General features: G+C 36.2%; 1 protein-coding gene and 2 long non-coding RNA genes across 4 annotated transcripts; 1 reads left to right on the forward strand and 2 right to left on the reverse strand.

Moving 5' to 3' along the window:
• The first annotated feature begins 1,454 nt into the window (after positions 1 to 1,454).
• Positions 1,455 to 87,054, forward strand: SLCO4C1 (solute carrier organic anion transporter family member 4C1). Of its 2 annotated transcripts, none has more exons than XM_077139068.1 (13): positions 1,455 to 1,549; positions 11,252 to 11,515; positions 48,384 to 48,566; positions 56,374 to 56,470; positions 57,972 to 58,093; positions 59,461 to 59,579; positions 68,529 to 68,673; positions 69,086 to 69,281; positions 76,637 to 76,790; positions 79,865 to 80,055; positions 81,316 to 81,380; positions 82,753 to 82,890; positions 84,709 to 87,054. In XM_077139068.1, exons 1-13 carry the CDS (start codon positions 1,543 to 1,545, stop codon positions 84,867 to 84,869), a joined length of 1,842 nt encoding a protein of 613 aa, XP_076995183.1. In that variant the 5' UTR covers positions 1,455 to 1,542; the 3' UTR covers positions 84,870 to 87,054. The 2 variants fall into 2 exon arrangements, with proteins under 2 accessions (XP_076995183.1, XP_076995182.1); XM_077139067.1 differs by lacking the exon at positions 1,455 to 1,549 and adding an exon at positions 7,935 to 8,433.
• On the reverse strand, positions 37,494 to 86,541 carry LOC143665543 (uncharacterized). The gene is made up of 3 exons (XR_013167047.1): positions 86,435 to 86,541; positions 38,705 to 38,879; positions 37,494 to 38,143 (listed from the first exon to the last, which is right to left on the reverse strand). It is a non-coding gene; the product is annotated as an uncharacterized LOC143665543 (long non-coding RNA).
• A 34,291-nt stretch (positions 87,055 to 121,345) lies between the features above and the next one.
• On the reverse strand, positions 121,346 to 135,173 carry LOC143665317 (uncharacterized). Its single transcript, XR_013166873.1, has 4 exons — positions 135,051 to 135,173; positions 127,650 to 127,747; positions 126,994 to 127,085; positions 121,346 to 124,702 (listed from the first exon to the last, which is right to left on the reverse strand). It is a non-coding gene; the product is annotated as an uncharacterized LOC143665317 (long non-coding RNA).
• Between the last annotated feature and the right edge of the window lie 9,006 nt (positions 135,174 to 144,179).

Consider the following 144,179-nt stretch of genomic DNA (forward strand, 5'->3'; position numbering starts at 1 on the left):
TAAATCCCAGAGTTAACGCTTTAAAATATTCAAATGTGCAGAGCGCAACAAAAGATTACAAGAAAAATAAAGAAATGGGAAATGATCACCAATCCAAAGAAATAAGATAAAAAATCCAGAAAACATCAATAGAAGCAGACCAGACTTTTGATTTAAAATAATGATGCTCAATATGTTTAAGGAGATAATGGAGGATACAGGGAATGAACTAAAGGATATGAGCAAAACAAAGAATGAACTATATGGAATCTCTCCAAAGGAATACTGGAGTCGAAGAATACAATTACTGACATGAGAAATTCCCTAGATGGTTTCAACAGCCATCTAGGAGGCTGAAGGTGGCAGAAGGATCAGCAAAGATGAAGACATTACAACTGAAATGATTCAGGCTGAGGAACAGAAAGATCAAAGAATAAAAAAGAACAAACAAAGCCTAAGTGACCTGTAGGGCCCCATCAAGCATCCAGTACATGCAGAATGAGAGTCTCAGAAGGGAAAGAGTCAAAGGAGGAGAAGGAATATTCAAATAAATAATGGCAGAAAATTTCTCAAATTTAACAAAAGTCATAAGTATGCACATTCATGAAGACCAGTTAACAACAAATAGGATAAGTTCAAAGAGAACCACACCCAGACAAATAGTGGGCAAATTGTCAAAAGTCAAGGACAAGGAGAGAGCTCTGAGAGCCGCAAGAAAAAAAGCAAAGAATTATGTACAAGGAAATAGTAATAAGATTAAGTGCTGATTTCTCATCAGAAAGCATTGAGGGAAAAAGGAAGTGCTATGAAATAAACTGCTGAAAGAAAACAACTGTCAGTCATAAATTTTATCTCCAGAAAGACTTTTTTTTTTCAAAAATGAGGGAGAAATTAAGTATTCCCAGATGAACAAAGCTGAGGGAATTTGTCACCCCTAGACTTGCCCTAGAAGCAATGCTAAAGGAATTTTTTATATCAAAAGGAAAGGATACTAGACAGTAGACCAAAGTAACATAAAGGTATAAAGACCTCTGGTAAAGGGGAGAAATCTGAGGGCCAGGGAAATGAAGTGACTTTCCTGGGATCACATGGAAATTCATCAGCAGCTTGTGATAATGCTCAGACCACCTAACCACCTACTAATGTTCATTCACCAAGTATGTTTCAGTGTTGACAGTATTTAGTCTTAGCTTATTTTTTGGTTAATTCCACATTGACTCCTATTTGTGTGGGTATAAAAATGGCCCAGATAAATATGAAAAATTCCCTAGATGGTTTCAACGGCACATTGGAGGTGGCAGAAGGATCAGACAAAAATTATGGAAAACGGCAAAGCTTTTACTATTCATATTTCTCATGTGTAATTATTTATTGTGTGTGTTGTTGTTTTTGTATGCTGTATGGCGGGGTCATAGTTCATTATTTTTCCATGTGAGTATCCTGTTATTTCAGCACCATTTGTTGGATTTTTCATTTGTTTCTTTGTTTCCTGTTTATTTGTTTCGCTTGTTTGTTTGTCTTTGAAGAAGTGTATGGACAGGGAATCGAAACCGGGAGTCCTGCATGGCAGGTGAGAATTCTACCACTGAACTACTCTTGCGCCACTGCTGTGAGTATGTGTGTGTGAGTGCATGTGCACAGCTCCTCAGTCAAAATTCTAAAAACAAAGTGGTTTTTTTGTACATTTGTGATGGACTCTGCTGTTGACAAAACCTGGTCTGAACTGATATGAGACATTTTATAGACTTTATATATCCCAGCAACTGTGAATCCTCATACATCTCACTTTTGATATAGTAAGATGTTTGATTTCCAAGTACTGCCCCAGACTCTGCTGGGGATATTACGTAATACATACTGATTGTAATTTATTACATTTCCAAACCTTTAAAATTTCTGAATTCTGGTCCCAAGAGTTTTGGATAGGAATTGTGTACCTGTAATTTGTCCATAAGGTAATCTCATTACTTTAGTTTAAGCAGTTTTGGTTTGCAACACGCAACTCAGAATATTCTTTGCGTATATGACTCCCTTTGTTTCAAAATAAATGGATCAAAAAGAATTAAATGAGATATACTAAGTACTGTCTATCTATGGAGGAATAAATATATAAAAATAAGAAATTTAGTTTGCCAATATTATTAGTGTTTAGGAAGCCTGGAAGTAAATTAATTGTTCATTTGTGGCAACTGTTTCATCCCAGGTTTCTGGTGAAATCGTCTCTTTTCTCCACTCCCCCCACCCCCCACTTTTTTTTGCGACATTTATTTTATTGCCTCCTTTCATATTCTATGTGTGTTTTTCTATTATAATCTGCATCAAATTCTTTCAGAAAATATGTGGGAAATGAATTAAAGATTTCCATTTGACCCCCCAAAAAAATCTTTAGCCACTAGGGTGTTGCAATTTAAAATCCCAATAAGGAATGAGTGTACACATATCAGAATGACTAAAATTAAAAAAAAAAAAGTAGTTGCAGCAACAAATGTTGGCAAGACTGTGAAGAATCTTCATTCTCATACATTGCTGGTTGAAATGTAAATGGTATAGCCACTCTGGAAAACAGTTTATCATTTTCTTATCAAATGAAACATTAGCTATTGTATGACCTAGACATGTATCACAGAGGAGTAAAGATTATGTTTACACAAAAACCTAATCATGGATACTTGTAGGGGCTAATTCATAATGGCCAAAAAATGGAAACAACCCCAATGTCCATCAAAGTATGAAAGGTTAAAAAAAAAAAACTATGAAATGTGAATTCCATGGGAGACTACTCAGCAATAAAAATGAAACAAACAAATAAAAAACTGTTCAAACATGCAACTAAGTGAATGAATCACCAGAGAATTATCCTCAGTGAATTACTATAGTATATGATTCCATTTGTATAAATTTATTTTATTTTAGTAACAAATCTACAACTCAAAACTTCCCATTTTAACCACTTTCAAGCTGATAATTTAGTTGTATTAATTACGTTCTCAGACTCTGTGCTGCCATCACCAACATCTATCTATGACCCAAACTTTACATCACCTCAAACATAAACTCTATAACCATTAAGCAATAACTCCCCATTCCCACTCCATGGTGATTTGGAGCTATGTACCCCAGAAAAATATGTTCTTGAACTGAATCCATTCCTGTAGGAGTGAACTCTTATAAACAGGACTTTTTGATGAGGTTACTTCAGTTAAGGTATGACTTAGCCGAATCAGGATGGGTCTTCATCTTATTACTGAAAGTCTTATAGGGAAGGTGACAGAGAGAGAAAGCCACAAAACACATAGAAGCTGAAAGTCAATGGAACCAGGAAGAGAAGGAAAAGGGCAGGAATACCCGCCATGTACATTGCCATGTGACAAAGGGTCCCAGGACCAAGGATTGCTGGCAGCCAGCCCCAAAATGCTAGTCTTCCAGAAAAGAGCATCACATTCATGACACTTTGATTTGAGCTTCTCCTAGCCTCAAAACCATGGAGAATGCAACTAGTTGGATGAACCAATAAATTCCCATTGTTTAAGTCAGCCCAATGCATTAGGAATTAGGAAACTAAAACATACCCCATCACCTGGGCCCTGGTAACCTGTAATCTACTTTCTGTTTCTATGAATTTGCTTATGTTAAGTGTTTCATATATAATACAGCATTTGACCTTTTTTGTCTAGTTTTATTTTTTGCTTTTTTTTAATGTTTTTTTTTGTATGCTATATGGAGGGGGTCACATTTCATTCTTTTTCCATGTGAATATACCTTTATTGCAGCATCCCTCTGTTGAATTTTTGTTTTTTGATTGTTTGCTTGTTTGTTTGTTAGGCATGGGCCAGAAATCGAACCCAGGTCTCCCACATGGCAGGATTTGTGTCTAGTTTTATATTACTCAACATGATGTCTTCAGGGTTCATCCATATTGCTACATGTATCAGAACTTCATTCCTTTTTATGGTTGGATAATACTGCCTTTCATGAATATACCACACTTTATTTATACCTTCATTTGTTAATGGATACTTGGGTTGTTTCCATCTTTTGGTTCTTGTGAATAATGCTACTATGAATATAGGTGTACAAATATCTGTTTGAGTCCTTGCTTGATTGTACAACTTTTTGAGGATCTCCGCAGTGGCTGAGATCCCACCAACAACGTAAAAAGGTTTCAATTTCTCTGCATCTTCACCAACATTTGTTATTTTCTTCCTCTCTTTTTTAATAATAGCCATCCTATTTGATATAAAGTACTATTTCATTGATTTTTATTTGTATTTAAAACATTTTTATTATGAAATATATGAAAAAAAGTGATAAATTTCAAACTTAGCAAGTTTCAAGCTTAACAAGTAGTTATAGAGCAAATCTCAAAGTATGGTATGTGTTATAGTTTTGCAATTTCAGTTATTTCCTTTTAGCTGTTTAATATATTAGAGACTGACAGGAAATATCAAAATAGTGATTCAGTGATCACAATCATTTGTTAAATCCTATCTTTCAATTACAACTCCTCCCTTTCGTTTGATCCCTCTCCTAATCTTCAGGGATATTTGACCAATGACTGTTTAGCTTCTTCATGTTGAAAAGGGGTGTCAACATTATGGGGTAGGGGGATGCAACTAGTTGATGTTCTTGGAGAGACTGGTACCTCTGCGTTTCAGGGCTTATCTGGCATAGGAATAATCTGGAGGTTTTAAGTTTCTAAAAAATAGACTTTATGAGTGAAACTATTACAGATGATCAGATAGAGTCCTGGGTATTCAGAAATACTGTTTGTTATAAGGGCTTGACATACCATGGCAATTAGCAATATCTGGCTGAAGTTTGCATAAGAGTAATCTTCAGAATAGCCTCTTGACTCTATTTGAAATCTCTTAGCCACTGATACCTTACTTTGTTACATTTCTTTCCCCCATTTTAGTCAGGTAGGCATTGTCAAATCCCATGACAATGGGATCCCATGATGCCAGGGCCAGGTTCATCCATGGGAATCATGTTCCATGCTGTCAGAGAGATTTACACCCCTGGAACTCATGTCCCATGTAGAAGGGAAGGTAACGAGTTTACTTACAAAAAAAAAAAAAAAAGAGGTTCTTTGGAAGTGGCTCTTAGGCATAATTATAGATAGGCTTGGCTTCCTGGTTACAGAACTAATTTCATAAGAACAAGCCTCAAGATAAAGGACTTGGCCTATTAACTTGGAGGTCCCTAATGTTAGAGAGAATATCAGAGACTTCCAAGGTGGGGAAGTTTAATAGTTTCATATTTTTTTCTTCAGTCCTTCAAGGCTCTTTGCCAATACTTTTTCTCTTCTTTCCCCTGCCATATTCTCTTCCATGAGTTTAAGGCTACATTTGAATATCAGTAGCATATGGTACCCCATTTCTGTTAGAGGTATTTTGAAAGTAGCTTTTTGTGCAAGCCATCCTCAGGTGTTAAATTAAGATAGCAGTACTTGAAAATTCTCTCCAGAACTTGATGTTGTGATGAATTGCTATTTGGTGAAGCATTTTAATTGTAATGAAAGGGCCCTTATAAATGAATAAATACAGCTGGTGTATCGAAAGCAATACAGTACAGCACAGAGGTGTCAAGTAACAGCTGAGGCTCCCATTTAACCTTGTTAAAGATAGTCCAGACATATTATTTTGAGGTATTTTATAACCAATCATTAGTTTTGAGGAAGAGCATTCTTTAACACTGTTGTTTTACAAAGCATATCAGCTTTGTGTTTGTAATACTGATATCATAGCAAAAAGGAAATATGTCTGGTTTTTATTGTGTTACTTATCAGAATAAACATTTAACTTAGGGAAACATAAACATTGAGAAATCTTGATATAAAGTTTCAAAAAGCCCTTGTCTAAAATATGCTACTTTGGAATGTAGTGGTATATCTTAAGGGGAAAATGGAAGCTTTAAAAACCTAAGCCAGATGATCCTATTAGAGTGCTCAAAACTTCCTCATGCCACTCTACAATAAATACTAAAGTCCTTATAAAGCCTGTTATGGATTCAGTTTTCTAACTTTAATATAGTTAAAGTATATTTAAGGTAACCTAGAACAAAGTTGTTCAAACATTATTACTTTTCAATGAAAAAAACTAGAGTCCACAAAAAAGGAAATATCATAGCACACGGCACACAATATGATAGGTGCAGTTTTATGAAACATTGGTTTTAATTTTTTTAAATAGTGGATTGAGGGATTGAGATATAAAATATATGCTTTACTTTGAAAAAATACGCACACCCTCCCCCTACACCTACAGAGACATGTTCTAGTCCTAATTCACAGTCCCAGGAATGTGATCCTTTTTGGAAATAAGATCCTTGAAGATGTTATTAGTTAAGATGAGACCAAGTTGAATTAGGGTGGGCCTAATTTGACTGGTGTCATAGCAGAGGAAATTTGGATATAGCAAAACAGGAGAAAGAGAGAGATAAAGCCATGTGGTAGTTGGAGATTGAACTATGCCTCAAGCCAAGGAACATCATGGATCGCTGGCCACCCCCAGAAATCAGTGACCATGTATGGCACAAATTCTTTCCTTTAAGAGGAAGCATCGCCCTGCGGACAGCTTGATTTTGGACTTCTGGGCTCCAGAACTGTGAGACAAATTTCTGTTGTTTTAAGCCACCCAGTTTAGGACTCTTTGTTAAGGAGCTCTGGCAAAGTAACCATAACCTACAAGGTCTGCATAGTGTGGCAACCTCAGACTCACTTCAACACCCCCTTCAGGTCTTTGCTCAAATATCACCCTCTCAGTGAGCCCTTCCCTGGCCACTCTACTTCAAACTTTATCACCCCTCCAAACATATACACATACGCATGCGTATACACAACCTGGGTTCCTTTTCTACTTTTCTCCATAGTACCTGTCACCATGTGATGTGCCATGTATTTTTTGATTATTGTCAATCTCCCTCTATTAGAATGTAAGTACATGAGGGTAGGGAATATATTTGTTAGTCCTTTCATTTTTCTACCCCTGGAGCCGAGAACAGTGTGTGGATTCAGGAAATAGTAAACGAATATTTATTTGATGACTGGATGAATGAATATTGATGACTGGATGAATGAATAAAGAACGAATTGCAATTGAACCTAAGATGTTCAGTTCTTCAGAGTACTTTTCTCATTTATTCCACGTGTAGAAACTACCTGCATAATTAACAGCATGGCTGATCTTAGACATGCAATATATGCAATAGAGAGAACGTCCTATTTCTTAACGTATCATTCCTCAGTTTGGGGGGAATGAAACCCAAAAGGTGGTTACGACGTTAATGGTGGTGGTGCTCGGAAGCGGGGAGAATACACTTTGGAGGGAAAGTGACAGGTAATACCTTCCATGATGCTCATGAAAACCTAAGGATTATAGCTGTAGCTGCTTGGTTCTTGGAGTTCAGACCCAGGCTGGTTGGGTAAGCAGCGAAGGAAGGAAACAGCAAGAGACTCCACAAGAAAAAAAAAAAAAAAAGTCATAGCTCATAGCACATAATATGATAGGTACAGTATTATAAAGCATTGGTTTCAATTATTTTACATAATGAGTAAAGCCTAAGAGTATCCTATACCAAGCCTAATTTGGATACATTTAAAATCTGGGGTGTTCAGGACATCATTAGGCTTCTAAACCAGCTCCTGATGCAACAGTGTTTACAGCTTTCCTGTCAGCCACCAGACTCCTCAGCCACTGTTGTTCCGAGTCCCTAGGCACCAGGAAAGAGCAGGGTGGGCTGAGGGCCCCGGGAGCCAGCAGAGGGCGGACTCTGCGGGAGAGAGGCTGGCCTTCGCCCCCGCACCTGGCCGCCCCCCGCCCCCGCCTCGGCCGCGCCTTCTGGTTGGCTCCGGCAGTGACAGGTGAGGCGCGGCCGGGCGTCGAGCGCACCGCCCCAGGGCCCAGAGTCCCCGCTGCGCTGCGGGTGCCGCCGCCGGCTCGCCGAGGAGGGTCTGGGCGGAGGGAGCGAGAGCCCCGGGAGGCAGACGGCGAGGAGGCGGCGAGTCGTCCCTCGCTGGGAGGCGCTGTCACCTGCCCGGAGGAGGAGCCGGACCGAGACCTGGGCTTTTGCGGTCTGGGGCGCTGGAGTCGGGAGAACCCAACCTCACCATGAAGCGAGTCCAAGGCATCGATAACCCGGCTTTCGTCCCCTCCAGCCCCGACACTCTGCGCCGCTTGTCTGCGTCGCCCTCTCAGGTCGAGGTCTCTTCCTCGTTTCCCGACACGCAGAGAGATGATTCGCAGCCACAGGAGCCCCTGGGGCTTCGCAAGTCACAGGAGCCACCTCCGACTCCAGCAACTCTCGTTCACTCCCAAGAACCGTCAGGGCCACAGTCGCTGCCCGAGTTTGAGGAGGGGCCCTGCGGGTGGACGAACTTCCACCCCAAGTGTCTCCAGCGCTGCAACACGCCCCAAGGCTTTCTGCTGCTTTACTGCCTCCTGGCCGTCACTCAAGGTAACGTCCAGCGCCCGCCGAGGAGAGCTGGGGCTGTGCGGAGACCGAGGTGGGGGCGCCGAGAGCTGGCCGGGAGGAGGTGGCAGAGGCGAAGGGATCCGCTGATGGTTGACCCGCCCTGCGAGGCGGCCGGGGACTTGGAACTTGCAAGCACACTCGTCAAACCAAGTTCAGGCTTCCACATTTTAGCTTCTCCTTTACTGCAACGTTTAAAACTTGCTGGGCAAGCTTTTTCTCTTTGTCTTCTACTTCACTTACTATATTGGATTCCTCCGGGAGAGATATAAACTACAAAAGCATGCTCTGGGGATGCTATCCCCCGGGGGAATCTATTGTACGTTCTAAAGCATACATTTTACTGACATTGTTTCTGCCTAGGAAGGATTGATACTCTTACTGATGAGGGTAGAGTGACTCTCCAAGGAGAGACATTTAAAATAGATAACCTAGATTAGAAGTGAGCATTCATGCTTTGTGGCTGTGTTTAGCTTGCATGTGGGTATATGTGGAGCCCAATGAGTAAATTGGGAATAGCTTTAGGTGTTGTTGAAAGGTCATTCTTTTGTTTAGTCATTTAAATCACAAAAGAGTCATGGTGTAATCTGTTTTGTTCAAGAGCATCTTTAAATTCTCTTGGGAGGTGCAGATTAAGTCCAGGGTTATGCCCTCGGGAGTTTACAATTAAACGGGATTTGGATGAGAATTGATTATAGTAGAAGGAGAATGATTCTCCAAGGTCAGAAACTGCTACCACAGTGCGTCTAATGCTGAAGATGAACGAAATGGGAAGTTACACCGGGTCTGACCAGTTGAAGAAGGGTGGGCGTAGGTGAAGCATTTTGAAGTGCAAGCAGAAGATTCATTTGATGTGATCTTGATATGATGATATGTAGAGATTTTCTGGTCACTTGAGTGGTAGTCTCAAAATATTTTATAAAGAGATGTCAATTGAGGACTGACTGAAAGAAATGCAACCCAAAGGTATTTTGGGGGAGAATTTGAAAAATTTCTTGATTTGTGCTTCATCTTAAAACTCATTGTAATATTCCTATATGTATTCCAGAATATATAATTCTGTATTTAATATAAAATATTTTAAATTGTTAACAAATATAATTGGCACTCTAGAAAAATGTGTCAGGTTTACTCTGGAGTCGTATATACCCAGAAGTCTCCAGTTTAAGAAACATAATCTTAGATAAAAGTGACAATTAATTAATTGATGTTTCAGTTTGAATAACTAAAAACATTATTGCCATGCTTCTCACATATGTTCCTTGGGAAAACCATTTCCGTGGTAGATTATAGGTGTTTAACGGGGAAGAAAAATCTTGTAAAATGAGTTTGTTTAACCCAGAATTTCTCAAAGATATGCAGAGATTTTCTTTGCACTTAATTTCCTAATGCGCTTCCTATCTTCATGCATTTACCTTAAATATACACATGCAATATTTTGTGTATTCACAGGATTAGAGTGCAATTTCCCCCAGAGAAATTTATAAATTTACTTTTTCAAAGAGAAGTTTTATCGTTAAGGCAATGATTTCTAATGAGTTATAGTTAGTGTGGCAGGTGTGCTGAGGTGTTCCTTTTTGGATAAAAAAATTTTCCTATTCTCAGGTAATTTTATCTGCTTACAAATGTGTCATTCCCAGATACTTTTGATTCTTTAGTTTGAAATCCTAGGAATTATAATTTGGTTTATAGACTTTTTAAATTGGGATAAAACTAAAAATCATATTAGGACTTTCGAAGCTTGTTATATCAATCTCTTGAAATATAATTTTCATTCAAGTCTTGATAAAGCCAAATTTAAACAGATTATAGAGATCATGGCTTTGGTATATTCATTCCATTACTTAATGAGTGAAAATTCACGATATTCTCATAAGTAAAGGGGTAACTAGTGACACATGGTTTGATCAGATGCTTTTTATTTTCAATTTATAGTAATTTAAAAATTCCTAAAATGTTAAGCTATAGTTGGGTTAGGACATTTTTGTTGAGTCAATCAAATTGGCTTTTCAGCCTTTCCTGGTTTAGCTTCTATTCAATCATATTTTGAAGTTTAAGATTTTTTTTCACTTTGCTTATAATTTAGAATACCAGTGGTTGAAATAAAATGGTTTATATTTACTTCTGCTCTAGGACATTTAAAATGATAACTTTAATTTCTATAATATAATTTCTATAATATGTATAATTTCTATATACAATATGATTTCTAGAATTCTAGCAATCTATAAAATGGCTAGAAAAAAAAGTTTGAGAACTCAATTTCACCTTGACTAGGTCAAAATGACCTCTTGTAATAGATAAATACATTTAGGGATTGAGTAATTTGGGTTGAACATTACTCTGTGAGCTGGGTGTATACCTGTACATTTTGTACTCTTCAAGCTTGGAAACTCTCTAACAACCTGACTGCATGAGATTTTACATCTTTGTTTTTGTCACGTAAGAAAAGTGAATTAAGGCTAGTTAACAGCTTAGTATGTAGCATGCATCAATTTTAACACCTACAAATTCACAATTTAAAAGTGAACCTTGGGGTGCACAGGTGGTTAAGTGGTAGAATGCTCACCTTACATGCGGGAGACCTGGGTTCGATTCCTGAACCATGCACATCCCAAAGAAAGTGAACTGTGATTTTCAAGAAAGTATGTTTGGGTCTCATTTTGAAGATTTTGACAATTTTAAAATTGGTGTATTCAAAAATATCAAAAGAAATGAGCAAGCAAGCTTGTGTTAATAATCATAATTTATACGATGATAAAGTTGTAATAATGTACATACATTTCTTTTTTCCCTCCTTTAGGTATTGCAGTAAATGGCCTAGTAAATATTAGCATTTCCACTATTGAGAAGCGCTATGAAATGAAGAGTACCCTGACAGGACTGATATCATCAAGCTATGATATCTCATTCTGTTTATTGTCTTTGTTTGTATCATTCTTTGGTGAAAGAGGACACAAACCAAGATGGCTTGCATTTTCATCCTTTATGATAGGACTGGGAGCACTTGTATTTTCGTTGCCACAATTTTTTAGTGGAGAATATAAACTGGGGTCCGTTTTTGAAGGTAAGTTTCTGTTATGTTTTTGTGTCTTTGTTTTAATCATAGAAGTAATATAAAACTAGAACATCAACTCTGTACTGCAAGTCACTAGTACATGTAGTAGGGAAAATGTTTAAGTACCTTTCACTACTCACTGCTTTGTTCCTTATATGAATTGTGTTAGATAGGAGATTACAGAGACAGATTGTGCATTGTTCACTTTTTACTGGCCCTCCAAATTTTTAATCTCTCTGGTTCTCATTGCCCAGAATACTCTTTCAAAAAGAGATGATGTGCTTTCTTTTGCAGGTGTTGTGATTTCATGGGGTTTTGAGATGTATAATTTTTCTCTTTGAGATATTATGTGCTGTGCTTACATCATTGCATCCTGCAGGTGTTGATTCCTCATTTGAGATATAAAAAACTGATAAGATTAATAGAAAGAGTAGAACTTTTCCTAGGATTTGAAATCTAGCTCCACTTTCAGCTCTTTGGTTTAAAGACACATGACATTGTGGTTTGCTTGAAGTGTAGCTCTGGTGAAGAAGTGCATTATTCAATGGCTCAGAAAGGAAATGTGATTATATTTCTAGTTTATTTTCAAAGAGTCATTTTAAAAATGAAAAAACAATACAGAAGAATCAGAGGGGTGTGCTGATAAGAGAACTAAGCATCCTTATTGCCCTTACTAGGACTTTTAATAGCAAATGTTAAAAAATGTTTTAAAAAGTTAAGATTGTTCTATTTGTGTGTTAATATTGAAAATTAGTATTAAAGCGTGGATATTTCTTAAGACCGATTTCCCAATTTTAGAATGACAATAAATAGAAAAGATATTTTATATAGCAAGGAATATATTATGCAGCTTGATTTGAGGAGTGTACTTTTTAGGTAAAAAGACTTTATTTTGACAATAAAAATAGAATTGCAAGCAAATGAACAGACAGTATTTTCATAGTGTGATAAACTTTTGAATGAATAAGAAGAATGGATTGGAAAGCGCAATTACATAGAATATAGGACACTGTGTAAGACTGAGTAAGATTAGACTAAAACCAACTTCACATAATTTCATTGTGAATAGTCTTGGGAACAATGCACATATTGCAGTATACACTGGAATATAACACCTCTGAAACTAAATAGCAAAGAAAAATCTAGATTTCGGTCTACTACAAGTAATGTGACACTGATTTCTTTGATAACAAAGATGTTATTGTGTTCCTAACGTTAGGTGGTAAACATCTTGGGGAATCTAGTTCCTCACTCTTTCTTGCTTGTAAAGTAAACAAACCTTGTTAAAAAATCTTTAATGCTCTAAAATATAAACTCCTTGGTCAATTCAAAAGGCTGATCTGTCCTCAGCAACCTTCTTAGCTTCATATCTTACCATACACACCTTGAGTTGCAGGCAATCTGAAAAACTTAACATTTCGCAAATGGAATTGGCTACAAACTAAGGCATATGTGTGGCCAGACAGAGATGAAACTAAGAGGACTGCTGAGGCCAGATCACAAACTTGTAGTAAATTACTGTGTACTCTGCAGGTTTTCACCAAATTCTTGTTAGCTGCCTAACTGACATTTTGTTCATTTAGTTGAAGTAGATGTTGGAATTAGCTGATCTGTCAGATTGTTACTCTAAGACACATAATTAAATAATAGCTTATTCATGGGATATTAAAGCAAAAACTTAACTTGCCCTTTTTTGTCATTCTCTCATTTTTATAATTGATATTTATTGATAATGGACTATTGACAGTGCTGGGGTAAACAGCAATATAAGGTTCCTGCCATCTGGGTTTTATGTATTAGTAGGGAGAAATACAAAATTAATGAATAAATAATCAAGATAATTGGAGGCTGAGGTGAGTATATGAAGGAAAAATAGCATGATGTAATAGCATACAAATGGGTAAATATGTGGCCCAGGGAAGGCAATTGTGATAATAGCTAGCTAATGAGAAGCCAGATTCAAAATATGCTTTCCAGGCAAGAGAGAAGCATGATCAAGAGACTAGGAGCAGGAAATAACTTGGTAGGTTTTAGGAACTGTCAGTTCTGGCCAGCATGACCCAAGAGGGGGAAAACATGGCTTGGGTTGAACTTGGAGATGCAAGCAGAAGCTGGAGCCAGGCATTTAGACTTTAATGCAATGGAAGTCAGAGGGGTTTTAAACAGGAGAGTGCCACGATTTCATTTATATTTTAAAATAATCATCTTGACTTCTGTGATTCTTATAGACAAAAGTAAATGAGAGGAAATCACTCACAAAGTTTGCGGTTAAGTTCAGGGGAGAAAAAAGGTGGCTGGGACTGTTGTGGTGGCAGTGGAGATCTAGAGAAGTGACTGATTCCAGATATATTTCAGGGAAAAAAGATAGGACCTTTTTAGTGGCTTGAATGTGAAGGAAGAATGTATAATGGCTCCTTGATATTTGGCTTGAGAACTGGTTCTATTGAAGACCAGAAAACAGAATTGGGAGTTGAAATTAAAAATTCAGGTTTGCATTTATGCATATTATATAGCCATTGCTGCAATATATATCCTTGAACATAAGTATTTATTTATGTGTGCAAGTTGTTCTTTGGGATTGATTTATAGAAGTACAAATATGGATTGAGAGTTTACTCATTCTGATCTAATTTTTGATATCTTCATACTGACTTTCAGGAAAGTATAAATCTATTACTCTCCCACTGACAATGTATGAAAATACCTGGCATCTATTTTTAATTTTTGTATTCTTTCTTTTGTAAAATTTTTCCTTAATGGTAATGTCAGTGTGTTGTATGTGTGTTGTATGTATGTGTCTGTGTAGGTGTTTACAATATAATAGCTCAGGACTAAAAGTGCATTAGATATCTAAAGATATCCAGCTGTTTAGAAATAGAAGGAATACTGGAAATCATAAATTCCCTCTTTCACAAGTGAAGAACTTCAGTGCAAGAGGTGAAGTAATTCTGTAGTGATTTCATAAATCATTAGCGATAGCCAAAACTAACCCTTATTTCCATGCTTTGTTTAATGTTTCTCAAATTTTTATGCTTATTACTCATAGTTAGTAGGTTATTAACTATATCAAATGTTTTCAATATTTTCAGGTATTTAAAACATTTCTTCCCCAAATTCAAGTAGCTTGTTAAAATAATATAACCTGTCTGCTTAAGAAAATAAATCCATTATTTTTTTATTGAAATCATACATCATTTAATTTGAAACTGACATTGAAGAAATAAAAATTCCTTATATCCTTTTTTTGCTGCTCTTGATTTTGAACTTGAGGGAAACCAAAATCAGTACTCATTTCAGATTAGATAATCTCTTTAAGAGGAGATTAAAGTAATATAATATAGTTAGAGGGTAGAAGAAAACAACATGAAATATGATAAGCATGTATAATTTCCCCAGGTGTGAGGATAACGCAAACGGAGATTAAAAGTTATCAATGTATAAAAAGGTGTTTGAAAACTACTGTTCTGTAAAAAATAAATTTAAATTTGAAGAAAAGTTTTCCTTTTAAGGGAAGCTTTTATAGAGATACAGGCTTAAAAGTGATTAACTACCTTTCAATGGGAATAAAATTAATCAAAAGGTTTTGACCTTTGTTACTGAAAATGAATAAAGAAGAAGTAATAAAATTAAGAGAAATAAAAGCTGGTAAGGGCTAATTTTTGTATGTGTAACCCGAAAATAGAATAAATAGTGTCACAAGTCTTTTTGAAATAAATCCAATTTGATACTCATTTTTAACATATACTAACATATTAATGTAGTATTTTAGCCTAACTTTTAAATATTTTTAAAAATTGATTAAATAGATAGACCTCTACCAAATAACATTCTGTTTTCTTCCAAGCACTTTTAATTCCTTTTGGATGAGTATTATTTTAATGTCATTGTGCAAAATAATTTTAGAACATTTGTGGGTGGGTAGGAGCATGATTAAATGTCTAACAACTGCAGAAAAGTCATTACTAAATCCATGAAATCCCTATTTAAAAAATGTATAGTTTAATAATTCTTCGTAAGGGAGTAATTTTATTATTTATTTCCTTGTTTTTCTCTTATACTACTTGTAATTCTCTTATACTAGAGAATTCTCAGGACCAAGAATAATATAGTTTTACAAATGCTAATATTCAGTACAGAATACTTTAATTTTGCTTGTTCTTTCTTCTTTGATATCACTTCTTCCTTTATAGAAATCATTTTTATTTTCCTTATATTTTAATTATATGTAACTGGAAATGAATAAATAAGTTAGATGATTTCTTCAGTTAGAAAGCAAAATGGCATCATGAGATAAATGATTATAAAGAAGACCTTTTAATTTAATATTCCCAAGGAAGAAGGCTAGAACTAACTTTAGGGATAGTCAATGCTCAAGATACTACTGTCATAATTTTTGATATCAAGAGTCCCTTTGGCCTTCATGAACTTCAAGAGCAAGGACAGAAGATAACGTGAATAACCCTCCTGATAGTAAGTCTGGGGTAAGACTCAGTCATCTATTTTCAACCAGTACCTAGGTTATTTTTACCCATCCAATTTGGGAAATGCATGTACAGTTTGGTTTCTCTTTATTTTATAAAGCTTTCAACTTTGGCCATAGAAAGAAAGGTCCATTTCACTTCAGGTTTATTGCCTTACATCTTCTTTTAAAATAGGAGTTTCACAACTGTCATGCAATACTAGGTGCTTTAATGTAGCCAGTTTTGCTGAAATTCAAATGACCACACTTCAGAAATAGAGGAAACTCACAGAGAAAATAAGTAGGAAAGTACGTATAATTTAATGTTAGCATAAACTGAATTCTGCTCACAAGCAGAATTTCATATATATATATATATATATATAGTTAGCTGATTGGTAAAAATTTAGAAATGCATGGCCTTACGTAGGAGAAAAAAAAAGTTCCAGCAATTTTCAAAGTAAGATCTGCAGAACACATTTCCTTGAGCTAAGAGGAGCATGTTAAAAATGTGTTCCATGGGTGAAGAAGTGTGGAGAAAAAAATGAAAGTTAATCAGGTGTCATTCTTGCATCCCTTTAAAGAAAAATGCATTTGTGAATCTTTATTTAGGGGATGTTGTGTGTAGTGTTCTGAACTTTTTGACCCAGGGACTGCCCTTTACCCTGCTTCCTCTCCTTATTTTATCTTTCTCAATACAGATCAGTGTTATAGTGCACATGCTTTGGGAAAATCTACCCCATACTCCCTTCTGTCTAAGTAGATGCTTTCAAAAACGCTTGTAGAGTTTGAAAACCCCATTATGGCTACCATCTAGAATAGCATGTGACGTATATTTGGTGCTTGAGACATATTTATTGATGTTTTCAAAAAATATGAATGAATTAATGGATATGGAGGCATATAAGAAGTCCAATGACATGTCCTTCCACATGAGACAGTAAGTACCCAGTGGTAGGTAAAGGTAGTTTGGGATGCTATACCCACATTTTCCATTAACTTGGATTAAAGAATAATGAGGTATTTTCTCTATCTTAGCTACTGGTAAAAAGCATGTTAAATTATCAGAGACAAAAATTATTTGCCATAAATCATCGTTATGGGTAAGATTAGGGATCTGAAAAATTTGCTGTGTGAAAAAGGAAGCTAAAATGAGAAGCATGCTCAGTAAGAGTAGCTAAATGCTTTGGTATTCTACATTTTGTTGTTGTCTCAATTACTTATTGAATGTTGATTTTACTACGTATCTTCTAATGCTTCTGAAGTGGTGTTAAAATGTCAGGGTTATTTTTTGATGAACTATTACTCTATCTATTTATCTTCATGTATGAGATAAAAAGGAAATGCTCTGATATGGCATTCAAGTAGGTGAACCGGTTTATCTAACCGGATATAACGTGTAGGAGGTAATGGTTAAGAAATGTTTTTTGTAGCTTCCCCAGAGAGGTTGGTAAAAATGTGGTTTGTGGCAAGAAAGAAATGAGGAAATTCTAGTTTCTTAGTCACTATTCTTAAAATTTAATAAATCAGTCACTGTGTATTTTAGTAAGTGTTTTTCTCTTTTATTTTAGTGTAATTAGCATATGACATCTAATAAAATTATGCAGCAAAATAGCAAGTATATAAAGATCAGAAAGAACTGAGTTAAATTTTTTCTTGAATACTGTGTGATAGACTTATGGGGACTCTGGACAAGTTTCTTTAACTATAAAATGTGGATGATAATACCTCATAGGTGATCATACATATCCATTGATAAGGCAATACCTGATGCATGCTTATTTAATGGTAATGAATTACAATGATTCTCTTGATAGGTAATGCTTATACTAATGTAACAAACTGACTTTCATGGTTTGATCAGTTGTTGGCAATGGTAGCTATAAAATAGTACAAAACCACTAAAAATCTTATAATATGGTATACTTTTCTGTAGATACTACTTGATGTTGACATATTACCAAATTCTGGCCCAGTACTCTCAAAGTAATACATTAGAAAGGAGTTTTAATGAGATATCTTTCCAAAATTAATCTCATTTTTCTTATGAGATGAGAAGGTTAGTTTATTTGGTGTAGGTCAGATTAATTTGATCCACTCAATAAAACACATAAGAATATTGCTTTCAAAATAGCCAAAGTGCTTCTTTTAAATTATCTTTATTTTACGATTTTATATGATATATATATATATATTTAAACATGAAGAAAATAGAAAAACACAAATAAAAATAGAATAAGAAAAGAAATAAAACTTTCTCACATAACACTACCTAGATTGACTATTAACATTGTCCAGACTTTTAAAATGCACATCTACATTTATACCTGTGTTCACAAATAGTCACACATTTTCACCACAGTCATTAATACACAATCATGCACATACACCCATACACTCCTATGTAGTCACACATCTTTACATAACATTCATACACATACATTCAAATGCATGCCTACTTTTGTTAAGCATATGCACTGTATATCATTATATGTTAATAATTGCAGTTACAGAATCTTTATTCCCCAGGAGAAGCTGGCTGGTTGAACTAGAGATGGAAATTCTTTCTTCTGACTGCTGAAATCATTACTTTTCCTTTTAAAGATTCAAGTGATTAGAAGAAACATCTCTCATTGTTGAAGGCAAACTTTCTAGTTGATTGAAGATGTTGGTGTTAGCCATTAGCAATCTACTTACTAATGAAATATTCTCACAGTAACAATCAGGCCAGTGCTTGCTTAATCAAACAACTGGGTACCATAACCTGGCCAACTTGACACATGAACATGGCCCCAAAGCTAACATTCTCCACATATATGATCTGGAATTCTTCCATAAGGAAGATTGGTATATTTACTGCTTAGTTATTTAATCATATATTTTCATCACCGTAGACTCTTAGATGTCTCATTTTTAAAGACAGTGAGAAAATTTTGCTTGAGAAAAAATTCAGATTTGTACAGAGGATTAGAAATGAGAGTTTTCCCTCTTACTCTTCCCCATTTTGACTTATGGAAGAGGAGGCTTTTTAACATATTAGAGTACTATTCTGGCTTCATTCTTCTCAGTATTCATTCGAAGCTGTATATTTGGTATTGAATGCAGAATATGCAATACCTGATTTAACTTGTATCTACTTCATGTATATTGATGTATATTTAGATTACCTTCAATTTTTTTATTGTCTTCAGTATTTTTTTTAAAAAATAATGCTACAATATTTATTCTTGCAAGTTCATTCTATGTGTTTGTATGAGTATTTCTATAATATAGAATTCAAGAAATTAAATTCTTGAGATGGTGGGCTATTAGATTTACAAATTTGATAAAAATTTCTGATTCTCTTCTAAGAAGTTTGCTGCTATTTTAAACTACTCACATCAATGTTTAAGAATATTACTTTAACCTTACTTTCACCAACATTGGGCATTATAGAGATTATGAAATCAATCTTCTTTTGGCCAACTGATGGAAAAAATTACATTTGCCTTTACTTTGATTAGTAGTGCAGTTGAGCCTTTACATTTGCTTTTTGGCTATTTATATTTCTTCTGTTTTTATATATTCTATAACAATGTTCCCTTCATGCCCATTTTTCATTTTTCTATTGTATTTTCATTTTCCTAGATTTTTTATGTATGTTGCAAATATTTTCTCTTTATTTGTGAGAACTTTCATTTGTGCCTTGACTTATATAGTACCTTTTGCTGCATTGAAGTTTAAATTTTATGTAGCCGCATGTACTTTCTAGCTGCAGGAATTTCTCTTATTTATTGTTTGGCATATAAGTATTTTCCAAATTTTAACTAATAACAATAATACTACATATGTATCTTTGTATATTTTTACATCTCTAGTTAGAGCCTTAGAATAAATTCTTTAAAGGAGATTTTTCTAAGGCAAAATGTATATACTTTTTAAAGGGATTTGCTCTTAAGAAATCTGCAATTTGAAGGGAAAAGGCACATAAAGAAATCATCTCTATAATATAATTCTATGAATGCAGTGATATTTGCTGCATCACAGAAACTCCATCCCTTTCTGTCTTTTCCATACTCTAGTTCTTTTCTAATGAAAAATAAGAAAAACAAAACACTCAGTGGATTCAAGGAGTGAAATAATTTTGTCTGTATGTTATCTCTATTTCTACCTCACATTATACCTCAGATGAGTCTAGTTTAGCTTTTTCCCCATCAGTCCATTAAAACTACTGTCCTCACCTTCCTTGAACTTTTGCCAGCAGTTGACATTGTGGCTTATCATTCTTGGGCATTTTTCCCCCTTTTCTCCTTTAACACAAAAGCATTCTGGATGTTTTCCTATGGTTTTAGCCACTTTTCTAGGCCATCCTCTTTGAAGTTTAAACTTTTCTACATGACAGTTACATGCTGAATCCTGGGACTTTTTTCTCTTCTTGCACTATTCTTTCCCTAGATCTATTCAGGTTTCCATTAATTCCCATAAGCAGGCCAATCAGCAATAAAGATACTATATCCTAACTTGGTTTAAATGACCATATTCCTACAATAATTTTGTTTTTCGGACTCATCACTCAAAATTTTCAATCCCTTCTTCACAGCTCTGCTGTCGTCTTTCCCATTCCTGGTTCTTTTTGTTGTATCCTCCCACTGAGCTTTGCATTTGTCTCCTCTTCTTGGCAGACTTTCTCCCTTTCTCTTTGTCTAGTTAATATTTAGTTAATACTTACACTTCAGTTCACATTTCAGGCTTTATATGTTCAGAGAAGCCTTTTCCTATCTCTATAGTCAGGTTGAATAGCCCTGTGGTAGATACCAATAATATTGTGTACCTCTGCCTCATAATATCTATTTTAATTAAAATCTAATTTTTACATAATTAGTTAATTAGTAGCTGTGTATCTGACTAGGCTCTAAGTTCACTGAAGGCTGAAAAGGCAGGCACTGTGCTTTTTTTAATTAAACTTTTTATTTTGAGGTAATTGTGGATTCACACGCAATTGTTAATAAATAATATAATGAAGTCTTACATACCCTTTATCAAATTTCCCTCAGGGGGTAACATCTTGAAAAACTACACTACGGTGTTTTGATATTGATGCATTCAAGATGTAGAACATTGCCATCCCCACAAAAAACCATCATGCTATGTTTTTACTGCTATATCTATTTCCCTTCCACCCTCATCCCCATTCTTAACCCCTGGTAACCACTAATTTGTTCTCTATGTCTGTAATTTTTTTCTTTTAAAAAATGTTACATAAATGGAATCATACTTAACCTTTGGGGATTGGCTTTTTTCATTCAGCACAAATATCTGGAGATTCATCTGTATTGTTGTGTTTATCAATTGTTTGTTTCTTTTTATTGCTGTGTAGTATTCCATGGTATACATACCAGATTGCTTATTCATTCACCTACTGATGGACATTTAGGTTATCCCCCAGCTTTGACTAGTATGAGTAAATCAACTATGAGCATTCATTTCAGGTTTTTATGTAAACATAAGTTTTTATTTCTTTGGGACTGATACCCAAGAGTAAAATTGCTGGGTTATATAGTAGTTGTATGTTTCGTTTTTTAAGAAACTGCCAAAGTGTTCCAGAGTGGCTGCACCATTTTACATTCCCACCAATAATGTATCAGTGATTTATCTGCATCTTTTCCAGCATTTGGCGTTGTCAGTATTTTTTTTTTTTATTTTAGCCATTCTGATAGGTGTGTAATGATATCACTATGGTTTTCATTTGCATTTTCCTAACAGTTGATATTGAGCATCTTTGCATGTGTTATCTGTATATCTACCTTGATGAAATATCTCTCCTCTACTAGATCTCCATTCTTACTACCCTGTCTGGGAAAGTTTGCTTTTCCTTTTTGGTTATTATTCATCTTTGAATGAGTTGAATTATTTCTAGGTCAGCTCTTTGTAAGATGTTTGTATTAGTTTTCTATTGCTTTATAACATATTACCAACAACCTAGTGGCTTGAAATAACACATAACTATCTTCATACATATCCTTGAATCAAACACTGGCATTGCTCAGCTGGGTTTGTGGTTCACAGTCTCAAATTCAATGTGTTGGGTGGCTGCACTCTCATCTGTGGCTCTGCAGAGGAAACCTTTTCTGAACTCATTCAGGTTATTGAAAGAATTCAATTCCTTGGGCTGTAGCTCTGAGGTCCACATTTCCTTGTGGACTATTTGTTGGGGATGGCTCTTAGCTTTCAGTAATTCCTCATATTTCTTGGTACATGAGCACTCCATCTTCAAAGCCAGCAATAAGTCAGAGAAACCTTCTTGTACTTCAAATCTCCGACATTTGCTTCTACCAACCAGAGAAGAAACCCAATTTTACAGGGCTCCTGTGATTAAATTAGACTCAAAGATATAATCTCCCTTTTGATTAACACAATATCAAATGATTAGTAACTTTAAATTAATCTGAAAAATCCCTTTGGTTGTTGGGTTGTTGTTATATCTCATCATATTCAGAGTCCTGAGGATTAGGGTGGGAAATCTTGGGGGACCATTATAGAATTCTACATACTACAATGTCCATATAGGAGAGGGGCTGGAACCCTGTGTTTGGCAAGTGGTGATTCTCCCTGTTGAGACTGATATTTCTCATGATGCATGATTTTGAGTATGAATAAATTTTTTAGCCTTTACTTCTTCCCCAGTTACGAAGGTTGCTGTCAAATTTAGAATCTTTTTCTGGCACCTTGCCTCTGACAGACCATTCCTTGCTCAACTTAATTTACCTTGTTCTTTTGTGATGCTGGATAGACAGTATTCTTCCTACAGGATGCACACATTTATTTCTAAGTATATGAGGTTATTTTTCCTATTATAAGTGGGTATTCTAACTTGTGCAAGTGAAGCCTACTGATTTTCTGTATAGTAATTTTATATTCTAGTACTAAAATGTTTCTGTTTCTAGTAGTTTTTCCATTGATTGTTTTGAATGTACCAGAGAGAAAATTATATCTTCTGTGAATAGAGATGGTTTTACCTCTTGAGTTCCCTCCAATACATTGAGATGGAGTGAGCACTTTTGTCTTATTCATGAGTTTTGGTCTATGTATTTGCTATATATATGTATATATTTTTTTCTTTTGGGTACCTGGTCTGGGACTGGAACCCAGGTCTCCCACATGGAAGGCAAGCATTATACCACTGCACCACCCATCCATCCCCATATAATGAGTTTAGAAGATCACTCAAGGCCTAAGTATAGGAGCCTCACTGGTCCCTTCTGTGTACACATCTTGTTGTGGGCATGCGTCTTGCCCTCAAAAGTCCCTTCTGTACCTGGTTACAAATGTTGTCTCTTCCTTAGGAAACAATTTCCTTGTGATCTTGGGCACTGCAATTGCATGTCTCCCTGCCAACAATTCCTTCGCTCCAGACAGTCATAACTTGACTGCTCTCCCACAGCATTCCTAGAGGAGCTCTACATGCTGCCTTCTAATTGTAGGGCAAGTTCTGTGATGGCAGAGCTGCAATAAGTGTTCTGGTTCATTCTTTCAGGCTGCTACCAGACAGATAGGGTCAGCCATGCATACTCTAATACATACAGGAGGGTTACTGCACTCTCTTCAGAATCTGGACCAGAGACCCTCATGGGACATGGACTAGCTTTGTGCTGTACCAGTGAGGGGATGGATGAAGAGCCAGCCAGGGTACTGTGAGATCCTTCTGTTTTAAGTTACCTTTTATTTGGTTTAAGCTCACTCCATTACTATAATTCTTAAACTGTTTTCTGGAGCTTGAAAATGTATTTCTTTCAGTTCTTGCTGGTTGTTCAAAGCTCCTGTGGATGGATAGAGCCCTGAGGCTCTCATTCTACCATCTGGATTGATGTGGCTTCCTTCTTTAATTCTTAATTATTTTTATTACAGAGTCCTCCTAAATACCTGTCTTTTAAAGTTTTCTTTTTCTAGTTATTTGTGGTAGTTAGATTCAGGTGTTAACTTGCCCAGGGGATGGTGCCTAGTTCTACTGCTGTGGACATGAGCCAATAGCATGTGAACCTCATCTGTCCTGATTACATCTGCATTTGACTAGGAGGCGTGCCTGCTGCAGTGAATGATGTTTGACTTTATTGACTGGTGCTTAAATGAGAGAGCTCAATGTAACACAGGCAAAGCAGCTCAGCATACCTCATCTCAGCACTCACTGCACAGCCCACGACTTGGGAGATACAGGAAGGAATCACCCCGGGGAAAGTTGTTGGAACCCAGAGGCCTGGAGAGAAGGCCAGCACAGATTGCCCTGTGTCTTCCCACTTGAGAAAGAACCTCAGTTGAAAGTTAGCTGCCTTTCCTCTGAAGAACTATATGTTAACTAAATAAATCCCCTTTTATTGAAAGCCAGTCCATCTCTGGTGTGTTGCATTTGGGCAGCTAGCAAACTAGAACAGTATTCTTGCATGATATCCATAGATTTTTAACGTAAGCTCATCTAGCTCCCATGGTGGTGGTGGTGGTGGTGGTAACTCATTAATATTTGCTTTATCATATATACTTTTTAAATATATATATATATATATTGGGAAATATTCACACATACATTCCATACATGGTATACAATCAATGGTTCACAATATCATCACATAGTTGTGTATTCATCAGCATGATAATTTTTTGAGAGCGTTTGCATCACTCCAGAAAAAGAAAGAAAAAAAAAAGAAAAACTCATACATACCGTGTGCCTTACCCCTCCCTTTCATTGACCACTAGTATTTCCATCAACCCAATTTATTTTACCCCTTATCTGCCCTGTTCTAGTTTGAAAGCTGCCAGAATGTAATATACCAGAAACAGAATGGCTTTTAAAAAGGGAAATTTAATAAGTTGTAATTCTAAGGCTGTGAAAATGTCAAAATTAAGGCACCAAGAGGATACCTTCACTCCTGAAAGGCTGATGAAATTTGGAATTTCTCAGTAGGGAGGGCACATGGCAACATCTGCTTGTTTTCTCTCCTGGTTTATTGTTTCATGAAGCTCTCCAGGGGTGTTTTCCTTCTTCATCTCCAAAGATCTCTGGCTGTGTGGGCTCTGTTGGTTCTGGTGGCTCTAAAGCTTTTCCCAAAATGGTTCCCTCTTAAAAGGCTCCAGTAAGCAACCCCACCTTGAATGGAACCCCACACATCTCCCTGGAAACCATGTAATCAAAAGTTACCACTCATAATTTGGTGGGTCACATCTTTATGGAAACAATCAAAAAGGTCCCACTTAGCAATATTGAATGAAGATTAAAGGACATTGGCCTTTCTGGATTCAGAAACGTTTCTAAAACATATGCAACAGATTCAAACTGACACACCCCCATTATCTATTTATTGTTTTTTTTAAAGTATTTTTTTGACAAATTTTCATACACATATAGTCCATACATGATGTACAATTAGTAGTTCACAATATCATCACATAATTTTGTATTCAACATCATGATCATTTTTAGAACATTTGTATCACTCAAGAAAAACAAATAGAAACGAGAAAAGAAGAAATTCATGTTTCCCATATTCCTTCCCCCTCCCTCTTGTTGAACACTATATTTCCATCTATTCCATTTATTTTACCCCTTATTCCCTCTATTGTTTATTTATTTTTATTATATGTTTTTTAACTCACTGTTATACCCTGGATAAAAGAAGCATCAGACACAAGGCTACTGCAGTCTTGATTCTTGAAGATGACTATATAATGATATAGCTTTTACAATGTGACTGATTGTGAAAACCTTGTGTCTGATGTTCCTTTTATCTGGGGTGTGGACAGATGAGTAAAAAATATGGATAAAAAATAAATGATGGGGCAGACAAAGATTGAAATAAATTGGATAGATGGAAATACATCTATATTAAGCTAACCATGAGTTCATACTGATGTCTCCAGTTCTAATCCATTAATAAAAGGGATCATTTTACCCTTAATATACTTATTAAGTATAAGTAATCATATACTTAATTGCTCAATTTCTGATATACTTGTATAGCAGTATCAGAATTATTCAACCATACTTCATGGAATACAGCTTTATTAACTGGAGTACATTGCCAATGTATAGTTCCTTTAGCCTTTAGTTTTGCAGATTCCTTTATTTCCAGAAATATTTAGGTTAGCAAGTTCCTGTCATAAATTTCAGTGAGAATGCTTCATACTATTGTATTATAGTTAGATTGCTTTGTTTTGTCATGTTCTGTTTTCCATCCTAGAATCCACTGCCTCCTAAAAGAGTTTTTTTTTTAAATTTTCTTACATTAAGGGGCACTCTTTATCATGTGAATTTTGATGGGTTTTACATAGTGTCATGTATCCGCAATTACTGTATCATATAGTATAGTTTCACTACTCCAAAGAAATCCTCTATGCTTCACTTATTCAACCCTCCTTCCCTCTGCCTAAACCTTTTTACCACTGCTATAGTTTTGCCTTGTCTAGAGTGTCATATGATCGGAATCATCTTTCACTTAACAATGTGCATTTTAAGTTCTTCAACATCTTTTTGTGTCTTTTTATTGCCGAATGATATTCCATTGTAAGAATGGACCACAGTTTATCCATTTCATGTATTGAAAGAAATTGTGATTGTTTACACTTTTTGGATATTATGAACAAAGCTGTTATAAACATTCACACACAGGTTTTTGTTTTGGGAACATACAATTTTCAAATCAATTCAAGTGTGATTAATGGATTACATTGTAAAAATTGTATACTTTAAAAGAAACTGTCTTCCACACGGTCTGTACCAGTTTGCATTCCCACAATGAGCAATGGATGAGAGTTCCTGTTGCTTCATATCCTGACCAGCATTTGGTGTTGTCAATGCTTTAGACTTTAACTATTCTAAATGATATGTAGTGGTTATCTTATTGTTGTTTTAATTTGCAATTCCCTAATGACAAATGATATTGAATATCTTTCAATATACTTCTTTGCCATAGGTATATCTTCTAGTGAGGTATCTGTTCAGATATTTTGCCCAATTTAAAAGTGGGTCGCTGTTTACTTATTTTTGAGTTTTAAGCATTCTTTGTATATTTTGGCTAGAAGTTTGTTTTTTATCAAATACATATTTTGAAAATATTTTATCCAGTTCTGTGGCTTGTGCTATGGTTCTCTTAGCAGTAGCTTTCACAGAGTAGAAAATTCTAATTTTAATAAACTTCAACTTGTCAATTTTTCGTTCATGGATTTTTCTTTTGGTATTATATCTAAAAATTTATCACCAAACCCAAGGTCAGCTAGATTTTCTCTTAGGCTTGCTTGTAGAACTTCTATTGTTTTACATTTTACATTTAGGTCTAAAATTCATTTTGCTTTTAATCTATTTGCGTCTTTGAGTCTAAAGTGTGTCTTCTCTAGACAAAGTAGAGTTGAATCATTTTTTTGCCCCCAGTCTGATAATCTCTGTCCTTTGGTTGGATTGTTAATCTATTAATATTTAATGTTATTGTTCATATAGCTGGATTTAGCTTTGTCCTCTTTTTGCTTTCCATGTGTCATGTCTCTCTTGTTCCTTTAGTCTTTTTTTCCTACTTTCTCATGCATTGAGTGAATAGTTTCTGTTATAGTATTTTAACCTCATTAATGATTTTTTCATTAATTTTTGAATATTTTTTAGTGGTTGCTCTAGGATATATATATATATATATATGTATCTTATCAGAATAATTTTCAGATTGTTAAGCTAGTATCACCCCACCTCTGGTGGGTGAGGTATTGGCACATCCATGCTCGTCTATCTTGCCAGCACATCAGATCCTGTCAGAGAAGCTGCTGAGGGAGAGAAACTGAAGGGGCTCCCATGCCATAGAATTCATTTTGAATGTCAAGTTTATTTTTTGAGACCTGACATTCCTGCCTTTTTACTTTAATAAAATTGACTGGAGCTAGGATTAGGTTTGGGAGGATGGGTTAGCTCAGCTTGAACAATTTTTGGAGGTAGCAGGGATGTTGTGTTCTCTTTTTGGCTACTTACTGTTGTGTTCAAGCAAAGTTGGGGTAGGATATTGCTTTAAATTGAGCTGGGGCATTATTAATTGGGTTTGGAGGCTTCTCCTGGAACTGGCTGATAGTGATGTTTTAGCTGCAGCAGGAGTAGATTTTCAAATTTCTGTTGTAGTAGGAGTGTGTATCCAGAATTTTGTTGATTCGTCACAGCTGCTGTTGACCTGTGAACAAACTTTAGACATTGTGAGAGGAAGGGGTTTAGGAGGAAAATTAATAGGAAAATAATTAAGGAGGAGTGAGTTATTAATAAGACCCAAGGGGCAAAGGGATGAATTGATGAAATCAGTTGTTGTTTTTGGAGAGTTCAGCTTCAGGTTTCAGCCCTTTGGCATTTGGAATAATTTGAAAAAAGGTTTAAAGTTTCTGAAAAACAAACAATGTATAAAATGTTATAGAGCATTAGATATTCTTTAGGGTTTTTAGGAACATTGTTGGTTGGGATTTGCTGTATTATAGCAGTGCATTATCTGGCTGAAGTTTGTGTAAGAGTAACCTCCAGAATAATCTCTCTACTTGATTTGAAATCTTTTAGCCATTGAAACTCTATTTTTCCCCCTTTTGGTCAGTTCATTCATGTCAGGGCCAGGCTCATCTTTGGAGTTTATGTCTCACAGTGCCAGAGCCAGCTATGTTCTGTGATGCCAAGGTTAGTTATATTTCACGTTGCCAGTGCCAGTTTTTTAATTCCAGGGCATTATGTCCCATACAAGGGGAAGTTTAGAGTTTAGCTTGGAGAGAGGCCAACAGCAGAAATCTTTTGGAGGTGGTGTGAGCAACAGCAGAGATCTTTTGGAGATGGCTCTTAGGCACTAATTTTAAGTAGGTTTAGTTTATTATTATAGAAATAAGTTTCATGAGGGCAAGCCTTAAATAAGGCCTTGGCTACCTGGGGAATTCCTAATAGTTTTATTTTTCCAAGTCCCTCAAGGGACTTTCAGACACTTTTTTCTTTTTTTTTTTGCCTTAAATGCTTTGAAATGTAGAGTATAAAACATTAACCTGTGCATAACATCAAGATTTTAATTTTTTAACCTTATATATTGATTTATCTTGATTTTAACTGTATTAGTTTCATCACATCTTTAATTAGAGTTTGATCTCTTTTAGTTTTTTAATCATTGCTGTGTGGACCCATGCTAACTTTCAGAGCTGGAGAAATAAATTTGAGTTTTAGATGTTATATAGACACTTAAAGTTTCAGGGAATTACTGGGCTATATAAAATGTGAAGTACCTCAGAATTTTATGATGATAGTAAATACTTACAATTTGAGTTTTAATCTTTATAAGTATTTATTTATTTTTTCCATGGGCAGATACTGGGAATCGAACCCGGGTCTCCAGCATGACAGGCGAGAATTCTGTTTCCAAGTATTTTTAAATGAAGCTTTTTCAGAAATAAAAAAAGTTGGTTGTTTTATATTAAGAAATCAGAGAAGAGGTTTTGTGCTATATTTTTATACATTTACCAGAGTTATGTTATTAACAGATTAAGTAGATTATATATATATTTGTTTAACTTTTCTTTTAAAGTTAAGCATGTATATTTTCAGAAAAATATTGGCACAAAGCAGCTGACAATTTGCTGTTTTTATGATCTGTAGCCTTTTTAAAATAATTAAAACCATGATTAATAGCATCATACCATTGCTTAACATTATACAGTTTAGTATCAGGATATAACATTGATAGTGAGAATATTGTAAATTTTTTAGGAATTTATACAATGTTCAAATATATATTTTATTTATTTAAATTTAAGTGATAACAAGATAGAAAAATTTTTAACCATTGTAATATGTCTCAAATACTTCTTATGCAATAGATTAAGTTATTTTAGTACCTTAGCACCTTATTTATACAGGGTGAAAGAACAAATTATATGTAACATTTTTTTCCTAACAGTGAGAAGACTTGTTTTCTGAAATACAGGATAATGCCAGTATAAGCACTAATAAGGGTATTATTCTGATGTAAACTATTTTAGACATAGTATTTGGATGATCAAGAAAAATTAGTTTTCAAAATACTTTGTATTAAGAGCATACTAACAATCTATACTAACAATCCCTGTTAATAGAACACAAAGAAAACAACTCTAGTTTTGTATGAATATTCAGCTTAACACAAAAGCTTTCTTTTTTAGAAATATATGATAAACAGATCTATTAAATTTTTGTTAGTACTGATTATGACAGAATTCATTTCCATAAACTTCTTCTTTATAACTCTTTACAATTATTTTATGACAGATAAAATTCATTTAAAAAATATTTTTGTTATAAACAACAAACTGACATACCAGCATTCTTGACATACAGTCATTCTTGACATACGAACATTCTTGACATGGTTACAGTCACTGCCTCACAGTATCATCACACAGTTGTGTATTCATCACCATGATCTTTTTTTTTGAACATTTGCATCTCTTCAGCAAAAGAAAGGAAAAAGAAAAAACTCATACATGTCATACCCCTTACCAATCCCTTTCATTGACCAATAGTATCTCAATCTACTCAATTTATTTTAACCTTTGTTCCCCCTACTATTTGTTTATTTTTTTATCCATATTTTTACTCATCTATCCATACCACAGATAAAAGGAGAATCAGACACAAGGTTTTCACAATCACACAGTCACATTGTGAAAGCTGTATCATTATACAATCATCTTCAAGATTGGAACACAGCTCTGTAGTTTCAGGCACTTCTCTCTAGCCACTCTAATATACCATAAACTAAAAGGGTGATATCTATATAATGCATACGATTAACCTCTAGGATAACCTCTCAACTCTGAAATCTCTCAACCACTGACACTTTATTTTGTCTCATTTCTCTCTTCCCCCTTTTAGTTGAGAAGGTTTTGTTAATCCCTTAATGCTGAGTCCCAGCTCCTTCTAGGAATTCTGTCCCTTGTTGCCAGGGAGATTTACACCCCTGGGAGTCATGTCCTATGTATAGTGGGGGAGGGCCCTGAGTTTGCTTGCTGTGTTATCTGAGAGAGGAAGAGGCCACATCTGAGCAACAAAAGAGGTTCTCTTGGGATTGACTCTTAGGCCTAATTTAAAGTAGACTTAGCCTATCCTTTGTGGGAATAAATTTCCTATGAAAAGCCCCACGATTGAGGGCTTGGCCTATTGATGTGGTTGTAATCCCTGCTTGTGAGAATATCAGGAATTCTCCAAATGGGAAAGTTGAATTTCCCCCATTTCTCCCCATTCCCCCAAGTAGACTTTGCAAATACTTCTTTATTCAAAGTTCAGATCACTTTGGGATTTATTGGGGCATCACACTAACCTGGACAAACCTCTAAAATCTCATGCCCTATACAAGGTTCCAAGTGCTTATGGTGTTCACTTAGCTGTCCATATAAATTAGGTTATGAAATGCACTAGTCAAAATATAAATTTTGTACCAAATAGACATTTCTTGCTTTAGTCTCACTCAGAAGTTGAAGTTTTAAAATATGAATGACCATCTATTTTCAACACCCTGCAATATTGACATTCCTTTGTTCTTCCTTATGCAAAAGCATGTTTTAATTTGTGCATGACAAAATTCATTTTTATAAACTTTTTCTTTATAACTTTTTACAATCATTCATAATTTAAAGTTAAAAATGACTATAACAAATAAAATTTATTTCCTCCAACTCTATTACTTGTTTTTTTATCCATTTAGGGCTTGTAATCCACAATGACTGCAACAAACAAAATCCATTTCTTGAAACTCTCTATCACCTTCTGCATTCACTTCATCTGTAGTTTTTATTTATTTAAACTGTATGTAATCAGGAATAAATTTGATGATACATTTATAAAACTTTTTGAACTATTCTTTTCAATAATAGTATTTATGAAGGGAAGAAGAGCCAGAGATTTATAAAATAATGGAAAAAGGTAAGAAATTGATGTTTGGGTTTAGAACATGGCCAGGCATTTATATACTTTATACTCAGAGCACATAAATGATTATTTCATAATATATTTAAAATCTTGTAGTTCAACTCAGCAAAAAACTCAAGTTTTTTTAAACAGTATTTTCAACTGCTAAATAATACCAGGAATGTGTTAATTTACAGAATTAAGTTACAGTTTCTAAAAACCAGATCAGAGTTATATTTGTTTAAATGCTACTTTCTCATTTAAAGATTTTACACATGTCATTTCTATGAGGACTTTTTAGGTCACTTTTTATTTCTCTGCCTTTTAAATTATTTCAGCATTTTTATTCCTTTGTTACCACTATTTTATATAAAGCCTTAATAGGTGTATATTCTAACTAGAATATAAACCTTTAGAAGCTAAGATTTATGTCTTTTTTATTAATGACAGACTGGCATTAATAAAATTATTACAACTCCAAATTCTTATCCATATTGAGGTAACAAATGGCTAAGTAAGAAAAGTTAGATTTTTTTTTATTTAGGTAATTGAAGTTATAAAAAATCCACTGAAATTTTTATTAAGCTTAGTTCATTTCTTAAATAGAATATTTGAAATATTAGCATATTTTATAGATTATTATATTTTATATGTTATTATTATTAGGTATGTTGCTCAGTTTATGCAATCTATTAGGCTACCTTAAGAGAAATTTTGAGAATGTACTTATAATATTAGTTTATTTATTAGTAAGTTTATTTAAATTTAAGGAGAATATACTTAAGCAGAATAAAATTGCATTTGTTTAATTGAAAGATTAATAATTTAATTTGTTTTATTGTTTTCATGATATTTAATATTGTAATATTGTTTTTATAATATTCTAAAATTACAAAGGATTTTAAAAGTATATTGACTATTAAATTCTGGAAATTACATTGAGCTCACTGATTTTTGTTCTAAGTTTTAATGTGGAAAAACTTTTTAATTGGATGTAAAGATAGAAAGATATTAGAGCGCATTGATAATTTTCTTATTAATTTGCTCTTACTATCTAGAGGTATGAGACTATACATTGAAAATGCATACAGACATAAGTAGGAAAATTATTATTTGAAAAGAAAATCCCAAATACAGAAATATTTTTGAGAGAGAGAAATAAAGGAATAAGTATGCCATCTTATTCCATCTTCATTTTTTGTAAAAATGGGATGAAATAACACATTCAATTTTTTACTTGCAATATTTTCATTTTAAATTATAATGAGGTTAGATTATGTTATAGAATTAATCCTTTTTATAGACTCATAACTAAAATGGTTTTAATTTTCAGTACAGCCTAAAGGTTCCCTCTTTAAAAGAATTTCTATAATTAGTAACCAGTTATGAAAATCTGACTAATATACATGTAGGGCCATATCAATTAATAATTAGACTGAACCCATTAACTAATAAAAAGGCATTAAATATTTAACATGTTAAATATATTAGTCAGCAATTAAACAGACATGAAACACTTATGTGGTAGAATAATTTAATTAAGCTGGGAGTAGGAACTTTCAGACCATTTGTTAATTGAGAATGCCATGTTGTGGCCGATGTTTTTGTTTTTCTAAAAGGTATTATGGCCAAGCTGAATTGCAAAGAAAAATAAGTTTCTCTGGTTTTATTTTCTTTTTTAGTTGGAGTTTACTGAGATTATGAAGTAAACACCCAAGAGGAGTGGTTTTAGGAATTGATAGGACATTGCCCATGATTGCTGGAGTAGATGCTCCATTAAAGTGGGTTGGGGCACTATGTCTAAGCAGGCCAAAGTAAATACTGCATTAAAGCAGATTGGCGTGCCTTAGGGGCACTGAGGTAGACACCAGGTGGGGTCATCTACTGGGGCAGACCAAAATAGACACTGCGTTAAAGCAAGTTGGGGTGCCTTAGAGGCACTGAGGTAAGTGCCAGATTGGGGTGTCTCCAGGACACCGAGGTGGGGCACTTTAAGTGAGATTAAACACCCAGATCCATGATCCTTTGCAACTACAAAGCAGACATCCCTGATTTGTCATCAGGGACCAGGAGAGTGCATGCAGTTGTTCACTTAAGGCATCCCTTAAGCTGTTTTGACTGCTGCATGGGGAAAAATGCTCCCTGAGCATCATGCTCCCTGAGTGTTATGCTCCCAGAGCATGGGAGAGTTTTGCCTGAATACTCAGTTGTTGTAAGCACTGAGACTGGGGCCACTCTAACATGAGCCTAAATGCCTCACTGAGGCAGGCTGGGGTGTCCCTGGAACACTGAACAAAACTCTTGAGTGGAGAATCTGGGTAGAAAGACATCACTTACCTAGGGCCAAATTAGTTGTAGTCATTTGAATGCTGTGGATGTGAGCTGGCATCACATTAAGATGGTCTGAGCTGGAAATTCAAGCCATCAATAGCAACCATGCCCGTTCAGGGAATGGAGTGACTGGAAGACTGCTCCTGTAGCTCTGAGGGGCTGGAAACTCAAATTTCAATCCTAATTCCAAACAGGGTCAACTGGAAGGTGGTCCCATAGCCCCAAGGGACCAGAAAGCTAAGCCCTAGTCAGACCTCTGTCCCGGGTTTTCGGCGCCATTTATGTTAGGCACGAGGTTGTTAAGGAATCCACTGGAGACAGTGAGTCAAAACTTAACAGGTTTACTGCTAGAGAGAAGGCAACAGAGTGAGAGCAAGGAGTGAGCAGGCAGGCTGGAGCCAGCAAAACCTGCCAGTGAAAGGAAAGGAAAAATGGCTCCCATTCTTTCTGACAGCTTGTGGTTTTAAAGGAAAAAAACACACAGAGGGGTTGGTGGTGACGTGCAGTTGCAGGCATCACCGGGAGATATCAGGCTGGTGCAGATCCTGACTTTATGATCATGGTTATCTTGTCTGGCCTCTGGCTGGTGGAGCGCTGGCACGTCTGTGCTCATCTATCTTGCCAGCACATCAGGTCCTGTAACAGAAGCTGCTGAGGCAGAGAAACTGAAGGGGCTCCCGTGCCACAGACTTGACACTCTTGAGCCACTCCAATAAATTTTTTATATCAGTTATTGTACTTTTAAAATCCAGAATTTCTATTTGGTTCTTTTAAAAAAGATTATATTTCTTTGATGTGAACATCATAGCCTTTCTTTACTTCTTAAATCAAGCTTTCCTTAGTCCTGTGAACATATGTAAAATTATATTTTGAAATCTTTTTCTATTAAATTCAATATCTAGTCACTCTCATAGGCATTTCCTTTTACCTGCTTTTTTTCTGGTTGTATATTTTCCTCTTTGTGCCTTATAATTTTTTATTGGAAACTGGATATTCTAGGTAATAGGTTGTAGAAACTCTGGACACTGGGTTCCCCATTCCAGGGCTTGTTATTATTATTTACTTGTATATTTGTTTCTTGACAGACTGAATGACTTTAATGAAGTCTATTTCTTCTTCACAGTATTAAGTCTCTGATGCTGTTTCTCAGGTAGGCACAGATTTGGGTATGCCCAAGTCACCTTGGATGACAGTAGTGTAGGTGGGGCTCTCTTCCACTTTTTCTCTGGCCATACCTAGCTATCACAAATTGTGTGACAATTACTCTAGTGTTTATAACAATGCTCTGGGACACAAGTTCCTCTACAAACTAATTTAATCAAATTGTGGACCCTTCAAAGGTCAGCATTTGATATTTGTTCTGGCCCCAGGAAGTCTCCTCCCAGCTGTCTTATTCCCCAGTTTTCTCCTACAAACTGATTGGCCTGTAGACTAAGTTGATTCATTAGATCCATGAATCTCCCAATTCTCTACAAAATCTTCACTGTTTTTGAGAGCACTCAGGTTTAAACCATTCATGCCCTATTGCAAATGAAGTCATTCCTTTCAGGAAGAGATTAGGAACTATCTGCTTTGAGTTCTGCTTCTTTCCCCAGGCAATATCTCTGAGACAGGGCTCTGGAGATTGGGTGGGGATAATGACAAGCTTCTCTCTGAATGACATTCCCTCTCTAGAAGTTGAGAACTCAGTTGAGGAAAGAAAATACCCTGAGCTACTCTCAGTTTGCCTGCCTCATGAGCTGGGGAATATTGGGGCCCCAGGATTCTCAGTACAGTATGCCTATAGTAAAGTCTTCATTCTATGAATGGGAATTGGGTGGAAGAAGGGAGCTCCAGCTCTTATCTCTTGGCTGCATTTACCAGGATTTAGCCTCAGCAAAACAGGCAGCTTGGGGCAGGATGAAAAATGTTCAAGTCTTGCTTCTCTGGAAAAAAACTGTCTGGCTGGGAGCTGAGAGAAAAGGGAGTCCTGTGTTTTTTTGCTGCAGCCATCTGGAGTGGAGACTCCACTAAACTGGGAAGGGAAGGGGGAGGGAGCAGTCTTGGTTCAAATTCCACAGACTTTCACCTCCCTTTTCAATTTTGCATACATTTTTTTGAATTTATGTTTCTTCATTTGTTGTTTGTCCTTAGGACAATGGTTCTTTAAGTAGTTTTTGTGAAAAATAGTTTTCACTTGTTTCATGGGATGCGGGTCAGCAGAGCTCCTCACACTGTCATGCCAGATGTTAATCCTATGATCCATTTTCAGTTAATGTGTAAAGTCTGTATGTTCTTAAAAAAAACACACATATGGACACATAATATTTCTAGAACCATTTGCTATAAAGATTATCCTTTCTCCATTGAATTGCCTTTGTACCTTTGTTACAGATCAGTTGACTACATTTGTTTGAATCTATCTGTTGACTCTTCTAGTTCATTGATCCTATACGTCTATTTTTTCAACTTTGCCAGACTGTCTTGATTACTGTGGTTTCACAATGACTTGGATTTGGGTAGTGTTATTCCTCCAACTTTATTTTTCTTCGGTGTTGTGTTGCCTACTCTAGGTCTTTTGCCTTTCCATATAAACTTTAGAATCAGTTTGTTGATATTTATAAAATAGCTGGCTGGGATTTTGAGGTTGTCTTGAATCTATAGGTTTAGTTGTGAAAAATTGAGCTCTTAATAATATTGAAACTTCCAATTCATGAACATGTTATATCTTTCAATTTATTTAGATTGTCTTTGATTTCTTTTGTCAAGATTTTGTAGTTTTCTATATGTAGGTCATGTACATAGTTTGTTAGATTTATACCTAATTATTATAAGCTTTTGGTGCTATTGTTAAAGGTATTTTTGTTTTTTATTTCAAATTCCACTTGTTTTCTGGTATGTAAGAAAGAAGCTGATTTTGTATCTTAACATTGGATCTTGCAGTTTTGCTTTACTCACTTACTCTAATTTTGTTCCCTCCAATCTTTAGTATTTTTATATAGCAATCATCATACTATCTGCAAACAGATATTTTTATTTCCTCCTTCCCAAACTATATAACTCTTATTTCCTTTTCTTTTCTTATTCACTAGCTAGGAGTGATGAGAGAGGACATCCTTGCCTTTTTCCTGATCTTAGGGGAAAAGCATTCAGTTTCTCACCAGTAAGTATAACTGTAGACTTTTTTTATGGATATTCATTATCAGTTTGAGGAAGTTTCTTTCTATTCTTTATCAGTTTAAAGAAGTCTCCCTCTATTCTTAGTATGCTCAGGATTTTTATATGAATAGGTGTTAGATTTTTTTCAGATGCTTTTTCTGCATTAATGGAAATAATACTTTGATTTTTCTACTTTAGCTGTTAAATATTTCAGAGATTCACCTGTGAAGTCATCTTGGTCTGACACTTTCTTTTTTGAAAGATTATTAATTTTTTATTTAATTTATTTAATAGGTATAGGCCTATTAATATTATCTATTTTTCCTTTTGAGTTTGTATTTTTCAAGGAATTGACCCATTTCTGTTTCCATCTAAGTTATCTGTTTTATGGGAATAGCATTGTTCATAGTATTCCTTTATTATCTTCCAACCTTTTTCTTTTTTTAATAAATTAAGAGTTTTATTGTGAGGTTGACAAGCAAGGAGACAAGAGGCACATTCAAATTTGCCTCCCGGATCTCAGAATTAAGGGAAATTTATGGAATGGTAACAAAGGGAGGTAGATCAGGATTTGGGTTGGCATATTCTTATTGGTTGTTTATAGAATTATCCAGGTACAGTAGTCATATATGCCCATAACTGGATCTTCCTTGTTGAGAACCATCACATTTTATTAGCTTCTCATGTCTACACATCCTAATAATCTTGGTTCCAAGAAGAGTGATTTTTGTTCCTTGTATCCCAGGGTTCCTTCAAGGGACAAGAATCTGTGTTTTTGCACATGCTCCAGTTTATAACCCATGGCCAAGTTTGTCTATAAAAACAAAACAAAACCAGGAAAGACTTTAGTTGTGGGAGGGGAAGAAATCTTGATAAATGAGTTCAACTGACTCCTGAATGTTAGCTTATGACAATAATTCAGGGACTCCTGGCTAGCCCCCCACGCCTGGTATCAGTCTTTCCTTTAGTTTTTAACATTCTTCAATATATAAAATTTGGTCTGATGACCGCTCTGGCTGGTTTGTGCTGATGAGGGGCATTGCTCAGGGCTGGAGCAATGTAATTGTTTGGCATGAAGTTGGAGGTATTCAGAAGTCTCAGGAGTTGAAATTGTTTGGGCGAGTAATACGTGATTGGTTATTTGAGTGTAATATTGAGTCATTATTTGGGAACTTAACTTAAAAAAGAGGACTATTCCAAGGAAGCAGAGTAAAAAGATTTATAGGCCTTATAGGATAGGCTGGAGAAGGTTACCTAAGTATCAGGGAACCAGGAGAAAAGGTCAATAAAAGATGTGAGGTGGTTTCAGAGATGGCCTCAAATTGGCAACAAGGTGGTAATCTCTTGGAGTTTAGTTACATCTTAAACCACTCACCTAGGTAGTTGATGTAGAAACAGCATTCTTCTCCAAGAAGGACACAGGTGCTGCCTTTGATAGCAAAGATAGTATCTAAGGCTCTTCAGTTTTGGAGAACCATTTCTGCTGAAGATGTTATCCATTTTTGTTGTGCAAGTAGGCCAGACTGAGTATGACTGAATTTCTTGTAGACCTGTAATGGCATATTTTAAATCGCTATTTCTAAGTCTAAACGGCCATAACTAGAAAGAAATAGATGTAGGATGGCATAGCCAGTGCCTTGCTTTCCTTTAAGTGGGTTGAGGATGGTGTTATTCTTCTAACATTTTGGAAGGGAAAGTTGGTGGGAGGGAAGAGATCCTAAATTTAGAATTAGAGATGAGTTGTATATTGCAGTAATATATAGGGAGACAAAACCACAGTTCCCATGCAAGGAGTAAGGTGCACTATATATTTTGTCTCCTTATAGCCAGAAATATCCTATGTTTTCTGAGGACAAAGAGAGAGGCATAAAAACCTAGGAGTCTGAGTCTCAAGTGTTTATCACATTGTCTCTAAAGGGGCTAGAGTGTTGCTCCTTATTTTGTTAGCAGGTCAAAGGCTTGAGATAATAGGCTGCTTCTGGTGTAAGTCAAGGAGCCAGTATACATCCAGGGAGTTGGAGAAGCAGTTTCTGATGAGGGAGAAGTTGTGGTATAGATATTCACTAGCTACATCTACCCAGTTGGGAAAGAATACTGCTTGTACTACCCAAGTCCAGCAGTAAGAACCAGGGGTGGGGTGGGGTGGTGATGGAGTATCTAGAGTTTATAGTTTCTGGGAGGGGTCCTTCAGGTTTGAAGATGGAGTTGATGGTGGAGCAGGACCATAAAGAGACAAGTTCAAGGAGAAAGGGTGGTGAGTGAGGAAGAGGATTGATCCTGAATCTTTTATGGTTAAATTGAAAGGCTTGTCCGTCACTACCAACACATTGCCTGATAATGTGTTGAGATAGGGGCAAGTTGAATATTCTAGAGGGGTGTTTTAAAGACAGCCCTAGACGAATTGAACCCCCATACTGGTATTTTAGGATAAAGTTGCAATATTTTGTGGGGATATGTTCTAATAGTATTTGTCAGGTAACTCCAGTCTTTGAATGATCAGTGGGGGAAGGAGTGAAAGACTCGTTGCTCTATTGAAGAAATAAGTGGAGATTATGAGCAAAGTGAGTGGTTTTGATTAAGTATTGTAATATTACCGATGGTATCCCCCAGTATTCAACAGTTGAGGGGGCTTCTTCTGAATTTTAGATTTTTGTCTATTCCTCAGTGATTGGTCCTTCCCATGAGGAAGGATTATAGTCTTTCCACATATCATTGAGAAATAGTTAGACTCGCAGAGGGGCAGGTTCAGCAATAAGTATGAGGTCAGGCTCAGAGTTGCTGTTGCAAAGACAGAACCAACATTGAGATTTATTGGTCATTTCAGCTATTGTTTTGAATTGACTCCTGATAAGAATGTGGAGGCACTGACTAAAAATCAAAGGAGGAAGGGTGGTGCGTGAGGAAGAGGATTGATCTTGAATCTTTTATAGAGTTCACAGTGAGGGAATTTGAAGAAGTAGCAGTCCTAACAATTACAAAGAAAGTGGTTTAGTCCAGCAAGTAGTTTACAAAGACTCGTTAATATATAATAATTACAGCAAGGCAGGTAAATACATTCAGGCTAAGACACCAGGGTTCAATCATTATTTATCCAGTGGGTTTTTCTTTTTAAAGAGTGGCTTCAGGTTGATTATGGGCTCACACAAATATTTTGAAGATGTAAAATTTTCAGTAGGATTCTGAGCCTATCCAATGTTTGGGAAGTTTGGTCTTGCTGAGTCCCATTACCATTTCCTGTATGATTCCCATAGATTGGCCTAGGATGGCTGAGTAGGTTAACAGGTACCATTTTCACTGGGGAATGGAGAAGCCATGGTTTTACATCCTATAAATTTTGAACCAAAGCAATAAATTTCCTTCCTAAGAGGTTAACCTCATGATTCCCATTCATTGCTAACTGGCTGCACCTTCCCAGGGATTCAGTGCACTGCCTGGGCTTCTCATCAGATGAAAAGAGGAAACAGCTCCGGTTCCATTTGTTACATTCTTGCCATGCATTATCCTTTCCATGTCCCTAGGATTAGTTGTGGCCCTTGTTTAATTTCTGATAATGATAAATTATGTCTTTTCTCTTTTTTTCTTGGTTAGCCTGGTTAGGTTTGGGAATTTTATTGATTCTATTCAAAGAACCAGCTTCTGGCATTACTGATTTCATTTTCAAGGATTTCTACTCTGATTTTTATTATTTCTGCTCTTACATTAAGCTTAAGTTGTTATTGCTGTAGTTTGCTAAAATGGAAGCTTAGATTACTGATTTTTAGAGCTTCTGTTTTTTAACATATGCATTTAATTTTGTAAAATTTCCTCTAAGCACCGCTTTTACTGCATTCCACAAATTTTGATAATTTTCACTTTCATTTAGTTCAAATATCTTTTTTTCAATTTCTCTTGAGACTTCTTTGTTTTGTGTTTTTTTTTTTTTAATCTCCAAATATTTGGGAGATTTCTATCCACCTTTGATTGATTTCTAATTTAATTCCATTGTAATCTGAGAACATACTTTGTATGAATTCTACTCTTTTAAATTTGTTAAGGTATTTTGTAGCCCTGCTTGTGGTCTATCGTGATTGAGAAAAATGTGTATTCTGCTGTTGTTGGATGAAGTATCCTATAAATGTCAATTAGATCTTGTTGATGGATGATTCTGTTCAGGTCAACTATATTCTTACAGATTTTCTGCCTTCTTGATATGTCCAACTTCTGTAAGAGAATTGTTGAAGTCTTCATCTGTAATAGTGGGTTTGTCACTTCTTGCTATTCTATTAGCTTTGCCGCCCATATTTTGATGCTCTATTATTGGTTCCATACACCTTTAGGATTGTTGTCATTTTGTAATGTCATTATGTCAATTTGATGAGATTGTTATGTCATTTTGGCTATCCCTCTTTATCCTTGAGAATTTTCCTTGTACTGAGACCTACTTGGTCTAAAATTGAATGTAGTTATTCCAGCCTTCTTTCTATTAGTGTTAGTATAGTAAATCTCTCTTCACACCTTTAATTTTAACCTACTGAATCTTTATTTTAAAGTAAGTTCTTTGTGAACAACATATATTGTGTCTTGTTTTTTATCAACTCTGACAATCTTTGTATTTTAATTGATATATTTGATCGTTAACACTGTTGTTACTGTTGTATTAATATTTAATATGGTCATAACTGTTTTGTATTTGTTCTTTGTTTATTTTCTTCTCTTTTTCTGCATTCTCTGGTTTTAATTGGGAATTTATATGATTCCATTTTATTTCTGCTCTTAGCATATGCATCTTTCTAATAAAATAATTCTAGTAGTTGCTCTAGAGTTTGGAACATACTTTGTAAACTAATCTAAGTTCCCCCTTAAATAACACCATACTGCTTCATTTTTAGCATAGGTACATTTTAACAGAATATTTCCAATCCTCCAATCCCTTAGGTCATTGCCATCATTCATTTCACTTATTCATATGCTATAAGCACCCAATACATTGTTATTTATTTTTACCTTCAATTATTCCTTCTTGAAAGTACTTTTCTTCACATGACTCTGAGTTTCTGGCCTCTATTGCTTTCCTTCTTGAAGAAACTCATTTTCTGTTTCTTGCTAGGCAGGTGTTCTGGTGGTGATTATCGCAGTTTTCGGTTGTCTAAGAAGAAGGTTCTCATCTCTCCAAAGCTTTGGTTTTTTTTTTTTTTGCATGGGCAGGCACCGAGAATCGAACCTGGGTCTCCAGCATGACAGGCGAGAACTCTGTCTGCTGAGCCACCATGGCCCGCCCTCTCCTACAGCTTTGAAGGACTCGTCCACAGGATATAAGATTTTAGTTTGGTTTTTATTCTTTCAACAATTTGAATATTTCACCCCACTCTCTCTTTTTGCATGCATGTTTTGTTGTTGTTTGTTTTGTATGCTGTGTGGTGGGGGTTACGTTTCTTTCTTTTCCATGTGAATATCAGTTATTGCAGCACCATTTACTATTTATTTATTTATTTATTTATTTTATTTTTTAGTTCATGGGCCAGGAATCTTGTGTAGGTCTCCTGCATGGTAGGTGAGAATTCTACCACTGCTTGCATGTTTTTTGAAGAAAAATCCAGTGTAGTTGTTCTCCTTGTTCCTCTCTAGGCATGCTGATTTGTTTGTCTGGTTTGTTCCAAGATTCTCTTCATCTTTTGTTTTCTGTAGTTTGATTAAGACATTCCTATGTATTCTTGTTTTGTTTTATTTTGATATTTGTTCTGCCTGGGGTTACCTGTTCTTCCTGTTTATGCCATTTACTATCTTTAATTATTTTTTGAAAATACTTGGCCATTATTACTTCAAACAATTCTGCTCCTTTCTCTCTTCTCATTCTGGTATTGCCATTATGCATATATTACACTTTTTTGAAATTGTCCCCCTATCCCTGATTGTTCGGTCTTGTTTTTCGTATTCTTTTTTTTTCCCTATGCTTTTCAGTTTGGAAGTTGCTATTGACATATCTTCCAGACCACTGATACTTTCCTTGGCCGTGCATAGTCTACAGATAACCCCATTAAAGGCATTCTTCATTTCTTTAAGGTGTTTTTGATGTCTAGCATTTCCTTTTGGTTCTTTGAGATTCTACCTCTGCTTATATTACCCATGTTTTAGCATGTTGCCTACTTTTTCCATTAGAGCTCCTAACATATTTATCTTAGTTATTTTTAATTCCTTGTCTGATAATAGTAAAATCTGTGTCATATTTGAATCTGTCTGATGCCAGATTTTATTTTTTGTCTTTTAGCTTGCCTTGTAATTTTTTATTCAAAGCTGAAGATGATGTATAGGGTAACCGATGTAGTCTTAAGAAAATTTGGTAAATAGACATTTAGTATGAAGTTTTATGTTTATATGGCTAGGGATTAGACAGTATTTAATGTTTGATGTAGTTGTAGTTGTTAGGGTTTTTTTGTCTCCCTTGTTGACTTCAGGTTTCCCCTGAGAAATTCTCTTCATGTGGAGTCTGTGTCTTGTAACAATTTCAGCTCTAGTCTATTATTTATGCAGTAGCCCTGTAGGTGTGGTGGTGAGGTGATGGAGAAGGGAAGTATACTATAATCTTATGACTAAGTCTTTAGTGGACCTGTGTCCCTGGGCTGTTATCTTCATGAATTTTTCTTAGCTTTTGCTTTCACATCCCACTTAGGTGAGGCCAGAAGGCTAGATGGTGCTAGAATGGTAAAAACCCCCTCCCCCAAGGTGGGTTAAGGCTCTGGTAAAGTTTTACTCCCTGAAGAGAAAGCCTTTATAATGGAAATACTTTGGCATATTTCACAATGGTTACTCTTTTTCCTCTCCTCTGCCAGAGCTTGAGAGGATCTTTCTTGGCTCTTCATCAGGAGAACCTGGTGGAATTTCTGAAGGTAAAAATCCATGAAAGTGGGTGTATCCCCAAGATTGTGGACTCCCAGGAGATTTTCACTTTCATGCTAGTCCACATCAATCTCCAGCAATTCATCAAAATTACCAGTTAATGGCTCCAGTGGCTTTTGTTACAAGTAAGCAAATCTCCTTTTTGTCTAGATTTACCTGTCCCTCATGATTTTGGGGTGATGGTTTGCCCCACAACCTAATTTCTTTGTTGAGCCCTATAAACATTGTTGATTTTCAGTTTGTTCAGCTTTTTCTTTCAGCATGAGTGTGGTGATTTTCAAGTTCTTTAAATGTTAGACCTAAAACCAGAAGTTCTCATTTGGTTTGCTTTTATTGTTTTATGTCCTTTTTGTGAAATCTAAATTTTATTATTTAGATTTTTAAAATACATTTTTATCTGAAATCTACTTTTAATAACTAACAAGATCAAGATCCCTGATTTTTTTTGTTTGAAATTGTCTGATGTACATACTTAGCATATCCTTTTTTAAAAAAGTTTTATTGAGATAAGTAAAATGTACAATTTTATTGTACATTCATGTACAGTCCAACCATATTAAACCATCAGTGGCTCACAATATCACACCTAGTTGTGTATTCTTCACCATGATCATTTTTAGAATATTTGTGTCACTCCAGAAAATGAAATAAAAAGAAAATAAAGAACTCATACATTCTATATCCTTACCCATCCCTCTCATTGACCCATGGTATTTCAATTTAATCAGTTTTTACCCTTTATTTCCCCCTATTATTCATTCATTTATTATGCTCTTTTTCTCCTACTCATCTATCCAAACCCTGGTTAAAAGAAGTATCAGACACAAGGTTTTCACAATCATATAGTCAGTATATTCTTTTATAATCAAGCTTTCTGGAGTCTTTTGTTTTAGATGTGTCTCTTATGTAAATTGTGTTTTGGTATGTGAAAAACTAAATGCAGAATAATTAAAATAAATGATTTACATATTCAGTAAGAATATTGTGATATAACAACTCTACAAATCTAAGAAAAGGAAATGGTAGGAAATAATTCAGGGAGAATAACATGTTGGAATTATAGTAGATCTTATATATAAATCCTAGACCTTGTTAGTTGTGAAAAAAATGACAAAATAAAATGAACTTTTGTTATACAACTTCTCACTCAGTAATATAAAATGGGCTACAACAAGGCAGAAATTGATGCCTCAAACCTTGGACAGCTAAAGTAATTATAAGGATGTGTGCTAGAGAAAGACTGTAAAGATTAGTGCCACGAAACATAGCACCCAGAAATAGACCTGCACATGAATTTAGTATATGATGCATGTTTATCAGAAAAGATTGCTTTCTTTAATTAATTAAGCAAAATGCTGGATCCCTGTCTTCTATTAAAATATATTATAGGTGAATTTAAAATAAAGTAATAAAAATGCTGGAATAAAACTATAGTTAATTCATATGTAATCATGGAGTGCAGAAGACTTTTCTAAGACATAAATTCATGACTTTTGAAATAAATTTGAAGAAATCACAGAGAAGAAATGCAAGTGGCCCATAAACATGGGGAAAAATGCTTAATTTCATGGATGGCTTAGAAATTGAAGTGAAAAATTATATATGTATGTGTCTCTATGCATGTGTGTGTATAAATTACTAATGATATTGGAGTGATTTATTTTCATTTGAAAAATGTTGCTGCATTGTTGGTAGAACAGCATATTTGTGTAACTTTTTGATGAGAACATTTGGTAATATCGAAAATAAGTAGTCATACCCTTTGACTTAGCAGGTCCACTTTTGAGAAGCTATCCTACAAATATACTTGTACAAATGAGGAAATATAGGCTTACAAAAATATTATCATAGCATTAGTATTGGAGTAACCAAAAATTATCTAATTATATGTATAATGTAATCATAATTATAAATTATATATAAATATATAAAATATATATCATAGACTAGGTAAATAAAGTATAGGACATTTGTGCTATGGAACAGTGCCAGCAGAGAAATATGAATGCAGTTGTAAGTGCCAACAGCAAAGATGTTCATGACATAATTCATGAGCATTGATGTTGTTGAATATAAGGATAGTATGTTTAGTGTATTAGTCAGGGTTCTCTAGGGAAACAGAACCAACAAGATATATATATTTATATGTGTGTGGGGGAGTAAATATTATGTCTATATGTAAATATTATGGAGTTTATTATAGAAATTGGCTTACATAACTATGCTCATGGTCAAGTCCAAATTCCATAGGGCAAGACGCAAGCTGGGAACTCCCAAGAAGGTTTGCAATGAATTCTCCAGGAAAAGCTGGCTGTAAAAATGCTTTCTGAAATCATCACTTCTCCCTTAAGGCCTTCAATTGATTGCATGAGACTACTTTCATTCTTGAAGGCAATCTCCTCAGTGCATTGTAGATGTAATCAGCCTTAGATGCAATCAAACTACTGAAGATTTAAATCCACAAAATATCCTTACAGTCACAAACAGGCCAGTGCTTGCTTGACCAAACAACTGGACACCATAATCTAGCCAAATTGCCACAAGAACTTAAGCCATCACATTTAGTACAATCATACTTGTATAAAAATGAAGGTGGATATGCAACATGTGTTTGTAAAATTAAAAGAAATTGTAAATAAGGGTGATAAAGTGGAGAGAGGCAGAGGTAAAGGAGAGTTTTAGTTTTATTTTGATATTCTTTTGTGCTGTTTGAGATTTACTTTAACAAACATGTTGAAACATCATGGCTTTCCTCCTCTGAAAAAGAAAAGCAAATGCCAAAACCCCACAGAATCCTTTAAGTCAAAATGTCTGCCAAATTACCACAAAAAGGTACTTATTTATTATAAAAAATAAGTAATTTATTTATTAAAAATAAATTAGAAATAAATAAGGTAAAACAAGATACACATGTGTGTATGTTCAACTTTGTAATGTATCAAATAATAAGAGATTGTTAGTCCAATCTATTATTTTAAGGAAAGTGAATATAGAAGCCAGGAATTAAAATTTGAATGCCTGCTATGGCCAGAGAAGTAACTTAAATAAAGCAGGTTTAGCCCACTTATAAATTTAAGTTACCTGCCAAAACATTTATCAAACTCATACAACAAACCATATTCAATATTGGAGAGTGTATCTTAAATTTGAAATTTAAAAATACATATTTTTATATATAGAAGTGACATCTGGAAATTTGATGACCAGGAACTTTATTTTCTTATTTCAATTAATAATAGAAATGTCACTTAAGCATTTCATGTTGTTGGTTTGAGGCCTATTTTAATTCATCCATTGGGAAACAATAAATTTTGATATGATATCAAAGTAGTGAATGTAGAATTAGTTGTGACAATTGTTAAAATGCAGATTCCAGGTGCACGAGTGGCTCAGTGGTAGAATGCCCCACTTTCATGTAGGAGACCCGGGTTCGATTCCCAGACCATGCACCACCCCTCAATATAAAAAACAAATTCAGATTCCTGAGGATTATACCAGATTCAAAGTGCAAGCCTTGGGGGTCTTATTTTTAACAGTTCATTAATAACAGATGAGTTTAGGAAATATGGATTTACTATAATGCCTAGTCTTTTTCTTGAATATAGCTTGCAAACTATTTTTTTTTCTCATATTCAAAAGAACATCCTATAGGTACAGAACTTGCTTCCAAAAAAAAAATTTAATAAAATTTTTGAGTTGTAAAATAAAGGTTTGTAAAATTTTGTGGTGAATATTGAAAATTATAATTTTGGCCAAACATCTTATAATCTATACTTTTAAAATATGGTTAATGTGTGGATTGATAAATTTATTATAGTGGCCATTTCCATTTATATCTTTAAAAAAAAAGAAGGCTAATTTTCTTTTTCCTAATCTAAAATACTACCCTTTCTTGGCACCACTTGCTTCAATTGTACCGAGATAGTTTATCTGAAAATTTGTTAATTTTGATTCTAAAATAATGTTTCTAAGTTTTGTTCTGTATTTTCTAAATTTTAACAAGGCATTTTCATAAATTTCCTTTAATAATGTATGTATTTTTTGAATGGTTTAAACATAAAGTGAACTGAATGGAAGAAACAATAAGTTTTTGTTTGGAAAATATAATTTGTAAGATGGATATTTACATTTTTTAGGTAAGTTTCTGTAAATTCACAATTTTATCATTATTTTTTCTCAAGATACTTGTTTGACAACAAGGAATAGCACCAGTTGTACCTCTTCAAGTTCTTCACTTTCTAACTACTTGTATATCTTCATCTTGGGACAACTATTGCTAGGAACTGGAGGTACTCCTCTCTATACCCTTGGAACAGCATTTATTGATGACTCTGTGTCCACACACAAATCTTCTCTCTATATAGGTAAGTTTGAACTTTAATATAAATGTCTCAGTATAATTTTGTCTTATCGTTTGGTTAATTTTTTTTTGTTTTTTTAAATACGTGGGCAGATACTGGGAATTGAACTGGGTCTCTGGCATGGCAGGCGAGAACTCTATCACTGAGCCACCATGGCCTGCCCTGTTTGGTTCATTTTTAAGCAAAAACATTAATATATATGTTCTAGTTTACTAGCTGCTAGAATGCAATATACCAGAAATGGAATGGCTTTTAAAAGGGGGAATTTAATGAGTTGCTGGTTTACAGTTCTAAGGCTGAGAAAATGTCCCAATTAAAACAAGTCTAAAGAAATGTCCAATCAAAGGCATCCAGGGAAAGATCCCTTGGTTCAAGAAGGCAGATGAAGTTCAGGGTTTCTCTCTCAAGTGAGAAGGCACGTGGTGAACACAGGGCTTCTCTCTCTCAGTTGGAAGGGCACATGGCGAACATGGCGTCATCTGCTAATCTACTCTCCTGGCTTCCTGTTTCATGAAGCTCCCCGGGAGGTATTTTCCTTCTTCATCTTCAAAGGTTGCTGGCTCGTGGACTCTCTGCATCTCATGGCTACATCGTTCTGCTCTCTCTGAATCTCTTATTCCCTTTTTATAGGACTCCAATAAACCAATCAAAACCCACCCAAATGGGTGGAGAAATGTCATCCCCTAATCCTGTTTAACAACCACTCTATGAAATGGGATTTATATTAAAACATGGCTTTTCTTAGGGGGCATACTCCCTTTCAAACCAGCACAATATACTTACTAAAAAGCTATTGTAATATCATACATATTTCCTCTAGCTAAATGCAATATTCATTGTATTTAATGTATCTGTTTATTTCCTGGCCTATCAAGTACTTTAATTGACTATAGTAATGATTTTTTTTTATTAATTAAAAAAAAAATTACAGGGCGGGCCGCGGTGGCTCAGCGGGCAAAGTGCTTGCCTGCTATGCCGGAGGACCTCGGTTCGATTCCCGGCCCCAGCCCATGTAACAAAAACGGAGAAACAGAATACAATAAAACAAGAAAATGTTTAAAAATGTTTCCCTTTCTTCCTTCCTTCCTTCCTTCTATCCTTCCTTCCTTCTCTCTGTCTTTCCTTTAAAAAAAAAAAAAAAAAAAAAAAAAAAAAAAAAAAAAAATTACAAGAAGCACAAACATTCCCAACACATACACTCAGCAATTCACAATATCATCACATAGTTGCATATTCATCATCATGATCATTTCCCACACATTTGCATCAATTCAGAAAAAGGCATAAAAAGACAACAGAAAAATAAAACAAAAACAGAAAAAAAAATTTTACATACCATACCCCTTACCCCTCGCATCATTGATTACTAGCATTTCAAACTAAATTTATTTTAACATTTGTTCCCCCTATTATTTATTTTTATTCCATATATTCTACTCATCTGTTGACAAGGTAGATAAAAGGAGCATCAGACACAAGGTTTTCACAATCACACAGTCACATTGTGAAAGCTATATCATTATACAATCATCATCAAGAAACATGGCTACTGGAACACAGCTCTACGTTTTCAGGCAGTTCCCTCCAGCCTCTCCATTACATCTTGAATAACAAGATGATATCTACTTGATGCATAAGAATAACCTCCAGGATAACCTCTCGACTCTGTTTGGAATCTCTCAGACATTGACACTTTGTCTCATTTCCCTCTTCCCCCTTTTGGTCGAGAAGGTTTTATCGATCCCTTGATGCTAAGTCTCAGCTCATTCTAGGGTTTTTCTCAATCCCTTGATGCTGAGTCTCTGCTCATTCCAAGGTCTCTGTCCCACGTTGCCAGGAAGGTCCACACCCCTGAGAGTCATGCCCCACATAGAGAGGGGTAGGGTGGTGAGACTGCTCATTGTGTTGGCTGGAGAGAGGGGCCACATCTGAGCAACAAAAGAGGCTCTCTTGGGGGTGACTCTTAGGCCTAAATTTTAAGTAGACTTGACCTATCCTTTGCGGGGTTAAGTTTCATATGAACAAACCCCAAGACTGGGGGCTCTGCCTATAGCTTTGGTTGTCCACACTGTTTGTGAGAATATCAAGAATTCAACTTGGGGAAGTTGAATTTCTCCCCGTTCTCACCACTCCCCAAAGGGGACTTTGCAGATACTTTTCTACTCACTGATCGAATCACTCTGGGATTCACCAGGGCATCACTCTGGACAAACCAACAAAATCTCATGTCCTACCTGAGATTCCAAGTACTTGTGGCGTTCAATCAAACTATCTACATAAGTTATATTAGGAAATGCACTAGTCAAAATATTAATTTTGTAACAGATAAACACTTTTTGCTTTAGTCTCACACAGAAGGTGACATTTTAAAATATTAATTACCGTCTATTTTCAGTACCCTGCAATAATGACATTCCTTTGTTCTTCCTCATGCAAAAACATTTTTAAAATTGTACCTTGTACATTTCACTGTTATTATACACTCTAGGCATTTCTAGATTATACCATCTCAATCTTTAACATCTTTCTTTCTGATTTCAATATGTCCCCAGCCCTCCTTCCTCTATCATTCTCACATGCAGCTTCATGCAGTGTTTTAACATAATTATATTACAGTTAGGTAGTATTGTGCTGTCCATTTCTGAGTTTTTGTATCCAGTCCTGTTGCACAGTCTGTATCCCTTCAGCTCCAATTACCCAGTATCTTACCCTATTTCTATCTCCTGATGGTCTGTGTTACGAACAAACTATTCCAAGTTTATTCACTAATGCCAGTTCATATCAATGAGACCATACAGTATTTGTCCTTTAGTTTTTGGCTAGTCTCACTCAGCATAATGTTCTCAAGGTCCATCCATGTTGTTACATACTTCATAAGTTTATTCTGTCTTAAAGCTTCATAATATTCCCTCATATGTATATGCCACAGTTTGTTTAGCCACTCGTCTGTTGATGGACATTTTGGCTGTTTCCATCTCCTCGCAATTGTAAATAATGCTGCTATAAACATTGGTATGCAAATGTCCATTTGTGTCTTTGCCCTTATGTCCTCAGAGTAGATACCTAGCAATGGTATTGCTGGGTCATATGGCAATTCTATATTCAGCTTTTTGAGGAAGCGCCAAACTGCCTTCCACAGTGGTTGCACCATTTGACATTCCCACCAACAGTGAATAAGTGTGCCTCTTTCTCCACATCCTCTCCAGCACTTGTCATTTTCTGTTTTGTTGATAATGGCCATTCTGGTGGGTGTGAGATGATATCTCATTGTGGTTTTGATTTGCATTTCTCTAATGGCCAGGGACATTGAGCATCTCTTCATGTGCCTTTTGGCCATTTGTATTTCCTCTTCTGAGACGTGTCTGTTCAAGTCTTTTTCCCATTTTGTAATTGGATTGGCTGTCTTTTTGTTGTTGAGTTGAACAATCTCTTTATAAATTCTGGATACTAGACCTTTATCTGATATGTCATTTCCAAATATTGTCTCCCATTGTGTAGGCTGTCTTTTTACTTTCTTGATGAAGTTCTTTGGTGCACAAAAGTGTTAAATTTTGAGGAGTTCCCATTTCTTTCTTTCTTTCTTCAGTGCTCTTGCTTTAGGTGTAAGGTCTATAAAACCACCTCCAATTATAAGATTTATAAGATATTTCCCTACATTTTCCTCTGTTTTATGGTCTTAGACCTGATGTTTAGATCTTTGATCCATTTTGAGTTAACTTTTGTATAGGGTGTGAGATACAGGTCCTCTTTCATTCTTTTGCATATGGATATCCTGTGGTCTAGGCACCATTTATTGAAGAGACTGTTCTGTCCCAGGTAAGTTGGCTTGACTGCCTTATCAAAGATCAAATGTCCATAGATGAGAGGGTCTATATCTGAACACTCTATTCGATTCCATTGGTCAATATATCTATCTTTATGCCAGTACCATGCTGTTTTGACCACTGTGGCTTCATAATATGCCTTAAAGTCAAGCAGCGTGAGACCTCCAGCTTCATTTTTTGTCCTCAAGATACTTTTAGCAATTCGGGGCACCCTGCCCTTCCAGATAAATTTGCTTATTGGTTTTTCTATTTCTGAAAAGTAAGTTGTTGGGATTTTGATTGGTATTGCGTTGAATCTGTAAATCAATTTAGGTGGAATTGACATCTTAACTGTATTTAGTCTTCCAATCCATGAACATGGTATGCCTTCCATCTGTTTAGGTCTTCTGTGATTTCTTTTAACAGTTTCTTGTAGTTTTCTTTGTATAGGTCTTTTGTCTCTTTAGTTAAATTTATTCCTAAGTATTTTATTCTTTTAGTTGCAACTGTAAATGGGATTCGTTTCTTGATTTCCCCCTCAGACTGTTCATTACTAGTGTATAGAAATATAGTAATGATTTTTGTGGACAATCTGCTCCTTGTCCTACTCTGGGCCATGCCATCTTCCTGAGAGGGAAGAGCAATCCAGTGACAAGCTGCTAAATGGCTCTAATCCCAGGTTAAATTATAGACACTAACAACAACAACAACAACAATAACAACAAAAAATATAAAAAATAAATAAAAGATAAAAAGCAAACAAAAAATTAAAAAACAAACAAAAATAAAACAAAAAAATTCTAAAGGCTATGAAGAGCATAAGCTGTGTTGTTCCCTGTGACATGTTACATCCTACATGGACTTGACTAAATTAAACATAAAAAAACTATTAGATATTAACCGGAAACTCTGGAATCTTTCATTGCAAGTTAACCGTTTTTAATGGGTCAATTTTTCCTTTGTGATCTAATTCTCGGTAGCATAAGTTACTCTTAAATTCCTTCCTGGACATTCTGCCAAGGTAGAGCTAACTGGCCCATGCATGGCCCAACCTCTAAATATTGTACAATGCATTTTCACATGTGTTTTCTCTGTATCATTCTATTACCTTAATGGAGAGGATCCATTAACATGGTAACTGGAAGTCAAGCGTGTTCAGTACAGTCCTGACAGAGACTGCTAAATCTACTTGAGCACATCCCTACAATAGAAACCACTACATTTCTGCCTGTTTTCTCTACTTGTTTTGCTTTGGTTTCTCAACAAGGTCTGATGCTCTCTCCACAGGCTCTCCTGACCTGTACAATTTCTCCCACAGTTACTCATTTAACAATACTTTTATTTCAGTTAGCTAACACCATATTTTCCCCTATTCTAGTTCAGTAGGCTTCCACTCTGAAGTCTCCGTCTGGTCAATACTTCTCAGAATATAGTTTTAATATTTATATTTTAGTGACACGTAAAGATAGGGATTAAAAAATTAAACAGAGTAGGGATGTTGGAAGTCCCCCAAACCATCCTCAATTTCGATAATTAACTAGGAGGACTCAGAGGACAGAACATATGATCACATTCATGGCTGTGATTAAATACAACAAAAAGATACAAAGCAAAATCAACAAAGGGAAGAGGTCCATGGGGGGAAGTCCAAAGAAAACCAGAAATAACACTTCCAAGAGTCCTCCCCTAGCAGAGCCATACAGGAGATGAATTCCTCCAGCAAGAAGTTGTGACCTCACAAGTGATTATCTCACCAGAGATAGTGCCCCAGGCTTTTACTGGGAGCTGGTGAAGTGGGCACCCTCTGTCTAGCATGTACCAAGTTGTAGATGCCTATGGAAATCCTGGTGTTTAGCATAAACTACATTGTTTGTACAATGAGTGTAGCCACAGTGACCGACCCTTACCAGTTAGGAATGGAAAAACCCCTCATTACATCCAGGCTCCTAGATGCCAGTGAAGGACTGACCTTACAAGCAGATCTTTCAAAGAACAGCAGTCTCAAACCTGCTATATTAACTCTTTTCTGCAACATTAGGGATTTGTAGAATGGTAATTTTTGAGACTAAAGAAAAAGAACAAAAGTAATGAAACTGGGAAATTAATTTATATTAATTTAAATGATTAGAAAATCATTATTTTCACCTTTCTATTAAGGAATATATAAATATGTCTCTTAAATAAAATATCTTAAATATTATTTTTCTGATTTCATATAAGCAGTAATTCTGATAGTATAATTAGGTTTTTTGAATGAAAGTCTTCCTTTTTATGCTTTTTTTTAATGAGCAATTGTAGGTTTACAGAAAAATCATGCATTTACTACAGTGTTTCCACATACCACCTCTCCCACACAGTTTTCTCCATTATTAACACTTTGCATTAGTGTAGTAGCTTTGTTACAATTAAACAATGTTATTGTAATTACACTATTAACTCTAGTTTATGATTTACATTAGGACTCACTGTGTTGTCCATTCTCTGTTGTTGTTGTTTTATTATTTTTATTGAGTAAACATATATTTGTCCTAAAATTTCCCAATTTATCCTATTCAATTATATAATTCAGTGGTATTAATTATATTCACAATGTTGTGCCACCATCACTACCATCTTATGCTTTCTTTACTTATTTGTTTTCCCATTCCGAAACTCTTATTCCATTCCTTTTTACCTTTAAAATAGCAACTATTATTGGTAGCATACAGTGCTTTGTGTGAAGTGCATTTTGTGTATTAACAAAGCAAAACTAGGCTAAATGAAAACAACATTCAAAATTTGCTACATAACAGAAGGAAGAAGAAAATAAGTGGTTAGCATAGCATCCCTATCCTTATAAAGTTTTCTTTATAATCCATTCTTTATATCTTTGTCCTTGATGCTTTCCTGGGTTGATAAACTTTTGTCTTTTTAATGGACTTTTTAATCCATGCCCATATACTCAGGCATAAAGCAGTCCTGATTTTCTAAATACCTCTCTTCTTACTATTTTATATCTTTTCTTCTTTAAGGTGATACTTTTCAAATAGTTTTTACACTTTTTTTTTTAAGTTTTCCTAAGTGAGAGATTAGTTTGAAAATATACAGTCCTCCATGGTTTTTATATTTGGGTTATCTAGCTCACCTTCTCTTCACTTGAAAGCTACTTAAATATTTTGCTTTTTTGATATATTTCATCTGCAAACATATCCACACACACATGTGAAGCAGATTTCATTGGTAAGCATGGAATAACTGATGACTGGAAAAAGCAGGTCATCTGGACAAAGGTACTCAAAGTGTTGTCCACTGTCCAGTATCATTATGCATAGTCTTTACCCTTGTCCATGAAGGTAAATCAGAAAATGTAACTGAACGTGTAGAAACGTTAATGGGAATTTTACTCTTCCATAAAAATTTTAAGATATTCTTACAAAAGGATCAGTCCTAATCCAATCGGAAATTTAAAAAATAAAAAGGTTCATCACCAAAATAATTTGAGAACCATTAATTTCCAACATTTTTAATCATGCACTTTTATTCAGAAAATTTTTTGAGTATTACTTTTAATAAACACACTGTTCAGCTGATCCAGGTTGAGATCAGCTGCTGTATTGCAAAATAAAGCGTGCTTTTAAAAGTGTATGCAGAGTGGCAAAGGCTTCTGATTCACATTGTTTTCTTCCATGAGAATTGTAAACATTAATTATTATCATTATCCATAATGGTAATGGTAGATATACTATGTCTGCCAACAGTTAACATAACTCTCCATTGATTCATAGTTATTGGATTTATTGTAATTGTTTTTAAAATCTAAAAATCTCTACATTGAATTATATATTTTAAGTACCTTGTCTTGACAGCAATGCCAATTGGTAGTTTTTAGTGAATGTATGTATAATTTTGATGTAACTTAATACAAATGTGACTTACAGACAACAAGATAGTATTTCTCTTGCATTATTATTATTATACATTCAAAGCAGAGTTGTATATGACCTTTTTCAATTTCTTTGTTCTTTTAGGAATTGGCTATTCTATGTCAATCTTAGGCCCTGCAATTGGCTATGTGTTGGGAGGACAACTGCTAACCATGTACATTGATGTCGGTATGGGACAAAGGCAAGTCAATATCCATTTTTCTTAGTTTTATTTTAATTATGCTTCCATCCTAGACTGAACATTTTCACAGTATCTCCTTAGGGTAATATGAGGGGATTTTCAAAGCTGAATACATACAATTTTTATATAATATCTTTTTTTGCCTGTTTTGCTTCATGCATCATTGTCATATCATCTCTCAGCATAATGCATTTATTTATAAATAAGGATGCTTATTAGAGTTACCTGATGAGATTTTTTGAAAACACATGTCTAGAACCTCATTCATTGTTCAAAAACAAGAATTCAATCTAAATTAGTTATGTTTTGAGTAGTTTAGCTTGCACTAGATAACCTGAAAAGTCTATGATTTTCAGATTAAGTTCTATAGTAGTTCTGATTTTGGCTTGGAGGTCATAATCGTGCTACTTCAATAACTGTGACAATGGAGAATAATAGGCAATATTTATTGGTCCCATGCATTGTACCAGGCAATATGCATTCTGTGTGTTATCTTATTTAATCATTTCCATAATCCCATGAGTTAGATTCACATAGCCAGTAGGTGTCCAGGACATGAATTCAAATCAGTGTTTTCTTACTTCAATTAACCACTGAGTTACCTTTATCTCTTCCTGAGTACAGGTAAGTTATTAACCTTTGGTGAAGCCTCATTTTCCCATTGTACTACTAGGAACCAAAACTGCACGGTCCCTGTGAGCAATGATTTTAAAAACATGTTTATAATTAAGAGATTTGTTTACTGAGCTGTTAATCCTAGGTTAATCTTTGAAGACTATTTGAAAAGGTAAGCAGAGGAAATCCTTGAAGCAGAGGGCTGGGTTTTTAAGAAAGAACATTTTTTTAAGAAAGAAATTAGATGAACTGTAGGGGTAGTGTGTTTTCGAAAAGAGACTATTAATGTAAAAATATATGAGAAAAAATTATTGAAAAACTATTGATAAGGGTGGGCCATGGTGGCTTAGCAGGCAGGAATGCTTGCCTGCAATGGCAGAGGACCCGGGTGCCTGCCCATGTAAAAAAAAAAAAATTGATAAATCTCTTGTTAAGTGAGTCTTAAGAATAGCAATTCATAAGAATAAGTTTACATTTAAAAGAATGCCATAATTGAAGCAAGATTTATGAGCTTCTGATATAGATCTATTATTTGATTATGAGAAATATTAATACAGGAGAAGGGACAAAGTTAGCCAAAGTTATATAATGTGTTCAGGTATCCTATGTATGATTTCAGATATCAACATACTTATGTTTACTATTGAGTAATTTATACCTTTGTACCATATTTGCCATTATTGATTTAACTTGTAAACCTTTCTTTTTATAACTGTCATTTATGTCTGTTGTCTGTTGTCTGATTCACCACAATGGTACCAGTTGAAATTTTGGATATTACAATAATATTCATACTATATGCCTTTGAATTATAAAATATATAATTACCATAATAAATTGCTATTAAGATGGAGTGTACTTTTATTTCTTTTTTTCTATTATGCAGCGTTGCTATCACTGAGAGTGATCCACGCTGGCTGGGGGCCTGGTGGATAGGATTTCTTATGTGTTGGCTCTTTGCTTGGACTTTGATAATACCTTTTTCTTGGTTTCCAAAACATTTACCAGGTAAACATTTTTTTTTCCTTTCCAACCAGCTATACTCCAATTCTATACTAGGTGATGCTTTCTTTATGATTAATAATAACTCTGGAAAATTCACCCTATTTGTTGTATAGAGAATCTCAGTTGCGGACAATGGTGGCTCAGTGGCAGAATTCTTATCTGCCATACTGGAGACCCAGGTTTGATTCCTGGAACCTGCCCATGCCAAAAAAAAGAAAAAAAAAAAAAGGAAAAAAGAGAATCTCAGTTGGTTGTCCATATGTGTAAACTTTCGAATATCTGTCTTTATTTTAGAAAATATTGTGTAATGATCGTAATATTATAGATTTTATTTCGAGTTAACAATCAAACAAAGCCATAGTGCATATTCAACTCATTTTTAAATACTTACTAATTTTTTTCTTGTGTTCTATCTGGAATCCCACTCCATATTAAATATAAGATACAGTATCTTTTAAACTAATACTTTGTATTCATATAGTCACAATTTGGGGAGCCAATCTTCCTTAAGTCATACATATTAATTATTTGCAGACAAAAGTGCAAGTACTTAGTTTTTTCTATGATCACCAAAGTCATACTGCGGTATGCTCATTTTTCACCAAATTTCAATACTAGATAGTCTGTTCAAAAAGAAAAACTTAGTAGAAAAGAATATCCATTCCTCTCTCTCTGAATCCTGTTTCTAACAGGCTCTTGTAGTTCAAATATGTATCTCTAAAGTATTTTTCTCTAAGCTGAAGGTATTCAGCTGTTTCCATTATTGTGGCAACAGGATAAATGACTGAATTTTAGAATCAGGCAAAATAAAATTTGGTAGAGTAGGAGTAAGTGAACTCATTGATTCTTTTCTTCTCTGACCATCCCACCTTTTATTCCATATACTGGCTATTTGCTCAGACTTATTGGCGGTACAATTTTTAAAAATCAGAGGGACATGGGAAATATCATTTCATCTGTCAATCCTGTTAAAAGAGATGATAAATGTGAAAACCTCAGAAATGCCTTGTTTATAACCGTGTAAAGGATGAAAAAGAGAACTATTTGAAAGGAAGAGAAAAATGTTGTGAGAATTTAAATGGAAAGAATAAACGTGGTAGTAGCAGAATTGTCTCATTTTAATGTTTGGACGAGTTGGAGCTTCCTTTGCTAGGGGTATTGTATACTAACCTTTAGGACTGCCAGGTTACAGGTATATATATAATTTAGTTGACAAAGAGAAGAGCTGGCCTCTTTAAGGAATTTAAATACTTGTAGAAGTGTGTATCCATTAAAAATTAAACTTTTTTAAAAATTAAAATCGAAGTAATATACTATACGTTTACTAATACATTTAGTAATAATTTACTAATACATTTGCTATTTTTTAGGTACAGCAAAGATTCAAGCTGGAAAAATTTCCCAGGCACATCAGAATAAGAGTGGTTCCATACAAGAAGCAGATGAGAATTTTGGAAAAAGCATTAAAGATTTTCCAGTTGCTCTAAAGGTAAAATAGAACTGCTCAAAAATATATACATTTATTTGAGTATGTCAAACCAATAGTCATCTCTTGTGAAAGAGACAGTGGTTAGTGGTAACATGGTATGGATTTGGGGTTAAAGAAACAAAAATTGTTAATGAGCCATTCTTTTATATTCAGGACAAAAACATTCTTTCTGCTTAGCACTTAAAAATTTTGAACATGATTATAATTTTAACTTTTCAAAATTTGAAATAATTTACATTTCATTATTCATATACCTCCTTCTTGGATGAAATCTTTAAAAATATTTTTACTTCTTCATTCAGCCCACCTTCTTTCCTACTTTCCGCCAGCTTTCCCCATACTCAAATATTTCTGGATTTTGCTGAGATTGGCCATAATTTTTAATTCCAGTTACTCTTATTTTCTCATATAGTAGTTCTATTCTGTTCTATGAATTTTTATGTAATTTATTTTATAAATTCTAACTTACATTGTCATCATCTGTCTAAACTTAACTCTGTATTGCAAGAGTCATTGCTTACCATTGCTTTTTTTAAAAATCCATCTGGTTTCCTACTTGGAGATCTCTATTCTAAATCAAATTTTGATGTATACAACAATTTATTGTGGTTTTTTCCAGATAGGATATCTTCTAAGAATTCTTAAATGTCTGAGTAATATTTTTGACTGAATTAATTACTTTCAAATCAAATGCCTTAATCCCAGTAGTCTATGAATGTTTCACTTTTTTCTAGTTAAATGTGTTGCAGTTGAGAAGTTTCGGTTTATTGTAATTTTTACCTGTTCCTTCAGTCTGGAAGTTTGTAAATTTTTCCTTTGTATTGGATTTTAGGAAATTCACTATGTATTAATAAAGATTTTCTAGGGAAACAAAACTCACAGGAGTTATCTGTAAACATTGTGAGATTTTTATAAACATTGTCTAACAAGTCGGTGATTATAGGCAAGTCCAAATTCTATAGGGCAGGCTGTAGCTGGATACTCTGTTGCAGGTTCTTGATGAATTACCTAGGAGAAACTGACTGGCTGGAGTAAAGATGGAAATTCTCTCTTCTGGCTGCTTATGTCATCACTTCTTTTAAAGCCTTCAACTGATTGGATGAAATTGTCATTGTAGAAGGCAATCTCCTCATTTGATTGTCGTTGTAACAGACCATGGATGCAATCACTTAATGATGATTTAAGTCCATGAAATAGTCTTACATTAACAATAGAGCCAGTGCTTGCTTGACCGAACAGCTAGACACTAACCTGGCCAAACTGATACGTGAATGTCACCGACACAGTCCACCTCTTGTCAACTTGGCAGCCATACACATCTCTTAAAACCATACTTAATCTCCAAATAAAACAGTAACTGTCATATTTTCCCTTAACAATGCTCAACTCCCCTGCATACGACTGGAAACTCACTACCTCTCCCCCAAGATAAGGTGCAAGTCCTTGAATAATATTCACTATTAAACTTGATGTCCTATAACTTAAACACTGTGGTGGCATGAAAATAACATGTCTTATGATAAGGGGATAAGATAAAGAAGAAAACAAAGTTATTTGCTTTAGGTACCTATACAAGCATAACTCATAACAAAACAAGGAAGAAGTATTCATAACCATTATTGTCCTCTTTTCTATAACTGGCCACATGGTCATAGCTCGTATTTACAACTACTTCTACTACCCATTCCATATTCCCTTTACCCTCAACAAACACCTCAGCTGGCTGTAATTTTTGCCTGATGTGATGGTTCACACCATCATTCCTGAATTTTCTGGGCCGTTGTTAGTCCTACTTGGATTGGCTTGTGCAGTTCTCCATTGACTTTAATCACAGGGAATGGTAGTACTAAGGAACACCCTAGGGGATCTCCTGGTTTCTAGGCAAAGTCTTCTTACCTCCATTGTGTAGTTTAGTCCTATTTCCCCTGGATAGTCAGGATCAATCACCTCAGCCAGTACAGTAATTATCTTCTTTGCCTATTGATTCAGAGGCATGAAGAGCCCAAAGAGGCCAAGTGGCAGTCTTAACTTTCAGTTCAATGGAATCACTATTGTTTCTGGTGGAACACAACTCCTTGTGAAACTAAGACCTGTAGACCAGCAGAGCTTAAGGTTTCAAGGACAGGAAACAAAAAGTTTTTTAGTGTATCATTAGGGGGTCATAGTAAGTGGTGCCACTCCTATTACCACTCCTTGATTACTGGGTCTGTGAATCCTAGCTATGGGAGAAACAGCACTATACAGTGAACCGTAAAGGGTATGCTGATTTCAAGCATATGCAGCCTCCTGTAGAACATTACCCACCCCTGCAGGGTACTGTCACAGAGTTGACACTATAATTGAGTAATCAAAAGGCCATTCTACCATTCTGTTGATCTAGCTGCTTCGGGATGGTAGGAAGCATAGTAAGAATGGCGAGTTCCATAAGTATGTGACCGTTCCTTTACTTAATGTGCTGTGAATTGGTTTCCTTGATCAAAGGCAATGTGATGTGGAATATTGTGCAGATGAGGCATTATATAAGTCCATAGATGGTAGTTTTGGCAGAGCATTGGTACAGGGAAGGCAAACCCACATCCAGTATATGTGTCTGTCCCAGTTATAACAAAATGCTGCCCTTTCCATGATTTAGGTGGTTCAATGTAATCAACCCACTACTAGGTAATAGGCTAATCTCCTTTCAGAATGTTGTCATATTGGGAACTGAATGTTGGTCTCTGCTATTGGCAGATTGGGCCCTCAGCAGTGGCTATAGCTGGTTTTTCCTTAATAAGTGGAAGTTGATGTTGCTGAGCCTATGCTTCACCTTCATCCCTACCACCATGGCAACTTAGTTAATGACAAGAGTGACTGGAACAAGAGGCTAACTGTTATTCATAGACAGGTCATCTTGTCCACTTGATTGTTAAAATATTCCCCTGACAAAGTGAACATTTGATTGAGTCACACGTATTACCTTTTTTTCAGACGTTTTTGTCAATAACGCTCCAATCATATTCCTTCCCAGTCTCTGTCCATCCAGCCAAGTCATTGTTGACAACCCATGAGTCAGTATATGGGCTCATCTCTGACCATTTCTCCTTCCAAGCAAAATGAACAACCAGGCGCACTGCTCAAAGTTCTGTCACTCTCATTAGGAATGTTCCAGAAGGGGGCTGAAATGCTGCAACTGTCATATTCAGGTGGAACCTGTATATCATGCAGAACCATTTTCTTCCCAAGTTTCTTCTTAACCATAAGAAGAAGGTAATGTGGCAGGAGTGGGACCTGTGGGCCAATTTCTCATGTAACTTACTTATGTCTTCAGCACCTGCTTAAGCCCTATCTCCTATATATCACTTCCATTTTGTGACGAAGTGCAGCTGTATATGCCCAACTTTATGGCTTGGTGGGTCAGACAATATCTAGCTCATGATAGGCAACTCAAGCCTCATGATAACGTGGTGGCCCGTGGTTGAGTGTTCAGTTTCTACTAAGGACCAGTAGCAGGCCAAAAGCTGTTTCTCATAGGCACAGTAGTTAATCTGCAGTGGATGGCAAAACTCTGGTAAAAAATCCTAAGGTTCTTTGTTGTGATTCTTCTATAGAGGTCTTCCAAAGGCTCCAGACAACAGTTCACTTACCACTGACACTTCTAGCACCACTGGGTTTGATGGATCATATGTCTCAATTGGCAGAGCAGCTTACACAGCAGCCTGGACTCATTGCAGAGTCTCCTCTTCTTCTAGTCCTCACTCAAGATTCACACATTTTTCAGGTCACTTGGTAACTGGGCCAGGGTAGCACAAGCAAATGCAGAACATGTTGTCTCAAAAATCCAGAGGCCAACTAGGCATTGGGCCTCTTTATTGGTTGTGACAGGGACCAGAAGCAACAGCTAATCCTTCACCTTATAAGGAAGTTCTTTTTTTTTTTTAATTGAGAAATCTTCACACATATACCATCTGTACATGGTGTACAATCAATGGTTCACATTATCATTATATCATTGTGTATTCATCACCATGATCATTTTTAGCACATTTGCATCACTCCAGATAAAGAAATAAAAACAAAAAAGTCCCATACTCCTTACACCTCCCTTTCAGTGACCGCTAGTATTTCAATCTACCCAATTTATTTTACTCCTTTTCCCCCTATTATTTATTTATCCATTTTTTTTTTATTCATCTGCCCATACCCTGGATAAAAAACATCAGACACAAGGTTTTCACAATCACACAGCTACATTATAAAAGTCTGTCATACAATTGTATTCAAGAATCAAGGTTACTGAAACACAGCCCAACTGGTTCAGGTATTTCCCTCCAGCCACTTCAAACACCATAAACTAAAAAGGGGTATCTGTGTAATGTATAAGAATAACCTCCAGGATAACCTCCTGACTGTGTCTGAAATCTTTCAGCCACTGAAACTATTTTGTTTCATTTCTCTCTTCTCTCTTTTGGACAAAAAGCTTTCTCAGTCCCATGATACTGGGCCCCAGCTCATTCTGGGAGTTCTGTCCCACATTGCCAGGGAGATTTACATCCCTGAGAGTCATGTCCCATTTAGGAGGGAGGGTAGTGAGTTCACCTGCTTGAGTTGGCTTAGAGAGAGAGGCCACATCTGAGCAACAAAAGAAGTTCTCTGGGGGTGACTCTTAGGCATAATTTTATAAGTATGCTTATCCTTTGCAGGAATAAGTTTCATAGTGGCAAACTCCAGTACCCCCAAGAGGACTTTGCAAGTAGTTTTTTATTTACTGCCCAAATTACTCTGGGATATATCAGGGCATCACACTCACCTGGACAAGCTAACAAGATATCACGCCCTATTCAAGATTCCCTGTACTTATGGTGTTCACCTAAACTGACCATACAATGTAATGTGTTACCCAAAATATAAGTTTTGCACCAAATAGACATCTCTCATAAGGGAGTTCTTGACATGTCCCATAAAACACTGGACATGTAAAAATTTCACTGAGATTTAAGGCACCTGAATTTTTGTGGGATTTATTTCCCAGCCTCTGATACACAAATGTCTCAGCAATAACTCTAGGGTAGTTGCTACTTCTTGCTCACTAGGCTCAATCAATATTATATTATCAATATGATGGGTCACTTTGATGTCTTGTGGGAGGAAGAGATAATCAATGTCTCCATAGACTAGATTATGATATATGGCTGGAGAGTTAATATACCCCTGAGGTAAGATGGTGACAGTATATTACAATGGAAAGCAAACTGTTTCTAATTGTCTTTATGACAGCACTTGAAAAAAAAAAAAAACATTTTGCAGATCAATTGCTGCATACCAGATACCAGAGGATGTGTTCATTTGCTCAAGCAATGAAATCACATCTGGTATAGCATCTGCAATCAAAGTTTACAGTATTATTGGTTTACAATAATCCATTTTCATCCTCCAGGATCCATCTGTTTTCTTCTTAGGCCATATAAGAGAGTTGAATGGAGATGTTGTAAGAATCACCACCCCTGCATCCTTCAATCCCTGTTGGTGGCTACAATTTTTATAATCCCACTAGAAATGTAGTATTGCTATTTTTCCTAGGTAGAAGCAGTTCTAGTAGCTTCCACCTGGCTTTTCCTACCATATTAGCCCTCAGTTCATAGGTCAGGGGCATAATGTGGGGATTATGCCAGTTATTGAGTGTGTTTACTCCAATTATGCATTCTGGAACTGAGAAATGACTCCACAATGGATCTAGAGACCCTTAAGACCCTACAAGATAGAACTGAGATAAAATTCTGTTGTTCACCTGACCTCCATAACCTCTACTCTGCTTGCTGGACAACAATGATATTTTGGGTCTCTTGGAATAAATACCACTTTTGAGCCAGTGTAGTAGTCCCCAAAATGTCTGATCATTTTCTTTTCTTCCATGCACAAGCTTTTACCCTGATAAAAGCGTGTAGGTTACTTTGGGAAAGGCTTGGTGGAAGATTAACCATATATATTTTTTCCAGTGTAACAGGATCCCTCCCCGTGAGGACCAGGTCTTCCCCGCATTCAAGGCACTCTGGGTTTGTGAACTATCTCACATCTAGGAATGGACTAAGGGGCCGTTACTGTGGGTTTTTTGTTTTTTTTTTTAAATTCAAGTCACTTGACCTAGAACAGATCAAACAAGAATTTAGTAGACTCTCCATCTATTTTACATCTATTAGCCAGCGCCATAGGTCTCTGTGAGTCAAAATATTTTGATTGCTGATTTGAGTCTGCTGTCCGTTATTGTAGCCATACCTGCCTTGTCTTTGGCAATTAAGTGCTGACACTTGACTGCTGCCTACCTGGGACCCAAACATTTGCATCAATGTTTAAGGATTCAAATTCATTGATAGCAGCTCTTTCCATAATATCTGATCTACAGAGAAGTGCAACTGCAGAGCCTTTCAGGGATGATGTAGTAGTCTCCAAATTTATTTTCACAGTTCTGCTGAAAGGTATGTCCTCTGGACATTCCTGTGATGGGTGACCAGGTCTTATATGACAAATCCACTTGTTTCTCTAACCCTTTGGATTCCCTCATTTATATTATACCCAGGCAGTCCTGGCATTTTGACTTCAGATAATGCTGACCACCTTTTGGTTCATGCTTCAGCCAACCACCCAAACTGCTATTGCCCTTTCTAATCACTGCAGCTACAACACTGAATCCAAAATCTCTGCTTACTGGGTCCATATCAATAAATGCAGCCTGATCCCATTTTATATTCCTTCTACCATTATCCCGCACCCTCACTATCTATTTCCACACATATTCCCCTAATTTCTATCTGTATAAATTGGAAGAAATCATGCAGTTATTTTAGGGTATAGTACACCTCTTTATGGGTCACACTTTGTAACTCACCTTCTGGGACCTGTTGGAACTTCAGTCTAGTTATTGCTGTAGAAGAAATGGGTGGTGGGGGTGGGTCAGGAGAAGAATTAGAAATGTCTTGCAAGCCAGCTACCTCAGGGCATTCCATTACAGTTTCATCTGGTATGGAGTAATCTCTTCAGAGAAAGTCTTGAAGATTGTTTCCTTAGGGAAATTGGTTACAGGTTTAACAGGTACAGCAGGGTTTATCCCTTCAGGTGGAGATGAATGTTAGATTCCTCAGAGTAGACTGGGGGTTTGGTGGCTGATTCTTTAGGGTAGACCATTACAGCCAAATCATAGAACCCATATGTCCCCATTGCAGTTTTCAGGATTGCATCTTTTCCACGTAATGTTCTCACTTTAAAGCAGACACCCTGCAAGGCTGGAAATAAGATTTTCTTTCAGGGCATATACAGAAACTTTCACATCCTTCATACCTAAATTGGGGATTTGAAGACTTGAGGTCATCATTTTTCTTCTACAACTGTATTCAGGATATTTAGGAAAATAATCAAATCATTATACCTTTTAACTCCACAAAATTCTGTGAAGGTGTCACTCTCTCACTTAGAGCCTATCTCTTATATGTATTTGAGTAGCCATATCCAGTGGTGACATTTTGTGTATCTGTATTGCCAACTCACTGCATGGTCTATCAGTACCATCTTGATTATTGGAAATAGAGTCATTAGTGTCTTTGATTCTAATCAGACTAGAGAACCAATTCTAAAATACCCAGAACCAATTTAGAAATCTCATCCTTAAAAATTCTGTTTCTCATGAACCACTCCTGGTACCAAAGCTGTATTAGTCAGAGAAACAGAATTGTCTAGGGAAACAGAATTGACAGGAGACGTCTGTAAATATTATGAAATTTTTATAAGAACTGTCTCATGTGACTTTGGGGATGGGCAAGTCCACATTCCATAGGGCAGGTCACAAACTGGGAATTCCAATGAAGGTTTTCAATGAATTCCCTAGGAGAAGCTGGTTGAAGAGAAGGAAATCCTCTCTTCTGACTGCAGAAATCATCACTTCTCCTTTTAAAACCTCTAATTGATTGGTAGAATGCAATCTCAGGTAACTGTAGATATAATCAGCCAAAGATTCAATCAATTTAATGACAATTTAAGTCCAGGAAATATTCTCACTGTAACAATCAGGCCAGCATTTGCTTGACCAAACAGCTGGAAACCATAATCTGGCCAAGTTGACATATGAATTAAACCATCACACACTAGATTATGTCTACGTTTATATTTTAAATTAATCCTTCATAGGAATACATGATTCTTTTCAATTTAAATGTTTAAATATTTTCTGCTATTATTATTATTTTATTATTGCATCTCTTCCTTCAGTAACTTTTTCTCCTTTTGGCACTCCTGTTATTTTATGTTAGATCATCTGATTCTGTCTTTTAAATCTCTTATCCTGTCCATTTGTGACTTCTGCATGTATGTGTATTGCTCTAATTTATGAAATATTTATTTCATTAATATTCCAAAACTGCAGTGACTTCCATTTTATAGTAAAATATATTGAAACATTACCTATCTATACTCCTTTGTGATAGACTAATAAGATTCTGAGATGTTCAGCAGTTTAGAAGCCTGTTTAAATTTACTTAACCCTGTACATACTATTGAGTCCTTTACTTATGGAGCTAAGCTCAAATTTGGTCCATAGAGACTATTACTGAATATGGGAGTTCTAAGCACAACATCAAATAGAGATAGATATAGTATGGAGAGCTACAGTAAATGGAGAAAGAGAACTTTGCTAAGTAGGCCTTTTTTTCTTCTTCTGCAGTCCCTTGCATAGGATGAGGGTACAGTCAATCCTACTGAGAAATCATCTGTGAATTTTCAGGCTGCCCCACATACACATCTTCTCAGCACTGCACATACGAATTTATTAATAATACATTGTTATATTTTTATACTAGAGGGAATATTGAGATTATTATATTATGTTTAGTTAAAATTTGCCATTTCATAATGTTACCTTTCTAATGCTACATTTTTTTTTCAGTATAACCATAGATATTCATTCAGTGAACTATATTTTCTCTTTAGAATTTGATGAGGAATACTGTCTTTATGTGTTTAGTTCTATCAACTACTTCAGAAGCTTTAATTACTACTGGATTTGCTACATTTTTACCTAAATTTATAGAAAATCAGTTTGGATTGTCATCGAGCTTTTCAGCTATCCTTGGAGGTAAAGCATATATATTTTTTTAAATTTAATCTAATAATTTTATTTTGCCACAGTAAATGTTTATGAGTATTAGCATATAATTTTGGATAGTCTACTTCTTGGAATTTAAATTTTATATCGATTTTGTTAACGTTTTCTGGTGTTAGATAATAGTATGAACTTGAGAGATAAAAAGCCTATACTGCTAAAGAAATTATGTATTAATCTTAATATTCATAACATTAATTTTATTAACCCTTTACTTTATGGGACTAAGTCATTTATGTATATATTTCTAAATCAGGTGAGTAATTTCAAATATTAAAACCATATTGGTGATTGCTTTGATCTTTTCCAATTGTACTGACAGTTGTACCAAATTACAAGGTACATTTGTGTGTCTTCTCACAGTCTGTGTCTTCTTCCTATTTAGGGGCTGTTTTAATTCCTGGAGCTGCTCTCGGTCAGATTTTAGGTGGTGTCGTTGTTTCCAAGTTCAAAATGACGTGTAAAAATACAATGAAGTTTGCATTGTCTTCATCTGGAGTTGCATTTGTGCTGAGTTCTGTGTTTATTTATGCCAAATGTGAAAATCATCCAGTTGCTGGTGTGTTTGAATCATATAATGGGTAAATATATTTCAAAATCTTTAAATAATTTTATTTAAAGTGTTTAATTTTTTAAAAGTAAAAATTCAGAATTTTAAAAAGTATTTGTCTGTATCCAAGTATATGCTTTCTTAAATAAAATGGTAGGAATGGCCTTTTTTGGAAGACTTTTTCCTGTTTAAGAACATGTAGGGTTTTTTTTTTTTTCAATTTGCATAATTATAAGTTGGAAGCATTTATTTAGGGAATATTTAAGGAGCAACTGTTATATGCTGGGTACTATGCTTAGTAAAATTTTCTTATTGGGGCCACCATGGCTCAGAGGCAGAGTTCTCACCTACCCTGCTGGAGACCCGGGTTTGATTCCCGGTGCCTGCCCATGTTAAAAAAAAAAAATTCTTATTGGGTGTGCTAAAAGTAGATTAGAATAAAAATGAAAGTGAAGTTCAGGTGTTCCTTTTAGAGAAGTAAGAAACTTTTTGTTGACCTGTAAATATGTTTCTTCCTATAACTGGTTTCACCAATTTATCTGTTTTTGCCTTGTTTCTTTTGCTTCAAATCCTAATCCTTGAGTAGCGGATGAAGCGGGAATGGGTGTTGCACAGTGGTGTATTTTATAGTCTGCTCTGATAACTGCTAATTTAGATGCTTCATTTCATGTATTTGAGGCTATCAAAACAAGGTCAAGGAATCCAGAGTTTTGTATAATATGGTATTAGGATATGAATAAAATATACTTTGGAAAAGTTTGCCAATAACAATTATCAAGACTGGTAACTGCTTTTCATATCTAAGTCATTGTTTTACATTATTAGAATTCTGCAGGTCTAAAGCATTGATAAATCCAACTTTTGTAGAATGCCTTCTATGGCAGACCTCTATGGTAGATCCCTACTCTAAATGAGTTTATTGGGAAAAATATAAAGTACCATGGGGTTCAAAGGAGGGAAAGCTTTTAAATTTCATTTGAATAGAGTCAGAAAAGTCTTCATAGTATGATAGAGAAATGGAGTTTAAATGTCCTATAAGAATACAAAGCATTTTGAGAGTTAAAAATTGGAGAAGAATGAAAAGAGGAGATGTAATATGCTAAGCATAAATGCTAGAAATTAAAGGCTAAGTACAGGGACCTGTTTGAGTCCGATTTAGGTTGCATGTTAGGAATAGTGGAAAAATACCTGAAAATGCTGAAAGTGGGGACCTGAATTTCATTGCTATAACTCATCCCAAGAAACAACTTTTCTGTATGTTCCTCTTAAAAGAGCAGAAATTCTGTATGGTTTAGTTTATCACTTGACAAACAAAGTACATAAAAATCCATTTGGTATTTTCTACCTTAATATTAACTACCACCAAATAAACTGTCTTAGGTCTAATCAGAAGGCAAGACAAGTGCGATGGTGCTAATTTGAAATGCATGTGTTTGGGGGTGGGGGAGTGGGGGGGTGGGAGGTGAGATTGGTCAGGGATTGGTCATCCAGAAATATTAGGGTCACAGGTGAAAGGTTTAGGAGGTGAAAGAGAGAAAAGGCAGACAAAGAAACCTTAGAGGGAGGGGGTTTATTCCTGCGCTCCCAGGCGGAGCTCACAGAACCCAAGGTAAGGGGTGGTGAGCCTGAGCCTGGGTCTTGGCGCAGGCGATTTTTAAGCAAGGGGGTCAGGTGATGTTTGGCAAGGGTCCTATCACAATGGTTCATCTCCTTGTTCAGGGAACTGCTTCTGCCTGTGTCCGAAAGGGATGGCACATTTTGCATTGCTTGAGTCACGGTGACCTTCCCTGTTCTCCTGACCTAACAACAGGCATAAAGATAAAGCATAATGTAAAGTTGCTGATGTACACACTTTTTAGTGGTGAAAAAATTTGAAAGTGTTACACACACGCCTATACACACATGTGTTTATAGGTATAAATATAAAGATATATTTTAATGGTCCCGACGTAGGCGTATCACTGTCAAATTATTTTTCTGTATAGCCCCAAATTCTTAATTTTACTATCTGTACCCTGGGTATTAAAATAGCCATAGTATGGGCAGCTTATTCAAATTAGCCTTATCCAAGAAACATGTGGGAAAGAAAAGACATATAAGAAGAACAGACTGAGGACCTCAGAAAATACCTCTTTAAGGAGTAGAAGGGGTTGTAAGCAAGAAAGAGTTGTAGAGCAGTGTGTCTTAGTCTGCCATTGCTGTTATGACAATTACCACAACAAAGGGTTGGCTTAAACAATGGGAATTTATTGTCTTACGGTTTTGGAGGCTAGAAGTTTAAAATCAAGGTCTTCACAGGCAGTAGCAGAGCCTGTAGCATTCTTGTGCTGGTTTGCCGTAATCCTTAGGGTTCCTTAGCTTGCGTCTCTGCCTCTTTCACAAGGCTTCTACTTTTCCTGCTCCATTATCTGTCTATCTAGATCACCTCTCCTTACAGGGACATCAGCCATGTGGATCAAAGTCCACGCTGATTCAACTTGACCTCATCTAAATAAGACATTCAAATATCTTAACTATTAATAGCAACTTCAAAGTTCCTCTTTTCACAAATGGGTTCATATTCACACCACAAGAACTCAGATTAAGACTTAAATATATCATTTTGGGGGGGACATGATTCAATTTCTAACACAGTATAAAGTTATTTAAGCACAGATGGGTAAAAAGAGCTTTAGTGGCTACAAATGAATGAATGGTGCTAACTGGTGCACTCCCCTCAAGCCCGGCTTAACAGTATATCCAAAAAACCTTAAACTCGATAATATTGATAATTTCTGGGGATATTGTCTAATAAAATTTTTAATTAACTTATTATTGTTTAATATAGGCATGACACTAAACACAATTGAAAGGAGATTGTCCAAGTATCTTTCTAGAAATCATTAGTTATTAAATGTCCTACTTGTTGTTATACTGCCTTGACAACCTATAGGATCTTTGGATCTTATTTTGGTAATCAGTAATGGTAATGGTGATTTATGTTTTTTAAAATACTTAGAACCTCATAAAAATATGAAATAGTATAGTAATTATACATATATATTTTTTCTGTATCTGGCCAAAGGCTAAGAATTCATTGCCCATCTGAAATAAAAGCTTAAAAAGGCATATATATTAAAATGTTGCAATAATTTTAGGGAAATAGTTGTCTATTGCATAGGCGTAATTGTTGAATAAGTTAAAATTTAAATAAGTAATTAATATTTAAGTACTATTACTTATACGTTTCTCATGTTTTTGTATACGCACATATGTGTATATATGTATGTATATACTCATTTATTTTAAAGCACTTTATTAAACTTCAGAAGTATTCACTGCTTTCTTGATGACAATGTCTCCCCTGTATCGTGAAGTAAACCATCACAAGGCTTGTAGATTGATGTGACAGCTCTTTGATGGTAGGACACATAGCCTACATTTCTTTGTTTTTCCTGAAGTTTGCATCATGCTGTCTCATACTGTCTGTAGTCTCAGTAATCATTTATAATGAGAATTTTGCATTAGAAAATTGCATCTTTTTAAATATTGCATAGAGGCTATTTCTAGAATTGTGGGGATAGTTTTTGTCTAGTTGCCTTATTTCTGAATCCACATTATAAGCTATTTCTGGGCAGAAATTGTAATGCTTGCTTTTGTGAATAGAATTATGTCGGAAAAGACAAATCTGATGGCAGACTGTGAAACACTGTGAAGAGACTCGAGGCAGTGTGGCAAATTACTTGCAGTTTACCTTTTAGATTGCCTTTTCCTTCAAACTCCCACTTATTTGTTTCCATATTCTGTTTTCAGTTCTCTTTAATCTACTTCCTTCATGAAATTCCTGCTCTCCACCTATTCTTTAAATATCGCCATTCTCCAACATAGCAACTATTACTTTCTAATGCCTAGATAAATCACTCATTGGTTGTGTTTGTCTGTTTCCAAGTACAAGAATGGTGCTTCATGATGGCAGGGATTTTTTTCTCTCCTTCCTTCCTTCCTTCCTTCCTTCCTTCCTTCCTTCCTTCCTTCCTTCCTTCCTTCCTTCCTTCCTTCCTTCCTTCCTTCCTTCCTTCCTTCCTTCCTTCCTCCCTCCCTCCCTCCCTCTCTCCCTTCCTTCCTTCCCTCCTTCCCTCCTTCCCTCCTTCCCTCTTTCCCTCCTTCCCTCTTTCCCTCCTTCCCTCTTTCCCTCTCTTCCTTCCTTTCTTCCTTTTCTTCTTTCTTTCACCTATATTTTCATCACTTTCAGTAGAATCTAGCATATAATTGGAATTCAGTATGTATTCATTAAATAAATGAACTTCCAAGGCCTTCATAAACTCTTCTTATTCAACTTTATCAACCCTAATGGCATGTGCTAATAACTATTAAAATATCTAATTTCATGTTGTAGTTCTTAACCAAATTTTTTACTTTGAATCTTGACATGTGTAAGACCATACCCATCATCTCTTCTAACAAAGTGGTTCTCTTCTTCTACCAAATACCCAAGGTAGACGATTGGAGTTACTTTATTTTTTTGCCTAGGCTGTACTGAGCTGTGCCTGCTTCACCTCTGACAGCCTTGCAACCAGCTTCTGCATGTCACTGCATCCCAAATAAACAGTATCCCAACTCCAAAAGTAGTGATGGGCAATGCGGATTTTATTGAAGTCTTTGTGAGATGACAGAGGAGTTTTGATACTCCTTACAAACTCCTTCCCCCAAGTTCATCTCCCCACATCCCTTGCCCCATTTCTGAAATCTTCCTTCCTTGCCTTCTTACTCATGACTCTTCCATCCTGTTCCCGTCTTCAATCACTCAAACGCCAAATCTTACCGATTCTAAATCCAAAATATTTCTCTATTCTATTTCCTATAATTTAAGTGTTGTATTTTGATTTTCATTTACATTGGCATCACCTATTGTCTGGGATATTGAAACTGGTCCCCTTTCTTCAAATTTATTCTCTGTACAATTCCCAGGATTATTGCTTTAAAATATACATTTGACAATGTGACCTTCCAGTCTGGTAGTACTTCCGTGATTACTTTTTGCAAAAAGATTGAAGTCCATTGGTTTCAACAAGGCCCATGAGGCCACAATAATCTGGTCCCTGACTCCTCTGCAACTGCATTTACTATCACTCCCTTCCTCAGACATCATTCATACTTAACCATCTAGGGTACTGTTTTGCATCTCTATATGCTTTAGTACCAGCTTTTGCTGAGGTCTCTTTTCCTTCCCACATACTCATCCTTTTAAATCTCATCTCAAGCAGCAGCTCCTTCAGTTACTCTTCTCCAAACTTTGGCTTGGTTTAGGTGTTTTGCATCAGTGCTTCTTAAATGTCCTTAGCAAATGTTTTTGCACTCATCCTATTAGTATATAATGATCTGTGCCCATCTGCATTCCTAGACTGAAATCTTTGAGGACAGAGAATATCTTATTCATGCTTGTATTCCTAATATCATAAGGTATACCACTTGCTCAATGTATTTTGGTTGAATAAATGAATAAAGGGGAGATTGGAGAAACATATTTGCTTAGGCTAACCCTTTATATGGAGGAACACAGGGGCTTGGGAAACCAGGAGAGTTATATTTGGTAATGAAAACAAAGTCACCTAATAATCTCCTCATTGATAAAATGAGTAGGTTGACCTCCATGATTTAATTCATCCTTCCAGGTTCAAAATTCTAAAATGAATAGGGATACAAGGAGGAAGTCACAATATATGTGTATGGAAAATGCAGGTTGTGTAGTTTTGAGCTCTTCTTGATCTTGTGCTTGCATTGTTTGGGTTGGAAATTTTGAATTCCACACCATATTTTTGCAATCTTAATTGAATGCAAATGCAAGAATACTCTTAAAAATTAGATAGAAATTTCTTTAGGGTTATACTTTACTGTGGATAATTGAGGGTTGATTGTAGACTATCGAGATTACACTTTTTATTCAGAAAAAACTATTTAGATCTCAGGCAATTGCCTCAGTGAGAGTTTCCTACCATTTTAGCAGGAAAGACTTTTATTCTTTTGTGTTCTCTTTTTCTCAGTAGTTTTATAGGTAGTGCACACACGATCGATCTCCCTTTTACCGTTCAGGAGCCTCTTAAGGGGCAATAGCTGTTGCTGTCTCCTTCGCTTTTTCTGAGTCATGCTAAACAGGGAGTGGTATGAAATGTCTCATGGATGATGCCTCAGTTGAAATAGGGTCTACTTTGAAAGGCATGGTAATTTTGATCCTACATTTCCTAAGCAGACCCTTCTTTCTAGTTCTTACTCATTGTGTGATAAGAATTATCTTATATATTATTTTTAAAGCTGGTATTTGTAAAGATGATTTTATTTTGTTTTCGTCTGTGTATTTTTTGTATTAATTTTTTTTAAAATGTAACAATAAACAAAAACATTATCATATGATCATTCCTTTCTACATATATAATCAGTAATTCACAATATCATCACATAGTTGCATATTCATCATCATGATGATTTCTTAGAACATTTGCATCAATTCAGAAAAAACATAAAAAGACAACAGAAAGAAATTCGTACATACCGTACCCCTTACCCCTCCCTTTTATTGATCACTAGCATTTCAATCTACTAAATTTATGTAAAGATGATTTTTAAAGCTGGTGTTTGCAAAGATACAGCCACTTTTATGGTGACATACTCACTGCATATAGTTATGTGGAGACATAAAACTCTGTAACATTTGAACATGATGAAACAAAGCTCTATTAAAGCCCATTCACGTCATACCAAATTACTTAAATCTTTATTTGCAAAAAATACACATAAACAGGTTTTAGTTGAGGATTTTATTTCCTAATCTTGTTGACAAGTGAGATCGGAGTGTCTGCTCAAATGTCTCATCCTGACTCACAGTGACTGGCTCTGACTAGAACATCTAAAATAGTGCCCCTTCCCCTTCTCCATTCCAGTGGTTCTCAATCAAGGACCAATGGTATGTCCCTGCCATGCCCTTCTCTGCCCCTCTCCTCAGGAAATTTCACAATGTCTGGGGACATTTTGTTGTCACAACTGAGGGGAGTGCTACTGGCATCTAGTGGTAAAGCCTAGGGATGCTACTAACCATTATATGATACAGAGGATCAGTCCTTGCCACAAAGAATCATCTGTTCCAAAATGAAAAACCTTGGTTTAGCCTCTTACTCTGGCTTATTTTTCTTATCACTTACAGATATTATATTATATAGCTATTTTCTTTCTTCAACAAAACATTAAGCTCTATGTGGGGTGGCAGACATTTTATTTGCTTTATTCATTTTGTTACTATGTATATATGTTGCATGAATAAGTGACTGAATTGCAAGACAGAACAGTACTTCTGAACTTAGTTGTTGAAAGTTAAAATATAAATAATTCACTCTTCTTTCTTTCTGTTATTTACAGGACAGGAAAACTGGGAGACCTGACAGCCCCCTGCAATGCCAATTGTAGCTGTCTGCAATCATATTTTTATCCTCTCTGTGGAAGAGATGGAATCCAATATTTTTCTCCCTGCTTCGCAGGTTGTGTAAATTCTGTTTCAACAAGGCAGCCACCGGTAACTTATGTTTGTTACTCAGCCTACTGTTCGGGAGACAATGTACTTATATGTTTACGGATGACTTCTTTATACCTCCAGTGGAGTTACAAAGTTCCTATTGTTTTCCTCTCTGCCCACACTTCTACCACCACTAAGCAAGCCTTGACCACGCCAGTTGGCAGAGACTCTTCTCCTTTGGATGCAATTATTATTGAAAAATCAATTTGGCAGTTACTCACATATATCTTTGTAACATCACTACTGTTGTAGTGGTGGAGTATTTTTTACATTTTTTGCCTCGTTTCCTTTTTCCTCAATTATATATTAAGCTCCTTGAAGGCAGTGAAATTTTCCTATCCTTGCTTACAGTGTAATAGATAGCTAAAAAACATTTGTTGGTTTTATTTGATACACCATGGATTGCATGTTTAAATGTCCAAATCATTCATTCTCAAATATAGATTTACTTTTAAATCGAAATTACAATGCATGTTAGTTTGCCCAGATGTTATTTCATTTTAATACAGATAAATATTTTAAAAGAATTATAATTTCATTGTTCTATATCTGTGACTGAAAGAATTCATCTTAGTTAAACCTAAGAGTCTTGTGAACAAATAATATTCAGATTACTGGCAATACATAATCTGTTATGCATTAATAAATAATGTATTAACTTTTGGAAAACCTGAGGGAAGTACATATTATGGCATAAGAGATAACAATGAATAAGTTACATAAGCACATTTGAGTCTTGCTATTTGAAATATGGGATAGTGAAAAAGGCATTCCTTTTCCTATGTAAAGATAAATCAGAGATTGCAAGAAACTTTTTTTACATAAATAAGTATACTTGAATTGAAATCACCTTTAAATTACTTTAAATTTCTTCTGAAACCCAGCATAGATCTGTGCATGTGTGTGTATTTATACACATTTATATATTCATACATACAAATGTATGTGTACATATAGATGTATATATGTTTAATAATTGTATGTGTAATAAATACATTATAAGTTTATTACAACACACTAGGGTTTAATGTTACTGCTGGGGTTAAGCCAAAATCTGGGAAACAACATTTTTTTTCAAATAACCTAGCCTATAAATATTAAAATGATCATCTAAAAATAATTTTTAAATCTTGAGGAAAAAAATCTGCAGTGAATCATATTATAAGACAAATATAATAGGATGACCCATGCATAGGGTTTTTTTTTGAGCAATAAAATATTTTTTAATTAAGGTATGTACATTGTTTTTTTGAACAATGCTGTTGCACACTTAGATACAGTATAGTGTAAACTTCATTTCATTTTTAAAAATTTTATTCCATTTACATGTATGCTACCTAAAAGATCTCCCTCCAACAACATTCAAATGCGCAACTCATTGCTGTTAATTTTGTTCACAGCATTGCGCTACCATCACCATCATCCATTATCAAAACTTTACAATCAATCCAAGTAGAAAATTGGTATAATTCAAGCACTGACTCCCTATATCAGCCCTTGGTAACCTATACTCCAGATTCAGGTGCTATGAGTTTGCTTATTCTAATGATTTCATTCAGTATTTCTCCTTTTCTGGCTGGCTTCTTTAACTCAACATCTTGTCTTCAATGTTTATCCTTGAGGCATGTATCAGAACTTCATTCCCTTTTTTTTTTTTAACTTTTTAAATGGTATAATATAACATATATAAAAAGCAAAGAAAGAAAAAAGCAATCGTTTTCAAAGCACTCTTCAAAAAGTAGAACTGCATTCCTTTATATGGCTGAATGCTAATCCATTGTATGTATAACCATATTTTGCTTATCCATTCATCAGTGTGGTGGTCACTTGTTTCTCCCAATGTTTGACGATTGTGAATAGTGCTACTCTGAACATTAGTGTGTAAATATCTGTTTGAGCCTTTGTTGCTTTTAAATCCCTTGGGTATACACCTAGAAGTAGGATTGCTGGGTCATATTGTATAAATTTAATCCTTGGGATAAAACTAAGTAGACCATGGCTATATAGTACCTATGAAAATGTAGTAAAAGACATTAGGAAGATTTTTAAGATCTCAAAACTGAGGATCCTCATACCTTTACACAGGTTGGCATTTGGGATTGCTGTAGTTTCGCAATGACGTGGGAAAACTAGATATTTATGTCACTTTATAAGGAATCAAATTCCTAAGTAAGTGCAATGCTAATCATAGAATCAGAGCTATCTGGCAGGTAACTATTGTTTAGAGAGCTGGATAAATAGATGGTTTTGTTCTTTACGTAAAATATGATAAATAAAGGCTATTGACTAATTCTGATTAGAAGATGGGAAAGGTTTTGCTCACATAACTAGAAACAAACACACAAATATTATCCTGAACAAAAAAAAACAAATAAAAATCTAGCACCCAGTGCTAGATTATATCATTTGAAATGGTAATAACTGATTATTTAAATATAGTTAATTTAATATTTATAATTTTCACCAAAGATTAAGATATTTAGTATCTTATTCAGCAAATTGTCTTTTCAGGGGCTTAGGAAGGGCAAAATATTTTGACTTTCAAATTTGGTATTTGACTTCTGATTTTTTTATGTCCAACCATTTCGTGTAACACCCTACTGATCAGCATGATTTTTATTTTCTTAGAATATTTCAGATAGCCAAACTGCATTGATAAGAATACAATAAACACCTATTCATATTTTTCACAGGAATCTTAGCTTCCTATTTCACACCAATAATCCCAACTAAACAGACTGACTAACAGTTACATTACAGGCAAATGTATACTTCCTTATATAAGGTAGTTGTAAACTTTAACCAGGATAGAAAATACTATTCTCAGTTTTCCTGCTTTAAATATTTAAACATTACATTACTTCATAATTTGATATATACGATTGCTGAGGATGTACATGGTTGGTTTTGGGAATGACATTTGCAGATCTGAGTTTTTACTGGACATCATTTGCCATATATGGGTATGGACAGTGTGAGAGTGTTTGCCATATCTAGAGGAGATGGCCTAATTTTCAGAGATAAATATTATTTCTAAAATACATTTTCAGCATTTTTATTTTTAATATTTCTAGGTATATTACAACTGTTCCTGTATTGGAAAGAAAACAGAGATAGTATCTGCTGCAGAAAGTTTTGTTTCTGAAGCTACAGCTGGAAAATGTGAAAGTCAATGCACAAACTTGCCGATATTCCTTGGCGTTTTCTTCCTTACTATTATTTTTACCTTTATGGCTGGCACTCCCATAACTACGTCCATCCTTAGGTATGTATTACATTGTGAAATCTGCAGTCCCTAAAGCAATGGAAAGAAAACTGATTCAGGGATTCATTTGGGGTTATAGTTACCACTTGGTTCCAATTCTAGTAGGCACTTACAAGATCATTAGTTCTGTGGCACCAGATATGTTACTTCATTGAGCCAAGATTATGAAGTTTAAATGAGATCAGGCTCATGAAAGTGTCTTAACATTGTCTTCACATCTACCTAGTGTGGACCTGATGTTTTCCTGTTTCTTCATGAGGCTTCAGTTGTAAGCTGAAGATGTTTTCAATTCTACTGAAGTGTTGATGAAAATTTAAAACACACTTCCATAAAGCTTAGAGCCAAAATGACATGTATACTGTCTTATACATTAGGTGCTGTGATATCAAACCTTCTTATAAATTATGCTGGTAGATAAGAAGCTGGCTGTCATCTGGTTCTCTGCCAGCATTTTGTACTTTCATCTGCTGAGCTGCTGGTCCTCAGTAGACCTTTGCACTGCTTTACAATGTACTTCCTGCCTGCCCTTCCTATGGGCCCACTGGCCATTCTGAATCATCCCTGACAACCTCTATCCTTTCCCTTTTCAATCTCTTGTTCTTTAGTAAATTCTTTCCTGTTCACTTACTTTTGTCAAAAGGAAAGTTTAGGAGTTCTTGCTAAAAACTTTCCTCTGTAACTTAACACTATATGGGAATTGGAGGTGTTTAGAGGATGAAGAAAATGATTTTTAAAAATTCAATTTTTGAAGAAGCACCCAAATCACCTTGCAACTTCTTGCTTGTTTTTAAAGACTGGCTGATCTTTTTTTTTCTTTCATCTGATTCTCTTATGTACTGACATTGTGTCTTCTTCCTCTTTGATTGGCCCACAGTCATTAGTTAAATTTTGTTGAATCCTACTGAACCTCAGAAACCATTTTACATTGCCTCAAATTTGTTCCTTATTCCAATAGATATGATTTCTGTTTCGAACTTACTAAGAGTTGGAGTAAGAATTATCTGCTTGCAACTTAATAACAGTAACCAAAAATATATCTTGTTAATGAATGTCCTCTCCTTTACATTTTGATAGCATTTTTCTTTTTTTATAGTTCCCAAAAGACTGAACTATATATAAGCTTACAAACAATTTGTTTATTTTCTGTACCCAACATTTGATTTAATATATAAATGCTAAACTGTTATAAAAAATGAACATGCTGAAAGAATGAGTATACCACAAGCCTTTCTTGGTCTAATATGTATTTAATATTTCCAGGTGTGTTAATTACAGGCAACGTTCTCTAGCATTGGGAACACAATTTATGTTGCTGCGGTTATTAGGTATGCAATTTTTCTAATTCATTGGAACTTTTTTACTATTTTGATTGATTAGTTTTATTTATTTATCCAATTATGGAATGTGCAAAGACAATAATTAATTTGAGTACAGTGGAAAGCTGCATAATTGTGATTGGGGAAAGTTGTTTTCCAATATTCAAAAGTATTATTTATGTATTATAAAAAATGACTTTGTTTTTCACTTACCTGATTGGCTCATTGTTATTTCCAACTATGTTGCAAATATAATCTCAGAAAATATTTGAAATAAAATATGATCATTAATACATTTCTGATAAAGTATGGTAAAAGACAAATTCTTTTTTTATCTATTCATAAAAAAACCTATTGCTAATATTAATTATGGTAAATTATTTATTATTGCCTTAACATCTTTTCTCTCTTCCTTTATCTCCCTTTGTGGCACTAATGTGTTGCATTACCAATAAAATATAATGAATTTAAATGTTTCAATTAAGTTTGTTGCGTAGTTATTATGGCTAGCTAAGAATTAATAGAAGAAAGAATTTATTATCTGAGAATTTTTACAAGATTTCAGATTTAAGAAGAAATAGAAAAATGTAATAAAATAATATTGATTTTTATTAAAACAAAAACAAAAAACTGGAAGAAACATTAGAGATCACCTAGTTCCCCTTTCCCATTTTTCAGATAAGTAAATAGGGTCTGTGAGGTGCAGGGATTTGCCCTTAGAAACACAACTAATGGTGGCAATGAGACTAAGAAAAAGTTCTCCTAAATCTCAACCCTTTGTTCTTTCAACTCTATCACATTGCAGGTAATGAAAGAGCAGGCTGGACGAAGCTGAAATCTTTGCCAAAAAATAAGAGCTTATTTGGGACTCTTAATTACATGGAAGTTTAGTGCCTTGGGGAAGGGAGGGTGTGTATGAAATAGCAGTATTCATAAGCATGTTTAGTGTGAATTTGTATGTGTATGCATACATATGCATATACGCTCTCCTGCACACACATATAAACATAACACTTATACTGTAGCTCAGCAAACTTATTTGTTCATCAAGAATAATTTATTTCAAAGCTAATTTCAAAAACACAGACATCACATTAGAGAAGCTGTAAATTGAAATGACTAATTATTAACCCTACATCTTTTAGAGATTTTTTTAATATAATTTTTAATTGATTAGAAATCAAAGGTAGTTATTTTAGAATGTTTTCTCAGTGCTTCTGTTCATCTCTTTGATTTGTGCATGAACTGATTAATTTGCATATGGAAAGATTCATACCTTTAAAATTCTTTTATAAATTATATGTATAACTATGTATGTAAAATATTTCTAATTATAAACTATAATCTCCACCCATTTGTATTTCACATATAATTCTTTTAGGTACAATACCTGGACCAATTATATTTGGTATCACAATAGATAGCACATGTGCTCTCTGGGATATTAATGAGTGTGGAATTAAAGGAGCTTGCTGGATTTATGATAACATTAAGATGGCCTACATGCTAGTGGCAATAAGTAAGTAATGACTTCTTGATAAATCGAACATAAATTGATGATAACAAGGTAAAAAATCTTTATGTTAGCTACTTAAGCCATACCATTATGGAATGCTCAGTCCATACCATAGGACCATCCCACTTTTCTGTAACAGAGCTCAACCATCATAGCATGTTATGTGAGTCTTTGAATGGAGGATCAGTTTTAGATAGAGTAGAATAAAATTTTAGGCTTCATTAAATCACATATCATATAATTTTCCTTTAATAACTTTAAAAATTTTTGGAAGTAAGACCAAAAAGCTAAAAGACAATTCTGCAAAAGTTCATGGATATTTATCATCTAGTTATCTGGGCTTTGGAAACCATATAGAGCTGAGATAGGAAGGCATCCTTTGATAAAGCAGGTTGTAAAAATTTTTTAATATTTTAAAAGGTTAGCCATGATGTTTAACCCTTTGTGCCTTGGTTAAGAAATAAATGAAATTTAAGATTATTTCTTAACTTAAGATTAAGAAAGTATAGGAATACATCTAACTTGCATAATATAAATATAAAATTTAATATTGGGAATTTTAAAAACAACCTGAAGAAATCTTGAATGGAAAGAAAATGTTTATATTATATTTATATGTGTACTCACATGCAAATAATGTACTATTTTTGTTACAATAGTTTTTTTTCCACTATATTTTTGTTGCAATAGTTTTAGCACGTGTATAAAGATGGGCTTATTAATGTTTTAATTGTTTAAAACCAGAGCTTGGTATCTGAATATTTAATGACAAAACAATTGACATATCCACCTTAGAAATAAACACATACATCCCAGGAAAAAATACTAGGAGAGTAGATAATGACTAGAATAAAAAAAAAAATCTTCCCATTACTTTCACTGTTAAAAAACATTTTTATTCAATGCTTTTATGCTTTAAAATGCTTTTAATTATTTTACCTTGAAACCAAAAGATATGATTAGTGAATTGCTCAGTGATGAGTGTGAAAACTTATTTCCTCCTTATATACACCTTTAAATTTTTCAGAAAAAATAAGACTTTGTACCTGTAGGATTTATGTAACTTATCTTCCTTATAAAACTACTAATGCTTAAATCTATGAGCATTTTTATTTTTGAATGCACACTTTTGAGTAAAGTATGAGTGATTAACAAAAAGAAATCAACAACTGTGAAAACTATATTTTGAGGTTGTTTCACATATTTTACTGGTATTTAACAAATATTTACACTATGATCAGAACTATGTTCTCTTCACATAGCCAAGCTCAAAACTTGAAGTTCTTTAAAAACAAATCAAAATTGTGATGTGAATATCAATGTCTCATATTCTTAGTTGTTACTTAAAGGTAAGTATGTTTGAATATTGAAGGTGATAGGTTCTTATAGAGGCTTTATCCTAAGAATATCAAAGCCTTTTTTTATTTTTAGAATTATTCTCCATTGTACATGTTAAAATATTGCAACTTATTACTCAGGTTAGAGGACTCTGTAAACTATTTGTCTTTATTATTAACTTTTGGCTGCTTGTAAGTCTGTATAGAAATGGTAATGTATTAACAAAGTTAGAAATCATACATGGCTTTATATTTTCCTGTATAACACATCTTACAAAAATATACAATCAAGCCAAGAATAGAAGGATTGTTATTGTACATTTTTATTGAAAAATTTCACGTTTCTCCTCAATCTTTAAATATGCCCTTAGAATCCTTTCTTTAGAATAGTGAGTTCTGATTTATGAAGAATTTCTCAAGAAAAATTAATTTTTGTAATAATTAAAGACATAAATGCATGGGTAACTTTTGTTTTTATATTTAGGTGTTGTTTGCAAAATTATGACCATTTTCTTCAATGGACTCGCAATCTTTTTGTATAAACCGCCTCCAGTAGACACAAATGTGTCATTTCAAAATCAGAATACAGTTGTGACCACTGTTTCAGAAGAAAATGATCTCAATAAAGCCAGAAATGAAGAATGAAATGAAGAAAATTTTACAGTTGGAAAATTTGATTTCTAAGAATGCACGTTGCCATTACAGCATTATTTATCCAATATGGAAAATCATATTTTAAAAGCTGATGTTTTATAATTGAATATGTTTTCTGTGTATGTATGGATTCTTATTTGCCTTATTTAATATAAGGAACAGACATGTGCCTTCAAAGCTTACCAAAAGCCTCAAAACATATATACTCACTTATTTTCTATTGCCTAGGTGTAAAGTCCCCAACTAATAACAAACTAAACTAGAAAAGCCAACAGTTAATTAAAAGTTTACATTTTATAAGGGTAAGGAATGTTTCCATCACTCTTGCACTTTATTTAACTATCATTGTCAATAGTTTGGGCTAATTTAGCAAATCTAAGGTGTAAAATTTTAAACTAATCAAACTTAGGTGATGATTTTCAGGAATTATTATTTAAAGTCCATGGTTTGAAAACTAGCTACATAATGCAATTTGATTTTAAATTTATATATAGTAGGATGGCCTTTATCATAGCAAGTTACTGAAGTATCAGAATGTAGGTTAGTTATTTCCTTTGAGTCTCAGTATATAGTAAATACGGAATTATCATCATTGTATATATATATTTTCACTTTATGGAATTATCATCATTGTATATATATATATTTTCACTTTAACTCAAGAACTCCAGAAGTTAATTTGTTGATTCCGTAATTTTATTATACTGGGATAGTATTATCCAGTCATATTTTCCATGAGGAAAGTCCCAACTACAATTAAGTGCCAATATTTCTTAATGATCAATATTTATATATTCAGTCCTTTAATTTTTCTTATTTTAAAATATGATCACCTAGCACATTACTTATAGTACCTATAATAGTGTTTTTCCCATAGTGATAAGCTCTTGTCTTTGATTAAAACATTAAACTCTACTCTTTCACTCTGCATTTATTTGAAAGTTAAACTATTTCACATATCTGATAACATAACTTCACTCCATTTGTTCAGGTCAAATTTAATGCCAACTTTATCAGCTCAGAAATGAAGGAAATAGATCAGTGAACATCAGCAAAACTAACTTATACAATGGTTAGGAATTTTACTGATTAAGAAAAGTGTTAAAGTTTCTTTACATTCAAATACAGAGAGGTTTACATTTGAAATTTTCATTAAAACTTCTACCAACTTAATAATTTTCACTACCAGCTTTCCCCCTCCCCATCAGAGCGTATCTAGTTGCACTTGTTTAGTAGAAACAGTATATTCTATACTCTGTGATCCAGGACAGCATAAGCTAAGAGTAAAAGCTTGGTAGGAAACCAAGATCAGGAGCACTAAAAATTCATGGAATGTAAGAGATTCTGTAGTATGTGACCAACAATGATTCAGGAAACTAGTACTTATAAACTAACATTCAAGGAGAAAAGAGTAAGCTAAAAGTTAGGCAAATGAGCACACTCGAATATTAAAGAAGTAGAGGGGCTGTGGGTCAGGAAACATTCCTACTTCAGGAATGCATGAACACGAACTTTCATAGCAACCAAAGGAATAGTGCAAGACAGGCATACTGTACCTTGATTCAGAAGCAATCTTCCTTCCATCTAGCCAGGGACATTTTAAATGCTGCTTCCTGTTGGAACAAAGGTTAAATGAGAGTTTAGGCTTTCTGTGTCCTGTGTGTGGAAGTGGGGGATTGAACAGGAGGATTTCATGGCTTTAAAAGAATGGTTGATGCAGGAAGAACTCATTAATAGAAGTATGAACTGGCAGCAAGAGGAAGCAAAACAATTATAAGTGCAGTTATATAAATAACTAGAACCACTGAATTTAGAGAGAGGGAAATAGAACTCATAGACATAGTTTTATAACTTGGTATATAATTGGTGTTAATGATGAGGTTTAGTTATTGAGGGCTACATTATATTCACTATACTGAACTTTATAAGGCAATAATTTTTACAAAATTTTAAATGAGATTGTTCTTTCTTCAAGGAGTCAGACTCTGTTATTTATAACATATATATTTACAAAGAATACCTCCTTTCATGATAGGGCAGTATAAACACTACTGTAATTTATAATAATAGTTTATACTTCTGAATTTACCAACCTATGGGTTAGTATTATGCTACTTTTAGAAGTAAAAATTTTTCATACTATATGTTTTTTACAATTTATAATGATTTTTAAGTAAGCTTGAATTTATAGATTGATCTGTTGTTAATTTTGTATATAATTGGAAATATGCCTTTAAAATTGTATCTTAACATTTGTGTTTCCTTAACTGTAGAAAATATGGATGTAAAATTGTATACATTGAAGGAACTATGTACAATTGATTTAAGTATGTAAATTGGAAGAAATTATGAATAAAATTTTAGATCGATTGCCTTATAAGATTTTTATTGTAAACAATTATGGAAAATGCATACACATACCTTTTGTTAAATCAGATAATTTGTACTGTATATTATTTTGTATTTAAACTTGTTAAATAACACAGCTTTTGAATTGTGATTTATTTCTTTATGAATATCAGTACATTTTCTAGCTGGCAAAAGGAAAATCATACTTTTAAACCTGGAAAATGTGATTTAATAAATCTAATGATTTCTAGTATCTCAATAAATCTATTTAATTCAATACAAACCATTTCATTATGAAATATGTACTAGGAGAACTCTTTCACACATAGCTTCCATATAAAGCAGATTGATTTATGATATTGGTTTGAATAGAATACATGTTATCAATGATTGCTTGTGAAATATCTGACATTTACAAGAGTAATGTGCTTTAGAGTGGATATGTTTAATTCCTCTTTCTTGCTTTATCAAAATACTCAGTACATTATTTTTAGAGAAATTAGATTGGACACTGATCTGACCTATCATGCCCTGTTCCCCTCACCACAACACATACAGGGTCCTTCAGTAATTTAGGGTAGGATTTTATTGTACCCCAACAATCAATGTTAACATGTACATTACACATGAGCAATAAAAAAATTAGTGGAAAATATAATCCCTTTCAAAAAGCTGAAAGAGCAAGTTGGTTTAAAACATTTGAGCTAAAATTAATTTAGTTCAAAATTTTTCCTCAAGAATTGATGCCTTAATTTTTTGTTTAGATTTAACTTGCCTTTCTTTTTTAAACTTTATTTTGCAAAATGTTAGACTTAAAAAATTATAAAAATTGCACCCACAATTCCCTTATAACATTTACCCAACTTCCCCTAATTTATTTGTTATCTCTATCAGATTTGAGTATCAATTTCACAATTGCTTCAAAGAAAAGAGCATTAGAAAGTTTTCCTTCTTCTTATATGTACTACAGTTTAAGTAGCATTGGGATGGTCTGATTTTTGAACGTTATATAGAACTTCCTTATAAAACCATACGAACCTGGTGATGTTTGTGGTGATTGGGTGATAATATTCCTTCTACAGAAAATGGTCTCCTTAAACTTTTGTCTGCTGGTATTATTTTGGTAGCCAACTTCATTCTTTTCCATATGAGTGAAATTGTCTCTAATATCAATTGAGAGAAAGATGATGAAAAATATATTTATGGTCTTTTTTTAAAAACAGTTTTATTTACACATCACATAATCTATCCAAAGCCTACACAGTCTTTTATTTGTCTGTGGGAATTAAAGTTATTAGCTTCATTTCCATTTAGCTTGAAGGACTTAGCAGGTCTGCTGAAAGGATATTCTTTCTGTTTTTGTTTATATGGAAATACCTTTTTTACCTTCAATTTTGGAGGATATGTTTACTGGATATTGATTTCATGATTAATAATTTTTTTTTCTGTCTTGACTTGGAACATGTCATCCCTCTGCCTTTGGCCTTAATTGTTTCTGACAAGACATCAACTATTAATTGTATTGTTGGTCCTCTGTATATGATAGGTGGTTTTCCACTTGCTGCTTTCAAGATTTTCTCTTTGTCTCTCAGTAGTTGAATATGATGTGTCTAATTCTGAATCTTTGTGTTCATCCTACTTCGAGTTTGTTGAGCTTTTTTGGATGCATATTTTAAAGATTTTCATCAAATGTGGGAAGTTTCCAGCCATTATTTCTTCAAATAATTTTCAGCTCCTTTCTCTCTTTTCTCTTTCTGTGATTCCTATTGTCCATATGTTGGTGTGTTTGATGGTGTCCAGCAGTCTCCATGGCTCTTTCATTTTTTTTTTTTATCTTTTTTACTTTATGATCTTCAGATAGCACCATTTCTATTGAGATACTTTCATGTTTGCAGATTCTTTGATTAGCCATTTCTAACTTCTCTTGAACTCTCCTGGTGAATTTTTAATTGCTTTGAAGCAATTATAAAGTTGATAATCAAGTCTGACAGAGATAACACAAAGAGGAATTATAGACCAGTCAAAATGATAAATAATGATGCAAAAATTTGAATATAAAATATCAAATTTAATCTGATAACACATTAAAAATAACCACTTCATGGTCAAGTGGAATTTATTCTAGGAATGGTTTAATGTCAGGCAAACTTAATATTATTCACTATATGAAGAGATCTAGGAGAAAATATAGTGTGATTCTTTCCATACATCCTGAAAAGGCCTTTGGAAAAATTCAGTAGCCACTACTCAAAAAAACCCTCAATATAGGAATTACTGGTTACTTTGTTAAGATGATAAAATATAGTATGTTGGCTCATATGAAATTGCTATTATTTGACTATCTCTGATGTACAAATCAGAAAACATTTGGTTAAATCTCATATAAACTTTTGTCCAACAGAGAGCATCTGCAATGGGAAAGCAATAAAGGCATTTCCATTAGGTCAGGAACAAGAAAAGAATATACATTGTTTTCACTACTTTTTAATACTTTTATTAAATACCAATTCAATCAGATGAAAGAAAATAGAGACATAAGAATGGGGAAAGAATCCAAAACAGTTTCTAGATGCAAATAATGTTACAAAGATAAACAATAAAATAGTTCTGTAAGGTAGCAGAAAATGAAATGAATATACAAAACCGATAACCTTCATGTATAAAACACTGTACATATTTTCCATCTCCTGTTAGAAAATAAAATGGAAAGGAAAACCTAATTTACAAAAGCAGCAATATTAGGACTAAACTTAAACAAGGAATGTATACTAAATGAGAAGTTTACAGTTTTAAAAAATAAAATAAGACGTGAACAAATGGAAAAGATATTTTGTTTTGGGTCAGTGTTTGCAACAGTGCAAAGACATTAATTTTCCCAAAGTTAATATAAAAGTTTAGTGTAATCCCGAGAAAAATATTAACGTTTAATTTCTAGAGCTAAACGGGTTGATTCCAAAGTTCATCTAGAAAAAGAAAAAAAAGAAAGAAAAACAAAAAAGAAAAATTATAAAGAACCTAAAAGAAGAGCAATACGAACTTGCTAGCTCCATCTGGTATTAAAACATCCTTTAAAACCTCTAAAATTAAAACATTTGGTACTGTTGGGTGTCTAGTTTACTGAACAGTAGAAAGAATAAAAACCCAAATATAAACCACTTAGCTTCTCTAATCACTGGAGAAGACATACTTTTAAAATTAATATTGTTGCATCAATTCAATAGCCATTGAAAATAAAAATGAAATGGAATTTCTATCTCACACTATACATTAGGATAGACTCTAAATTAATCATAAACCTAAAAGTAGATCCTGAGCATAGTTAAAATTTAAAAAGCTACATTTCTTTATAGCTTGGATGAAGAGAAAGCCATTCTAATTGACTCAAAATTCAGATTCAGTAAAAAGACTGATAGATTCAACCACATCGCATTTTAAAAATATTTAGCTTGACAAAAATTACTGTGACCATAAAAAAAAATTGAAAGACAATTGAAAGCCTAAAGAGAACATTTGCAAGTGAAATAGCAAATAATGGGCTAATTTTCCTAATATACAAATAGCTCTTACAAATCAAGAAAGAGCATTGCAACTGTGGCTTGGTGGCAGAGTTCTAGGTGGCCATGCTGGAGATCCAGGTTCAATTCCCAGAGCCTGCCCATGCCAAATAGAAAAAAAAAACAAGGGAAAACAGGGCAAACATCTGTTGGAGAATTGGGTGAAAGCACATTAACAAAGAGCTCAAGGATAAATTAATACAAATAATTTTAAACATCTGAAAAATGTTAAATTGTGCTTAAAATAAGAAATGCAAATTAATGCTCTCTGCGGTACCATTTTTCACTCTAAAAATTGACAACATACTAAAAATTGACAACACACTCTTGGTGAGCTGAGCAGATGCAGAGTTTCACTCACAGTGGGAGTGAAAAGTGGTAGAATCACTACAGAGTAGAATATGACAACATTTATCAAAACAACTAGGCTTAGCCTTTGATTCAGAAATTCCCCTTCTAAGAATCTACTCTTAAATAACCTCACTAAATATTATTTGTGGCATATTTTTATTAGCAAACTGTGGAAAATAACCTAAATGCCCATTCATAGGTAACAAAATGAATCAATAATATTGTATACACACCATATTGTACTATGCAACTTTATAAAAGGATAAGGAAGGTCTCTATGAACTGATACAGAATGATTGCCAGGATATATTGTTAAGTGAAAAAGCATTGTGCAAAAGATTATAAATAGGGAGAAAACTCCAGAAGTTAATGAAAATAATTTATTACAGGAGGTAGTGTAAAATGGGGTGAAAGGAACAGAGTTAGGAATGAGACTTTCCTCAGTATGCCTTTTCTTAAAATATAGTTTTGGCTTTTGAGCTTATTAAAAAATTAAATAAAATAAAAATGGATGAAAGAAGTGTGTATTAGTTAGGGTTCTCTAGAGAAACAGAATCAACAAGAGACACTTGCAAATAAAAAATTTATCAAAGTGTCTCACGTAACCTGGGAACGCAGAGTCCAAAATCCACAGGACAGGCTGTGAAGCTGACAATTCCTATGGAGGGTCTGGACGAACTCCACAAGAGAAGCTGGCCAGCCCAAGCAGGAAAAAGAACCTGTCTCTTCTGAATCCTCCTTAAAAGGAGTCCAGTGATTAGATTGAGCATCACTCATTGCAGAAGACATGCCCCTTGGCTGATTACAGATGGAATCAGCTGTGGATGCAGCTGACGTGATCATGATTTAATTCTATGAAATGTCCTTATCGCAACAGACAGGCCAGCACTTGCCTAACCAGACAAACAGGTACTACCACTTGGCCAAGTTGACATATGAACCTGACCATGACAAAGTGGATTCCAAATTTGAATATAAATGATATAAATGGAAGCAAATGAACCTAACTGCACTATGTTGACAACACAGCCACACAGTGAAATGAATTCATTTGGATGATCTACTTAAATACTCTTTGTGGGATATCTTCTAAACCCCAAAACTGCAGAGAAATCTAAAGTTTTCTTAATAGATTGCTGTGGTGTTTTACTTGTGTAGAAATTCAGAAATTATATTTTACATTTTTTTAGGATAGGGCAAGGAAGTAAACATAACGTGGTTAGGAAAAATGTTCTCACTGTAGCAAAAGAGATAAAAATGTGTCCTGTAAGAAGTGTTAGGAGATTCTGCTCATTGATATTCCAGTAGCAATAGCAAGCCTATCCTGCTTTCTAAAAATCATTCTTCTTGAAAAAATATCCAGTGCCCCCTGCCCTGAAAAAATGTCTAATACCTTTTTGTAAAAAACAGTTTGGTGGTTCCTCAAAAAGTTAAGAATAGAATTTTCTTATGACCCACCAATCCCACTTCCAAATATACACCAAAAAAAATTGAGAGCAGGGAATTGAACAGATTTGTATGCTGTTTTAGTTTCATAGGCTGCGTCAGGCAAATATCATGTAGTGGGTTGTTAAACAAAGGGAATTTATTAGCTTTCAACTTTGAGGCTGTGAAAATACCCAAATCAAGTCATCATCAAGGCAGTGCTATCTTTTTCTTTTTTTTTTTTTTTTTAACTTTTTTTATTGTATAGGATAACATATATACAAAGCAAAGAAATAAAAAAAAAACAATAGTTTTCAAAGCACTCTTCAAAAAGTGGTTACAGGATAGACCCCAGAGTTTGTCATGGGCTGCCATAAGATTGTCTCATAGTTTTCCTTCTTGCTGCTAGAGGAAGCTAGAGAGCTTAAATACTTTTTTATCATCATAATCAACTCCTTTTTCCTTCTTTTTTTGTGAACAATAACATATACACAAAAAAGCTATAAATTTCCAAGCACACCACCACAATTAGTTGTAGAACATATTTCAGACTTTGACGTGGGTTACCATTTCAGAATTTTAGGTTTTTACTTCAAGATGCCCTAAAATACTGGAGACGGCAAGAGATATCAAATTGAATGATTTAATGATTCTAATTTAATGATTCAGCATTCATATTCATTTGTTGAGTCCTGTCTTCTCTGTATAACTCCACCATCACCTTTGATGGTGATTTCTTCTTGATGACCAGCTGCTGGCGATCCTCAGCTCCTCTGTCACATGGCAATACCTATGGTGGTATCTGCTGGTCTCTTCCAGTTCTTTTTTTTTAAATTTCAGCTTCTTGCTTCCATGGCTTTCTCTTTTTGTCTGAATTTCATCCTGTTTAAAAAGGACTCCATTAATAGGATTAAGGCCCATCTTGAATGAGGGGGTCACACCTTAACTGAAATAGCCTCATCAAAAGGTCCCTCTTACAATGGGTTTATACCTACAGGATAGATTTAAGAACATGTTTTTCTGGATCACATATAGCTTCAAATCACCCCAGACACCAGTGTTAATAATAATATCCAAGAAGGGGAAGCAACCAAGTGTTCATCAACGGATGAATAGATAAACAAAATGTGGTCTATACATACAATGGAGTGTTATTTAGCTGTGAACAGGAATGAAGTTCCAATACCTACTATAACTTGAATAAACCTTGAAGATATCATGTTGAGTGAAATAAACCAGATACAAAAGGACAGATGTCATATGATTTCACTTATATGAAATAACCAGAATCTGTAAATTTATAGAGATAGAAAGTAAATTACAGGGGAAGGGGAAGGAGGATTGGGGAGTTGATGCATACTGGGTATAGAGTTTCTATTTGGGGTGATAAAAAATTTTGGTAATGGCTGTTGGTGATAGGAGCACAATATAGGGAACGTAACTAATGCCACTGAACTGTATGTTTGAAAGTGATTAAAATGGGAAATTAAATGTGTATATATGTTACCACACCTGCAAAAAAAGACCTTTTATAGATTGTATTCTATGAGCTCTACCTTTCCATGTTACTTTGCTCTTTGTAATCATCTTTTTACTTACTCAGAGAAAATGAGTGATATTATTTTAGTACATTTCTTCCTCTCGAATCTATGCGAAAATCTAGTCTTCACTTCTAGAAATTCATTAACTAGAGTTGGGATTGAGTGATTTGCAACACTGAGTAAAAGTGAAATCACCCTTGGAACTTTTAAAAGTTACAATTCTCAGATCCCAGCCAGAACCAATTACATTTGAGGTCCTTGGGGGTGAGCAGGGCATTGGTATTTGTGAAATTGTTTTTTGTTTATCTAAGGGGCAGTCAGCATCAGTGACTTAATATAAACAGACACATTGAATAGTGTAGAAGGGGCAAATGAATCACATTTTGCTGCCAGTGATTTAATCATTTCTTTGTTCTCTGAGAATAAATATTCGGTTTTCAAATCAAGGGAGAAGTAGAAATAATGTGGTAATGCTGAAGCATCAGACATTGTCTGGGCTTCCTTGGAAAACATGTGAGCTTGTGCTTTCTGAGGTAGGAGAACTGAGCTGGATAAGATAGTGTGCTAGAAAGTTGGAAAGCAATGGAGAAAATTTATCTGATTTGTAATTTTGCCCGTGTTTTTTTTACAAAAACTTTTTTTTTTTTACAAAAATTAGAAATTTTTTTACAAAAATTAGAAATTAGAGAACAGCACTTGGTAAATTCCTTCCTTGCGTTGTGGGGCGCACCAAAAGAGAGACCACATAATTCAAAACTGCAAGCCAATTTGGAGTCTTTATTAGCCGGCCGGCGACTACCTCAGAACCCTCCAAGAAAGAGGATTCAGAGAGCAGCCCCTAGAGGTTTTCAAGGTGTGTTTATAAAGGCTAAAATCATGCTGTGTTTTTTTTTTTTTTTTTTTTTTTTTGCAGTTGCTAGCAAGCAAGCGGTTCATAGAAGCAGAAGAATGTCGTTAGCCGTTGCCAAAACATATCCCATTCCCACAGTTTCTTAGCATTGGTTATTGTTTAACTCTCAGGGACATTCTGCCCCAATGGTGTGGGGACTTTCCCTGCTTGGGCCTGATTAATTGCTCCCGGCCCTCCACACTTGCATAACGTGAGCTACTACAGTAGTAATAGGGGCAAAACACCACAGGTCAACTCATGGCTGAATCCTACAGAAGTTGAGTTGGATATAGGAAATCAAATGGTGATGGTGAGAAATTCTGATAAGGAAAATTGGCAGGTTTTTCATAAGTGAGGTGGAGAAGCTAAAGATATTGACAAGCATGAGACATCCTGGCATATGCTCCACAGCTCTACTCTTGAAGAGTCTTTCAAAGAATATAGAAACAATAGACCCATCCAGCTGCTCATGGCAGAATAACCTGACTGGTCTTTTACTGGTTGTCCACTAAGTAAAAGCTTACTCAAGGAAAGGAAAATAAGAATCCATTATAGCACTATACCGAAATGCATCTGAATTTGTTTCCCAAGGAATTTGTTTTCTTTGTCTTCTATGCACTGTTTCTATATTTATCATCATATAGCTGTACATTCATCACACTCTATTTTTGAACATTTGCACTATTTCAAAGAAATGAACATATTATAAATGAACAAAAAATAAAATAAAATGAACACCTAAAACATCCCATACCCCTTGCACCCCCTATTATTTATTGATTGATTGTGTTTTTTTTTTTTTACTCATCTGTCCATACATTGAATAAAGGGAGCGTCTGTCACAAGTTTTTCACAACTACAGGGACCTAAAAGTCTGTGTTGGGTTCCACTGTTAACTTGGTGAAATGATTATGCCCATTTGTTTGGTCAGGCAAACACTGGCCTGACCATTGCTGCCAGGATGTTTCCTGATTGGTTGGTAAACCATAAGGCTGGTGTATTAGGTCATCAGTCAGTTGATTGCGTCTGTGGCTGATTGCATCTGAGATCAGCTAAGATGTATCTGCCACAATGAGATAATCCATTCAGTTGGAGGCTTTTAGGGAGAAGAGAGACCCTTTCGCTGCTTCTTCGGCCCCCGTCCAGAACCTTCATCAGAGCCACCAGCTTCACAGCCTGCCCTAAGGATTTTGGACTCTTCCATTCCCACGGTTGCATAAGACACTTTATCCATTTCATATTTACAGATCTGTCCTGTTGGTTCTGTTTCTCTAGAGAACACTGACTAACACAATGTCTTTGATAGTGATTTGAAGGTCTGCAAATTATAAGCAGCAAGTACTGTTGAATAGCACCACTCATGAAAACACTTTAGGAAAAAAATACAGCAAAGATCAGGTAATTCGAATGACAATGAAACCATTACCAGTTATTGATTATCTACTAGGTATCAGAAAATATGTTAGGTGCATTACATATTTCGTGCCCACTACAACCTTGTTAGGTTTTTCACACACTGAGACAACTAAAGTCCATGGAGATTGCTGCCAAGCCCACAAAATGAATTCCAGACCTATAACGATCTCCAGGTATCTGTGGCTCCAAAGCTCATGCTTTTCTCACAAGAGTATGCTCAGGGTAAATTATACTGATTAAACAACAGCACACAAAAAATTTTAGTTATATGGATTATATAATATAAACCCTGAAAATTATATTTTATGATGCTGTGCTGATTTGAAAGGATGTATGTACCCTAGAAAAGCCATGCATTAATCAAAATCCCATTTCGTAGAGGCAGAATAATCCCTATTCAATACTGCATGTAATTAGATCATCTCCCTGGAGATGTAACCCAATTAAGAGTGGTTGTTAAACTGGATTAGGGGAGATGTGTCTCCACCCATTTGGGTGGGTTTTGATTGGTTTGCTGGAGTCCTATAAAAGAGGAAACATTTTGGAGGATGAGGGTGATTCAGAGTGAGCAGAGCAGAATGACATATCCACAAGAAGCAGAGTCCACCAGCCAGCAACCTTTGGAGATGAAGAAGAAGAATGACTCCTGGGGAGCTTCATGAAGCAGGAGGCCAAGAGAAGAAGCTGGCAGATGATGCCATGTTTGCCATGGGCCCTTCCAGATGAGAAAGAAACTCTGACTGTGTTCTCCAAGTGAACTTACCCTTGAGAGAGGAACCCTGAACTTCACTGGCCTTCTTGAATCAAGGTATCTTTCTCTGGATGCTTTTGATTGGACATTTCTATAGACTTGTTTTAACTGGGACATTTTCTCAGCCTTAGAACTATAAACTAGCAACTTATTAAATTCCCCCTTTAAAAAGCCATCCCATTTCTGGTATATGGTATTCCAGAAGCTAGCAAACTAGAACAGATGCTAAGTTTGTTAAGCAAGTTTGAAGCCTTGCACATAATAATGTGCTGGCCTTAATTAAGGAATACAAGTGTTAAACTAAATTCTATCAGCTATTTCTGGTTTGCATTTTCTGTTTTAACCAGCAGGTGGCTGTGTTGATTTTACTACCAGGATAGAGGTGCTTTGTTTTTTTAACCTTTTCCTTTTCTTGATGAGGTAGCATTTCTGTATCTTTGGAAAAAATTGCACTGCATTTTCTCATTATCATTGTCATACCCTACTACCAATTTTCCAGAATTTTCTCCTTGCTATAATTGAAATGTATAACAAACTCCATAAAATACAGCTTGTTGGAATAGAGGTACTCATGATTTTGCAAAAAAATGTGGATTATATCCTTTTGGGATGCATGTGACCTGGAAACAAGGTAAGTTTGCATGTTTTATTAATAATCTGAGAGGCGCTAATGTTTTTGTCAGAAGATAAACTATTTAGTAGTTAACCAGACCTGTTTAGTAGGTGCAGCCTTCACTATGTTGACTTATTTTATGGGTCTTGACACAAATTGAGAAGTATTTTCATTTTCATAGGTTTTCTCACCAGATAGTGACCAAGGGTGAATTTTATATTTAAATATCAAATATATTTTACTTTTTTTTTTCTTTTTTCTTTTTTTTTTTGCATGGGTAGGCATCAGGAATTGAACCCAGGTCTCTGGCATGGTAGGCGAGAAATCCACCTGCTGAGCCACTGTGGTCCACCCTTATTTCACTTTTAAACACTAAAATTTTTATGATCATCAATAAAAATAATATGAACTTTTAAAACTTCATATTGAAGAAAAGAAGTTACCAAAAAATTTAAAATTTTTGTCTGATTGTCTTTGGTCTGATGAGCATGAGTTCTGTTTATATTAAAAAATATTATCATTTTGACTATGAATCTGGCAGGCATTTTCTTATACAAATATCTGTAAGATTGCTTCAAAATAATGTTTTTTTAAAGTTGAATCTGAGAACAGATCATATCATTTAAATATTATTAAAAGATTTCAGTTGTGTTTTTAATATTCAAAGCATTTTTGGCTAGCCATGAATGCATTATGTAGTACGGTTTTCTTACAAAATTGCCTCTTCCCAAATTTTCTTCTTAAGCCAGTTAGGACTTTATTATGAGATGCTGTGACTAGACTTACTGTCCTCAAAAACCTGAAATCTAATTGTTGAAGTAAAATATAAGCATGTGGAAAGTTGAAAAGTAAATCGACACAATTTCAGTAAAGTCAAAGGCAGTAATATAACCAATGTTCAGAAACATTCATGGACCTTTTATTCTACTGGGTCTCACAAAGATTTTTGGAAAGAAAACTACAATTAAGCAATTGCATTAGCATTCAATTTATTGTTTTTACCAGGCATTTTATTGAGAAGTTTAAAGCCAAGTATGCACCAGTAACACAGAAATATAGACACCTCTCCCACTGTCCTTATAGCTTACAGTAAATAAAGCTATGAAATAATATAATACAGAGTGTTTAAACTGTTACAGGAAAACTCTCTAGGAAGAGAGACTCACCAACTCTACAAGGGGATTTTATTCAGGAGAATGACAGTTTGTGATTTAGAAAACGATGGACAGATGTAGTATTATAAAGCAATGCCTGATCACAAAGGGTTTGCACAACTGTATGTCTGAACTGATTTAAGTAGAGTTATCACTATAATTCAACTACATTTTGAAACCCTGATTATGCATTCTAACCTCATTTCTGAAGCGATAGTGCTTTCTGCTTTATAGAGAAAAAAAGGCTGTTAAATAGGACTGCTCTCAGCTTCTATTTACACGCATATACACCCTGTTTACAAATCAATATTTATTTATTATTTCCTCCCATCTCATTGGGAAAGGGGTCCTTCATTTTTTTTTAACTTTTTTATTGTGTAGTATAACATATATAAAAAGCAAAGAAATAAAGAAGCAATAGTTTTCTAAGCACTCTTCAACAAGTAGTTACAGGACAGATCCCAGAGTTTGTCATGGGCTACCGTATAATCCTCAGACATTTTTCCTTCTGCTCCAGAACATAGGAGGCTAGAAGACTTAATTTTTTTTATCATCACAATTGGCTTTTTTTTTCTTTATTTAGTGAAAAATAACATATTTTAAAAAACAAATAAATTGCGAAGCAAAGCACCTAATTAGTTGTAGAACATATTTCAGAATTTGACATGGATTACAATTCCACAATTCTAGTTGTTCTAAGATACTGGGGACTATTTAATGATTCAGCATTACCATATTCATTTGTTAATCCTGTCTTCTCTGTATAACTCCACCATCATCTTTGATCTTTCCATCCCTCTCTTTAGGGGTGTTTGGGCTATGACCATTCTAAATTGTTCATGTTGGTAGGGCCTGTCAATAATATGGGGTAGGGAGACTGAACTATCTGATTTCTGGAGAGGCTGGGCCCTCTAGGCTTCAGGACTTATCTGGTCCAGGAACCCATCTGGAGGTTATAGGTTTCTGATAAATTGCTCTGGTGCATGGAACCCTTGTGGAAGCTTATATATTGGCTTAGGTGTTCTTTAGGATTGACTGGAATGTTCCTGGTTGGGATTTGGCAGGTTATGATAGGTACCAAGGTCTAACTGAAGCTTGCATAAGGGCAACCTCCAGAGTAGCCTCTCAACTCTAAACTCTCTCTGCCACTGATACTTTATTAGTTACACTTCTTTCCCCCCTTTTAGTTAGGATAGAATTGTTAATCCCACAGTGCCAGGGCCAGATTCATCCCTGAAAGTCATCTCCCATGTTGCAAGGAAGACTTTCACTCTTGGATGTCATGACCCATGTAGAGGGGCCACATGAGTCATGACATCCTTTCCAACACTTAAAGTTTCCTGTTTGTTTAATGATTTCATTTGCGGAGTTGGGCTCAGAGAGAGAGAGGGCATATCTAAGCAACAAAAGACGTCCTCCAGAAAAAACTCTTAGGCATACCTATAGGGAATCTAAGCTTCTCCACTACCTATATAAGCTTCACAAGAGTAAGCTTCAGGATAAAGGGCATGGCCTATTGATTTGGGTGTCCCTAAAGTTTGACATAGTATCAGAGGATTCCCTGATGGTAAAGTTTAATTGTCACATATTCTTTCTCCCATCCCCCAAGGGACTTTACCAATACTTTACTTTTTATTTTTAACATGGGCAGGCACCGGGAATCTAACCGGGGTCCTCAGGCATGGCAGGCAAGCATTCTTGCCTCCTGAGCCACTGTGGCCCGCCCACTTTTTGATTATCTGCTTAACATACTCTAGGATGTATCCAGGCATTACATCAATCTATACAGGATTAAAGGGCCTCTTTCTTATTCTGGGCTCTTTGGTTTCTATTGTTCAAATTAGCTGTACAGATAGGTTGAGTTAGATTATGCACTACAGAAAATTTCAGTTCCAGACCAAATAAACCTTTCTCCCTATGGTCTCAAAGAGTATGTGTGGTTCTAAAATATAGACAATGTCTTCCTTACCCCTGTGTTTTGAATTACTTTGACCCCAACATTGTCGGCTTCATTCTTATCTCTAAATATCAAGTTTTATATATATATATATATTATGTATATATATAAAAAACAGCCTCTTGAAATCCAGAAATAATAAATACCACTCCAGACTACATGTGTCTGCTAGAAAAGCTTACAATCTAGGCCCCTGTTTTCTTAAAAGCATTTTCTAAAGAGACCATGCCATTGTTGTTCTTTTGTTTCTGTCTTATTTGCCTCACCAAATGTCCTACATGTTCATTCACATCATTGTGTGCCTCACAACTTCGTTTTTTTTTTTTTTTTGTAGCAGCACAACCTTCATTCATAAATATACATCATCATTTTCCAAACTTCTCAGTCAGTGCATCCCTCAGCCACCCACATTCATCAGGCATCTGGTTTAGTGCCCAAAGTCCACAGTCCATCAACATTCTCAATTTTGATAATTTCATTGTTCTCAAGAGAAAAAACCAATAAACACACCCTCACCAAATAGAAAATCTAAACCTCCTCTTAACTTGTGTCCCTTCCCTCATTATTTACCTCTGCTTTTCCTGTGGTAGTGCTGATGTTTTCCTTCTAAATATAGCCCATAGCTTGCAATAGCAGCTTTCCCCCTGTACCCTGGACTTAAATACTCCTTGTACACAAATCATACCTTTGAAGTAATTATTGCTAGAACTAATTTATATTTCTAGTGTTAATCAGTGGACACATAGGACTATACAACCCCTTTCAATCTTGTTCATCTTCAGTAGGGTAATATTACTTACAGACTCACTAGAGAACCATCTACACTTCTATCTATTCCCTTAATTGGAGTTCAACCTCATTAGCTAACCATTCACCCATCTCTAGCTTCTATGTTTCTATAAGTCCCCTATATTCTGTATTAAAAGCCTCTGATTATACCTTTATGATGGTCATAAAAGTGGATCATACAATATCTATCCTTTTGTGTCTAGCTTATTTCACTCAGCATTATGTCCTCAAGGCTCATCCATCTTGTCATGTGCTTCAATAAATCATTTCATCTTACTGCCATATAATTTTCCATCATATGTATATACCACATTTTGTTGATCCACCAGTCTGCTGATGGGCATTTAGGTTGTTTTCATCTTCTGGTGATTGTGAATAATGCTGCCATGAACATTGGCGTGCAAATGTCTGCTTGTGTCATTGCTTTCAGTTCCTCTGGGTATATACCAAGTAGTGCTATTGCTGGGTCATAGGGAAACTCAATATTTAGTTTCCAAAGGAACCACCAAACAGTCTTCATCGTGGCTGCACCATTATACATTTCCACCAGCAGTGCATAGGTGTCCCAATTTCTCCACATCCTTTCCAACACTTAAAGTTTCCTGTTTATTTAATAGCAACCATTCTTAGAGGTGTGATTGGTATCACATTGTTGTCTTGATCTGCATTTCCCTTACAGCCAATGAAAATGTGCATCTCTTCATGTGCTTTTGAGCCATCTGTATTTGCTTGTCAGAAAAATGCCTATTCATATCTTTAGCCCATTTTATAACTGGGTTGTTTGTTCTTTTGTTGTTGAGTTGTATGATTTCTTTATACATACAGGATATCAAACCTTTGTCCAATATATGAAGTCTGCTACTATTATTCTTGAAACATCTATCTATTTGTCTCATGTACTTTGGAGCTCCTTGATTGGGAGCATAAATATTTATGATTGTTATACCTTCTTGGTGAATTAACCCTTTAATTAGTATATAGTGTCCTTCTTTGTCTCTTATGATGTCTTTATGTTTAAATTCTATTTTGTATGATATCAGTGTAGCTACTCCTGCTTTCTTTTGGTCATAAATTGCATGGAAAATTTTTTCCATCTTTTCACTTTCAATCTATTTGTATCTTTGTGTCTAAGATGAGTCTCTTGTAAGCATCATATAGCTGGATTATATTTCTTAATCCATTCTGCCAATCTGTATCTCTTTATTGGTAACTTTAGTTCATTAACATTCAAAGTTATTACTGAAAAGGCATTTCTTGAATCCGCCACCTTATCTTCTTTTTTTATTTGCCAGCGCTATATATTCTTTTCCATCTTTCTCTTTCTATCCTTTAAGTTACCCTTACTGGTACTCTTCAATTCTGTGCCCTCCTCCAGACCTCCCACTCCCTGTCTTTTATTTTGCTGGCAGAGCTCCCTTTAGTATTTCTTGTAAGGCCAATCTCTTGTTGACAAATTCTTTCAGGACTTGTTTGTATGTAAAAACTTTAATCTCTCCCTCATTTTGGGGTGTGTGTGTGTGTGCATGGCCTGGGAGTTGAACCTGGGTCTCCTGCATGAAAGTGAGCACTGAACTGCCTGTGCACCCTCTCCCTCAGGTTTTTTTTTTAAAGCTTAATGGGTTTATTGCTAGAGAGAAAGAAACAGAGTGAAGACAAGGGGAGAGCAGGCAGGTGGGAGCCAGTGAAATCTGCTAGCAAAAGAAAAGAAAAAGTGGCTCCCTTTCCCTCAGTTTTGAAGGACAATTTGGCTGGGTACAGAATTCTTGGCTGGAAGTCTTTCTCTGTCAGGATCTTCAATATATCACAGCATTGCCTTCTTGCCTCCATGGTGCTAGTTGGGTAGTCTGAACTCCGTCTTATGTGGTTTCCTTTGTATGTAGTAGGTTGTTTTTCTCTTGCCACTCTCAGAATTTTCTGCTTCTCCTCAACATTTGACAGACTGATTAGTATGTGTCTTGGGGAAAGCCTATTTGGATTTATTCTGTTTGTAGTTTGTTGGGCTTCTGTGACTTGTGTATTTATGTCCTTTACGAGGGTTGGGAAGTTTTCCCCCATTATATCCTCAGCTACTTGTCCTAGCCCTTTACTCCTCTCTTCTACTTCTGGGACACCAGTGATTCTTATATTTCAGCCCTTTGTTTTGTGTATCATTTCCCTGCATTCCCATTCAATTTTTTCCATCTTTTTTGCCGTTTGCTGTTTTGAGTCTTTGAAGTAAGTTATCCTGTTCTCTACACTGCTTTTTCTTTCTTCTGTGCCTTCAAATCTAGTGTTGTGTGCCTCTTGTGTGTTTTTTATTCGTCAGCAGAGTCTTTAATCTCTGTGAGATCTGCTATTTTTCTATTTATTCTTTCAAATTCCTCTTTATGTGTTTCTACTGTCTTCCTGATCTCCTTTATGTCATTTGCCATCCCACTTATTTTATTAAGTAGAGTTATGTGAACATCTTTGATTAGTTCTTCCAACATCTGTGTCTCCTTTGTTGTTTTAATTTGGTCATTATGCAGGGCTAAATCTGACTGTATTGTGACATGCTTAGTGATCTGTTGTTTTCATCATATGTAAATGCCTTGATTTATTTACTTTTGGAGTTGATTTCTTTCAGTAGTCTATAGCCTTGTGATTGTGAGATGGTTGTGCAGCAGGGTACAGGGTACAGGGTGGGGCACAACAGTGCAGTGATGCATTGCAGGACAGGTATCGGTGCAGACTGGGATTGTTATGCTGGTGCTTGTGAACACAGGCTTCCAGCGGCCATGAAAGATGTAGCTGTGTGGGTGGTCAGGTCTGGGGGGCATAACCCTGGTGTATGCTGGTCTAGGGCATGAGAACTTTTGTGCACATGCATAGAGCTGTGGCAGCAGGTCGGTGCCATGCCTTAGTGGGTTGGGAGCAGATGTGACCCGGCTGCACAGGTCAGCACTTTCTCAGAACTGGGAAGAGTAACTGAGGGTCGTGCGCATGTGCCAGTCTAGGAGTGCCATAAACTAATATTCCCAGAGCTGAAGGACATGATTGGGGACACATGCACATGCACGGGTCTAGGAGTGCTGTAAACCGACCAGCATACACCAGGGTTATGCCCTCCAGACCTGACCACCCACACAGCTACATCTTTCATGGCCTCTGGGAGCCTGTGTTCACAAGCCACAGCATAACAATCAAAATCTGCACCTATACCTGTCCTGCAATGCATCACTGCACTGTTGTGCCCCACCCTGTACCCAGGAGGGGTGAGGCTGCAGGACAGTGTGAGCAGGGAGCAGGTGTAGCCTAAGGCATGAAGGTATGCTTCGGCAGATTTTATGTGCTAGCAACAGCTTTCAGGGAACAAGGAGGGGGCGGTAGTGCTCGAGAAGGGTACAGGAGAGGTGGGTTGGGCTGTATTAGGAGTGGGGGCAGGTATGCACACTGGGGGTTGGTGAGGCAGGAGCACTTGGAGCATGGGGAGTGGAGCAGGTGACAGGGTTCAGGTGTGTGGAGCGTAGGGGAGTCACAGGTCACAGGGCTGCACTGGTGAGGGTAGCATGTTCAAGGAACACGGCCTGGCTTTCTTCCTCATTCTCATAGCCCTGTCTGTGCAGCCCCACAGACTTGGTGCCTCCCTGTCAGGTTCCAGCTTTCTGCTTCTCAGTTTGTCAGCCGCTGCAACCAGGGCTACCCTATGTGGTGCAGAAGGCTCCCCCAGGTCAGTTCCACTCTTGAATTGCCATCTCATTCACCCTCCCATCTCTTCTCTAACTTTTCTTTGGAGCAGGACTGAACTGGAGCTACCCTATTCAGCCATCTTCCATGGGTCCCTCATTTTTTAATGTAATCTACCTGGTCTTCTCATTCCATTCTGAATCACTCTCATTATCTTTCTTGAGAGCTTCTTCAATTATATTTTCTTCTGATTGGTAGCATATATTGATAACTTCTACTTTCCATTTCTTTCCCATTTAAAGAGTTCAGAATTCTCCCCTTTGTAGAAAACTCCCCCATTACCTTATGCCTTCAAATATTCAACCTTAGCTCCAATTTTCCTTCCAATCTGCAGTTCATAGTGGAATTAGCCTTGGACTAAATCGTAGACCGAATTTATAAACCATAAACCTAATTTGTCCTCAGTTGAAGTCACTATTTAACCCCAGAGCCACCTTACCTCTCTTATTTTTGCCCATTTTGATTAAAGGCAATATGCAGCTGACGACAAGCTTTTTACGCCTTTACATTCTTATCTATCAATAATTCCTGTCTCAATAATTCCTGGACTATAAACCAGTAAGGAATATTGCATGTAACAGCTGTTCGTTTTACTTATTTGTTATTCGCTTCAGTCTGGGTTCTTTTCCTCTGTTTTGGGAGGAGTACAGCTGGTAGCTTGGTCAGGAGAAAGAAAAAAAGCTTTGGTTACTATAATTTCAAGGAAAAGAACAAGCAATATATTTTTAAATTTTGTCAATAATTATATATGTTTTGGGTTTTACTATGTAAAACAGAATAAACTGAACACCATATCTAAATTCAGATGATTTTCTAGTTTCTCCATTACTTGTGTTGTCAAGAAAATTTGAATTAAGGAAAAATCAAGAATGCCACTTTATAATATGAATTTCTTGGCTTAATTTTCATTTTCATTATCCAACATTATTTCTTTCATTAATGTATCATAATTTAAAACTGATATATGAATCTCTTGCCAATATCAACTTGAAATGGAAGTGCTTATTCTCATGGATATCTTATTTTCTAGTTCTGCAAAACCCAGCTGAAAGTCCAGGACCAGTCTCTGAGAAAAAATAAGAAACAAGTTTGCAGGTTCGGAGTTTTTGGGGTAATTTTGTCAGGTATTGGGAGATGCAAATTCTTTAACTTGGTCTCAATCTACCCTAAAGTCTCCCTAAGCATGATTTCTTTATCCAACATATCCTTGTGATTGCTTGGTATTTTGTTTTGGATCTAGAGACTCAGTAATGTAGCATCCCTTCTTATATTTATGACTGATTTAAGCAATTATTTTTTAATTAAATAGCATGTCCATCAATAGATTCGTGTTTTTAGTCAAAAGAGCATAACCAAGAAATAAGCTGATAGAAATTATGAACAAACTAAGCCACAGTATTCTCAACAGATACTGTTTTCCCTCTTAAATTCTGATTTAAGAAAAGAATTAAAAGACTGTTGTAAACAGCACAGGCTGAGATAACAGGCTTAGACACTAACGCTAATTATCTATAGTGAATGGTTTGAATGAGGGCCAAGAAAGAGATCTTGGGAGTAAGCGTATTAAAGCCACCATAATGGATGACATAAAATGAGACAAAAGAAATGAAGGATGAATATGTAATGCATGGTAAGAAAATCATACAGGAAATTAAGAAAATTACATTGCTATTTTGTTTTATTCCAGTTAAAGTGATGGACCTTTGTTGGCAATGGTTCATGACTCCAGCATTTATAAGAGAACATAGTTGCATACAATAGCTGATGGTTTATAGATTAACTCCTTTTGTCTTTCATTATCCCCTCTTGCTCTTGGCTTAGATAATTAGATGTATTGTAGAAATGCAACTTTTTACATGAAACCTCAAAGAATGGAAACACAATAGCCATTTCTTGCCTACAGAAAATTGATAAAATTGGCAGGATTTTTCCAATGTCAAATCCCTTCATCAGATACAAACTTCTGGATTTACATATTAAGTCTTTCATTAGGAAACTGATGTGTTTTCAAAGTATTTTCCAAATTTTCAGTGGATTATCAGACCCATAAGACCTGACCCTTCATTGGGTGGATGACTCCATTTTGGTGCAGTCATTATTTTCTTTAATTCATTCACACACCCAAATAAATGTAAACAACAGTGGACCTGGGGTGTATGTGGGGAGAAATCAAAAGAGAAGTTAAGCACCATCTTGAATCTGTTCTTTCCTTCTAAATAAAAAGATTGTCTTAGAACTATCCCCATTCTATGAATTTGTGCCTGAATTTTAGAAGGTGGGAGGGAGCAAATATTCTTTATCATTAAAGTTATAAAGAAAAGAGGCACTGAGATGAGTTTACCACAGCTGTAAATTAGCACAATAGCTTTGTAGAGATTAGATCCTGGTTCAGGGTCTCCCAAACTATCGTATTTTACAACACACTTAGTGTTTTATTTTTTTCATTGCACACCTAGACGCCCTCCCAATGAATAGAAATTGGATTATTACATAATTAGATGCCAAACTTTAATAAATATTTATTTCCTAAAAGCTTAGTAGGTATTTAAAAGATAATACACATGAATTGAAAGAAATTATATTCTCATTTCATTCTTTAATTAAAGTTACTTACTAATGTGTGTGCCTGTGGACATTGTACAGCTTTTTACACTTTGAAATCAGATTAGATACCACCATCCTCATTTGATATCCTAAACTGATTTTTGCATAATACTTAATTTTATAACAACAATTGCTGAAAACTCAACTTTGCAAAGATACATCATCATCTAAAGGAATAAAGAACAGTCATATCTTGAAACTTTGACCTCCTCAAGCTAGTAGTTTGTGAAGGGTTCAAAAGCTATTGAGTATGACTTTGTTTCCCCCCACAGTTTTAAATATCCTTATCCTACAGAGACCATGTGATTTTGCTGTGGCCCATTGGGGTGCTCTGGGACTTAATTTGTGTAACAAGATCTTAGGCACAAAATTTGTAATCTTCCATGTGTTGACCCAATTCAGGCATTCAAACCAAGTTAGGATTATTATAAGTTTATACTTTGGGACATTTTTACTTTTTAATCTGATGCATAAATGATTTATATCTATTAAAATTAAATTTGTATCCATTAAAAGGTGTAAAATTGGTCTGATTTTAGGTACCTGGACCAAAATCCCCTTTTGCTAGTTGAAGTACAAAGAAATTAAGTGGTTCCAGAATCACTTGGCAGGCTGGAGAAAAAGGTTTCAGGCTGAGTGTCCAGGAATGACTTTTTTAGGTCTTACCACAGTCCTGGGCAGATGAAGGAGCTGTTGCCCCTGCACGACAAGGACCTTGGGTCAACACATGGAAGATTACAAATTTTGTGCCTAAGATCTTCTTACACAAATTAAGCCCCAGAGCACCCCAATGGGCCACAGCAAAATCACATGGGCTCTGTAGGATAAGGATATTTAAAACTGAGGCTGGGATATTTAAAACTGAGGCTGTTGCCCCTGCACAACAAGGATCTTGCCACAGCAAAATCACATGGACTGTGCAGGATAAGGATATTTAAAACTGAGCCTGGGACCTGAGGCTCAGCTGCCTCCTCCATGACTTGGCTGCCTCTGCTATCAACCACACCATGGCATCTCACATCCTGTTTCTCATAGATCGCTTAACTCTGTTCTGAATTCTAGTTTCTGGGAATGAGTCTGATTGGAGCACCTATGTTCCACTCAGAATGCTAGCAGCAAGGGAGTCTGAGAAATGCAGATTTAGATTTCCAGCATGTCTGTTAAAAGAGGACACATTAGAAGGTGGTTGGAATAGCCATTTTAATCTAGTGGATTGAGTGATTCATTGCAGTATCTGCCAAAGTGGTTTTAGAGTTTAGGTATTTAGACATAATTGGACCTTGCTTTTGGGGGGGGGGATTTCTATTTTTCAAAGTACTTTTGATTTATTAATCTGATCATGACCACAACCTTCTAAATGTCAGAAGCCAGGAATCACAACTGCTGTTTTAAAATTATTTTTATAAACAGAGAACAATTTAACTGAGATCATGTGGCTTGCCAGAAAAGTGAAAAAGTTAAAAAGTTAGTACTTAGGATAAGTATGATATCTATTTATTTTTTACATTATTTTAACATACAAAAAATAAACTCAAAGTGTTTATATATCTTGACAGAGAATGACAGAGTCAGGCCCTAAATTTCACTGTCTTATTCTGCTTGCTGTAGCCTTTGAAATTGTTATGTATCCCCAAAGCCTTATTCTTCTAATCCGGACTCAATATTGTAGGGTGGAAATCTTTGATTAGATCGTTTCCATGGCGATGGACCCACTCAATGTGGGTCTGAACTTTTGATTAGATTGAGATGTAAATCTACCCATTCGAGGTGGGTCTTGATTAATTTACTGGAGTCCTTTAAAAGGGGAACACTTTTGGAGAAAGCTCAGCGCCAGCAGTAATGCAGATGTTTGGAGATGCAGAAGCTCCAGGAGATGAGAACTAGAGCCCATCAGACATTGTCATCTGTTTTCCCATGAGATACTAAGAAAGCTAGAACCCAGAGTTGTGGCCCATAGATGCTTGGAGAGGAAATCACTGGCATCAGAAGCTGGAAGCAACAGAACTGAGAATAAGGACCGGCAGGTGCCAGCCACATGCCTTCCCATGTGTTCTAGTTTGCTAGCTGCCAGAATGCAATATACCAGAAACAGAATGGCTTTTAAAAAGGGGAATTTAATAGGTTGCTAGTTTACAGTTTTAAGGCTGAGAAAATGTCCCAGTTAAAGCAAGTCTATGGAAATGTCCAATCTAAGGCATCCAGGGAAAGATACTTTGATTCAAGAAGGCTTATGAAGTTCAGGATTTCTCTCTTAAGTGGAAGGGCACATGGTGAACACAGTCCAAGTTTCTCTCTCAGCTGGAAAGACACATGGTGAACACAGAGTCATCTACTAGCTTCTTCTGGTTTCTTGTTTCATGAAGCTCCCTGGGAGGCATTTTCCTTCTTCATCTCCAAAGGTCGCTGGCTGGTGGACTCTGCTTCTCATAGCTATATCATTCTGCTTTGCTTTCTCTGAATCTCCTTCATTCTCCAAAATGTTTCCTCTTTCATAGGACTTCAGAAACTAAGACCCACCTGAATGGGAGACATGTTCTCACCTAATCCATTTTAACAACCACTCTTGATTAAATCACATCTCCAGGGAGATTATCTAATTACAAATTCAAACATACAGTATGAATAGGGATTATTCTGTCTTTACAAAAGGGGATTGGGATTAAAACATGGCTTTTTTAGGAGACATACATCTTTTTAAATCAGCACACCATGTGACAGACATCAGTCTTCCTTGAATCAAGTTTGTCTTTCTCTGGATGCCTTAGATTGGACATTTTTATGCCTTAAAACTGTAAATTTGTAACTTAATAAATTCCCTTTTTAAAAGCCATTCCATTCCTAGTATAATGCATCAGACAGCATTTAGCAAACTTGTAACTAAAACAGCCTTATAAAAAAAGTTTTAAAAAATAACTGACAAAGAAAGAACTTGGTTGAATTATGAGAAAATAAATCTTGTGTATAAAGATTTGTAAGACATGAATTCACTTTCAAGTAAGGTTCTGGAACCTTCAGGAGATTATATTTTATTGATTTTTCTGTGTTAGTTAAAATTATAACATTATTATATGATTCTTGAAGCAACAATTAATTCTTCCATTCCTTCACAATTTCCTTCTCAATCATCCCATCCCCCTCACAATCTCACTCCTCTAAGTAACTAGTATATAACAATGCAGAGTCTTCTTAATTTTTTCCTAAAGGCACACAAACACACATTCACACATTGTTTTCATATTTATTCATTCATTTATTTAATTTTATAAAATAAATTTATAAAATGCAATTGCATTATGTGTAATTTTCCACAAGCTTTTTTTATTCATTTATTATGTCATGGACATAGTTAATATCTTTTTAGATGGAATTAACTCAGTTTTTAAAAAAGTTTGTGGGCATCTAATGTATGAATGCCATGATTAAGTAACAATTCTCTCCATAATTATTAAAATAAAATGATAGGAAAGTTGTTTTTTTTAATGCAAGAACTAATTTATATTTGTAGTGCTGATTAGTGGGACACATGAGTCTATACAAGCCCTTTCAAACATGTTCATGTTGAATATGGTTATATTACTTTTATGTTGAAGCTTGAGATGTATGAACAGTTTGCTAATGAGATTGAACTTAATGGTAAGTGAATAGACAGAAGTGAAGGCAGTTCACTAGGGTGTTGATAAGAAACTTTTAAAAAATAGTTTGAATGTAATTCAGGTCAGACAAAGGGGATGGATTCAATGAGTCTATCAGTTATGAAGAAAGGAAATAATGTTACAAGATCAGATACCATCTGATTTTTCTGGTAAATTTCATACTCTGGAACATCAGTTTAATTTAACACATCAAAATGAAGGAATCTAAATCTTTAAAGGCTAACCAGTTCCTTTATCAATGTATTTTGAATCCATGTCATTCAACCTCTTAGACTGGAGATTGTTTTAGAAAAATTCCTAAGAAGTGACATATTTTGAAGAGAACATTAAAGGGACATGATTACATTGGAAAACGTGATATTGAAAATCATCCAGTTTTAATTATGGAAGCATAATAATTTTGTAAAAGCATGAATGATTTTCTCTTGCTGAACAATGTCTGCCAAAAATTGACCACAGAGCATTTAAAAAGTACATTATATAGGTGGAACACCAGAAAAGACTGGTGTTCCACCTATATAATAAATGTCCTCAGCCAAAAGAAAAAATAATCCTCTCTTAGGTATTCAAAATTTTGAAAGATATCATACAACTTTGAATGTCTTCACAAATTTGAAAATAAATCAAAGTAGCTTGAAAAATTAAATTATGTCAAAATATGGCATGCAAAAATTACAATTGAAAAAGGGAATGCAATTTTTATGTCCTTTAAAAATTTTACAAGAAAAATGCCTTTGAGTGTTTATAATTTCTAATACATAAGAATTCTTTTGCAAGTATTTGATGTTATTATTTTATCAAATTTTGTTTATTAGTTAAAAATTGTAACAAATCCTTACATGAAAATCAAAAACTGATTCATTGAATGCTTTGTTTTTAAATTACAGTGTAATATGGGTATCCACTTGTGACGAGGTATGAACAGGACTAGGAAACAACACAAATCTAGAGCAACTGAATTACTTTTTAATTAGCTTCTAAAGAAAATTGTTTATGTTTATCTCAGGTATCTTTCCAATTAGTTTTAGAAACTGAAATCATTCTAAATTATCTTTACTTGGAAGTTTGAAGGCTTATGTTTTAAATTACAGTTCTATTATTTATATAACCTAAGGTTCCATTAACTTTTTTTAAAAGATATTTTTATTGAGAAATGTCCACACACACATGCAATCCAACCATATTATGCAATCAATGGTTTACCATATCATTACATAGATGAGTCTTCTTCACCATGATAATTTTTAGAACATTTATGTCACTCCAGGAAAAGAAATAAAAGAAAAAAAAAAGAATTCATACATTCCAACCACTTACCCTTCCTTCTCATTCTCCCATAGTATTTCAATCTACCTGACTTTTACCCTTTATCTCCCCCATTATTTGTTTATTTTTATCTTTATTATTATTATTTATTCATCTGTTCATTCCATGGATACAAGAAGCATCAGACACAAGGTTTTTACAATCACACAGTTGTATTGTAAAAGCTTTGTTATTCAGTCATCTTCAGGATTCAAGGTTACTGGAACATGGTTCAACAGTTTCAGCCACTCCAATACACCATCAGCCAAAAAGGCATATCTATATAATGTCTAAGAATAACCTCCAGGATAGCTTCTCAACTCTGTTTCAAATTTCTCAGCCACTGAAAGTTTATTTAATCTCATTTCTCTCTTCCCCCTTTTGGTCAAGAAGGCATTCTCATTCCAATGATGTCAGGTTCCTCACTCATCCCTTGAAGGCAGATTCCACATTGCCCGGGAGATTTATACCTCTGGGAGTCATGTCCCATGTAGGAGGGAGGTTCACTTGCCAAGTTGTCTTAGAGAAAGATGCCACATCTGAGCAACACAAGAGGCTGTAGGGATGTGTGACTCTTAGGCATAATTATCATAGGCTTAGCCTCTCCTTTCCAGGAGCAAGCCTCCTAGGAGCCAGCCAGAAGAGTGAGGTCTCAGCCCCCTGAATTGGCCATCTCCACTTCTTGCGAGAACATTGGGAACTCCCCAGATGGGTAAGTTTAATATTTCCTTATTTTTCCCAAGTTCAACTTTGCACATAGCTTTTTACTCTCTGCCCAAATTACTCTGGGATATATTGGGGCATCACACTAACCTGTAAAAACCAACAAGACCTCATGCCTTATTCAAGATTCCATGTCATTATGGTGTTCAGGTAAACTGGCCGTACAAGTTAAATTGGACAATATGCTACAAAAAAAATATTTTTTGCACCAAATAAACCTCTCTTCCTTTGATCTTGCACAGAGATTGAAGTTCGAAGATAAAGGCCATTTCATCCTTTACCCTGTATTCTGATTTACCTTAGTCCTATCCAGATCAGCTTCATTCACATCTCTAGATGAAATCTCATCATTTTTTTTTCAGCTTTTTTTAGTAGTTGCTGAATGTGATAATGCCGACTTTCATAGCTTCAGTGCTCTAACCCTGAATCTCAGGTGTTACATATATACCCAAAGTTTCAAGGAATGACCAGGTATAAGTAGCTCAGTATCTCAGAATTTAGAAATATCAGTTACAGCTCCTAAATATACGTGATTGCTGTAAGAGCTTATAATTTAGGTACCTTTACCACAGGTCCCAACCTGATAACCCATGCTCTTGACCTCAATTCTCTGAGTTTCTATATATAGTTAATCCATATGAGTGAAGCATGATAATATTTGTCTTTTTGTTTCTGACATTTTAGTCAACATACTGTCCTTAAGTTTCATTCACCTAGTTGCATGCCTCAAAACTTCATCCCTGCTTACAGCTGCTCAGTAGTCTGTTGCATGTAAACACCACCCTTCCGTTCTCTATCCTTCAGTTGTTGTACTCTTAGGTCACCTACATCCATTGCTAATCGGGAACACTGCTGCCATAAACTTCAGTGTGCAAATGCTCTATGGCTTATTTTGCAGGTGTGATTCAAATTTTGAGCCATGAATTTCTGCTTTGCATTTAGAGCTTTTCTTTCAGGCACATTTCAATGGGAAATTGCTTCCTGCAATAAAAAAGTTAAAAAATAATTTAAGATTGCACTGAATCACGGATATTAAAATTAAATGAGAAGATATGGCTCAGTTTGGAATTCATCAGAAATGAAGTGGATCAATCAGATGCTAATAAGACAATGGTGTACCTAACTGTTTTGATTGTTAGCATTCAGGCACCAGGAGACTCTGGAGTAATCCTCAGAAATGATTCAGATCATTTTTAGTTTTTCACAATTAGGAATCATTTGACATTTGAAACTCTGTCTAAATATTATTTATATGAAGACAAAATCAACTTGAAAACTTCTTGTTTCATTGATGTAAAACATTAGTTTTAGGGAAGAAAATATTGACTTACAAAAGTTATTTTAGTGGAATGTCTAAAATTGTCCTTCAGTTGTATTTTCCTAAACTTTCAGAGGACATTCACTCTACTTCTCCTGTGCATTTGTGAAAAGGATGCGCAGAAATTCATGGGTCTCAAAGTGAAGCATGCAGTTTTGATGACTTTATCCAAAATACCAATTTCTGAGATTTGTGATTTACCTGGAAATTTGGAAAAGATATTAACACTAAATCTTTGCTCTACATGATACCTAAATATTTAAGTAAAAAGGGAAGAATTTAGTCAATCTAGGGAATGCAAAAAAGTTTTTTGACTCAATACTGAATGGCTTCCTTTGTATATAAACACAAGGCAGTTATTTCTAGAATTTAAATAGAGGTGTTTGGAAATAGATTTGCTGCGTGAAAGTCAAATACCATAACTCTCAGCTTTTGTACATGTGAACACACACACACAAACATACAAGTACACCTTTTATTTTTTTTTCTCATAGAAGGAGTTAATTCTTGAGTTTTAAAAACGTTTCTCGACTACAGCAATAGGAACACATGGTGATGGAAGACATTTTTTCCTGAGAAGCACAACTTTAAATTTATTTGAATGAAAGCATAATAATGGCAGCCTTGAACATGAAAATAATCAGGAGTTGATTGGAAAATAAGCTCTGTGATTTGTTCACATGGGATAAATTTAAGTTAAATGTGAGTCTTGTAAATCACAGACCTGTGGCTAAGTAACCATAAAGCATCATTACAAAGTAATCATTCTTTTCCCATTACTAAGAAGCCTTAAGCTACAGGGTTGAGAAAATGAGAAATAATCAGATAAAATCATCACTGAGTTTGTTCACTATCTGGATATTCACAAGTTTTAACATTAAACTAATAAAGGGAGAATTTCATCATTACCAACATGCCATTATGAGAGATGAGTCTGAGAAATCTCCCAAATCACACAGTTTTTTTGATTCTTCCTCCTGTTAGTATGTTTCTAGCATGCTTTTATTACATTATATTTTCTTTAGTCACAAGAATGCTAGACACCGAGATCTGAAGTACAACACTTGAAACCCCAAGAATGGCAAATTTAAGAGAATATTTCTTTTTGAATTCGGAAAAATTAGAAACTTAATTTTAAACAAAATTAAAAAAAAAACAAGAAAAATCTTGTTTCATAAGAAAGGCAAAGGAAATTCATTTGCTGCAAATGACTATATATGTTTTTAATGGTATTTATGATAAGGAATAAAATAACTAAGCTTACAAACTAGTTTTTAACAAAATGCCTGGTTTTTAATCACTTGGATTTAACTAACAGATAATCTAGCTTTAGTTTAGATTGTATCTCAGACTTTCTTGAGGATAATGGTTTTGATAGTTGAAGAAGAATTTATTCATCTATATATGAAAACTGAGGACTCAGGGGAACCATGATGTGCTGGTTTGAAACTGTTGTGTATCCCAGAAAAGCCATGTTCTTTAACCCTGATTCAGTATTGCTTGATGGGAATTTTTTTTACTGTTTCCATGGAGACATGGCCCACCCAATTGTGGGTGGGACCTTTTGATTAGATGGTTTCCATGGAACTGTGTATCTATCTATTCAAGATGGGGTTGCTTCTGGAACCCTTTAAGAGGGAACCATTTTGGAGAAAACTTTGGAGCCCAGACAACCAGAGACCTTTGGAGATGAAGAAGGAAAATATCCCCAAGGAAGCTTCATGAAACAAGAAGCTGGGAGAGAAAGTTAGCAGATGTCCCATAAACCTTCCCAGCTGACAGAGGTGTCCAGAAGTCAGAGACCCCAGCAGGCACTAGCCATGTGCCTTCCCAGCTGAAGAGGTGTTCTGGACAGTATCCACCTTTCTTGAGTGAAGGCAGCCACTTGTTGGTGCCTTTATTTAAATATTTTCATGGCCTTATAACTGTAAGCTTGCAGCTTAATAAATTCCCTTTTTAAAAGCCATTCAATTTCTGGTATACTGCATTCTGGCAGCATTGATAAACTAAAACACATGTCTACCCTTGTAAAAATTAATCTGTGCGTTTCTTCCCATATTCTGTTTTCTGCTCTTAAATTAGTGATGAGTGGAATCAATATTCTAAAACTAAACATTCCATAAACTTTAAACACATCTCCAAATTAATTTTAGAGCCAAATGATCTTGGATAAAAATTTTTAACATTGAAAAACTAGCATAATGCTGTTAATTCAATGGTGATAAAAATAACCACTTATTAAATCTGGTTCTTCTGCTACCTTTATGCTATTCTTTATAGGGGTTCCTCTTTTTCTTGTCATCTAGACATCATTATTTTCTTCTGTTCCCAACTTAAGACTTCTAGAGTTACAAAGCATTTCTCAGTTTCCAGGCACATTTCTGATTGTCCATTAAGCATCCCATGCCTAGTGCTACCAAAATTGGTTTTAGAATCTTCAAAATGCTCTGTTTTTCTTTTTGACTGTACTTATTCTTTTACTTACTTCTGAGATACACAGATTCAGAGAGTCTTAAGTCTTTTCTTTTTTTTCTCTTTCCCAGCACTCCCAAGTGAAGGCCCAGAGATGCTTGGAGAGGAAACCACTGGCGTCAGAAGCTGAAAGCAATGGAACCAGGAACAAGGACCAGCAGAAACCAGTCACATGTCTTCCCATGGGACAGACATCATCTTTCCTTTCATCAAGGTATCTTTCTCTGGATATCTTAGTTTGGACATTTTTATAGCCTTAGAACTGTAAACCTGTGACTTAAAAATTTAAAAATTATAAAAGCCATTCCATTTCTGCTATATTCCATTCCAGCAGCATTTAACAGACTAATGCACCAAGATGTCACCATGCCCAGCCCTATTCCTTCCTCCCATGAGAGAGCTTACCCAGAGATAGCTGCCATAAACACTGGCATCTCGAAGGACTTTTCTGGCCATGGCAGCATGCCTGATCCATGTATGTGACAGGTTGGAAGTTCCAGGAAGATAATTACATACTTAACATTTAAACTAATATTTAACTTTTTTTTTTGGTGGGGGGATGCATGGTACAGGAATTGAAACCAGGTCTTCCACATGAAAGGTGAGCATTCTACCACTGAACCACCATGCACCCTCAACTAGTATTTAAAACTGCTTTTTAAAACATGTGGACCTTGAAAATATTGAAGTTACTCATCTAAAGAAGGTTTTTGATTTTGCAGAGAGTACAGAATAAAAATTTTACATACTCAACTGATTAACGGAAATATTAGAGAAAAACTTACAAGACAGCTATCAGAAAATGAAAAGGAATGTCAAGGTGCCCTCATAGTTCTATCATGAAACATACATTTCTTTTATCATGTTGCCTATTCTTCTACAGAAGTTGTGTAAACCTGTCTTAAATAAATCATAAAAATCTATATTCCTTGTCATGTGGCAGGCAGGCCTTCCCCTCTTTCTGGTTTAGCTGTGCTCTCTGTGGAAAATCCCCAAACCCCCTCTCCTTGCAGGCAAGCGAGATAAGGCACATTTCCTGGGATAGAAACCCCCTCCCCCAGCTTCAGGAACTGGTGAAGATGCACATAGACAAAAGAAGACATTCCTGGGGTGGGGGCCCCTCAACGGTTCAGCTCTGGGCCATTCTCAACTTAAATCAGCCAATTGTTTACCTTGTCTTTAACATGTTAAAGAGTCTATAAAAGCTAAGGTTGCCTTTTGTTGGGGCTCAGACTTTCAGAGGTTACTCTGCTGAGCCCTATGGCCATAGCAAATAAAACCTGCTTCCTGAAACTACGGATTCTTAGTCTCAGCCTGTTCTAACTTTGAGAAACGTTCCTGGAGGCCTGTGACCTCATTCCTGGTTTTCACGCTACAGTCACACTAATATAGTAAATGTGTCTCCCAGATAAAGTCATTTTGTTCCATGGCAGATTTATCATGAGCTTGCTGTTTTCTATGTGGCTTATACAACCTGTTAGTAATTTTGTCCTGAGGGTAAAAAGTTCATGACTAGAATGTTGATAGAGAGCCATGGGTGGGGAGAAGAAGATGGTGGAACTTGAGCCAGAATGCCTTATACAGAAGACATTGTGTCCTATAGATATTGCCAGACTTGCTGAGTAGTTAGCAGTGCTGAGTTCTGGGCTCCTGATAGAAAGGCAGCCTATGGCTCAGGCAGAAAATACTGAAGGGATCTCCATTGTCAGAGACAGACAGCTAGGATGTAGCAAACGTATTAGGTCATGCTTTTAGTTCTGCTACTGACCCAGTCATGAATATGCCTGGAAGTTTAGGAAAAGGAATGTAGCATGCATATCCTTGCATATATTCAAATTACCTACCTCACAGCACTTAACTAAGAAATAAATTTAGGATATATTCAGAAACTACTACATAACTGAAACCAAACCAAGTTATTTACATACATTTTTACTTTTTTATTTCTCCCAACAATCTTGTGGGATATGTTAAATAGATGAGGAAATGGAGATGTGGAAAGGTTAAATGACAGTTTTCATTCAAACTAACCACTAGGATATGAATAAAAACATTTTAGAGTTGCATAGGTACAGTAACATCAAGTCCTGGCTCTCTCCTCTCTTCCTAACACAGACAAAAGCTATATTTTTTGAGGCAGCCTTGAATCTTGTAGGCAACTGTTCTCAATAGCTCTATAACTAGAGTTCAGGAAATCAGTTTCAACACTTAGAATAATGGTATGCATCATAAAATTTGCTGTTAACTAATGAAAACCCTGAGTAAGAAGAAAACCATAGGAAATCATCTGTATTATTTGAAAACATTTGCATTTGCATTTTGAGAAACTAGAAAACAACATGAAATGCATCCATTGATTGTTATCACTATTTAAATTTTAAAACTTTTACTTCTCTTTACAAAAATAAACCACATATGAGATTAAATGGGCATCAAAGTTACCCAGTCCAGCATTGCCACAGTCAGAGAATTCTGAATGGAAATGCTAATGCTATTTTCATAGGCAGATACCTCTTCTTCTCCTAATCTCCAGAGCCCTTCTCCCCACCCTCTCCATCCATTTTCCTGGCCTTTATCACCTCTGATGAATATGAGGAGCTGGAGAACCTTGAAAAATGGTTAGACATTCTGCAGGATTGTTGTACCCTCCCAGGGAAAGAAATAGTATTGTTTTCCCTCCTTTTCATCTGGTTTACTTCGCTGTAGCCTATTTCCCAATATTGAATGTCATACACTCTGGAAGAGTTGTCTCTTTCTCTCACCACTCATGCCCTTCAGATCATCTCTTCATTAGCTTAACACTTTTCAAGAGACAGGGAAAAGACTTGGCTTAGCCATTTGTGTTTTCTTACCCTGAAAAATCTCTTTATTGAGATTTTTTAAATACTAAAGTTCTGGTTACCTGTTTGAAATTGAAGAAGGGAAAACTATAGAGAGAATAAATACATGATCTATTTTTTTCTTACCCCAGAAATACAGTTGCTTGAAAATTCTAAACCCAAAACTTAAAAAGAAAGGTCTGATTTCTCTTTCTATTCCCACGAGTGTGCATATTTTATCTGTGCACTTTAATTTAACTAGGCAATTAAAAGGAAGAAATCTTAGGAAATGGAGGTCTCAAAGGCACTATTTGTTATTAATTAAGTATATCCTGTATAAAAAGAAGTTCTTAAATAGTGAGATTCTCCTTAATGGGTTTGCCAAGATTAGCCATAGAGTAGAATCTGGATGTCTACATACCACTTATCCATCCTTCAATGAGAATGAAATTATCAGAAAAAAACAAAACAAAACAAAAACATAAGACATTAATTTGTATAATTAAGTATGGTATTTATTATTAATATATAATTTACTTCACTCTTTTGAATATTGAACCCTACTTTTTCACATAATATTAGTTGTTTGTAACTTTAGGGTTCCAGATATCAGGTCTTTCCATTTTTCACAGTATCCTAATGGTATGGAGAAACTCTTGTTAGAATCTCTGCCTTCAGGTATTAGCCTTCTATTAATGTAGCAAAAATATAAATAAATGAAATTGAAGGAAAAGAAAAAAAAAGCCCCCAGAAGTCTTGCAAAAGCTTTTTGTGCTTACAGCATAATGAGGTGGAAATTTTCTGGAGAGGTTCCTGATATCATTGACTTGGCCTTTGATGGAGCATCCTAATAAAAAAGCTTCCACATTAATGGAAAATAAAACAAATTCTAGTTATAAATTATTGCAAGATTCTTGCAGCTCATTTCTGACATTACCATTTTATAAGCAGTACCTGGGAAAATACAATATTATAAAATATTGTACATTTTATACAATACAATACAATATTGTAAAATACTGAAAATACAATACTATAAAATAGAAAATATTACTATCTTATAAGCAGTACCTGGGAAAATACAAGATTTCAATGTTGTTCTATTTTTGAAACTAGCCTATCAATGAATAGTTAGCAAAGGATTGGTGTTGGCAATGATAGGAGTAGATTTTGTAGTTTCTTTCACACTACCAGTGTCATACAAAATGACATAGGATAACCAAATGGAGCTCATGATCTAAAGTTAGAATGGCTTACTGAGGATGGAAAAGCCATCTCTCATCTTAACATTTCTAAATTTGATTGAAACCATTTGCTAAAAGGACCCTTTCAGTGATTCCTCATACTCTCAAGCTTGCATTTCACAGTTCTAAATAAGGAAGTGGAGGAGCTAGTACTAAAGGAAGGCAAAGGAAATGGCTAACCTTATAAATAAAACCAGCTATTTGAACATTATTTTTCCTCTGTGAGACTGCATTTTTGTTCAGATTTTCTCTTCCTGTTAGTGTCTAAACTATGTATCCATCTTTGATCTGTAGGTAAAAAGCTGAATTGGGGGATTTTTTCTCTCTTGGTATATAGGAATGTTGCAAAATTGTGAGGAGAAGCATTGCAGTAGCATCATTTCTTCACAAAATACATTTTCTGGGAATAAGAAACCCCCCCTCTGTGCTCTGCATGTGAAATCATTGCCCTCTCCCTTATGTGGTACATGACATCCATGGGTGACAGCATGGGAGATGACTCTCAGGAATGAGCCTGGCCCTGGCACTGTGGGATCAACAATGCCATCCTGACCAAAAGGGGGAAAAGAAGTGTAACAAATAAGGTATAAGTGGCTGAGAGAGTTCAAATAGAGTTGTGAGGCTACTCTGGAGATCACTCTTATGCAAGTTTCAGTTAGATATTGCTACTATCATAATTTGCCAAACCCCAACCAAAACCATTCTAGCCAATCCTAAAGAACACCTAGGGCAATATATAAGATTCTACTGAGATTCCATGCACTAGGGTAGCTTTCCAGAAATCTACAACCTCCAGATGAGTCCCTGGATCAGATAAGTCTTAAAACATAGAGGGGCCAACCTTTTCAGAACATCAGTTAAATCCATCTTCCTGCCCCACATTATTGCCAGCCCTTCCAACATGAAAAAGTTAGAATGGGCATAGCCTAAATATCCCTGAAAGAGTGGGTGAAAGATCAAAAGTGATGGTGGAGTTATACAGAGAAGGTAGGGTTTAACAAATGAGCATAACTTCTGAGTCATTATATTGATAAAGTTGAGCAAAACCAGGAACAAGGCTGCAAGCCTGCAGGAATGTTATGCGGAAACAAAACAAACCAGGGCCGAGGCTCCGAAGTTTCAGCAAGTAGGCTTTTATTCATCTATGGCCATAGGGCTCAGACGAGGAGCCTCTGAAAGTCTGAGCCCCAAACAGGGGCTGACACGAGATTTTGTAGACAAAATGGCTCATTTGGGACAGGGTTTTTCCTAATGTGGTAACTGGCGATATTCAAGGGAGATGATTGGCTGTGTGCTGCTGATCAGACCCAGAAGGATTGCAAAGCTGAGTTTACGGAAGTGAATGAGTGGTTACAGGGGAGGGGAGGGGGCTTCACAGGAACTTCTCTTATTCTGCCTACGTGCAGTTTTGACCATCCTTGCGGCTTGAGAGACTTCAAAGAAGGAATGGCCTGAGTAAACAGGGGCCTGCCTCCTGCAACAGTAAGTGGCTTTAACAAACAGGAGTTGCTTGTAACATTCCCCCCTTTGATTCTTGTCCATACCAGTGGGCAATAGCATCACCTATATCTCATCCTCTTCTTGTTGCAGGTGTTGGTATGTCCTGATCTGAGCTGGGCATGGGAAACAAGGGAGTCTTGCAGGGTTTAGTCCCCTGCAAAGTTGGGGGGTTGAGGGTCTGTGCCATACCTCTGTTGGCCACAAGTTTTCTCCTGATGGCCCCTTTGTGACTGTGCCTGTCCTAGGTTGTTCCTCCCTTGAGGAATCTTACCCGTCTTTGACTAACCAGCCATTCTCTGGAGCCAACACTCTGGGGCAGGGTGATGTGGGGTGTGCAAGTGAGGAAGGGGCAGTGCCCCTCCAAGAGGGTCTGATCTGTCTCCTTGACAGCCTATGCCCCTTGACATCCACATCCAGCACCTGCTTTGGGATTCCCTCACCTGCTGGGGGGGCCCCGGCTCTGGTCACATGTTTTGGAGAACCCAGGTTTTTTTCTCCAGTGAGGGCCCAACTCATAGCTTTGGGCAAGAGACAAACTGCATGACACCAGCTCCCAGGAGGCATCCACCTCGACACAGCCCAGAGCTCCCCTCTGATCTCTACACACTCCAATCATTTCTTTCCCTTTTTCTCATATACACATTGCACTACCAGGAGAACCATACTGAGAAAGGTATCGGATTCAGTGGAGGTTAAAACTGTACATGCATTGAAGGTCAGGTGGACTTGGAACTGCTTCCCTTTCTAGGGGTTATGGTGTTAGCCTTGTCACCCTAGAAGAGCAAAAATCAGCACTACTGGTGAGTGCTGTTTTTGCTACAGAACCTGGTGAGGTGGGATTATAGCTTACTAGGGGACCTTCCTTTATGGTGCATGCAGAATACTCAGTTCTGTTAAGAATGCAGGTCTGAGAATTGCCCTGGCATGAATACTTGTTATAAAAACCATGGTAGTTTCAACCCTTTTCCCAACATAGGTGGTCTTGAGGCATGCCTGGCATGTGTCATTCCCCTTGGGAGGGCTTATGACCATGCCGAGCAGAAACAGGGGAGTGAAGTGCATGGTGCTGGCTGTGGGAAGTGCTGCCACATGAACATACAATTAGCCTCAGGGAATGAATGGAGACACACACCCTGGGCAGCAACTAGGAAGGGGGAAGTTACCTGGGTAAGAGGGATCCCACCAAATTAGTGTAAACTTGGTTTTTGGAAAGAGCTTCAGGTGACCTATTTCTAGGAGGGCTAAAACTACTAAACAAAAGACAAATGCAAAGAGCAAGAAAAACAGTTAGTCCACAGACATGGCAGGCTGGAATGTCCATGCATTGATTCCTTAATTTTTGGTCGTGCATAGATCAGTCAGCTTCTGGGGTGACTGAGGCAGGGCAACGACAGTCATTCAGGCCTCAGTCGTGGGCTGGTCAGCTGATCTTGGCTGCAATGGAGAATGGCACTGGTGGCTTCCAGAGAATGATGCATGTCAGGTGTTCAGAATCAGGGGTGCACTCCCAGGGGTCATCTGCAGTGGCCCTCTTGACCCAAGAGTGGTGAATTCATGGGATGATCTCTGCGACTCTGACAGCTGTTGGGTTACTAAAACAACACGGTAAGGATGTCTCCACTGAGGCTGGAGAGAGCCCTTTTTTTTCTTTCTCCAGTATTTTACCCTCACCATGTCCCCTGGCTCAACTTCCTGTAAAGAAGAGTAGATGTTAAAGGGTTCAGGTACTGTTTTCAACACCTTCCCTTTTAGTTCACCTAAAACTTTTCCTAACTTTGACCATAATTTCCTTTTCTACAAAACTTTGGCAAACTTACTATATTTGCTCAGGCTCTGTTTTGCATTTTCCTCATTTTGTAACAGCCATTTATTTAATCTTAGGACAAAACTACATTTTTTTCCTTTCATTAAAAACACATCCTTTATATACTTCATACTTAAGCCATTACTTCAAACAAACATTTCACCACATACAATTACCATCAAAATTGAATTTGTCAGAATAATGTTAAATGCTTGAAATGCTTTAGTCAGTCCATATTTGAAACATCAGTATACAATTTTTTAATAAGAATTAATGGCACATATTAAGACTTTAAAAAAAATCTGTAATGATAAAACTTGTAAGCAAGGAGTTTCTTAATATTAAACAGCTTCCTCAATTTAAAAATATGAAACATAAAACCAAAGGGGAGCCACAAATTTGGAGTTAAAGATAATGGGGTTTGGTCTAATCCCTTTGTCTTGAAGAAAGGGATTAAATGAGGGTACAAGGTGCCAAGGGAGCTGGATACAGGTTTTTTGCCTTGCCAGAAGTAGGAGCGCCATTCACTTTATGATTATAACTTGGTTTACATTTTTCTTCATACATGATTTTAATAGTGGTTTTGAAAGTATATCTGATTGCTCTGTTTCTCTACTTTTTGCCTTTATATTGGGCCAGCTCCTATTTTTGGAGGATATTTACTCTTTTTTTTCTGAGAAACTTTCTCATCAAAAATATTCCTATTTTTTTTTTTGATCACCTGCCTCATCCCACACATCACCATCCCACTTGTCAGGGTCCCAATTAGCAGTGGCAGTGGTTAGTACCATATGTACTTTACCTTGTCTCTTTTTATATTTAAATTGGGCCACATGGACTGCAGTCCTCTCAGTTGCTGACTGATAATTACAAATTTGATTTTCCAAAACAAAGTTTTGATTCTTCAGCATGGACAGTTTTTCCTGTAATTCTGCCAATTCCTTTTTTCAGAGATTGCTCAATTTTTCTGTTCACATGTGTTTCTATATTCCATTCAGAAAGCCCATCCTCTTCTATGCACTCCAATCATTTCTTTCTCTTTTTCTAATGGAACGTTTTCTAGATAAAGAGCAACCTGAATAGGCTTTCCCTGTTTACTTCTATTCCCCCAATCTTCACAGGGCCCTGTGCATTTGGCCCATTCCTTTGCAAGTGAGGGGTAAAGTAAATCATACCATCTGGGGATTTCTTCGTTCTTTACTTTGAGCTTAGAGGACTTTTTTAAAAATGATATTATCTACTAATCCATGTCCAAAGCTTATGGCCCACTATTCATCTATCTCAAATAAATCTTGAAGAGGGGTTACTGACTGAAAAATTCCCAAATGTTTTACAGCATTAGAAAGTACAAATCAGGGAGACAAAACATTCTGCATACAAAAAGGACAAGAAACAGGCAACTTTAAATTTATCAAGAATAATCCTAATAAAACATTATAATATTCGTAAGAACGCAGTCCATGTTTTCTGCATAAATTTTCTAAAGCTTGTCTTACTGACCTTTACCATTATGAAGCTGTGCTGAAATGCAAATCTTGCTCACAGCACCGATTTTGTTGCATGAAAAGCAATTTGATATTTGTGGCCATTTAATTTATAGGTTCAGATTCATGGACAACAGATTTCAGTGATATAAAAATAGATTTTATTAGGAAAGCAATTAAAGAAAATAATTGAGATAGTAATTTAAAAAGTCTTCAAAAATAAAGCATAGTTATATCACCACATAAGATGGCACCAACACCTGAAGAGAAGAGCTAGAGAGTATCAGAAACAGCATTTTAATTCTCATTAGTAAAAATCCACAGCAATCTTGGGACAGCATTCAGAGTCTCCTTAGTCAAGATCCATAGTGGAGCATAAGATTTTGATGAGATGCTGTCTCTCTCTCATGAGATTCTTTTCTCTCTTCTTTTCCTAAGTTTCTCCTCTTTCTTTCTCTAACTGCTTGCATGCAGTTTTTTTTAAATAATTAAAAAATTTTTTTTTAATGATATCTTCACATAGTAGTGGCCAAATTCCAATCAGCTTATGCTACTGGGCCCAGTTTGGTCCTCTGGGAACTGATTAGGGAACAAGAATAGCTTCCTGGGACTCAGATATCTTTATTAAAGTACACCTCATTCCAGGAGGATAGCCAGTCCTCCCAGCTAGAGCATATACTTCAATTGTTTCTTACCCAGGTCATGCAATGGCACCATCAGTTGTACAGAACAGACTCTCTTGATGAGATAAATTTTAAACCTCCTACGCAGATGTTCTTCTCTTACTCTGAAATGTGAAAATTTTAATTTATAAGACAGAGTAATGATAAGCTGTAATGCCAGAGAATTTTTTTTATTTTCCCCAAAAGCATTCCACTCTAATTCATACAATTTCCTCAGTTGGCTGGGGGTCAGCTTGACTCCCGAGTCATCAGTAGAAGTTTTCTTAAAGTTGGACATTATGCACCACAATGGTGTCTTACTGACTTACCCTCCCATATATATGCACGATTAGGGAGAGGGCTGACGGACAAACAGCAAAGTGTTTTGACAAACTGTCACTTCATTCAGTCTGGCCTGGCCCTTAGCAGGGTCACAGGAACCACAGGGTCTGAACTCAATCATGGCCTGGTGCACAGCTCCTGTGGCCTGGGACTTCCTTTCACTCACATGGATCACATGCACACACTCCAACACCCCTCTTGCACTGCCCTTTCTGAAACTGGACCTGAAGACTTCTGCTTCCCCTGGTCCTCCCAATGGAGACCAATATTCAGAGAGTCTATGGGAGGTTATCAGGCTCCCCTAGCCTTTTACAAGTGGGCTGAAACTGATGCACCTGGGTACTTACCAGATGGGCAGTGCTCCCAGCAGCCTGATTCCAGAAACTGTCCCATATCCATTGCTGCTCCGGCGGTGATGAGTGACCTGGCTGGGGAGGTCAGGAATCTGAAAAATGGGGAAAAGCCCCATTGCCAGCACTGTTGGGTCTGTTGGGTCTCTGGTCTGGGTGACACCAACACTGCAGGTGAGGGAGGTGAAAATATCACTGGCCTCTCGATGCCAGATGAGACCCCAGCAATGTTGTGCAAAACCAAGGACAAGGCTGCAAGGAACACTGTGCACAAACAGAACAAACTGGGGCTGAGGCTCTGAAGTTTCAGGAAGTAGGTTTTTATTCATCTATGGCCATCGGGCTCAACTGAGTCACCTCTGAAAGTCTGAGCCCCAAATAGGGGCTGACACAAGATTTTATAGGCAAAATGGCTCATTTGGGACAGAATGTTTCCTAATATAGTAACTGGTGATGCTTGAGGGAGGTAATTGGCTGCATGCCAGTGATCAGACCCAGAAGAATTGCAAAGCTGAGTTTACAGAAGCGAATGAGTGGTTATAGGGGAGTGGTCTTCACAGGGACTTCTCTTATCCTGCCTACATGCAGTTTAGACCATCCTTGGAGCCTGGGAGACTTTTCAAAGAGGGAATGGCCCAAGTAAACAGGGGCCTGCCTGCTGTAACAGGAAATGACTTTAACAAACAGGGGCTGCCTGCAACAATATTTCTTTCAGTCTCCAGTAACTTTGAGCAGCTGGAAGTAAAAACCTAAAATTGTGGAACTGTCACCCATACCAAACTCTGAAATTTGTTCCACAACTAATTGGGTGCTGTGCTTTGAAATTTATTTCTTTTTTGTATATATGTTATTTTTCACTAAAAGAAAAAAAAGTTGATTGTGATGATAAAAAAGTATTTATTCCTTCTGGCCTCCAATGTTCTGGAACAGCTAAAATGAAAACTCTGAGATTATGGTATTGTACCCCATGTTCAACTCTGGGATTTGTCCTGTTACCACTTGTTGGAGAGTGTGGGAACACCATCTATGGTAGTTATTCTTTGTCCTGCAAAAAATGGCATGAGAAGAAAAAAACCTATGACACAAAGTCAGAAAGCAAGAATGTCTCTGACCCAAGAGAGAGAGCCAGAGCTTCAAGTTTCTGCTAGCTATTTATCAGGTAAAGGGGCCACTTGGAGTTAAGCTATCCATTGAACACCAGGAGAGGTTCTTGTTTTCTTTGAGGTACCTTTAATTTTAAGAACAAAGCAGGAATTTTCCCATAAGTAGGAGGATATGCTTCAGATAAGTAAAGCAGACGGATATGCAAATGACACGTTAAAGCAAACAGCTTAAGTTGTTTTCAGCTTCACAAACAAACAGACAAGTGCAGTGGTTTTCCACTGCTTGAGGACATGCAAACACAGAGTAAGCCTACAAATGTTTTAACCATATCCTCCCCTCAGAAGAGTACTTTGAAAACTATTGCCTTTTGTTATAGTTTGCTAGCTGCTGGAATGCAACACACCAGAGATGGATTGGCTTTTAATAAAAAGGGATCTATTTTGTTAGTTCTTCAGAGGAAAGGCAGCTAACTTTCCACTGAGGTTCTTTCTTACGTGGAAGGCACACAATGGTCTCTGCTGGTCTTCTCTCCAGGCCCCTGGGTCCCAACAACTTTCCCCGGGGTGACTTCTTTCTGCATCTCCAAAGGCCTGAGCTGAGCTGCGAGTGCTGAGATGAGGAATGCTGAGCTGCTTCGGCTGTGCTACATTGCAATCTCTCATTTAAGCACCAGCCAATTAAGTCAAATGTCACTCATTGAAGCAGACATGCCTCCTAGCGGACTGCAGATGTAATTAGCAACAGATGAGGTTCACGTACCATTGGCTTATGTCCGCAGCAACAAGACTAGGTATGCTCACCTGGCCAAGTTGACAACTGAATCTAACTAACACATCTTTTTTGTTCTTTTGCTTTGTAAATATGTTGTATCATACAATAAAAAAAGTAAAAAAAAAAAATCCCCTTTCAATTAATGTGTAATGGGTTGAGTTTTTATTTATTGATAATTATCCACTCAAATAAGAGTATTTATTTACTTCCTATAATTTATCTTGACCCTTTAGGGTAGAATGCAGCCTTCAAGAACTCACCCTATCCCATTATATTTATTTCCAATGTAGTAAACTCATTCAAATACAGCAATTTAAATAATTGCTTCAGATAACTTGGTAATTTGTCCTCCCTGGGACAACTGGATTTTTCATATTATTTTCCTGCTATCTCCAACTCTTTGTCAAGATGTTGTCCAATATATATGATGTGGGGCTTAAGTGACTAAATGGTGGCATCAAGAGGCAGGTTTCATGGAGTCAAATGATTTTTCTCTAGTTTCTGCCATGGATAGAGTGTCCCACTGGCTCCATGGTCTAGTGATCACTTGGTGCTAACAAATTTGCCTAGATGTTGTGCTGACACCTACTATTGGAGTCCATAGTTCCCTTATTTTGCCATCAGTCATGAAATCCCTGCACTTCACATTCTTCATCCTAATCCCCTCAGGCTTCTGAAATCCACTACCTCTGCTTACCAGGCTCAAAGAAAACTATTGATGCCTTTACCCACTCCCCACCCCTGGGGGAGGGGAACTACCTTAGGCTTTTCCTCTCACCAATATTATATGATTATTTCTATTAATACCATACGATTCTTGATATGTCATATTGAACCTGGCTTCATGCAAGACTTTCCTTAGAGTAAGGGTACAAAAAACTGCAGCCTATAGTCCCAATCTAGTCATCTGAGCTTGTAAATAGAGTTTTGTTGGAATATAGCTATATTTGTTTATATATTGTCTATGGCTTCTTTCATGCCACAGCAGTGAAGTTGAGTAGTGGCAACAGAGACCACATGCCACACAGAGGCTAAAATATTTACTATCTGTACCTTTACAGAAAACATGTGCTGATAACAGGGCTTCTCAGGGTAAGCTGGGTGAATATGTCATTATACCCTCATTCTCTCCCACCCCTCTCACCCTATGCTGTTCTCAAAACAACCATTCCCATTGGATATTTCCAGGAAGGAAAAATGAGAACATAGGCTGACTTCTCCCACCACCTTCATTTTGCCTCTTCTTCGTAACAACTCTTGGGACCTTAAGGGCATCTCCTCATCCTCCTCTTGTGTGCAACGAATTCCTTCAAGTTGTATTGGCTTTCACCCTGTCCCATTTTTGATATTCTAATGGCTGGTAGGGATTAAGGATGGAGAAACATGCTTACAAAGAGAGAATATAAACTGGGAGATATTTCAACAAACATTTTACTTGTAATGCATGGCCCACTTTTATTTTCCTACTTCTTAAATAAATGTCATCAACAGGCACTTCAAAGGGTAGATTATTATTTTGTTTTTCTTAGTAATACTAAAAAATAATATGATTTTTTCTCAGACAAATTAAATATAACATTATGACCATAAATTATTTAAGTGAAAAATCAATCAAAAGGACAACTTAAGAATAATATGATGACATTAGCAACCATTTAGACTGCTCAAACTGTCTTTATACCATCCATGGAATTCTGTCAGTTCCTTTCTTTCCATTCTTCACATGAGATCACATTTATCAGAAAAATATATCTATTCTATCTCTATTTCTGTCCTTGAACTCTAAACTGTAGGAATCATACAATTTTGGAGTGAATATTCAACTATGGTTAGGGTCATTACAGAATAGACTCTATGGGATAATAGATATTAAGTACTGGCAAGATGTTATAGAACGAAGTCGTCCCTTTTTCAATTCTGGCATGAAACATCTGAGTGAGTGAGGTTTTCCTATTAGCCATCATATGCACTTATTTTTCACTATAATTTTAAGCTACAGTGGGATCACAGCCATCATCTACATATAGTAGGTCTAAGCCAGTTCCTTATTATCCTCTTTAGCTAAACATGGCATGCTGGTTTGAAAGTATTATGTACCTCAGCAAAGCCATGTTTTAAACCTATTTCCATCTTGTGGAAGCAGCTGTTTCATTTAGCCCTGATTTAATAGTGTAAGGCAGAAACTTCTGATTGGGTTGTCTCTGTGGAGATGTAATATGCCCAATTGTGGGTGTTTAGAAGGAAACGACTCCCTCCACCCATTCAAGGTTGGTTTTGATTAGTTTATTGGAATCTTTTAAAAGAGGAAACATTTTGGAGAAACCTCAGAAATGGCAAAAATGACAGGCCAATAGAAAGAAAGAAAGCCAGCAAAAATTTCAAGGCTGACAGAGCAGAGACACAAATGTTTGGTGATGCTTGGAGACCAGCAGGCATTGCTGTGTGTCTTCCCATGAGATGTATAAGGAAGCCAGAATATGGAGAGAGCCAAGAGAAGCCAAGAGATAAAAGCCAGCCTGCAAGAAGCAAAGTGAGGAATCCCCACACAGATAGAGACTGAAAGCAATGGAACCCAGGAGCAAGAGACCAGAAGATACCAGCCATGTGGCTACTCAGCTGACTAAGCTATTCCTTGAGTAAAGATAACCTCTTGTTGGGGTTTTAATTTGGACACTCTCACTTCCTTACAACTGTAAACTTGTAACTTATTAAATTCACTGTTGTAAAAGCCATTCCAGTTCTGGCATATTGCATTCCAGAAGTTTGCAAACTAACACACAAGACCAAACCAAACAGTGGAATTCTTAGAAAACATGTAGAGTCAATATTTTTTGAAATCCACAATTTATATTTTTCCATCAAAACATACTTATTTTCATACTCCTACCTTTCCTATCAAACTGGGTTCGTGCTGTTTCTTATTGATAGGGATAATGTTTGGTCATAATTTTTGCATCATAAATTATTCACAGAGCATCTTTATGAAAGATGCTGAAATGATATATGCTGCTTGGTTCCCAGGATTATCATGGGCTGATCAAAAGCTGTTTTGATTCATCAACCAAAGCAGTTAATTTTTGCAAAATGTAATTCTGTAATAATCTTTCTTACCTACCTCTTCTCTAAAACTTCACTTAAATGTTTTGCCTTCATTTCTACTCAAGCCATAACATCACTTCAAACCATATAAAACAAAAATGGACCAAAGTAAATTGAGAAAAATACAAAGCCATAATCATAGTTACAGATTTTAACACATCTCTCTCAACAAGCTTGAGAAAACAAGCAGGAAAAAGTCAGTAAGGATATACAATATTTAAACAAAACATTATTACTATATTTCTCATAGATGAAAATTTCTTTAACAAATAGGCATATCAAACCAGCAATATGTAAAAAAGATAATATCTCATGTTAAATGGATTTTATTCCAGATATTAAAAGTGGTTTATCATTAGAAAATCAATCAATTCAATTTACCATGTGATTAGATTAAAATTTTGCCAAATCATATGATTGTGTCAATAAAGGTAAAAAACGTGACAAATTTCAACATCAATTCATGATGAAAATAATTAGCAAAGTTTAATAGAATTAAGCTTTCTTGGTGATGAAAAGCATCTATTAAATTCCAACAACAGTCATTTTTTTTATGTTCCTGTGTTTAATATACAAAGTGTTTCAAAAGAATCCCAACAGTCATTTTTAATGATGTGAGTGAAATTTTGAAAGCTTGTCCCCTAAACTGTGGTTGAGACATTCCAAAATGGAGAAAATAGAAGGAATAAAGGGGCTAATGGTTTGAAGAAAGTTTTCAACCCAGCAGGAAAAATTCCATTAGGATTCAAGGTCAAAGAATAATCTTCAGTGACTCTATACTCTATTTTCTGAGCTGTGCTGGTCAGGTGCCCTGCTTTCCAGCCCAAGGTGGCAGGCTTCTCTCAAGTCTTTTTCTTATTCTCTTGAAGGATAGCACCTGTTCACACCCAGTAGCTCAATTGGCCTATTTCCTTCTTATAGAATCCTAGAATTCTGAATTCAGTCTCTATCCCCTTCAGTCCAGGCTGGCAGCATTTTTGCTGATATGATTGATTGGATCCATAAAATAACATGCCTAATCTCTTTAGCAAACAACTGTCCAGACACAACCTTTGCCCTGTTTTCAGAGCACACTATCTGGATAGGCTGGACATTTCCCATTTTATCTCTTTCCTCTTGCATTTTACTGTAATAAGTAAGATCAAACCAGGCTGTACTTTCCACACATTGCTTGGAAATGTCATCAGCTAAATATCCTAGCTCATTGCTTACAGTTCTATTTTCCATTAAATTGTATAATTTAATTCAGCTAGGTCTTCCACCAGTTTATAACTGGGTGTCTTTTTCATCTGTGTCCAGTGAATTGTTCAACTTTTCCTTTTCAGACCTGACTAGAGTGCTTTAATGTCCATGTTTCTGCCATTTGTCTCTTCAAGGCAATCAGGCTTTTCCTATCTACCATCTCAAAAATTCTCCAGCCCCTACCCAATTGTGCAATTCTAAACCAACTTCCACAATTTTAAGTATTTGTTACAGCAGCACCTACTTTTCAGTACCCAAAATTTGTATTTGTTTCCTTGGGCTGCCATAATAAAGTACCAAAACCTGGTCATTTAAAACAGCATAAACTTATTATCTTACAGTATTGGAGGCTAGATACTTGGAATTAAGGTATTGACAAGTTCATTCTCCCTCTGAAAGTCCTAGGGACAATCTTTCCTTGCCTCTTTCAGGATTCTGAAAATTCTTGTCATTCTTTGGCTTTAGATGCACCATCCAATCTGCCTCTGTTTTCACATGGCCTTCTCCCTTGTGCTTCTCTGTCCCTGTGTCCAAATTTCACTCTTCTTGTAAGGACACCAATGATATTAGAGTTAAGGCCCATCCTAATCCAGTAGGACTTAATCTAAACTAATTACATCTGCAAGGATGCTGTTTCCAAATAATGCCACATTCATGGGCACTGGATGAGGGATAGGACTTCAATATTTCACTTTTGGAGACACAGTTCAACCCATAATAGTTTCATACAAATTTATAAAGGTTATGTTTTCTTATTGAGTAAACCTTTTATCACTACCTCTAGCAATACATCTTTCCTAAAGTCTACACTGTCTGACAATATTATAGTCATAGCACCTTTCAGTGACTTACAAGTTTAATATATTATATATTTTCTCATACTTTTATTTTCATCTATGTCTCGTAAAACACCCCTAATTGGTTCCTGTTCTTATGCAATCTAAAACCATTTTCTTCTTTGGAATATCTATCCCATTTACATTAAATATAGTTATTAATAGAATCTGAGGGGGTGCAAGGGTAGTTCAGTGGTAGAATTCTCACCTGTCATACAGGAGACCTGGGCTCAATTCCCAGCCCATGCACTTCCCCAAAAACAAACAAACAAGCAAAACAAGCAGACAAAAAAAACAAAACAAACAAACAATTCAACAAATAGTTCTGCAATAATGGGATACTCACATGGAAAAAGAATGAGTATTATTCCACCAAACAGCATAAATAAAAGGAGATTAAGGGCAGTGCAACATGGCTCAGTGGCAGGCAGAATTCTTGTCTGCCATGCCAAAGATCAGGGTTCAATTTCCAGTGCCTTCCTATGCAAAAAAAGGATTAAATATAATTATTGATAGAATCTGGCTTAAATCTCCTCTCTTAAGATTTGTTTTATATCTTTCCCATCTGATTTTTCATTTCTTTTATACTTCTTTTCTTGAATTCTTTTGCTTGGGTCAGAAATTTCCATTCCATTAATCTTATCTATTTGTTTTATCATTCAGTAGTTATTTTAGAGATTGAGTATGTAATCTTCATTTATTTAAAATCTGCTTTATGTTAGTACCTTTTCACTTGAACAATATAAAGACAGTTAGCTTCATTTTCTACTTTCCTGCTCTTTGTGCTAGTCATTTTTATATATCTTACATTCACATGTGTTCCAAAGCCCTCAAGACATAGTATTAATATTGTTTTAGAAAATAAACATTCCTTAATATTTATTTAAATAATTACTCTTTGATGTGCTGTTTATTTCTTCCTTCAGTTCTTTGTCTCCATCTAAGAAAATCTACCTCTAGATTAAAGATATTCTTCAGATCCCTTATATGATAGTTTTGCAGGAGATATATTCTCTCAGTTTTTCTTTGTCTAAAAACATCATTCTACACTGATTTTTAACAGGTGTTATGCAATATTTTAATTAAACTTTTAATTTGAGATAACTGTAAATTTCACATGCTGTTGTAAAAAATAATAGAGAGCCTGTGAGGCTGCATACCTTTTTCCAATGTTTCCAATTGGCAACTTATTGCAAAACAATATATATCAAAATTATTCTGCAGTATCACAGCCAGGATATTGATATTGATGCAATCTAACCATCATATTCAGGTTTCCCAAGTTTTACTTTACTCGTTTGTACGTGTGTTTAATTCTCTTCAAATTTCTCATATGTGTAGGTTTGCAAATCTACCACTACAGTCAAAATACATTGCAGTTCTGTCCGTGTGAATATCACTCCTGTGCCCTTGTAGAGCTGGAGGGGGAAACCAGGATTGAGGCTGCAAGCCTCCAGGAATGTTTTGCAAAACACTGGAAGAACCAGGATAGAGGCTCCGAAGTTTCAAGAAGCAAGCTTTATTTGTCTGTGCACCAGGGCTCAGCAGAGTCACCTCTGAAAGTCTGAGCCCCGAACAGGGGCTGACACCAGACTCTACAGACAGAATGGCTCATTTCGGACAGGGTTTTCCTAATATGGTAACTAGCGGTGTTTGAGGGAGATGATTGGCTGCATGCAGATGGCCAGAGCAGGAAGGACTGTAAAGCTGAGCGTATAGAAGTTTATGAGTGGTTATGGGAGTTCCTAGGGATGCCTCTTATCTCGCCTACGTGCATTTTCAACCATCCTTTGGGCCTGGGAGGCTTTCCAAAGAGGAAGTGACTTGGGAAAACAGGGGGCCTGTGTGGCGCCAAGGGCCTGCTCACTTACTGCCAGGGGCCCTCTTGCTACATTCCCCCTTCGATGCTTGCCTATGCTAGTGGGCAGTTGCATCATTTATACCTCATCTTCTTTCTTGTTGCAGGTGTTGGTACCGGTATTTCCATACAGCCAAATTTTGGAAATTTCCATATTTCCAAACCTTTGCTGTGGTTTGTTTTTTCACTAGGCCCTCGACAGAGCATCTCCAACTGCCTATTAGGAGTGGCAGGAGGCATGGGATGAAGCGGCATATACCTAGGAGGCCTAGGACACTAACAACCAGGGTTTTAGAACCCCCAAACACAGAGAACCAACCTCTGAATAGATCACCTGAGCTGTACCCTTTCCACGTCTGTGTGGGAATGTGGGCCAGTTTTCTCATTTGGCTGGTTATTTCCCTCATAGCCTTTCGTTGTTTGTCTATGGAGGCAGCAGTCAGTCCAGTTAAACTTTCCATGGACACCCCCCCACCACCACCACTTCATCTGCCAGGACATAACTGAGAGCCAGCCTGTTTTGATAAATAGCTGCTTGGATCCTGTCCTGGTTATTGGCTGAGGATTCTAGTACCCATGAAGTTCTGTTAGTTATTAGCTCCAGAACTGCTTAGAGGCAGTTGATGTGGTTGAACATGTAGATGGGGGTTTGGTATCTTCATGACCCATCCTGAGTCCAGGCAGCAGGCCCATAATCCTGGATTATTCGTTCTTGGAGCTACTCATCATCCTTCCGATCCCCAATAGCTATTCCTGTACTTACACTTCTTTTCTTTCTGAAGTTCATTCTCATAGGGTATCCCAGTCAGTCTTGCCATGCCAAGAGGAGTAAGAAAAAAGCTGGCTATAATGGTCCTCATGGCACATGACCCAGTCCACCTTGAAGGCAGCTGTTTAAAGGTCATTTGCTCGCATATCCAATAGAGTCCTGCAGGGGCCGGCCAGATGCCACGGGTGCCTGCATTTCCCAATGTTTGGTCAGATTAAACGTGGGAAAATGGGATGATAGGCTGCCATCTTTTTCCCCTTCCCAAATGGTTTTTTTGGTGGTGGCGTTGTAGACCTTGCCAACCTGAGCATGACAGTTTGCCAAATGGCACAGTAAATGATAAGCCCTGTCTTAAAACACAATACTTTCCCACCATTGCTGTGGCCGGTTCCCACTGGTGACTCACCTGGTGCATCAGGAATTCAGGGACAGCGAAGTTTAGGTCTGAATTACCAAGTTTTCTCCATTCCTGGGCTTCCCTTGGCCACTGGTCTCCTATTCCAGTTCCCCCACAGACATAACAGGAGGTAACATTGAAGGAAGAAGCTATCTGCTCAGTTAACTAAACAAACAGGTTTGGGGCAGGCCTAGGCCTGTTATTGCAAGCAGTTTCAGGGAAGCCTGACTCCAGGTGGAGGGTAGGTGGAGTACGGAATGCTGTTGAGAACTGGCTGGTGAGCCTGAGTTCTCCAGCATAGCGTTATGGAAAGCCATATGCTGCAGGTCCCACCCCACCCCCTTGTCCTATAGCATTGGGTTACCTTAAGGACAGGGAGTGGGGAATTTTCAATTTGGTGGGGTAAGAACTATACTGAACCTGGGTGCAAGGGGAGAGCATTGTAAACTATGGCATAGGTTGGAGTTGACCATGAAGCCCCTGACTTTGGTCCAGCAGACTCACAATTATGTGGGAGCCTAGCATCGTGCATGTATTGAAAGTTAAGCAAACCTGGGTTGTGGAACTGTGGTGATAGTCTTTCCCCAGTAGACCAAGAAATACAGCAGCATTGAACCTGTTAAGGTGGACTTGTAACATACTGGGGTACCCTCTTTTGGGGTGCATACAGAATACTGGGTTCCATTAAGGCTGCAGGGCTGAGGAGTGCTTTGACATGAATACTGATTGTAAAAGACAAAGGTGATTTCTACTTTTCTCCTGACATAGGTGGTTTCTAGGCATGCTCTGCACACATCATCCACCCTTGAGGGGCCCTTGAAGGTGCTAAGCAGGAATACAAGGGTGAAAAGCATGATGGCAGTTACAGAGTGCCTGGGTAGAAAGGATCCCACCAGATTAGAGTGAAGTTGGTTTTGGGAAAGAACTCCTGGCATCTGCTTCTAGGAGGGCTAAGACTGCTAAATGAAAAACAAACACAAAGAGCAAAAAAAAGACAATGAGTCCACAGACCTGGCAGGCTGGTATGTCCATACACTGATTCCACAACCTTCGGCCATGTGTAGATCACTCAGCTTCTGGGGTGACTGAAACAAGGCTCAGAGGTCTCCTCAGGCTTTGGCAGTGCATTGACTAGCTGCTTCCAGTGAGCTAGAGCAGGGGAATGCTGATCATGCAGTCCCTCAGTCTTGGGCTGGTCAGCTCGTCTCAGCTGTGATGGAGAAGGGTATAGTGGCCTCCGGAGAATGATGTGTGTCTAGTGTTCAGGATCAGGGGTGCGCTCCCAGGGGTCATGTGCGATGGCCTTCTTAACCCAAGAGTGGTGAATCCACAGGATAATTTCCACAACTCTGACAGTTGTTGGGGTTGCTAAAACAGCATGGTACGGGCCTCTTCACTGAGGCTGGCGGGAGCCTTTTTCCAGTCCTTCATCCATACCAAGTGCCCTGGTTCAAACTCATGCATGGGTCGGGGGGTGGGGGTTAATGCTGAAAGACTTGGCCACTGCTTCTGGGAGCACTGTCTGAAAGGGCTTTTTATGGGACATGAAGTACCAGTACTGTCATGGTTAGGGACAGGTGCCAACTTGGCCAAGTTGTGGTACCTGTTCATCTGATTGGGCAAGCGCTGGCCTGTCTGTTGCAATGAGGACATTTCATAGGATTCAGTCATGATCACGTCAGCTACATCCACAGCTGATTCCATTTGTAATCAGCCAAAGGGGAGTGTCTTCTGCAATTAGTGATGCTAAATCCAATCATGGGAAGCCTTTTAAGGAGGACTCAGAGGAGACAGGCTGCATTCCTGCTTTGGCTGGTGAGCCTCTCCTGCGGAGTTCGTCCAGGCCATCCATTGGAGTCATCGGCTTCGCAGCCTGCCCTGTGGATTTTGGACTCTGCGTTCCTACGGTCACGTGAGACACTTTCATAAATTTTATATTTGCAAGTGTTCCCTGTTGGTTCTGTTTCTCTAGAGAACCCTAATACATCTTGGTACCAGGAGTGGTTCTTAAGGAACAGAATCTTAAAAATGGGTTTTTATGAATGGTTTTCTACTCTGACTGGGCTCAGAGACAATAAGGACTCTGATTCCCGTAATCAGAATGACACTCCCAATCCATGGAGTGAGTTGGCAAAGGAGATAGTCAAAATATCATCATTCGATTCTCCTAATGCTTCGCTTGTACGAAGCCAGACTCTGGGGGATAATGTTTTTGACACCTTTACAGAGTTTTGTAGGAATAAGAGTTATAGAGATGTTGGTTGGTTGTTGTTAGATACACTGTCTACATTAAAGGGTGAAAGGGATGGGCTTAAGGCTTCAAACAAGAAGCTTAAGTGCCGTCTGAAAGATGTAGAGGTTTCTATGAGTATCCTGAAGGAAAATTTTATTTCCTGTAGCCGTAGACTTGAGATCTCTGAAAATCAGACTCAGAATCTTATTGTTAGAGTAGCAACTTTACAACGTAAACTGAAATCTCAGTCTTGCATGGTGTCTGCCGTTAAAATGAGGGCATTGATTGGAAAGGAGTGGGACCCTGAAAAATGGGATGGTGACATATGGATTGATAATGATGTTGGGGGTGAGGTTGAAACCCTAGACCATGCTGAGCCTTCTTTAGATAACCCTGTAATAGTCTGCCCTGAGGACATAGCCGCCCCACCTCCAGCCTGCCTTGAGGAATTGGCCACCCAACCTCCTCCTGAAGGGATTAGCCCTAGAGTTATTAATCCTGTTTCACCAGATGAAACTGCAAATGAAAGCCCTAAAGCAAATGGCTTGGAAGATATTTCTAATTCTTTTCATGACCCACCCCCACCACCCCTCATTTCTTCTAGACCTATAACTAGACTAAAGTCCCAACAGGCCCCTAAAGGTGAGGTACAAAGTATCACACATGAGGAGGTACGTTATACTCCAAAAGAACTGTGTGAGTTTTCCAATTTATATAGACAGAAATCAGGGGAATATGTGTGGCAATGGATTTTAAGAGTGTGGGATAATGGTGGGAGGAATATAAGGCTGGATCAGGCTGAATTTATTGATATGGGCCCACTAAGCAGAGATTCTGCATTCAATGTTATAGCTAGAGCAGTTAGAAAAGGTGTTAACAGCTTGTTTGGGTGGGTGGTTGAAACATGGATCAAAAGGTGGCCAACATTACCTGAGGTTGAAATGCCAGAACTGCCCTGGTATAATGTAGATGAGGGGATCCAGAGGCTTAGAGAGATTGGGATGTTAGAGTGGATTTATCATGCAAAGCCTGCTCTTACACCCCAGGAATGTCCAGAGGATGCACCTTTTACCAGAATAGTGAGAAATAAATTTGTGAGACTAGCACCATCATCCCTCAAGAGCTCTGTGGTTGCACTTCTCTGTAGGTCAGATATTACTGTAGGAACTGCTGTCACTGAGCTGGAATCCTTAAACACAATGGGGATGACAGGATCCTGAGTTGGCAGAAGCCAGGTGGCAGCACTTAATCACCAAAGACAGGGTAGACGTGGGTATTATAATAGACAACAAACTCAAAGGAGGCATCAAAATTATATGACACGCAGAGATTTGTGGCATTGGCTAGTAAATCATGGGGTGCCTAGAAATACAATAGAAGGGCAGCCTACTAAATTCTTGTTGGAGCTGTATAAAAAAAGAGTTCTAGGTCAAGGGAACAGAAGTCTAACCTGAATTACAAAAACACAGAGTCACGGCCCCTTAACCAATTTCCAGACTTGAAACAGTTTACAGACCCTGAGCCCCTTGAATGAAGGGGAGGCCAGGTCCCTATGGGGAAGAAACCTGTTACACTGCCACAAATTTATAGTTAACCTTCCTCTAAGTCTTCCCCAAGGAGACCGACGACCTTTTACCAGGGTAACTGTGCATTGGGGAAAAGGAAATGATCAGATATTTCGGGGATTATTAGACACTGGTTCAGAAGTGACATTAATTCCAGGGGACCCAAAACATCACTCTGGACCACCAGTCAGAGTGGGGGCTTATAGAGGCCAGGTGATCAATGGAGTTTTGGCTCAGGTCCATCTCACAGTGGGTCCAGTGGGCCCCCGGACCCATCCTGTAGTTATTTCCCCAGTTCCGGAATGTATAATTGGCATAGACATATTGAGCAACTGGCAGAATCCCCACGTTGGTTCTCTAACTCGTGCAGTGAGGGCTATTATGGTGGGAAAGGCCAAGTGGAAGCCACTAGAACTGCCCCTACCAAGCAAAATAGTAAATCAAAAGCAATACCGTATTCCTGGAGGGATTGCAGAGATTACTGCCACTCTTAAGGACTTGAAAGATGCAGGGGTGGTGATTCCCACCACATCCCCATTCAACTCTCCTATTTGGCCTGTGCAGAAAACAGATGGGTCTTGGAGAATGACACTGGATTATCGTAAACTCAACCAGGTGGTAACTCCAATTGCAGCTGCTGTTCCAGATGTAGTATCATTGCTTGAGCAAATCAATACATCCCCTGGTACCTGGTATGCAGCTATTGATCTGGCAAATGCTTTTTTCTCAATAGCTATTAGTAAGGACCACCAGAAACAGTTTGCTTTCAGCTGGCAAGGTCAGCAATATACTTTCACTGTCCTACCTCAGGGGTATATCAACTCTCCAGCCCTATGTCATAATCTTGTTCGCAGAGACCTTGATCATTTCTCCCTCCCACAAGACATCACACTGGTCCATTATATTGATGATATCATGTTGATTGGACCTAGTGAGCAAGAAGTAGCAACTATTCTAGATTTACTGGTAAGGCATTTGCGTGTCAGAGGATGGGAGATAAATCCAACAAAAATACAGGGGCCTTCCATGTCAGTAAAACTTTTAGGTGTCCAGTGGTGTGGGGCATGTCGAGATATCCCTTCTAAGGTGAAGGATAAATTGCTGCATCTGGCCCCTCCCACATCCAAAAAAGAGGCACAACGCCTAGTTGGTCTTTTTGGATTTTGGCGACAACATATTCCTCATTTGGGTGTGCTACTCCGGCCCATTTATCGAGTGACCAGAAAAGCTGCTAATTTTGAGTGGGGACCTGAACAAGAGGAGGCTCTGTGACAGGTCCAGGCTGCTGTGCAAGCTGCTCTGCCACTTGGGCCATATGATCCAGCAGATCCAATGGTGCTGGAAGTGTCAGTGGCAAATAGAGATGCTGTCTGGAGCCTTTGGCAGGCCGCTATAGGAGAATCACAACGCAGACCCTTAGGATTTTGGAGCAAAGCCTTACCATCTCCTGCAGATAACTACTCTCCTTTTGAGAAACAGCTTTTGGCCTGCTATTGGGCCTTAGTAGAGACTGAACGCTTAACCACGGGCCACCAAGTTACCATGAGACCTGAGTTGCCTATCATGAGTTGGGTGTTGTCTGACCCATCAAACCATAAAGTTGGGCGTGCACAGCAGCACTCTATTGTAAAGTGGAAATGGTATATACGAGATAGAGCCAGAGCAGGTCCTGAAGGCACAAGTAAGTTACATGAAGAAGTGGCACAAATGCCCATGGTTTCTACTCCTGCTGCCACACTACCTTCTCTTTCCCAGACCAGAGCTATGGCCTCTTGGGGTGTTCCTTACAGTGAATTGACTGAGGAAGAGAAAACTCGGGCCTGGTTTACAGATGGTTCAGCACGATATGCAGGTACCACCCGAAAGTGGACAGCTGCAGCATTACAACCCCTTTCTGGGGTGTCCTTGAAGGACAGTGGTGAGGGGAAATCCTCCCAGTGGGCAGAACTTCGAGCAGTGCACCTGGTTGTTCATTTTGCTTGGAAGGAAAACTGGCCAGAGGTGCGTTTGTATACTGACTCATGGGCTGTTGCTAATGGTTTGGCTGGATGGTCAGGGACTTGGAAAGATCATAATTGGAAAATTGGTGACAAAGTGGTCTGGGGAAGAAGTATGTGGGTAGACCTTTCTGAGTGGGCTAAAAACCTGAAGATATTTGTGTCCCATGTGAATGCACACCAGAGGGTGACTTCAGCAGAGGAAGATTTTAATAATCAAGCGGATAAGATGACCCGTTCTATGGATACCAGTCAGCCTCTTTCCCCAGCAACTCCTGTTATTGCCCAATGGGCTCATGAACAAAGTGGTCATTGTGGTAGGGATGGAGGTTATGCATGGGCTCAGCAACATGGACTTCCACTCACCAAGACTGACCTGGCTACAGCCACTGCTGAGTGCCCAATCTGCCAGCAGCAGAGACCTACACTCAGCCCCCGATATGGCACCATTCCCCGAGGTGACCAGCCAGCTACATGGTGGCAGGTTGATTACATTGGACCACTCCCTTCATGGAAGGGGCAGCGATTTGTTCTAACTGGAATAGACACATACTCTGGATATGGGTTTGCTTTCCCTGCACACAATGCTTCTGCCAAAACTACTATCCGTGGGCTTACAGAATGCCTTATCCATCGTCATGGTATTCCACATAGCA

The sequence above is a fragment of the Tamandua tetradactyla genome, chromosome 21 (genome assembly GCF_023851605.1).
Source record: "Tamandua tetradactyla isolate mTamTet1 chromosome 21, mTamTet1.pri, whole genome shotgun sequence".
Taxonomy (NCBI): Eukaryota; Metazoa; Chordata; class Mammalia; order Pilosa; family Myrmecophagidae; genus Tamandua; species Tamandua tetradactyla.

Excerpts from the sequence above, each read along its gene's own strand:
- SLCO4C1 (XM_077139067.1), top strand. The coding sequence starts at position 8,088 with ATGAAGCGAGTCCAAGGCATCGATAACCCGGCTTTCGTCCCCTCCAGC. Across the intron at positions 68,674-69,085 it reads CTTTTCAGCTATCCTTGGAG|GGGCTGTTTTAATTCCTGGA; the intron begins GTAAAGCATATA and ends CTTCCTATTTAG. Across the intron at positions 76,791-79,864 it reads TTTCAACAAGGCAGCCACCG|GTATATTACAACTGTTCCTG; the intron begins GTAACTTATGTT and ends TAATATTTCTAG.